At 51.2% G+C, this 109246-nt stretch overlaps 4 protein-coding genes across 6 annotated transcripts; 3 read left to right on the top strand and 1 right to left on the bottom strand.

Moving 5' to 3' along the window:
* The first annotated feature begins 651 nt into the window (after positions 1 to 651).
* Tbc1d9b (TBC1 domain family member 9B) lies at positions 652 to 42441 on the top strand. 3 transcript variants are annotated; one of them, XM_052758071.1, is made up of 22 exons: positions 652 to 843; positions 5551 to 5661; positions 11078 to 11196; positions 17462 to 17690; positions 18643 to 18901; positions 20375 to 20582; positions 22086 to 22298; positions 23852 to 24013; positions 24459 to 24609; positions 25171 to 25385; positions 28004 to 28121; positions 29305 to 29590; positions 30434 to 30563; positions 30693 to 30791; positions 31692 to 31760; positions 33455 to 33695; positions 34051 to 34116; positions 35790 to 35861; positions 36133 to 36183; positions 39583 to 39642; positions 40205 to 40311; positions 41107 to 42441. In XM_052758071.1, the coding sequence occupies exons 1-22, from the start codon at positions 726 to 728 to the stop codon at positions 41821 to 41823; spliced, it is 3801 nt and encodes a 1266-aa protein (XP_052614031.1). In that variant the 5' UTR covers positions 652 to 725; the 3' UTR covers positions 41824 to 42441. The 3 variants fall into 3 exon arrangements, with proteins under 3 accessions (XP_052614031.1, XP_052614032.1, XP_052614033.1); XM_052758072.1 differs by lacking the exon at positions 36133 to 36183; XM_052758073.1 differs by lacking the exons at positions 652 to 843; positions 5551 to 5661; positions 11078 to 11196 and adding an exon at positions 15167 to 15281.
* A 5435-nt stretch (positions 42442 to 47876) lies between these two features.
* Mrnip (MRN complex interacting protein) lies at positions 47877 to 73645 on the top strand. Its single transcript, XM_052758068.1, has 7 exons — positions 47877 to 48003; positions 50204 to 50263; positions 56530 to 56618; positions 68504 to 68573; positions 70343 to 70497; positions 71095 to 71179; positions 73089 to 73645. The coding sequence occupies exons 1-7, from the start codon at positions 47938 to 47940 to the stop codon at positions 73533 to 73535; spliced, it is 972 nt and encodes a 323-aa protein (XP_052614028.1). The 5' UTR covers positions 47877 to 47937; the 3' UTR covers positions 73536 to 73645.
* A 39-nt stretch (positions 73646 to 73684) lies between these two features.
* Positions 73685 to 84679, bottom strand: Sqstm1 (sequestosome 1). Its single transcript, XM_052758067.1, has 8 exons — positions 84417 to 84679; positions 81906 to 82001; positions 81369 to 81598; positions 81098 to 81239; positions 79770 to 79850; positions 76523 to 76743; positions 75966 to 76161; positions 73685 to 74477 (listed from the first exon to the last, which is right to left on the bottom strand). The coding sequence occupies exons 1-8, from the start codon at positions 84619 to 84621 to the stop codon at positions 74320 to 74322; spliced, it is 1329 nt and encodes a 442-aa protein (XP_052614027.1). The 5' UTR covers positions 84622 to 84679; the 3' UTR covers positions 73685 to 74319.
* A 14762-nt stretch (positions 84680 to 99441) lies between these two features.
* Mgat4b (alpha-1,3-mannosyl-glycoprotein 4-beta-N-acetylglucosaminyltransferase B) lies at positions 99442 to 108978 on the top strand. Its single transcript, XM_052758066.1, has 15 exons — positions 99442 to 99547; positions 104458 to 104643; positions 104740 to 104880; positions 104969 to 105102; positions 105539 to 105585; positions 105861 to 105974; positions 106166 to 106241; positions 106396 to 106510; positions 106815 to 106945; positions 107132 to 107239; positions 107320 to 107513; positions 107943 to 108021; positions 108101 to 108188; positions 108269 to 108381; positions 108471 to 108978. Exons 1-15 carry the CDS (start codon positions 99451 to 99453, stop codon positions 108492 to 108494), a joined length of 1647 nt encoding a protein of 548 aa, XP_052614026.1. The 5' UTR covers positions 99442 to 99450; the 3' UTR covers positions 108495 to 108978.
* The last annotated feature ends 268 nt before the right edge of the window (positions 108979 to 109246 follow it).

Here is a 109246-nt window from a genome sequence, read left to right as displayed (position 1 = left end):
TAACTATGGGTCACACTTGTTGTCCAGGCGGAGGCCAGAGCCCCTTTGAGTCAGAAACTGTCTTGTTCCTAATTGCTTCGCCGGCTCTAGCTGACCTAGCCTGTAGTCGCTAATTTTGCTCCATAGTTCAGTGGCCGGAGCCCAATGCTGGGATCTGAAGGTGGATTTACATTGTGAGTGATCGCCGCCTTCAGGCCAGGAGAGGGAAGAGCAGGGCTCCGCGCTCCTAGACCATAGCATGGCCCGCTTATGCAAAAATGAACCCAACGGTGATTCCAGCCTCAAGGCCACCCCAATCCATCTGTCAGATGGGGTGGGGGCACTTATTTCCAAGGACACCAACTGCCTCCGGAGCTTCCTGACAACCGGGCTTTTGAGGATTCCAACCTTAGACTTAAGCGTCAGAATTCCGAGGCTGATCAGGAGCTGCTAACCCTTCCCCAGGCGCGCTTTGCAACATTAACGGCTGCACAGTCGGCCGAGAGCATGTGATCCCCCACAAACTGGACAGCGGTGGCGGGGCTGGGCGGGACTGAGAGGCCAGGGGAGGCCAAGGAGGGCGGCGCTGTGAGCGAGCGCGGCCGCCAGGGGGAGCCATCCTCCGGGCCGGCATCACGACCCCGCCCCGGCCGTTCGGCTCGGCTCCGCTCGGCTCGGCTCGGGCGCAGCGACGGCGGCGCGCGCTTCCGCCTCGCGGGCTCTGGCCCGGTGCGAGCGGCCGCGCGATGTGGCTCGGGCCGGAGGAGGTGCTGGTGGCCAACGCGCTGTGGGTGACGGAGCGGGCCAACCCCTTCTTTGTGCTGCAGCGGCGCCGGGGCCACGGCAAGGGCGGCGGCCTCACGGGTGAGCGGGGCGCGGGCGGCCGGGCCTGTGAGCACCGGGCCTGGCGGGGCAGCAGGACGCGGCCAGCGGGCACGCGCAGCGGCGCGAGGGGTCGGAGGGCGGGCGGGGAGGACCGTCCCGGGACGGGCGGCACGGGGAGGGCAGCAGTGGCCTCCAGGAGACGTGTGCACACTCCTGCCGAGGAACTTAGCAGTCAGAAGCGTGCGGAGTCCCCCAGCTCGCCCTCTGCCTCAGTTTCTCCAAGTTCCTCTGAGCGACCAAGTGGCAATAAACACACATTTTCTTTTGCCCCCCTTCCTTACTCCCAGTTCACTGGAAAAATTGTCTCTTTATGGAGATCAAAAATGCCCTGACCTCTGTTCCCCTTCCTCCGGCTTCTCTTCACTTGGTGCCATCAGAGCGCCTGACCCAAGGCTTGTTTTTGCACAATTATCAGTCTATATGAAGTGTCCCTCTGAGCTAGCCCAGGTGCCCCTTGGGAGTCGGGGCACCACCACTCACATAGAAGCAGCTGGAGTGGGTGTCTCTGACGTTGTGTGACATATGGGATTGTGGGAATCTACTGAGCAGGATTTGTTCAAAGCCTCTTGTGCTCCAGGGCCTGTCAAGTATTACCGGAACGGGTCTGGCCCTGCAGGAGACTCCAGTGGACCCTTCTGGGTGCCAGCTCCCTCAGTTTATAAAGTGAATTTTCTGTGAAATGCCCCGATTTTCAGTGTGGCCGCTGAGCAGTCCTGCCAGATGCAGTTGGAAGCTTCTCGTAGATGCCATCAGCTGCCAGGTACTCAGGAACCACACACTTCTTAATGCAGAAGGGACTGTACCTTTCCCAAGAAAACTCAGTGTTCTCTTCCACAGTCAGGCTCCTTCCCAGAGGATCTGGAGATTACTGGAGGTGGTGCTGGACCTGCCTCCAGGACCCAATGTTTATGGACAGTTTGGTAGCAGTTGCCCTGGACAGCCCCATGACCAACCTTGGAAGCTGCCACAAGGCCACTGAGGAACACAGGGCAGCGTGTGACAGGTCCCTTTTGTTACATCATTCATCTGTCTGTGTCCCCCAAGGCTGAGCTTCCAAAGTACTGCCCCAGCCATTCTATGACATACTCCTCCAAATCCCATTGAGCCAGATTTGTGCAACCATCTCCTCCTGAGCCCTGTCTCCCTAAGAGAGATCCAGCAGCAAGGCAGGTTTATTCAAGCCTCTCTTCAAAACCTGCCAGCCTGGGCTGGAGAGATGGCTCGGGTTAAGGGCTGGAGGACCCAGGTTCAAACCCCAGCACCCACATCGTGGCTCACAGCTGTCAGTAATTCCAGTTCTAGAGGCTATCCAGTACCCTCTTCAGGCCTCCATAGCCACCAGTGCACAGATAGACATACAGACACAACACTGATACACAGAAAAAGAATGAGATAAGCCAGCCATGGTGGTGCATGGGAGGCAGAGGCAGGTGAATCTCTGAGTTTGAAGCCAGCCTGGTCTACAAAGTGAGTTCCAGGACATCCAGGGCTACATAGAGAAACCTTGTCTCAAAAAAAAAAAAAAAAGGGGGGGGGTGGAATAATTTTAAAAAATATTAACTTGCCAGCCTGGACGTCTCATTAAAGAGTGGATGGGAGGTCAGCAGGTTACAAAGGTTTCAGGTCCTGCAGTATGGCTATGCCAGTCATTTATCCAGAGACTCTAAAAGAATGTTCCCAAGACCAAAAGAAAAACCTCGACACGAACACTGAAAAGTTTACTCCAAACGCTGGAAAAGCTTGCATGTGCCTTTTTCTTTTGTTTTTGAGATAGTCTCACTATTTAACTTTGGCAGGCCTGGAACTTGCTACATAGACCAGGCTGGTCTTAAATTCACAGAGATCAGCCTGCCTCTGCTTCCTGAGTGTTGAGATTAAAATCCTTCGCCATATAACTGCAATGTATATACTTTTTGTGTCTGGATGTGAGTGTATGCACACGTGCGTGCAGGAGCCCACGCTTGTGTGTGCTGGGGCCAGAAGCTGATGTGGGTATCTACTTCTCTAGCTCTCCTGCACCTTGTGTTTTGAGACAGTTTGCTGGCCAGCGAATGCCAGTTGTCTGTCTCCACTCTGCTCCCAGCGTGGAAGTTACAGACGAAAGCTGCCACGCCCACCTTTATGTGGGTGCTGGGGATCCAAGCTCAGATCCTCCTGTTTACATAGTAGGCGTTTTTTACCAACTGAACCATCTCCCCAGATCCCTAACTGCAATTAGAGTGACTTTTTTGTTAACATTTCAGTAAAAAGGTGAGAAATCATGTGTTTGGAGGTGTCTGTTTTGTAACCATCCATCGCATTTATTAAAGATAAGGGGGGGTCCGATGAAAATGGTAGGTAGCAAAAGTATTAAAGATGATTAATAAAACCAGTAGAAATGGTTTTCTGTGCCAAGAAGATAGCAGCTTCGTATCTTCAGATCTCACCAGAGGCAGCCGTTCCTTGAAAAGGAAGGAACAACGGGCAGGGTTTTTTGATTACTTCATTATTTAAGTAATCAAGAAGAGTGGATCAGGCGGTCAGTGGTGGAAGATAGGGTTTCCTGCCGATTTGCCAGGAAATGATGACCGAGAGCACCGCCACAAAGTGTGTCATCAGGCCAAAGGGTACGTGGTAAGGAGAACTTGAAATGCCCGAAAATGCTTCAGTTCCAGAAGAGAAAAAAAAATGTCTTTCAAAATCTGATGATTCTAAAAAAATGTTTCCTTGTCCTGTGACCCACAGTCATGACTTTGGAGGCTGCCCAAGCATCCAGAATTGCAAAGTAAGATGACAAGTGTAGGGGGAAATGTCTACATTGTCCCCTGGGGTTGATATGGAAGGTGTTACAATGTCCTTGCTCTGTGAGGAACCAGAGTTCTCGGCCCACACTGGAGGGAAGGCCTGGGTTTGTTTGTTTTTGTTTTTGTTTTTGTTTTTGTTTTTTTGGTGTTTTGGTTTTTTGAGACAGGGTTTCTCTGTGTAGTTTTGGTGCCTGTCCTGGATCTCGCTCTGTAGACCAGGCTTGACCTCAGATTCACAGAGATCCACCTGGCTCTGCCTCCGAATGCTGGGATTAAAGGCGTGCACCACCCCGCCCAGCCTGGAAGGGCCATTCTTAAGAGATATATCTGGCAGTTACTTAAGAGATAATGTAGAGACAGCAAGATGGCTCAGAGGGTAAATGTGCTTGCTGAGTAGGCCTGGAGACTTGAGTTCAATCCCCAGATCCCGTGGTGGAGGGAGAAAACAACCCCCTCGTGTGTGCCATGGCACAAGTGCCCCTGTGCAGTAGTGATAAGAAATAATATAAAAGGTAAATTGTGTAAGCCAGGTAGAGTGACCCACTGGTAATCCCAGAACTCATGAAGCAGAGGTGGGAGGGTCATGGGTTCAAGACTAGCCTGGATGACACAGACCTTGTCTAAAAAAGCAAACAAAACAAGACACCGCTATTTCCCTGGATTTTGTGATATCTGTGGTAGTTTTCTTTGCTATTCTAGCTTGAAACATTTTTCCTCATTTTAAAGTAAGTATTTAGCTGGAGTTATAGGTCCATGCTAGGATGCCTGCCTAGCATGTGTAAACCCTGGGTTTGATACACAGACAGACAGACAGAGATACACACACACACACACACACACACACACACACACACAAAATTAAAGAAATGTCGGGGCTGGAGAGATGGCTCAATGGTAAGAGCACTGACTACTCTTCCAGAGGACCCGGATTCAATTCCCAGCACCATATGGCAGCTCACAACTGTCTGTAATTCCAGTTTCAGGGGACCCAACACCCATGGCAAAACACCAAAGCACATAAAAAAAAAAAAGTTATTAGAAATTAAGTGTTTGGACGGGCGGTGGTGGCGCACACCTTGAATCCCAGCACTCGGGAGGCAGAGGCAGGCGGTTCTTTGTGAGTTCGAGGCCAGCCTGGTCTACAGAGCAAGATCCAGGAAAGGCACAAAGCTACACAGAGAAACCCTGTCTCCAAAAACCAAAAAAAAAAAAAAAGAAATTAAGTGTTTGTCTTAACACCTAATTTGGGGGCTGAGGATACAACTCAGTTAGTAGAGGGCTTCTTAGCATGCACAAAAGCTCGGGGTCCAGCCCCAGCATCACATAAAGCAGGCCTAGTGGCACATTTATGTAATGCCAACATTGGGGACGGTTAGGGCAGGAGGATCAGTTCAGTCATCCTTGGCAGCCAGTTTGAGGCCAGCCTGGGATTCTTGAGACCATGGCTATAAATAAATAAATAAATAATACATAAATAAATAAACCTGTATTTTGTACTTTTTTTGCAAAAGAGGCTCCCGGAATGGTTTGAGCTTTGAGTCCTACTAAACATCTACTGCAACCCAGGATGGCTGACACAAACCTTTAACCCCAGCACTTGGGAAACAGAGGCAGACAGATCTTGATGAGTTCAAGGCCAGACTGATCTACTTAGTAAGTTCCAGGCCAGCTCAGGCTGGGTCAAAAATCCTTTACTGCAAGTATTTCTGAGCCAAGTGAATAGCAGATGCTTCCAGCAGACACAGGAGGGGAAGTTTGGGCAGGAAGCCCGTGAGGAGTAACAAGTCCGGCCGTGCAGCCCTGCCAAGGCTAGGTCTTCCTGACGTGGTGCTGTGTGAGCTGTCTTAGGCCAGGCCTGGCCTCCAGGGCTCTCACCTTCCACCTCTCTCTGCCCTGCCCACAGGTCTTCTCGTGGGCACCCTGGATGTGGTCCTGGACTCCAGCGCCCGTGTGGCCCCTTACCGCATCCTGCACCAGACCCAGGACTCACAGGTCTATTGGACGGTGGCATGTGGTAAGTGCCCTGAGTCATGAGTTCACATTGGGAGGGAGGGGACAGGAAACCTGCATTCTTGTGGGATGATGTCTACCATTCAGAGGAGCTCCTGGGGGCTTAGGCTTGGACTCAATAGAGACCATGTTTTCTCTTCCACCTTGTCTCAAGGGAGATACAGTTGGGCCTCATAGTTTGAAGATTCAGCATTTTCAGATTCCATTTCTTACTCGTATTCACGTGTAGCCTCCTCGTTGACACAACTAGCATTTTGATACTCTTGCACGTGTGGTAAGAGATTGGGCTCATATGATGGCCTGGGTCCTCACCTAACGGGGGGGTCCTGGCAGCTCTTGGCCTTCTCATTTTGGCACTCTACTGGAAACAAGATCCTTTCACTCTGTGGGGTGATGTGTTTTCCCATGTTTTTGCTTTGTGTTGATTTCACTGATGAGGATGAGCCCCACGGAGAGTGCTAGAGCAGTACCTCCTCTGTGGGGTGCCCCTCTCAGAAAGAAGGCCTCAAAGCTTGCAGAAGATGGGGGTGCCCTTCTCAGAACCTTAGAGACATTTGCAGAAGATTGGGATGCCCCTCACAGAAAGAGAGCCTTAGAGAAGCTTTCGGAGGATTGGGGTGCCCCTCACAGAAAGAGAGCCTTAGAGAAGCTTGCAGAGGATTGGGGTGCCCCTCACAGAAAGAGAGCCTTAGAGAAGCTTGCAGAGGATTGGGGTGCCCCTCACAGAAAGAGAGCCTTAGAGAAGCTTGTAGAAGATTGGGGTGCCCCTCACAGAAAGAGAGCCTTAGAGAAGCTTTAGAAGATTGGGGTGCCCCTCACAGAAAGAGAGCCTTAGAGAAGCTTTAGAAGATTGGGGTGCCCCTCACAGAAAGAGAGCCTTAGAGAAGCTTGTAGAAGATTGGGGTGCCCCTCACAGAAAGAGAGCCTTAGAGAAGCTTTCAGAGGATTGGGGTGCCCCTCACAGAAAGAGAGCCTTAAGAGAAGCCTGTTGAAGATTGGGGTGCCCCTCACAGAAAGAGAGCCTTGGAGACACTTGCTCAGGAGTGAACCCTGGTGCTATCCAGCCAGTTCAGTGCAAAGCATCTTCAAAAAGAAAAACACCTGAGAGAAAGTCATGTATTGGTGGGGTGATGAAGCATTGAGATCTTCATCTTGCCGTTAGCCTGGGATAATGGTTGAGTAGTCTCTGGTTGAGCGTTTGAGGGACCTTGTAGCATATATCCACGATGAGTGGGGTGATGAAGCATTGAGATCTTCATCTTGCCGTTAGCCTGGGATAATGGTTGAGTAGTCTCTGGTTGAGCGTTTGAGGGACCTTGTAGCATATATCACGATGAGTGATGGGAGTCCACCGTAGCTGCTGTGTTCAGGTTAGATGAGGTGAGCCCGCCTATGCCTGTTCAGGAGGACGGTCAGTGTGGGCCAGTCATTCAGAAGTGGCTCCAGTGTTCAGACATCACTTCCTGAGTGGCAGGCACTCACCTGAACCTCCTCACAGGTACTTCAGTTCTCTCTGTTTTGAAGATGAGAAAACCATGGTCCAGAGCAATCAAGTGACCTGTCTAGCATTTCACAGACTGGCTGTTCAGGCCCCAGACACCTGCTCCTGTATCAGCAGATACCTCTCTGGTTACAAGCCATGCTATTACCATCCTGTAGGATTCTGGTAGTCCTTGGTGGCCTGGGAAAAGATAACATCTATAAAGTTTGTGGACCTCAGCCAGCTGTGATGTGCCTATAATCTTAGGCTCGGGTATGAGGATCATGAATTTGAGATCAGCGTGAGCGATTTAGCAAGCCTCTATCTTAAAATAAATAAATAGGAGCTAAGGGTGTAGCTTGGTGGAGTGCTTGTCTAGCATCATGAATCCCCTGCATTTGGTCCCTAGCACCACATAAGGTGGTGCACACCTATAATCCCAGCACTTGAGAGGTTCAGGAAGGAGGATCAGGAATTCTGTCATTCTTGGTCCTGTAGCAAGTTCAAGGCCAGCAACATGAAACCTTGTTTCAAAAAATAAAAGCCAGGCAGTGGTGGCATATGCCTTTAATCCCAGTACTCAGAAGGCAAAGGCAGGTGGATCTCTGAGTTCGAGGCCAGCCTGGTCTACAGAGCAAGTTCCAGGACATCCAGGACTATACAGAGAAACCCTGTCTCTAAATAAGTAAGTGAATGAAGCATAAAGATCTAGAAGTGTGGGTCAGTGGTACAGCATTTGCCTAGCGTGTGTGAGACCCTGGGTTGAAGCCTTGACACAGGAAGGGAAAGTGTCTAGCCCTCGAAATTGGATCCCAGCTTCAGCGTAGAGGTTAGAGGATCAAGGGATTAAAAGCACCGGCAGGTGCCAACCTGGAAATAGTGCCTCTGCCCCAGGTATTACTGTATTTCCTCCTCCTTGGCACCCTGAACAGCAGTGACCTGTGTCTGTGTGAGCAAGTGAACAGTGTGAAGTGGAGAGGTCAGTGTGCCCAAGGCCAAGTGGAGAAACCCAACAAGACTCCAGATCTCCTGGTTTTCAGACCCACAGTGGGTATCAGGAGGCTACAAGATTACCTTCAGGAGATAGAGGTTCCTTAGAGGCTGTGTCCCACCCAAGTGGGGTCTGGGAAACTTAAGTGCCTTGTTCACAGGGAGACAAGTGACTTTTTTAGAAAAGTAATTTAGTGTGTGTTCATGTATGTGTGTGAACACATGCTGTGTACACCGTACCAGCTGGCCCAGGAATCTTCCGGGTAATTGTCCTATCTCTGCCTCCCGTCTCTCTGAAGGAGTGCTAGGATTACAGATGCATGCCATCCAATCCAGCTCTTTGCATGGGTTCAGGGGATCAAACTCAGGCCGTTCAGCTTGCATACCTCGAGCTCTTACCCATTGAGCCGTCTTCCCACCCAACAGGTTACTTAACCCAACAGGTTACTTAACACGGGCCTTGATGAGTGTCATCTCTGCCTCAGTGTGTCCTTTCTCAGGGAGCATACAGAAAAAGGCCGTGGCACCAAGGGCAGCAGCTGGGTAGGGAAGAGGAGAGTGGGGAGGGATGACAGCCCTTCAGTGCGGTGAGGCTGAGAAAAGTCCTGGCCATACTGCAGAACCCCTTTCTCTTTCCTCTCACACCAGATGCCATCTCTGCCCTGGTCTCACCTGGTTCCCTCACCCACTCTCTGGGGTCTGTCTCAGAAGCAGCTTGCCAACCCCAGATGTCCTACTGGAACCTGCCCATTGAATACCAGTCTCTCCCCTTGGCGTTCAGGATGGCCAGAATCTGCCCACCTCCATTCCCAGACTCCTCCCCAGCTGGGCCCTGGTATCCAGACAAGCCACACACCTGCAGAGCCTGTGGCTTCCCACCGGCCCTCTGCTGGCTTCTGGGCAGTGTCCTTCTGTGTTGAGTACTCACCAGACCAGACGCCACCTACCTCCCCAGATTCCTCACACCCACACACCCACTCTTCCTACTCCTCGGGGCTTGACCTGGCTGTCCCACTGCTCTTAAACAGAAGTGTGCACCCGTCAGATGTCAGATGGGAACGCCTGAGGAGGAGAGTGGGCGAGGCCAGTCAGCCTGGGCTTACTGGGTGAAATTCTCTGTGCCTCGACTTGACGCAGTGAGGCATCTCTAAGGGGTCCTAGGAGAAGTGAAGTGAGAGCCGGGGACAGTTCCGAAAACGGGTGACACTCAGTAATCTAATTAGCTACTGCATTCTTTTTATCCCTAGCACCTGACAGAGGTGGTGTGGTTTGTGTCCTTAACACCAAATGAGTGAGTTTCCTTTAACTAAATGTATATATAAACATTTATAGTTAAAATACAAACAGATGCAGACAGACAGAATGGCAGGTTCATCTAACTAAGGTTGCTGGGAATGTTTGTAAAAAAAGAAAAAATGATCCTGGGGGATGGAGAGATGGCTCAGTGGTTAGAGCACCTGCTGCTCTTGGAGAGGATCCAGGTTTGGTTCCCAGCACCCACATGGTGGCTCACAGCCATCCAAAACTCCAGTTCCAGGAGATCCAACCCCCTCCTATGACCTCTGACGGCATACAAGTGGTACACATACATGCAGGCAAAACATTGGTGCACATAAATCTGGGCAGTGGTGACACACGCCTTTAATCCCAGCACTCGGGAGGCAGAGGTAGAGGCAGGCGGGTCTTTGAGTTCGAGCCAACCTGGTCTACAGAACTAGTTCCACGACAGCCAGGGCTGTTACACAGAGAAACCCTGTCTCGAAAAACCAAAAACAACAAAAAGGAAGAAATGATACCGAGGGTTGCATCATATGTCAGTTTAACTTCTGAATTTGAATGTGGGTTCTTGGCCGAAAACAGAAAAAGGCAGAAAGAATCCGTTTCTACCAACCAGACCTGGTCTCCTTGCACCGGGAGCAGGAGGCCTCAAGAGAAATACAGAGGAAAACCAGGAAAGGAAATTGGGGACTGAAGGGACTTGCAGGAGACAGTTCTCCCAGGTGACTGACTCACTAAGTTGTCTAGTACTTCAGCTCACGGGGGCGTCCTCCCGGAGGCCGGCCGTCAAGGGAGAGGCTCCATGCTGTGGAATTGCTTGTCTAGTCAGTGAGCTACTTGAAAAAGAAGCAAACAAACCATCCCTAACAAAGGCCATCCAGGCCACCCACAGAGGGGTGAGCAGGGCTGTGGGTGGGAGGGGGCGGGGCCACCAGGCCTGCCCGGGGACAGGTCAGGGTCACCTGCTCAGCTGCTACAAGGGTGTTGCCAGTTAGAAAAGGGTGTCTTCTTCGGGGCTGGGGGTGTGGCTGGGTAGGAAGCATTTTCCCAGAACACCTCTGGTTCATAGGCCATGGTGTGTGGGCATGGTTGCGTTTCCTGCCAAGGTCCGTGGACTGCTCTGCCCTGGCACAGTTGAGAATGTAGGATGCTCCCTCCTCCCATCCTCGTAGCCATCCATTCTGAAAGGTTTTCCAGGTTAGGTGTTTGCTTTGCCTCCTGGGGGGCTGCTCTTCTAAATCCTTGGTAGGAGCAGACCGTCAGCCTTTGGGAGTAGCACGAAGCTACCTTCTCCAAGGCTGCCTACTTCCAATGGACCTGCGGTGCTCAGACAGACATGGGGGTTGGGGGAGGCCAGCAGGAGATGACGACTAGGCGGGCAGTAACCACGTGTCAACTGGACAGAGAAGCTTGCCGAGTTCACAAGCCTGCGGCCATGTAGATTGTCTCGAGAAGGACAGGGATGCAGAGCCGGGTGTCCCCCTTGGTGCTGGGGGAGGAAGTACTCTGTAGTTCTGGCTTTCTGTGTTTATGGCCTCTGTTGCAGTAGGAAGTTTAAGCAGGGATGGTTGTCTGTATTGAAGACCGTGGTCCCTCCAGCAGAGAGCTTGGGGCCCACCTCTCCGCTTTGAGTCTTGAGACCTCATGATTTCATCTGCCCTTGCTGAACTAGGTTCTTCCCGCAAAGAGATCACCAAACACTGGGAATGGCTGGAAAACAACTTGCTTCAGACACTCTCCATCTTCGACAGCGAGGAAGACATCACCACCTTCGTCAAGGGCAAGATACACGTAAGGCTCCTGTTGTTGCGGGGTGGGAGTGACCGCGCACAGCTGTTGCTCTGTATCTGTGGGCCGTGCTTCTACGGGTTCTGCTGTGAGCCAAAAATACTTGGGGAAAAGAATTACATCCGTGCTGGACATAAAAAGACTTCTGTTGTCAGTCTTTCCTAAGCAATGCAGCAGAGTGGAGCATTCCTGCTGCTCTGCATGCTGTAAGATGAGCTGAAGCATGCAGGAGGTGGGCACAGACTGTATGCAAACCGTGCCCTTTTATAGAAGAAATTTGAACATACAAGGATTCAGGTGCCTCTGGGGGTCCTAGAACCAGTGCCCTGCAGATTCCAAGAACAGAGCTGTCTCATGGTTAGACAACCTGGTGCAGGTTTTGTTCCATTTCACAAGACAGAAACTGAAGTGTCCTCTCATTCTCTGATGGTTGAAAGGGCCATGGAAGTGATTGTCCATTGTTCTAATAGGATCTTGAGAGTCCCCCAAGGCTGTGGGTTGACTTTTGTTTCTCAGCCTGTGGTCTTATTGGAAGATGTAGGAGGTGGGAACTCACGGAAGGCAATTAGGCGGATGGAGATGTGCCCTTGAATGGGGGTATTGGAACCCTGGTCCCTTCTACGTTCTTTGCTTCTTGGTCACCACGAAGTGGACAGGCCTCTTCGACTATACACTCTCCGCCATGGTGTGCTCTGCCATCACAGGCTCAAAGCAACAAGGTCTTGCAGCCATGGACTGAAAATTCTGGATCCATCAGGCCAAATAAAAATAAGCCTGCCTTCCTTTTACACTGATTATCTTGGGTGTTTGTCAGACTATCAGAAAGCTGACCCACACACCTGTGGAGCCCTGCCTTAGCTGGCCTCTGGAGTCTGAAGGTTAACCTGGAGTTTGTACTCCTTCTGAAATGATGTAGAACAAATATGCAGATATGTGGTTGTGTTCGCCAGGGCCTTGGCCAACAGGGGGCATTGGAAATCTTTTTTTTTTTCTCGGTCTTTTGTTTGAAACAAGGTCTCTACCTATTCCTGGTTGGTATGAAAGTCCCTATGTAGACTGTGTAGACCAGGCTGACCTTGAACTCAGAGCTCTAGCTCTGCTGCCCAAGTACTAGGATTAAAGGCGTGTACTACCATACGCTGCTTTCCTGTTGTTTTGTTTGTTTGTTTTTTGGTTTGTTTGTTTGAGACACAAACTTAGATAGTTCATGTTTGCCCTGAACTTGCAGTGAAGTTCAGGCTGGCCTTGAACTCTTGATCCCAAATGCTAGAATCATGGCGTACACTACCATACCCAGATGAAATAATAAAATATCGTAGAGTTAAAAAGTGCATACCAGCCAGGTGTGGTGGCACACACCTTTAATCCCAGCACTCAGGAGGCAGAGGCAGGCAGATCTCTGTGAGTTCGAGGCCAGCCTGGTCTACAGAGTGAGTTCCAGGACAGCCAGAGCTACACAGAGAAACCCTGTCTCAACCCACTTCCCCCCTCAAAAAAGGCACTTACCTTTTTATGCAGCAGTTCTGGGCCATGCCCTGTGTTATAGTGGTAGGTGCAGAGTGACCGGCATGTGTAACCACGCTCCCTGCAGCCTCAGTTAGCCCAAACACTGAGAGCCATGACGCCCAGCCTCGGGAGAGGGGTGCGCTCTTCCTTCCTCTGCAATCCGAGAATCTTGCCTGCGTTTTCCAGAACTTTCTAAGTGCTTATTCTGCTAAGTGTGTTATCTTCATGGGAGTTGTTAAGTTGTGTGCGGTTTGCTTAATGGAGTATTTTATAGCCAAATAATGATTATGAAGCCAAGCATAATAGCACACGCCTGTGATCCCAACACTCGGGAGACAGGTAGAAGCTTGCGAGTTCCAGACCAGCCTGGGCTACATTGACATTCCCAGGAGGCCCTTGCTGCGCAGAGTCTGACGTGCAGAGCTGCTTTCAGCAAGTGTGTTTACATTGCTGTGAGGAGGCACCGTGACCACGGCAACCCTTACAAAGAAACCATTGAATTGAGGGGGCTCGCCTACAGTTCAGAGGGTCAGTCCATCATGGCGGGGAGCATGGCAGCATGCAGGCAGGCGTGGTCCTGGAGAAATACCCAAATGTCCTACATCTTGAAGGCAACAGGTAACGGGGACTGTTGGGGTCCAGCCCCTCGATAGTCCTTTCCCAGGGTCTGGGAAGAATCTACAACCTGCTGATAATCTAATCTTTTGATGATATGAAATGAATGTAGTACACCAAGCTCTTGAGTCCATACACTTTATTCTTCTGAGTCAGTTCTCTCTCTGCACAGCTTCTGTTTTGCTCTCTTAGCTCCTTTCTTCCTCATCTTGCTCTTCCCCATCTGGCTCTTCCTCATCTTCCATCTCGTCCCTCTAGTTCTCTCTTCTAGACCATCGGTCTAGTTCTTCCCCATCTCAGTTTGTTCCTCTCCAGTTCTTAGCCATCTAGTTCTTAAATTCTCTTTTCTCTTCTCTGTCTAGTCCTCCCAAGTCTCGAAGTTTACAGTTATATACCGAAGCAATAGCAATTCTTTGGTTAAAGCAAGGTCACCAGGCTGGAATTCCTCAGGGTCAAAAGGAGGGAGGGGCAATGAGATCCACACAAAAGAGCAGTAATTGTCAGCCACCATCTGCAACCCAAAAGGGAAATGACTAATGGGGAATAGAATCAACTGAGGACTAAATTTGGTTAATATCTGAGCAAGGGGGATTTCATGTGCTCAACTATATTCTAAGAAGTGGTTAGGTTGCTGGGTGTGGTGGCGCACGCCTTCAGTTCCAGCACTTGGGAGGCAGAGCCAGGTGGATCTCTTGAGTTCGAGGCCAGCCTGGTCTACAGAGCGAGTTCCAAAGTTCCAAAGCTACACAGAGAAGCCCTGTTTCGGGGGAGGGGGGAAGGAGAAGAAGTTGTTAGTTAAAGTGTTAGAAGTAGTAGTCTATCAGTGACAAGTGAAAAGAAAACTGCCTTATTTTCCTATGGCCCCTTATCTGTCCAAGCTGTCTTGGCCACTGCCATTTTCTGGCAAGGGAAGGGAATGCAGTCGGTGGCTGGGCAGCCTGAGTCCACTTGATGTAGCTGTAAGTAGAAACCCTATAGTTCTAACTTAATAGTTAAAGGTAGATCTACAACTAGAGATAAGATTTCGGGAAGGGAGAAAGTTAAGCTTAATTAGCACTTCTGCCAGGCCTTTTCAAAGTCTGGCTGCTTAGTCTGTTCTTAGAGAATCTGTGAGGTATCTCAGGTAAGATACGGTCGTCTATCCGGGGATGGTCCTGGCCGGATGCTGCTAATGATGATATTACGGAAAGACCTGAAATTAGGGATCCTGGCTGCGTTACTGCACAGAAGGTTATCTAAATATTCCATTAACAGAGGTGAAATTGTGCCCAATGAATGATGGAAAAGCTACAGTAGCACACGAGAAATTCATAGCAGGAAACGGCTAATAATCAAAGGCCAATATCACCAAGACTCCTTAAGCCTCTGCTTTATCCTCTGGAAAGGCCCTTGGCTTCTTCCAGGTATAGCTTTGTCATAATCAGCTGAATTCCTGCTTCATATATTTTTACGGCCTGCAGCAAACAGGAAGTCCACTGACTCACTGGGTATCCTGACTATATGAAACGTCAAAGCCCGCCCCCACAGTGACAAACTTCCTCTGGAAGGTGTGGCCCAGATTAAAGGTGTACCCTAGATTAAAGGTGTGCTATCCAGCCTCCTCCAGCAAGACCACACTTCCTCCAACAAGGCCACACCTCCTGATAGTGCCACACCCTATGAGTTTATGGGGACCAAATACGTTCAAACCACCAAAGCAAGCCTTGTGAATTCATCAATCAGCACCCCATATACCTGGACAGATGGGACCAAGTTTCTTAGCTCTTGTTTGCATTCACTGGGGTTCAGATCCTGTGTTGTCTTACAGCTCCAGGGAAGCAGGCAAAGCTAAGCTGCTACTCTCCTGTTGGGGAGGAGGAAGAGGAATGGTAGCAGCCTTATCAAGTCTCTCCTGAATGCTAGCCCTGACAGCCGCATCAGCAGAACATTAACGTTTGGAATGACTCAGAGCTCAAAGAAAAAAGGACGTTAGTTCACTTTTTGTTAACTACCACGTACCTTGGATGATAAGTGCATAAAGCTAAAAGTGTTTTGTCGGGGTTTTTTATTCACAGTTCTAGTGGGTTTTGCCGTGTTAGCCTGTGTTGGCACATCATGGTCCAAGTGTGTGACCGGGCAAAGCTGCTCAACTCACAGCCAAGACTCGGAAGAAAAGGGGGCAATGAGGGTGCCCATACTCGTTTGTTTTTAAAAGACAGGGTCTCACAATGTAACCCTGGCTAGCCTAGAGTCATACTAGTTTCAAATTCATAGCCATCTGCCTGCCTTGCCTCCTGAGTGCCACCATGCCCAGCTGTCCCTGTATCCTCTTAAAGGCATGTCCCCAGTGACCAGAAGACCACCCAGTGGGTCCCACCTCTTCTGGGTCCATTACACCAACTCACAATAGCGCTGTGATGAGGATGAGGCCTCTCAGACAGCCTGTGGGGATCACGGGATAGCCCGTGGAAATTAGGAAACTGAAAAGGGGGTGGGAAGTGACTTAGGTAAAACTCTCATCTTGCAAGCACAAGGACTGGAGTTCAAGTTCCCAGTACCCATGTAAATGCTGAGTGACTGTGGCATCCGCTTGTCATCCCAGCAGCAGAAGATGGAAGCAGCAATTCCCCCGAGCAAGCTGGCTAGTGAGACTAGCCAATCAGTGGTCCTGGGCTCAAGTAACAGACTCTGCCTTGAAGTATAGGGTGGGAAGACACCTGGCAGCAGCCTCCTGCCCCCCCCCCCCCCCCCCCCCCCCCCCCCCGCCCACACACAGGTACACACAAGCATGCCCACACCTGTGAACCCACAACAGCAAAACCACCAGAATGATGGTTGAAACGCTGTGCATTGGACTTGGTGCGAGGCAGCAGCAGCGCACAGAAGGGACTTTTAAATGTTAGGCAGGACTCGGTGACATTAATGAGCCAGGTGTTCAGTTAGTAAGTTAGAAACAGAACTCCGGAGAAACCAGGAAACTAAAAGGAAGTAGCAATTCTAAGACCAAAGCTAATTCCTTTAAAAACAAGAGACTAGAAGAGTAGGGTGGTGGGTCCAGAAACAGAGAGGACCCAGGGCAAAGAGAGCCTCCAGCAAACCACATGGAAGATGAAATGTCAGGAGAGTAAAGCAGAGCCCATTGGAAAGAGGGAAGGGCAGAAACAGCCTTGGGAGTTTGTTAGGCGGCGTGTCCTCTAATGTAGCTTACTTATATTGAGAATGGACAGGAAGGAAGATGTACTGGCTGGTTTTATGTCAGCTTGACACAAGCTAGAGTCATCAGAGGAATGGGCCTCAGTTGAGGAAATGCCGCCAATGAGATCCAGCTGTGGTGCATTTTCTTAATTAGTGATCAGTGGGCTGGTGGTCCTGAGTTCTATAAGAAAGCAGGCTGATCAAGCAGTAAGCAGCACCCCTCCATGACTTCTGCATCAGCTCCTGTCTCCAGGTTCCTGCCCTGCTTGAGTTTCTGTCCTGACTTCCTTTGGTCATAGACAGAGATGAGGAAGTGTAAGCCAAATAAACCCTTTGCTCCACAACTTGCTTTGGGGTCATGGTGTTTTGTTGCAGCAATAGAAACCCTAAACACACACACACACACACACACACACACACACACACACACACACACACACACACAAATAAGTCTTTAAAAAAAAGAAAATGACATAATGAAACCCACTCCTTTATATGCTAATTTTAAACATTGAGAGCCAGGAATGTAGCTCAGCGGCCCTGGGTTTGACCCCAGCGTCACCTAAGCCAAGTGTGGTGGCAAATGCCTGTAATCTCAGCCTTTGGGCAAGAAGACAGAAGATTGAGTTTGGCTACAGAGAGAGTTTGAAGTCAGCCTAGGCTATATGAGACTCCCAACACCCCCCTTAAAAAATGATTGTGGGGGAGTGGTTTGGAGACAGGCTGTCCCAGAACTCACTCTGTAGACCAGACTGGCCTTGAACTCACAGAGACTGCCTGCTTCTGCCTCCCAAGTGCTGGAATTATAGGCGTGCGCTGCCGCCGCCGCCGCCGCCGCCGCCGCCGCCATCACCACTATACCTAAACTGTTTAATTAAAGAGGGAAGTCCGGATTCTGGGTTCCTGGCCTCTCTGCTCCTTGCTGGGACTGCTCCAACCTGCACAGTGGTCCAAGCCCTGTTGTCCCCTCCAGGGCATCATTGCAGAAGAGAACAAGAACCTGCAGCCCCAGGGGGATGAGGACCCCGGAAAGTTTAAGGAGGCGGAGCTAAAGATGCGGAAGCAGTTCGGCATGCCAGAGGGCGAGAAGCTGGTCAACTACTACTCCTGCAGCTTCTGGAAGGGCCGAGTACCGCGGCAGGGCTGGCTCTACTTGACGGTCAACCACCTGTGCTTCTACTCATTCCTGCTGGGGAAGGAGGGTGAGGCGGGGGTGAGGCGGGGGAGGGCACACCACCTTTGTCCTGTTCCCCACCTCCTACCCAGCCCCCCTCCACCCTCACCTCCTGAACTCACTGCCTCTCCAAAGTACCCCGCATTCCTAGTGCATCTCCTTCCTGTCTACACCCAGATACTTTGTCTCCCCCAAACCCGGGTGCCACCTCAGCGACCTGTGATGAGAGCACCAGGCGACGCCTGCGCCCACAGCGCTCGAGTCCACAGCCCACTGTTGCTTTCGCAGTAACTAGGGCCTCTGGCTTTTCATTTCCAGTGTCGTGCTCGGTGGCACATCTCCCTTAAGTGCTCTTAGGTTTTGTAGAGCCTCGGGTGTATGCCACCGTCACCTTCTAAAGGCCCCTCCCTGCAGAATACCCTGACCTCAGGAGGCAAGCCGCAATCCAGCGGGGATGTCAGCCCCCGATGTTGCTGTCTCTCCAGAAGGAACTTCCAAGCCTCCTGCTAACCCGGTTGGCGGGTGTCAGCGCTCGTTCCTGAGCCCACCGCCCTCCATGCCCTCCATGCCCTCCTTGCCCACTTCCTGCCCTTACTGTTTTCCTGTCAAGACTGCCGTGGCCAGTCACCTTCTCTGTGGAGTCTGGAATCCCACTCTGTGCTGGTCTTACCGTGTTGTGACTTGGTTCCTACCCCAGTGGGGCCCCTTGGGGCCAGAGTCTTAGCTAGTTCTCAGCATATGTGTTCCTTTCTGTCTTCATCCACCCAGGGCAAACATTCACTGTTGGGCCTGAGCAACATGAACCGGTGGGCTGGCGCCTCCTTGTGGGTCATGTATCTTAGTATGACTGGGCTCAGGCATGGAGGGATGGAAGTAAATGGTGTCCTTGGGAAGCAGTCCAGGGGAGGTTCTGAAAGCGAGTGGGAGTTCTCACCTTGTCCACTTGTAATGGGTGATGTGTTTGTCTCTGTTGTTATCAGTGAGCCTGGTGGTGCAGTGGGTAGACGTCACACGCCTAGAGAAGAATGCCACTTTGCTCTTCCCCGAGAGCATACGTGTGGACACACGAGACCAGGAGCTGTTCTTCTCCATGTTCCTTAACATTGGTGAGACCTTCAAGCTCATGGAACAGCTGGCCAACCTGGCCATGCGACAACTGCTGGACAGTGAAGGCTTCCTGGAGGACAAGGCCCTGCCTAGGCCCATCCGGCCACATAAGAACATCTCAGCTCTAAAGCGGTACGCCACCCCCCTGAGGAATGGGGAGATTCCACAGTCATGAGAATGGTCCCCTTGGGCTAGGTCCACTAACCCTGCCGGGTGTCCAGCACATGCCCTCACAGGCCCACGACTTGGGAAGGAAGCCAGCAAACAGACGGTGGTAGTATTGGGAGAGCCACAAATCCTACCGTGAGGAAGAAGTTCTATACGGAATAGTCTCACCATCTTAGTCTCAGATCAGGATGCTGAGTGACAGGTCCCTCAGCCGAGAAGCAGTGCAGCTAGAGTGTAAACCACCTTAGTCAGAATATGCTGACTCCCGGGAGGCCGCATCTGGAAGACTCTGGGGAATGAGTGCTGGGATTGCACAGTCGTCACTCCTCTGTGACGGGTGTGAGTCCACAGGCCCAAAGCTAGCAGAGGAGACAAGCCCCATGTGGAGCTGAGGTCACTGCCGTTCTGCCCATGGGAGTGGCGGAAGAATGGATCAAGGGCGCCAGCTCAGCAGATCACTGTGTTAGGGCCTCGGGTTTTAGCCTCGCAGGAAACCCACTCACTTGGCTGAGGTTGCAGAAGGCTCCTGGGCTCCACAGCCAGGGTGAGTGCTTTTGGACTCAACACTGAGATTACTTCCTAGGTTGTGCCCCTTCACCAGGTGAGGCTCATGGTGCACCTTCTAGGTCAGGATGTTGTGCACGGATGTCACTGTCCTGATGGGAGTGACGAGATGACCATCGGAAAGATAAGCGGTACTGGAACTTTATAGGCAGCGTCCCACACTGTGAGTCTAGGTACCTCCTCCGGCTCTGGTTAGGGCGCCAGAAGCTCAAGGCAGATAAGTAGCTCTCTTGGGACCTGGGAAGACGTGTCTGTGGACATAACCCTAGAACAAGCAAGACCAGGCCGCCATCCACGGCCATCCGACATGTCTGTTCATCTGCTCTCGCCAGCAGATACTTGGGATTTAGCTCCAGTGCTCCTTGCTGGGGCATCTTGTCTGGGTGTCAAGAGTTAGCTCTTCCCTGAGTGAGGAAGTAGCCGCAGGGCCCATGTCTTGCTGGGCCTGAGCCAGGCAGGGTACAGACAACTCCCGGAACTGCCTGTCCTGCCGTACCAAGGGGCAGAGCTTCTAGGTGTCCTTTCAAATCATCCAGCCTCAGGGAACATTATGTTCTCTCCCTCCTGCTGGATATATAAAAACCATATCTTGGCCAGGCAGTGGTGGCGCACGCTTTTAATCCCAGCACTCAGGAGGCAGAGGCAGACGGATCTCTGTGAGTTCAAGGCCAGCCTGGTCTACAAATTGAGTTCCAGAATAGCCAGGACAGTTATACAGAGAAACCCTGTCTCAAAAAAAAAAAAAAAAAAAATCTTTTCTTGAGCTCCAGTTCCCAGGCATGACTTGCTCACTGGAAAACCCCAGAGACCTGGAATCCAGTGTGGAAACAGAAAATTCTTGCCTTATCCCAGCTTCCCACTTTGTTTCCTTAGAGACCTGGATGCCCGAGCCAAGAATGAGTGCTACAGGGCCACGTTCCGGCTTCCTAAAGATGAGCGGCTGGATGGCCACACAGGCTGCACCCTGTGGACGCCGTTTAACAAGCTACACATCCCCGGCCAGATGTTCATCTCCAATAACTACATCTGCTTTGCCAGCAAGGAGGAAGACGCATGCCGCCTCATCATACCCCTGAGGGAGGTGAGCATCTCTGGCCTAGATGCTCTTGGGTACAGGTCTGTAGCCAATCAGGATGGAGGCTGGCCCATCCTCCACACCACAGCCAGGTGGCCCACAGGCCCCCTTACCTCAGGGCAGGTCCATGGTTTGTCCTGTGGGCTCTTGGGTTTTGCTCCCCGGCACATCCTTCATGCCTTTCCTTTGCTGACACTCTGCCATCCATTGCCTGGGCAGAAACAGAGTCATCCTTGATTCTGCCTGCCTCCTGGTTTTGCATTCTAACCAGTGATATCCTGTCAGGACTCCCTCCAAAGTCTATCCCTTCATCTCTGCAGCCACCACCTAGGACACAGTTGTCTCCAGGTCTTCTCAAGAAAGTCCCAACCACATCTGATCCGTTAGGGACACATCCTCTTCCCAGTACAGCCAGAAAAACTAAAAATGACGGGCAGGTGTGGTGATCCCCTGCCTAGGATCCTCCAGCATCTTCTGTGCTCAGGAAACCCCCAACTGCCTCTTGTGACCTCTTAGGACCTTCAGTATACCATCTAGCCACCTCGGGCCTCCACACACTGCAGGCTGTACATGTGGCCACGCATACAGTCAGCTCATACATGCACATGCCGCGTGCATGCACACACACCATATATATGACACACAAATCTGTTCCTACACATACACATATATCCACCACACATTCACATATATACTCTACATATACTTTCACACATGTAAATACCCATATATGTCCCACAGATGTGCACACTCATATGCTTACTTATTCATCACATATAAATGCTGACACACCGCACTCCTCAGTCCATTCTAGCTCCTGCAGCCTCCTCCAGTCCACCTTATGCACACCTCAGAGTGGTTGTCTTGCACTCTGACCAGGCTTTTGCCCACCTCTTTACCTGATGAGACCAGGTCACAGCGCAGTCAGGGCTCCCCAAAGACATTCTCGGTAAGCAAGCAGCCCGTGACTTCCCAGCCTTCCTTGTTGCCAACAGTGACCCCTCATGACCAGGCCTAGCTGGAGCCGGGCTCTACTCCCTGAAAGGCTGCCCCAAGTCTTCACACCTGTGCCTCTCTTCCTACACAGTGCAGTCAGAGCAATGCCTTGGGAGAAGCTGCCAGCAAGTGCTCCCTGGGTACAGGGGCTCTGGGCAGCCTTGCCTTTGAGGGGCTGTTCATATGCTTTAGAGGACACAGCTAATGGGTCACCTCTTGAAAAGCCAGTAGGGACAGCAGCTGTGCTAAGCATTTACATTTTACATTGTCGTCATCGTCGTCACAGAGGCCATGGGAGGCCATTGCACTCACCCTTCTGTGACACAGACTTCAATACACAAGTATCTTGCTCAAGATCACAAGTGGCCATGGCAGGAAATGAATCCCGCTGGGCCACTCAGTGCCCTACTGCACTGTGCCCAGGAGAGGGCGCCCTAAGGCCACTGTGGTTCAGCACACCCAGCTCTGCATCCTAAGATGCAGACACCCCAAAACGTTCTTTTGCTGCCTTAGGTGACCATTGTCGAGAAAGCTGACAGCTCCAGCGTCCTGCCCAGCCCTCTGTCTATCAGCACCAAGAGTAAAATGACCTTCCTGTTTGCCAACCTGAAAGACCGTGACTTCCTGGTTCAGAGGATCTCTGACTTCCTCCAGAAAACACCATCCAAGCAGCTAGCCAGCAACACTGGGGGAACAAAGGCCAGCGTTGCGGACCCAGCCCCAGAGGTAAGGAGGCCACTCAGGAACCGCAGGGCCAGAGCCAAAGGAAGAGCCTCCAGGTGCAGCCGTCTGCTCCCCCCTGAGCCTAAACCTGTGGTGCATGCTGTGGGTGCCGTGCTGGAGGGTGAGCACAGAACAATCCTGCTACAAAGAACTACCTGAGCCAAGTACAGTGGCATATCCCTGTAATCCTAACACTTCATGGGCTGAGATAGGAAGATCACAAGTTCAAAGACAGCCAGAACTGGTAAGAGCCTGTCTGAGAAACTAAGGACCAGGGATGTAGCATGCACGTGGCCCTAGGTTCCGTCCCCAGCGTCACCAAAGAGAAAGGAAGGGAGGTGGTGGCGCTGCCCCACCTTCACAGGGCTTAATACCTGGAGTGACAGGGCCAGAGTCATCGTTGGCTCGTCCAGCCTGGTACTTCATTTCTGCTAGGTGCCAGCTGTCCCTCCAGACACCATGAATAGGACGGTGACCAAGTCAGACAAAACACACGCTCTCATGCTCAGCATGGTGGCCAGTTTGTAATCCCAGAACCTGGAAGTCAGACGCAAGAGGAGCACAAGTTCAAGGCTAGCCTGATACATACAGCAAGTTCTGGAACAGCCATGACCCCATAGGGAGACCCTGTCTGGAAAAGGAAAGGGGAAGGGGGCTGGAGGGATGCTCTACCGTTAAGGGCGTTCCCTACTCTTCTGGAAGATCTGAGTTTAGTACCCAGCACCCATTAGGCAGCTCACAACTACCTATAACTCCAGCTCCAGGCACCCACAGACACACATTAAATAAAAATTAAATTTAAAGATTTTTTTTGTTTTGGTTTTGTTTTGTTTTTCGAGACAGGGTTTCTCTGTGTAGTTTTGGTGCCTGTCCTGGAGCTCACTCTGTAGACCAGGCTGGCCTTGAACTCACAGAGATCCGCCTGGCTCTGCCTCCCAAGTGCTGGGATTAAAGACGTGCGCCACCACAGCCCGGCGATTTAAAAATATTTTAAAAGACCAAAAACTCATGGAATTTAATATATTCTAGGGCTATGGATAAAAAACACAGGAAAAAAAAAAAAACAAGCAAACCAGAATCCCTTAGAATTCCTTAAGAATTTGAAGGTGAATTTTTCTGTTTCTAAAAGAAACCCTCTGGGCTGGTGAGCTGGCTCCGCAGTTTAAGCGCTTGCCGCTAAGCCTGGTGACCTGAGTGATCCTGGGAGTCCACATGGTGGAAGGAGAGAGCTGACTTCACAGGTTGTCCTCTGACCTGCACTCACACAAAATGTGGAGCCGGCCTCCTACAGGCTTAATGCCGCAGGATGCGAGTTCATGAAGAGCTGAGCAGCACCGGGGGGAAGAGCCAGTTGCCTGTGACAGGCCCCAGCTGGCTAGCATGGGTGGCTTTGGTTTCAGGCAACCAGAGAGGAAATGCAGGCTCCATCTGCAGCCTCGCACTTGGCCCCGGCTGACCCTTGGAGGCCTCTTTGCTCCACTTTTTGGGTGGTTGTGCACATCAGAGGCCACTGGGTGGCTCAGTTAGGCACTTTCCCCCCTTGTTGTATTTTCTAGTCTCTCCCAGCTCCTCAGGAGGCACCAGAACCACCCACCAGCCCATCCTCTCCCCTCAGCTGCCCTCCGAGTTTCAGTACACAGGAGGTTCCTACTACTTCCCAGGGCCTGCTCAAAGTCTTCCAGAAAAACTCACCCATGGAGGACCTTGGTGCCAAAGGGGTAAGCCTTGCGCAGCGGCGCTTCAGCTCATGCTGAGACCTCAGAGGAAGGCCGGAGCCATCTCTGGGCTAAGCCTTTGTGGCTAGCACCATCCCTCGTGGCTTATCAGGGTGGGCATGCCCTCTTGGTCTGCACTGGGCAGTGTCTCAGGTAGACCCAGGACTTGGGGACAGACATTGCCTGCCCTGTGTTGTGGGGTGCTTTTCCTCAGGGACCCTGGGCCTCTAACAGGAAGGGCCCTCTGCTGCTGAAGAACTGGGGGGGGAGGGGACTAAGTCCTCATAGCTTCTTTTACCGTGATGACTCTGAAACCTGAGTTTGCGGCAGCCCTCCACAGGTAATCTACATAGTAGGCCGCCAGCCTTGCTCAGGGGTGGGAGACCTGCCACCCAGGCCTCAGCACTGAGACTCTCTTCAGCTCCACACTCCACGTTCCCTCCCTCAGGCCAAGGAGAAGATGAAGGAGGAATCCTGGAACATCCACTTCTTTGAGTACGGGCGTGGCATGTGCATGTACCGAACAGCCAAGACTCGGGAGCTGGTCCTGAAGGGCATTCCCGAGAGCCTCCGAGGGGAGCTTTGGCTCCTCTTCTCTGGTGAGTGTGGCTCCGTTGCCCCCAGCCTTGGCTTGGCCACTCTTAGCCCCCAGAGTTCTCTGTGTATGATGCACTGGGTGAGCATGTCCCGAGTTTGCATGAGGCCTTGGGGTCCATCCATAACACCAAAGGAAAACTCGCCTCAGGCCAGTTCCTCTGGTCCCTGAGCCAGCCTCCTGCAGTCAGCCAGACAGAGGAGGAGCTGCCAACTCGCTCAGAGAATTGGGAGTAAGGGCCCCAGCGCAGAACAGCGGGTGCCAGCACAGATGCCGTCAGTGGAGAGCAGCACCGTTGAAGGCAGGGCCATCCCCTGACAGGCGGGTTCCCTGGGGACAAGCTCTGCAACACCCATACCGTTGGCTACTTGGAGCACCTTAGAAGACAGGCCAGTTGAGTTTCTTAGACAGAGCAGTCACCAGGGAAGCTTGGCCTCACCCCTTATAACTGATGGGAAAGTTCCCTCTCTCCCACGGGGCGTTTGTGTCTCCAGTCAGCCCCGCCACAGTTGCCCACGTACGGAGAGAAGGAAGAGAAAGAAAACTGCCACCTGTGTCTCCCCAGGGGCCTGGAATGAGATGGTGACCCATCCTGGCTACTATGCTGAGCTCGTAGAGAAGTCCATGGGGAAATACAGCTTGGCCACTGAGGAGATTGAGCGAGACCTCCACCGCTCCATGCCTGAGCACCCCGCTTTCCAGAACGAGCTTGGGATCGCTGCACTTCGGAGGGTGCTGACTGCCTACGCGTTCCGAAACCCTACTATTGGCTACTGCCAGGTAATGGGACTTAGCAGGGACCCCAGGGATAATATCTCCCACCACGGCCTCCCAGGGGCAGGTGCTGGGGGTCTGAGTCTGTGGTGGACTGACACACACAAGACCCGGTCCTTATCCTTGAGGAAGAAAAGCTGTAATTTAGCCAGGCATGATGGCCTGTGCCTATAAGCCTCACACTTGGGAAGATGAAGCAGGAGGATTGCCACAGGTTCACAGTTACCCTGGGCTACAAAGCAAGACTTTGTCTCAAAAACAAATACCTGGTAGTAACACATGCCTGTCATCTGGGAAACCAAGGCAAGAGGATCAGGAGGTGTGGGGGGCCATTCCTTAGCCCCACATTTCCCCAGAGTACTCTTGAGTAGGAGCAGCAGGAATATTAGTTAGAAGGATAGAGAGGGGGAACAAAATACAGGATAGCCTGGTGAGGGCCTGGACCCTTATCCATCGGGCCTGACTGTCTCTGCCCCAGGGTTTTTATAGAGATGCCAAGGGGTGGAACAAAAGACCTCCTCCCCCAGCACAGCCAAGTGCAGACCATCTCAGACACCTGCACCCAGGCCCGTGGTCCAATCCTCCTCTCTGTGCAGACCTGCTGGGTAAAGCCACTAGGAACCCAAAAACGGGCTCCAGCAAGGAGGCAAAGTCACCCACTGCTACGTGGAAAGTTTGAGGCCAGCCTGAGCTACGTGAGACACTGCTCTCTGTGTGTTTGCCTGCTTGCCAGCCTGTGTGAAAAGGAGTTGTAGAGATGGCAAGAGGTTAACGGTGATGCTCTTCTAGAGGACCTGGGTTCAATTTCCAGCACCCACCTCAGGCAGCTCACAACTCCAGGAGATTGGCTGCCTCCTGCCTCCGCAGGCAGGCACTGTACTCACAGGCACACCCACACATGGACACCCATACATGTAGCTTTTTTAAAAGAATAAAATCATGGTGACTGTTCACCTCAGCTCTTTGCCATATAGGAAATTGTCCTCTATGTGTTCCTTGTCTGAGACAGAGCAGAATTTTCTTTACATATGGTAAAGCATACATAATACAAAATTTAGCATTTTAGCCACTATTAAGTGTGTGGTTCAGTGGCATTAAGTACATACACATGTCAGGCAGCCATTGCCACTATCCATCTATAAGAGCATTTCGTCTCCCCACACTAAAACTCTTCTGTCAAACACTACCTTCTCACTCCCACTTTCCCACCTGCCCCTGCGCTCGCTCTCCCTGATGCCTCAGAAGCTGATTGTTCTATGTACCTCGTGCAAATGTTAGCATGCCGAATGAAAAAAAGGAGGACATGACTGCTCCTGTGTGGTAGAGAAAGTTTCTTGTAGATATGAGGGAGAGCACAGCCAAAGGCATCTGGAAGGGTCCAGACTGAATTGGGCCAGCAGAATAAACCTGGCCATGAGAGGAGAGAGAGTGGGGGGGAGAGAGAGGAAGAGGAGAGTGGGGGGGAGAGAGAGGAAGAAGAGAGAGTGGGGGGGAGAGAGAGGAAGAGGAGAGTGGGGGGGAGAGAGAGGAAGAAGAGAGAGTGGGGGGGGGAGAGAGAGGAAGAAGAGGAGAGGGGGAGAGAGAGGAAGAAGAGAGAGTGGGGGGGAGAGAGGGGGAACCAAGGGGAGCCGAGGACCAGGAGACCAAGACCACATGGCTGAGGTTACATGAGGGTCAGAGGCTGGGGGAAGGGAAGCAGAAGCCCATCCCCCGGGAGAGAGAGGTTGAGGGTAGGGGGTGGGGTTAAAAGTGCTAGGAGGAGCCACAGGTACTGAGTGAGACTTGTCCCGGGTTTCTTTGAGACCTAACACACAGTTATCCTTTTGCATCTGGCTTTTCACCTACTGTCCCCAAGAGCCATCACACTGCAGCGTGAGTCAGAATTTTCTTCCTTTTTAAGGCTGGATAATATTCTGCTGTGGCTATGTGTGATTTCTCTCTCTTTAACGTCCATATTCCCACGGCAACTGCACTGCTATACATTGCAGTCAGTGGTTCACAAGAGTCCGGTTCCTCTCTCACACCTGCTGGTTTTACAGACACGGGTGTACTGTCTCACTGAGATTTTGATTGACATTTCTGGTGGCTTTTGTCTTTGAATCTGTGGGCTTTCCTAGCCAGGTCAGATGGCTTTCTGTTGGCCTTTGCTTGTATCTGGATTTCAAGGACACCAGTTTCCTAAAACTCAGTTGCTGTTAAGACCAGTGTTCTGCACAATGCTACCAATTCATGGAGGCCAGCAGATCGGCCTAAAGTCATTTTTAAAGTAACTTACCCTCTTCAAAACTTCTTTTTGTTATCAGCCAATGTTGTGTGTACACCCCTCCCCACTGCAGGGTCCTGGCTACACACCCCACACATCAGCTTGACCCAGCCCACTCCGTGGAAGTGGTGGCTGATGTCACTGCCTCTGTCTTCCTAATGTCTTCCGACCCACTTTGACGGAGCTCGCTGGCTGTTTCTGTCTCATTGATTTCTTGCAAATTGGCTTGTTGGCAAATTTCCCAGGGTTGGTCGAGGTCTGTCTGTTATTGCTGGACTCTGGACCTTCTTGAAGGGGCAGACCACTTGGCTCTGTGGCCAGCAGTGTGAGACAAACACACCCCACTGTCTCTACCCGGCAGGCAATGAACATCGTGACCTCGGTGCTCCTGCTCTATGGCAGTGAGGAGGAAGCCTTCTGGCTACTGGTGGCCCTGTGTGAGCGTATGCTGCCCGACTACTACAACACCAGGGTAGTGGGTGAGTGTCCCCAGAGCGCCCTTGCCTGAGCCTCCGCCTGCTCAGGCGCTCCACGGGTTGGCTGCCCTTCCCCTCGCAGGCTCTCCCCTGAGCAGTTCCCTGCACCTCACAGCCATCATGCAGGCTCCCACCTGGCAGACTAGAAACTGGACAGGGATCATGCCTGGAAGAAGAGAAGAAAGAGCAGACTCCCAGCCCTCTGCCTCCAGGCCCAGCTCCCACCTAGACTGCAGGGGCCTCCCAGGATGGCCAGAGTGAGATCAGAGGACAGCCCACATCCGGGGGATCTTAAAAGCCCACGAGAGCCCAGCTCTCCATCCAGCTTTCCCATCCCTTTGCTATAGAAATGTCAAGTATCAGAACTAGAGGATGTGGTCTACCCTGTGTCCCAGTGGTCCAGCTACTACTCTCAGGCACTCCAGTAAAACCTGTGTCGTGAAAAGGAAATAAACTTACTGATCTATTTCGGCATATCTGTGTTTAGCTCTTGGCTGTCCTCTGCTGTTTGGTGTCTAGGGTCACCAGTGGGGTCCTTCAGCTTTGCATGTGTTCCCAGCATTAGGATGGGGACAGTCACTGCTTGCTTTCTCTTGTTTCTAGGAGGGTAAAGATCAGCATTTCCCAAGAGTCAGCCTGCTGTATCCATAGGTTCTGTGTCTGTGGATTCAGCCAAGCTCTGACCAGAAATGCACGGAGGCAACTCCATCTGCACTGAGCACGCCCAGCTCCATCCCTGTTGTCCTTCTCTAGACACTACATAAACACTGAATAGCTTTTTGCAGTACTGCACTGTAGTAAATATTAGGAATCATCCAGAAGTAACTTACAGTGTACAGGAGGGTGTGCCTAGGTTCTGAGAAACCCTGCTCTAAGCACCAGGAAATTTTGGTGTCTGAAAGAATGCTAGAAACACCCTCATGGATGCCAAGGGACCACTGTCTATTGGAACAAATGCTTCCTTTCACACAGTGGTAGAGAAGCTATAGGAAGAATGATTACAAAGCTGCTTTTTCTGTTTTCTACATATGCCCACCCTTCTGGCCCTCCCTGTAAGCAGAGCTGGCAGGGTTGAGGTTGGACAGGAACCAGGCAGTGTCCCTGTACCCCAGGCCCTGAGATTCTACAGAGGTCTGCTGAAGCCCCTGGAGTTGTGTTCATACTCACCCTACTGTGCCTCCCTCAGGAGCCCTCGTAGACCAAGGCATCTTTGAAGAGCTCACCAGAGACATCCTGCCCCGACTGTCAGAGAAGATGCAGGAGCTGGGCGTGATCTCCAGCATCTCGCTGTCCTGGTTCCTGACCCTCTTCCTCAGCGTCATGCCCTTCGAGAGCGCCGTGGTCATTGTGGACTGCTTTTTCTATGAGGGCATCAAGGTGATCTTGCAGGTGGCCCTGGCCGTGCTGGATGCCAACATGGATCAGCTGCTGGACTGCAGTGACGAGGGCGAGGCCATGACCGTGCTGGGAAGGTGACCACGCTGGGGGCTACTCCTGCTTCCGGGGAGCTGGCAGCAGAGCTCCTCCCCTCCCCAGCCCTCAGTCAGCATCCCGTGCTGTGCTCCAATGCCAGACTAGGTTGAGAGATTGCAACCACTAGGTTGCAGGAGGCAGCTGTCCTGGTGGGACAAAGTGCCGCTGAGGTGATGAGAGCTGGGAGCACACAGAAGAGGCCAGTGGGCCTGCCTGTTGAGCAGCCCAGGGCTGGAGGGACCTGCAGAACTGGTGGGGTAGTTGTCTTCCTCCTTCAAGCTAATGTGACTCTTGGTCCCTGATGGTGAAGACTCTTGGCTATGGCCGGGTTTCGTGCTTATGTCCTACAATGGGGAGATTGAGCCCCTCCTCAGGAGCAGGAATCTGACTAGGGATGGGATATGCCCACTGGGCTGGGTCGGAACCAGAAAGCCTCTCCTGCCTGAGTGTCAGGCTCGTCCTAGAGAGCCTAGGAGAGTGGGAAGGCCTGGCTGGCCCAGACTAGCCAGCCAGAGCAAGACCCTGTCCCTGGAGAAACTGTGCACTGCGTAGTTCTTCCTGGTCAGACCCTGGTGACCAGAGAGGGAGCACATTGTCCCCAAACTGGGTAGGCTCTGCAATCCACAGGCCACTAGAAGACAGCCTGGTATCCTCAGGGTTAGTGCTCAAGCGTGAGTGGACACCAAGGTATTTTCTCTGCTACCCTGATGGGAGCTCCCAGCCTAATAGAGGCCCCAACAGCCACACCAGCACCTTCCTGCAGGATTCCCAGGCCTGAACTCTGCCCCAGTGCTTGCCTGTGGCTGATGGGGGCCTATTCTGCTGTCATTTGATCTTTGCAGATATCTGGACAATGTGGTCAACAAACAGAGCATTTCTCCACCTATCCCACACCTCCACGCCCTGCTGACCAGTGGAGATGACCCTCCTGCAGAGGTGGACATCTTTGACCTTCTGAAAGTTTCCTATGAGGTTAGCTCCCAGCAGAGTTAGCCTGGCCAGGCTGTTCCCCAGGGCCTTTGGTTTGGGGTGAGCATAAGCCAGTGTGGCTGGGCCTTCACGCTCTGCCTTTGGTCTCACGGATTCTCCTTTGGCCTGTAGAAGTTCAGCAGCCTGAGGGCTGACGACATTGAACAGATGCGGTTTAAACAGAGGCTGAAGGTGATCCAGTCCTTGGAAGACACAGCCAAGAGGAGCGTGGTATGGTCACTGGCAAAGGGGCTGCAGGGCTGACCTGAGTAGATGGCTGTACCCTCTCCAGCCCCACCCCTCCCTGAGCAGGGTGCAGGAGTCAACACGTGCCCTATCCCTGCAGTGTCATGGCCAGTGTCACGGCCAGGATGCAGTGTGGGCCTGGAATCCCACAGCATGGGTACTAGTGTGGGGAGATAGGGAGAGGCCCTTGTCACTTGGTGGGAGTTGTCTCTTTCACCTTGTGTGCTGAGGCCGAGGGCCTTCTGGGTTCAGTCCTTCCAAGCTGGTTTTGCTGTGAGCGTCACCTCTGTCCTGGACAGTGACTCTCCACCACTCCGCCCAGCCCACACTGCGTGCTCCTGAAGCCCTTGTCCTTGTCTCTGCGGAGGGTGTACCATTCCTGCCACTCCATGCTCTGTTTAAACCTGTTCTTGGTCTCTGTCCATGTGGAGTCAGGGACCTCTGGCTTTGCCTCCATATTCCCAACCCTACCTTCAGGGTTATAGAACACTCAGGGCACTTTGCTCACAAGCAACAGACATGACCAGCCCTGACTAACTGAAGAAAAAAGACCTGACTGACAAGTTATAGGACACCTTCCGGGTGCCTGGAGCTAAGTGGCCATCCTTCACCCTGTGTCCCTTAATGGGTCCTTCAGGAGAGAATGAGCCCCTCTTAAGGAGAGAAAGGCCCAGGGAGTGGGAACTGACTGGCAGGTGGCGGCAAAGGGTGAGCACATACGTGTGGACCCACCTTCATGTGCTTGGCCACTGATGGCAGCCAGAGGACAGATCACACACCCCCTTTGCCCCGTCCACATGAGAACTCTTGCAGAGCAAGCATCTTGTTAGTACTGCGGCAGGAACTTGGGGCCCTCCAGTACCACCATTTCATCTTTCCTTCTAGGTCCGAGCCATTCCGGGGGATATTGGCTTCTCCATTGAAGAGCTGGAGGATCTTTACATGGTGTTCAAGGTGACAGCCACGTGCAGGGGCGGGTGGAGTCCCCCAGCTAGTCTGCTAAGTGCGTCCTCGGCACAGCAGCTCCTAGCCGGAAATCCGTTGTCTTCAGTTGCAGTTACTGTGGACCATGTGTGCTAGAACTTAGTCCTTCTTGGCATTAGACAAGAGTGTGACATGAGCACCTCAGGTGTCACTCTGGAGCCAGGCACCACGGTTTTGGAGAAGGGTCTCTCACTGGCCAAGAGCTCACCAAGTAGGCTAGGCTGGCTGGCCAGTGAGCCCAGGGCTCCCCCTGCCTCCCCTCACAGCATTGTGATTCCAAGTGCACAGTACCACATGCAGCTTGGGTTTGGTTCGTTTTTGTTTTATTAGCTTTTCGAGACAGGGTTTCTCTGTGTACCCTCCTAGAACTTGCTCTGTAGACCAGGCTAGCCTCTAACTCAGCGATCTGCCTGCCTCTGCCTCCTAGTGCTGGGATTAAAGGTGTTCTTACATTTACTTGTGTGTGTGTGTGTGTGTGTGTGTGTGTGTGTGTGTGTGTGTGTGTGTGTGTGCGTGTGCGCCATGGTGCACGTATAGAGGGCATGCAGGAGACACCTTGTGAGAATAGGTGCTCTCGTTTTTCTGTGTGTTCCCAGGATCAAGCTCAGGACATTCTGTTTGGCGGCAAGCACCTCTATTCCCTGAGCTGTCTCGGCAGCCCCACACACCCAGATTTTTTATGCAGGTTCTAGGGACCAAAGTCAGCTTCTCATGCCTGCATGGCAAGCAGTTTAGTGACTGGACTCCAATAGAGCACCTTTAAATAGCAAAAACAAACAAACAAAAACCTCTCAAACCAACCCACGTAGAGGACAGCATGCATCCAGCCATTTCACCGAAAAGTTAGGCAGCTTCAGGCATGGATGGATCAAGGTGCTGAAACCCGCTGTGGCTGCTGATCGGTGAACGGCTGGGCTGCTTTTCCGGTAGAGCGATAGACAGGACTGTCTTGAGCAGCTCCTGGATCATGCTTTCAGTGACTGCAGTGGAAACAGGATTTTCTTTCCTTGTAGTTTTAGCAAAGACACAGTCAGTCGTTGGGATGATTCAACCTAGGTGCGGTGGCTAAGGGATAGTGTGGGCTGCCAGACCAGTGATGGTGGACAGTTACAAGGCAGCCTTGTAATCCCTGCCCTGAGGGTGAGTCAGTTGAGTTTCTGCACACAAACTCAGGTTCACCCAAAGGAGGGAAAGGACACTGGGAGAAAGGCCAGGAGAGAGGTTCACACCGCCCTCTGGTTTGGGTTTTGGTTTTTGTTGTTGGTTGGTTGGTTGGTTGGTTGGTTGGTGACTGACTGAGTGAGTGAGTAGTCGAGTGTTTATTCTGTTTGTTTTTGAACTGGGTTTTCTTTGTGTTGCCCAAACTTGCTTCAAACTGAACTCTTAGGGGTCAGTTGATCCTCCTGCCTCAGCTTCCTGAGTGCTGAAACTGTGGGTGCATATTGCCAGTTCCTGTGGTCCTTTCCAGCTGCCTGGGGTTCAGTTCCCAAGGTGGCCCACGCTGTCAGAACAGTGGAGTCCATGTGTCCTGTCTGACTCCTATGCTGTGCACTAACGTGAGGGGTCCCTGTGAGCTTGAGGTATCTGGCCAGTGCTCATCACTATAAGACTGCAGATGTGGACAGATCAGGGAAGGCCATCTCACCAGACGGTATCCCCTGCAGGCCAAGCATCTGGCAAGCCAGTACTGGGGTGGTAGCCGCTCAGCAGCCATCCACCGGGACCCCAGCCTGCCCTACCTGGAGCAGTACCGGATCGATGCCAGCCAGTTTCGGGAGCTCTTTGCCAGCCTGACACCCTGGGCCTGTGGCTCTCACACGCCTGTGCTGGCAGGCCGCATGTTCCGCCTCCTGGACCAAAACAAGGACTCACTGATCAACTTCAAGGAGTTTGTGACAGGGATGAGTGAGTGTCTCACCCATCTTTCAAGCACCAGCCAGTGTGTCTGTCCCTCCTGTGGACAGCAGAGGGAGGCCTTGAGCCCTTGCCTTTGACAGAGCTCCGCAGTTTCTTCCTCTGTCCTCCGTCAGTCTGGGTCTCTGGCCCCAAAGAAGGCTAAGCTTTTCCATAGGGTTCAAGGGAAGCAGGAGGCCCAGGGCTCATTTGAGCCTCCCTAGAGACCTGGCTAAGGAGGTGCCGGGCTGTCCCAGACTGTGGAGTCACCACTAGAACCCACAGGAAGGGTGTGGGGACACAGCCTGCAATGTGTCCCTGGAGCCTTCTTGCCAAGCATGTCCTCCTCCCCGGCCTTGCTCCACAGGTGGGATGTACCATGGAGACCTCACAGAGAAACTCAAAGCACTCTACAAGCTGCACCTGCCCCCAGGTGAGTACCTTCAGGCTTCCTGCTGTGGCCTCTCTGGGCCCCTCCACTGGCCAGAGCTGGAGATGCACACTGAACTACCAGCGTAGCTCTGAGCATGAGCTAGACGGAAGGGAGGCTCTGAGGCCCAGCATGAGTGAGGGTCTGGGGCTGAGGTCCACCCTGGCTGGTGGTCTGAGCACACAGTCTGAGGAGGGGGAAAGGCCATGAGGAGAGATTCTAGTGGGGCTCCTGGGTCAGGCAGGGCAGCATGACCCAGAGTCCACATCAAGGCAGAAGGCTATGGTGGAGGTCCCAGTGTAACTTAAAATAACTGTTACCCAAAGGTTCCTGTTTATCCCAGGACAGCCTGGGGTACGGCCAAGGCCACCTGCAGATCCTGTCACATGGCCTCATGACAGGGGCCCCACTTCCGGCCTCCAGTGGTGCTGGAGCTGTCCTTAGGATGGAATGTTTCCTGTGGTCTGAGCTAAGGGGGGCGGGGGCTCACAGAAGCTGGCCAGCACATGACCCCAGCAGCCTTCATGTGTGGCCAGAGTTCATCTGACTCAGCAAGAGTGGCCGTAGGGAGAGCCACTAAGAAGGGGCTTTCCCTTAGCAGGAACCAGATTCAAAAAGATGAAAGTGATGGCCCAGGGCATCCTGCTTCCTGTGGTGGAAGCACCCCAGGTTGCCAGTTTGCTTGACTAGGACCTCCCCACCCCCCCACCCCCCAGCAATTCACACACAGTATCTGCCTTCAGAATTGGCCCTGAGGCTTCGGTCAGCACTCCCCTTGCACACCCCAGCCTCTCACTGGGGGCAGGGGTGCCCAGACCTCTAGTCAAAGCTCCCCAGACGATCGCTCTGCTGCAGAGCTGAAGCTGTTGGTGCACAGCTCTCACCTGAGGCTGCCTGGCAGCCGGTGAGGCCGCCTCAGCACCGGGGCTGCCTGCCCACCACCTGAGCCGCCTCGGCCTGCCTCGTCCAGGCCTTGGGATGCTTGGGTCCAACCGTCCTTCTGTGCTTTTGCCCTGTTAATCCTTCCCTGCCCAACCCCACTCCCCACCCCTCCAATGGTAAGATTACATGGACATACAGCCTTTGGGATCTGCAACGTCAGGTTCTGGGTCAGCCAATACCGGCAAATGCAGAGCGTGAGACAGGCTGGGATGTATTGATGTGGTACAGTTGCCCCAGTATAAAGTAAAATTGCCCCAAAGAGATCTGCTGAGCCAGGTCATCGTGGTGGGAAGGTGGCTAAGTTCACCAGGCTCCTGGGTATATGGATTATATTCTTACCCAACACATGTGCTGCATTTCCAAACACAGTGTCCGTGCTGGGGTGTAGCTCAGCCATAGGACAAGTGCTTAACATCTGGGATAACCTAGGGTTCAATCCCCACCCCCCACCCCCACCCCAAAAAAATCCACATTGTTAGAATCAAACTAGTCAGCAAGCACATCTGTGATCCCAGCTCACAGGCTACGGCAGAAGGGTTGAGAATTAGAGGCTGCCTATGCTGCCGAGGAGACTCTGTCTCAAACAAGAATGTGACCACCTATTCAAATGTCAGGTGTTACAACAGGAGGTGTTCAGCCTGGTGGGACATGCGTGGGGGAGGGTGGCCTTTTCTGCTTTGACTAGAAATCACAGTCTTCCCCTGTCCTCACTTGTTCCTTCCGTTGGAACACAGCTCTGATCCCAGAGGAAGCGGAGTCAGCCCTGGAGGCCACCCATTATTTCACAGAGGACAGCCCCTCAGAAGGTGAGCGAGCCGCTGCTGAGACACCCAGGACAACCAGCCTGTGTGGTCTGCAGCCCCCAGTCTTTCCATGGGGCCTCTGCAGGAAGCCAGCAGTCCCAGTGTGGGCTCGGGGAGCATGCCACCCTGGGGTGCTCCCTGGGAGGGCCCTGCAACACTTCCTGGGCCAGGTTGTCCCTGTAGATGTTCTCAACCGTTGTTTCTCTTGCATCTCTGTCTCCCTGGACCTGGGCTTCTCCCTCTGCTCTCTATGCATCCTCTGCTGTCCTTCCAGCATCTCCTCTGGCCTCAGATCTGGATCTTTTCCTGCCCTGGGAGGCGCAAGGTCAGTCCCTGGTGGGCAGGGGCGACCCCTTTGCCTCTAGGCTTTGTCTTCCTTTATTCAGAAGCCTGGAAGCTTTCATGCCCCGGGGACTCTTTGGAACCTCATCCTGTGGGGATAAATCCTGAGAACAACCTGAGAGCAACCAAGAATGGAGCTATTTCTGGTGGGGGCAGTCTGCTATGGATGGTTAATGATGAGGATGCACTACAGCATGCTAGACATGGAGCAAGCCCAGGGCATCACCCCTGCACCCACATGCAAAAATCTCATGTTCATAAGAAAGGGATGCAGAATGCTGTCATTGTGACTGTGAGACAGGTACAAGATGGGGGAGCAGAGACCAGAGGGAGTGGTAGACACTCCCCTTGGGAAACATCGCAGGATTTTCTCATTACAGAAAATACATATGTTGAGTGCCGGTTAGGACTCAGACTTTGCTGCCTGTAAAACTCACTGGGAATATCTGACAAAGTGAAGGGCCATTCTGGGCCCTGGCTGGGATTTGGCAGTTGAGCTGGGCATGTGTAATACGAACCTGGGAGTGTAGCTCAGTGTTTGAGCGCTTGGTTCGCATGTGAGATCCTGGGTTCTATCATGTGCTGCTGGCAGTGAAACCTGGGGCATGATGGTGCATACCCCTAATCCTAATACTCTAGGTAGAGGCCAAGGTGACAGGAGAAACATGCTCAAGGCCAGCCTAGCTCTGTGGTGAATTTTAACAAATAAATGGTCTGGCAAGAGGCTTCAGTGGGTAAAAGCACCTGCTGTCAAACCTGATGACCTGAATCTGACCCCAGAATCGACATGGTGGAGGGAGAGGACAGCTGTCACAAATTATCTTCCGGCCTACACACACGCTTCCTGTCATGCACACCAATATACACATGCATACAATAAATTCTAAGCCAAGTGTGTAAAAACTCACACCTTTAGTCCCAACACTAAGGAGGCAGAAGCAGGCAGATCCATGTGAGTTCAAGGCTAGCCTGGTCTACAAAGAGTTCAGGCCAGCTAGGGCTACATAGTGAGATCTTGTCTCAAAAAAGCAAGACAATAGCCAGGCGGTGGTGATGCATGCCTTTAATCCCAGCACTCAGGAAGCAGATACAGGCGGATGTTCAAGTTCAAGGCCAGCCTGGTCTACAGAGTGAGTTCTAGGACAGCCAGGGCCACACAGAGAAACCCTGTCTCGAAAGCCCTCTCCTCCCCCCCCCCCCCCCCCCCCCCCCCCCCGCCCAAACAACAACAACAAAAAATAACACAACAAAAAGAATTTTTTTAATTAATTTTAAGGATAAGACCTGGGGGTGTAACTAGCTCAGTGGTAGAATTCTTGCCTAGGTTACATATAGCCCCGAGTTCTGTCCCAAGCAATTAAAAAGAAAAAGGTAAACTATACCAAGAACAAGTCGTCTCCCCAGGTGGGTGGCGTATATCAAGGAGGTGACACTGGAGAGAAAATAAACTCGTGTGTCCCAGGCTACCACTGTCCTCTCTGCAGTGTGAAGACTTACTCGAATTTGAACCTGACCTTGAGTTCAAGGTCATAACTTAGAGAGACTGGAGAGATGGCTCAGTGGTCAGGAGCACTGGCTGCTCTTCCAGAAAACCTGAGTTTGATTCCCAGCAGCCACATGGCAGCTCACAACCATCTGTAACTCCAGTTCCGGTGGCTCTGATGCCCTCTTCTGGCCCCATGAGCACCAGGTATGCACATGGCATACATACGTACATGCAGGCAAACACCCATACCTATAAAAAAATTTTTTTTCTTGTTTTATTTTATTTATTTTGGTTTTTTATTTGTTTTTTTTGTTTGTTTGTTTTTGGCGGGTTTTTTTTTTTTTTGGTGGGGGTTGTCTTTTTGAGACAGGGTTTCTCTGTGTAACAGTCCAGGCTGTCCTGGAACTCACTCTGTAGACCAGGCTGACCTCAAACTCACAGAGATACCCTGTCTCTACCTCCCAAGTGCTGGGATTACAGGATGCACCACCCCCACCCCCACCACCTGGTAAATACATTTTTTTAATGTTTAAAAAAAAAGTACAAATTATGCCAGGGGTAGTGGCATACCCTTTGGGCACTTGAGAGGCAGAGGCAAGCAGAGCTCTGTGACTTTGAGCTCTGTGACTGCTTTGATCGATGTGGCAGGTTCACTGAATTCAGGGCTACGTTGTGAAACCTATGTAAAAACGAAAAGAAAAATACAAGTTCAAGAGGCCAGTGAAACTTCTGTTACACTCAAAGTCTGGGCAAACCAGGATGCCCTAAGGTTGTTCTACCTTCTCCTAGGAGAGGCCTTGGGGTACACAGGCCTGTCCTGGGGCCCCACATAGCCCTGAGGCAACAGGGCTCCTATTCCACAGTGAGAACCTGATCCTGGAGATAGCTGTCTTTCATTGCTACCAGCATGGTCCCGGAGGACGGCCCAGAGCTGGGATCTGCCTGATGTCATCCCTTGGGGTCCTCCAGCAGGCCTTTTGGAGGACTTCAAGTTCAGGTTCATACATGTATAGTGCAGTGTGTGCCCACTTCAGCACATGCAGCACTTCATGAAATACCAGATGAAGGGACCAGCGAGATGGCTTAGCAGGAAAGAGCACTTGCTGCCTCTCAGTCCCTAGGACTCATGGTAGAAAGAAAGAACCAGTTTCCACAAGGTGTCCTCTGACCTCTGTGGATGCACTGTAGCATGTATACTCACTCACAGTAAATGAATGAATGAATGTAAAGAACAAACAGGGCCGGGCAGTGGTGGCACATGCCTTTAATCCCAGCACTCGGGAGGCAGAGCCAGGCGGATCTCTGTGAGTTCGAGGCTAGCCTGGGCTACAGAGTGAGTTCCAGGAAAGGTGCAAAGCTACACAGGGAAACCCTGTCTCGAAAAAACAAAACAAAACAAACAAACAAACAAAAGAACAAACAGAACATAGTAGGCTGAACACAAGGTCCTGTACAAAACCTCTGCTGGTGCGACAGTCTCAGGGGAGGAAGCACTCCCTTGAGTGCGACCCTTTGTGTAGCAGAGGTCATTAGTTGTCACCTTTGTTCCACAGTGCACGTCATCATTCACTGGGAAGCCACATGGTGAGGCTTGCTTTCTTTTGAAAACACGGACATAACGTTTGTATGCGGGGCTGGGAATGGAGCCCAGGGCCTGCAGCTTGCTGAGCATAATAGACTCGCATTGAGCCAAGTCCCCGGCAACTGGCCTTCCTTAACTGCAGTGGAGTGAAGACATGACCAGCTCTCTCTTGCCACAGTGTTCAAGGCTGGGACCAGGCAAGCAGCAGGGCAGCATGGGACCTACAGGGACTGGTCTGCAGAACCACAGGTGTGACCTGTAAGGGCCTCGGGGTTTGTAGTCAAAGAATGTTCTCTGTTCTCTTCCTGGTGTAGAAGCACTACCCCAGGAGCAGCAGGAAGGAAGTGGAAGTGAGGACATCCAAGAAAGAAGAGGTACAGCCATTCTGCTGGCAGTCCCAGGGCAGCAGGACCTGGGGACCCCTGCTTCTTACATTCCCTCCTCAGTCACCATGGGATGGCAAGTGTGTGCCCTGACAGAGGGTTGATGCCTCAGTACATAGCCTGGCTCACCTGCTGCCCTGGGCCCCAGGCCAATGCACTCTAGCATGCAGCCAGGGCTCCCTCCATGCAGTCCACGGCACTCTGGTGTGCGGCCAGGGCTCCATACAGTCCGCTGCACTCTAGCCTGCAGCCAGGGCTCCATGCAGTCCGCTGCACTCTGGTGTGCAGCCAGGGCTCCCTCCTCACAGCAGCCTCTCTCCAACCTTGGGGAAGACAGGTTTGGGCCCTTCATCAACTTAAGTCCAAACTACCTCCATTAATTTAGGAGAGAGCTGTGGGTGTTGGGGGTGTTTTCAACCACTCCCTAAATGCCTGAGCATTTTGTAATAGGACCCAAGTAACCTCAGGTCAGGGTGCAGCCCACCCTGCTACCAGCCCACAGCCTGCTTTCTCCATTGACAGACGGGTTTAATCTCTTTCTCTCAACTCGCAGAGGAGAAGGGGACCAGCCCTCCTGACTACCGACACTACCTTCGAATATGGGCTAAGGAGAAAGAGGCTCAGAAGGAAACCATTAAGGACCTTCCCAAGATGAACCAGGTAGACTCAATCAGCATCTACAGCACGTGTTTCTAAAGAATTCTGTGTGCTTCCTACGACTTTTACTCTAGCAGTCTCCTGTGGGTCAGATTCTCTTCCCTCTCTATAGCGCCTCTTAGTCCTGAACGGCCGTTAGTGAAGATTCCAGAAAAGTAAAAAGCTATTTCTTGGACAGAATGGTGTTTCCATGGTAACCACCTCCTTAGGTTGAATCAGTATCCATAATCCACAGAAGCACTGGGGAAAGTTAGTCTCCAATAGCCAGAGACCCAACACACTGAAGAGCACTCCAGTGGCCCAATCCAGACCATGATGTTTTTACAAACACCCAACCAACCCTCAGGTTGAACTTCACCCCAGCTGTGCCCTTCTAGAGAAGGCCCTGCATTCTAAGTACTTTTACACACAGGCCTTAAGAATGGGCACACAACCAGGCAATGGTGGCGCATGCCTTTAATCCCAGCACTCAGGAGGCAGAGGCAGGCAGATACCTGTGAGTTCGAGGCCAGCCTGGTCTACAGAGTGAGTTCCAGGACAGCCAGAGCTGTTCCAGAGAAACCCTGTCTCAAAAAAACCAAAGGGGGAGGGGTGGGGAAGCATGTGGGAAGAAAGGCTTTGAAAGGACTGTGTAGCACTGGTCACTCTCCTTCCCAAACCTCAGTTTCCTAACCTGGGAATGATAAGGCGGGGGCTTGTGGTATCAAAATCCCAGCACCAGTTAGAATAGCCTGTATCTTCAGTCAGCACAGCTCCCCATCCATAACCACCTGTCTTCCTTCTGGCTTTCTCCCTAAGGAGCAATTCATTGAGCTGTGTAAGACCCTTTACAACATGTTTAGCGAAGACCCCATGGAACAGGACTTGTATCATGCCATTGCCACCGTGGCCAGCCTTCTGCTCCGCATTGGTGAGGTGGGGAAGAAGTTTTCGGCCCGGACAGCCAAGAAGCCCAGGAATGGTGCCCACGGCGGGGACCACAGCAGTGCCACAGAGGAGGATGAACCACCCCTACCCAAACCTCATCAGGACCCAACACAGGAATGTCAGCCACCAGCTGCAGGGGACCCCCAGGCCAAAGCCAGCGGTGACACTCATCTTGGGAAAGCATTGCAGGACAATCATGTGATAGCAGAGGGCGGCAGTGGTGAGGGGCAGGGCTCTCCTTCTCTCCTGTTGTCTGATGACGAAACCAAAGATGACATGTCCATGTCCTCCTACTCAGTGGTCAGCACAGGCTCCCTGCAGTGTGAGGACCTCACCGATGACACGGTGCTGGTGGGAGGGGAAGCCTGTAGCCCCACCGCTGCCGCCACCTCGCGTAGCGGGGGCACCGTGGACACAGACTGGTGCATTTCCTTCGAGCAGATCCTGGCCTCCATCCTAACAGAGTCTGTGCTGGTGAACTTCTTTGAGAAGAGGGTAGACATCGGACTCAAGATCAAGGACCAAAAGAAAGTGGAGAGGCAGTTCAGCACCTCCAGTGACCATGAGCCCCCTGGGGTCTTGAGCTGAGCTGCGAAACGGAAGCCGGTCTCTGTCTCCTTCCCTTTATCCCGTTTGGTTTTCTCCTTGAAGACACCTGTTCTTGAAGCAGGGTGTCGTAGAAGCAAAGGTCAGGTCAGTGCAGACCCAGTTGCCTTACAAGGATTCCCAAGGAGGCCAAGGCACCCTGGTCCTCCCTCGGCTGGGAACCTGGAGAACCTCCCTGAGCCTGCTGTTCCCATAGCATTAGAGGCTTTTGGATCTGCACCTGCCTGCTTCTTACCCCTGCACCCCATGCTGTGCACACACTACACCAGTGCTCCATCTCTGGAAAGACCTACAGCCACTCGGCCCGGTGACCCAGCTGTCACTTGGTCATGTGCTTGGGCTCCAAAGGATGGAACCTTCTAGGCTCCCTCTGAAGTTCTTCAGCCTGAGCCTGGGTCTTAGGACTGAGGAACTCAGTATCTGATGCACGGGCAGGAGCTTCGTACTGCACTCCTAATTTATGAAGTTTCCATTCCTCCTCATCGTTAACTTTAAAGCACATCCCTCAGGTCCTCCTCTCTTCCCTTGTCCTCATTCGAGTTGGCTAAAACTCACACTGTGCTCAATGCCTTAATAAATCCCTAAAAGAAAGAAAAAGCACACTGTGTACAGTGCCTCCCTGTGGCCCTGAACCACTACCCCAACCTTACTTCTCCCCAAATTAGGTGTGTGGCCCAGAAAGCATTGTGGGAGTTCAGGGTACCTGGCTGCCATAGTAGGTGGGGGGACTGCAAGACCCTCCATGGTGCATGGTAATTGTGGTCACAGGTCTTAGGCTCAGTGTCCAAAGGTGTGTGCAGTATAGTGGACATATCCTCAGGCCTAGGCCACACCAAGTTGTCAGCCTCTGGCTCAAGAAGCAGATACATGGTCAGAGGGGAACCTCGTGGGTTGAGCCAGAACAGGACTCAGCCGTGAGGCACCCTGGCTGTGTTAGAGCAGCAGATGTGGATCATAAACATCCATTTGCCCATGAGCTGCTCTTGCTTCTACTAGCAAATGGATCTTGGGACTTTTAAAAAATGTGAGAGTGCCAGGTGTGGTGGCACATCTGTAACCCTGCCCTTGAGAATGAGGCAGAACAGTTGCTTCATTTGAGGCCAGCCTAGGCTATGTATTGAGAGCCTGTCTCAAAGAGCCAGAATAAATAAGATGGCATTAGGTGTTATTTACAATAATACCGTAAAATTTAATTAATCCCAGCACCCATGTAAAAGCTGGGTATGGCCATGCCCACCCGTACCACAGTGCTGGTGGTCAGAAAGGTAGCCTAGCCACATGGCCAACTTCAGGCTCAGTGAGACCCTCTCAAGGGAATCACGCAGTGATGAAGCAGGATGCCCAACATGCTCACCTGGCCTCTACCCACACCATTACACACTTAAGAAATAAAAACTTTTCGATTTGTTTAAAATACAAATGGGTGATTTCTAGTAAACTTGCTGAGTTAGCATCTCCTCGACACAATTCTGAGTCATTTCTGTCACCCCAAGAAGACCCCTTGGATCGACTTACAGTAGATCCCTGTACTGACTCCCATACATTTCAACAAAATGTATGATTTTGGCATTGGTAGCACACGCCTTTAATCCCAGCACTCAGGAGGCAGAGGCAGGAGGATCTCTGAGAGTTCAAGGCCAGCCTGGTCTACAAAGCAAGTTCTAGGACAACCAGGACTACACAGAAAAATCCTGTCTTCAAAAACCAAACCAAAACAAACAAACAAACAAAAAAAAAAAACCAAAAATGCCAAGTAAGAAACAGGTATGGGGATATGTGTTAATCTCAGCACTAGGAGGCACAGACAAGAATGTCTTGTGATTTTGAGGCCAGCCTGGTCTACACAGTTTTAGGCCAGCAGGATTACGTGGTTAGAACTTGTCTCAAGAAAAAAAGCAGTCCAAGGGACTGAAGAGATGTCTCAGTAGTAAAGAGCACTTGCTACTCTTATAGAGGACTCAGATTTGGTTCCTAGCACCCACATGGCTTGAAACTATCCAGCTCTAAGGGGATCCGATGCCCTCATACATATAAAATAGGTAAATATTTAAAATGTAAACAATCTTTTTTCACAATGGATCTTTTGTTGTTTGTTTTTTGACAGGGTCTCACTATAAATCTCAATCTGGCCTATAACTTGCTATGTAGACCAGACTGGCCTTACGAATTTTTAAAAATATGTTTCTTAGCCAGGTTTAGTAGCACACACCTTTGATCCCAGCACTCGGGAGGCAGAGGCAGGCAGACCTCTGTGAGTTCGAAGCCAGTCTGGTCTACAAAGTGAGTTCCAGGACAGCCAGGACTATCACACAGAAAAGCCCTGTCTCGAAAAATAAAAAAACTGCACACACACACACACACACACACACACACACACACACACACACATTTATTTAATCGCGCTCTGGCGAGAAGACAACTTGCAGGAGTTGGGTCCCTCCTTCCACATGTAGGTCCAAGGGATTGAATTCAGGTCAACTTTGACAGCACACTTTTACCTACTGTGATGATTTGAGAATAGCCTCCATAGGCTGGTATGTTTGAATGCTTGGTCCCCACCATGCTTTTATTCTACTTTCATTAAGCATAAAGTGTTCTTTGTAGATGCAGAAATGCATTTTCTCTCAATCACAATAGTTCAAATGTGAAAATGATGATCAACCAAATATAAAGCACAACATTCAGAACTTGCTACAGAAAATGAATTGGCACCATGGCTTGTATTTGACACTCAGAGGCAGGTGGAAAAATGGGATGGATCCCCATGTGCTCAGAGGCATCCTTTTGGCTGGAGATAGCAAATAGGAAACATGTTTTAGGTGATTGGTTTGGAGGCAAACTTGAGCCTTCAGTGGTTGGTTTTGGAGGCATCGCAAAAATAGAGAAGCTTGATAGACCCCAGATGCAGAGTTCTACCTTCTCGAGTGGGCGCCCCAAGAGCCCAGACTCCGGTCCAGTTGATACAAACAGCACGAGGTTTATTGAAGAAGAGGCTGTACAGTCGGGCTCCCCTTGTCCTGAGGGCAAGAGTCGCATCGTACTGCAGCCACATAGGTACTTTTAAAGGAAAAACCCACAAAAGCCACAAGATTACAATTCCCATACAATTTCGTTTCGATTGATTTATGTCTAGAGGCTAACTTCACAAGATCATGGTCTGATCACAGAGTGATCACAGAGTGGGTACAGTCACGCATGCACATTCTTCCTGAAACCTCAAGGCGGGTATCAGGGTGGGAGTGAAGTTTACACAAAGATCACAGTGGTCCTTCCTGGAACACTTGCAATTATCCCAGTCACAGTTGAGCGCATCTCTTAATAGAAATCTCTTTATATTGTTACATTGTGGCAGGGGGGGTAGTTGAGTAATGGCTGAGTCAGGTTGCCCTTGGAACTAGCTTTTTTTAGTTCCTCATTCTCCTGGGGCTTGGGGGGGTGTAAGCCTGAAGGGTTAGGGTCTTTCAAGCTGACTGTCACTGGCCAGTCCTCCTGGTCTCAGGCAACTGCTGGAGAGATTTGGGGATGACTTTGGGGCCTGGTTACTACAGAGTTTGAGAGTCACAACTCTACAGTCACACATTGCATGGCTACTATGATCCTTCTGATCTCTCAGTCCAGCATACAGTTTATTTATCAAATAGCACTGTAATGCAATAACTTTAAGAAATGTTACATGTATGGGTCTTTTGCTTGCATATATGTCTGTGTACCACAAGCATGCCTGATGCCTCTGGAGGTCAGAAGAGGGTGATGGATCCCCTGGAGCTGAAATTACAGATGGTTGTGAGCTGCTATGTGGGTGCTGGGAACTGAACCTAGGTCCTCTGCAAGAGCAGAAAATGCTCTTAACTGCTAAGTTCTCTCTCCAGCCCCAGGGTTTCTCTGTGTAGCTTTGTGCCTTCCCTGGAACTCACTCTGTAGCCTAGGTGGGCCTCGAACTCACAGAGATCTGCTTGGCTCTGCCTCCCGAGTGCTGGGATTAAAGGCGTGCACCACCACTGCCCAGCTTCCAGACCCATTTTTAAGTGAAGATTTTATATTTATGTATTTTGTGGGCTGGAGAGATAGCTCAGTGGTTAAGAGCACCGACTGCTCTTCCAGAGGTCCTGAGTTCAATTCCCAGCAACCACATGGTGGCTCACAACCACTTGTAATGAGATCTGGTGCCCTCTTCAGACCTGCAGGGACACATGCAGTCAGAACACTGTATACGTAATAAATAAAAAAAAAAAAAAAAAAAAAAAAAAAAAAAAAAAGAATATGTATTTTGTATTTTTTTTTGAGACAGGGTTTCTCTGTGTAACAGCCTTAGCTGTCCTGGAACTTACTTTTATGACCAGGCTAGCCTCAAATTCACAGAGATCCGCCTGTCTCTGCCTCCTAAATGTTGGTATTAAAGGCGTGTGCCACCACATTCAAGTAATTTGATGTAACATTAAACAAAGGAATTAAGGGGAGATTCCACATCATAAAATCTCTCTCCACAAAACATTTTTTTTTTCAAGACAGGGTTTCTCACTTAGTAGATCAGGCTGGCCTTGAACTCATAGATCTGCCTGCCTCTGCCTCCCAAGTACTGGGATTAAAGGTGTGTGCCACCACTGTCCAGCTGCAAAAATTAATTTCTAAATGGGTCAGTGTGACAAATGTAGTCATGTCTAACTACACATCACGTCTAATTCCTATTGTAGGAACAGGCAATGGAATTAAAGAGAAAGCCAGCTTCACAATCACTGCCTCAAAGAAATAACACATGTAGGAATTCTTTTTGGAATGTAAAAAAAAAAAAAAAAAAAAAAAAAAAAAAAAAAGCTTATTGCTACTTCAATACCCAGAAAGTTGAATTCACATATCCACCACCACAAAAAAAAAAAAAAAAAAAAACACGTAACTGAGTTGAAACTAGGGGGGGAAATAGCTTCATATCCTCTTTTGTGACTCATTTGCCAACATTCCATCCTACCTCCTCTCCTTTCTAAATCGTACTATCGTCACAATTAAACCTGTTTTACTTATATACACACATATTACAGACTTTGATGTATGTGGGGGAACGTGCAGATCTAGAGTTTTGTTTGTTTTATTTTTTAAATATTTATTTATTTGTATGTACAAGTGATCTGTTTGCATGTATGCCTGTATTACAGAAGAGGGCACCAGATCCCATTATAGATGGTTGCGAGCCACCATGTGGTTGCTGGGAATTGAACTCGGGACCTCTGGAAGAGTAGCCGGTGCTCTTAACCACTGAGCCATCTCTCTAGCCCTCTTCCTTTCTTTTCTGAAGTTGGGTCACCTCACTTATATTACACTTTCCAAGTCCATCCATTTTCTTACAAGGTTGAGGATCTCGTGTGTATCCCAGGCTGGCCTCAAACTCTGTAGCAGATGGCCTTTAACTTGTCACCCTGCCTCCTTTTTTGAGTGCTGGGATTACAGTCATGCACCAGCTTTAATTGAAAACAAAACAAAAACAAGATAGTTTATAATGTCTGGCATGCTAGTGAGCCTTAAGGGTAGCTACTCCGACTTCCAGAGTGGAGCTTTGTCCAAGGACTGCAGTAGAGGGTGGTTTTCGTTCTCAGCTGGATCTAGCAAGTGCCTGTGTTTGTAGAATTATCCGTTCTCGGGCAATTTCGGAGTTTGGCTCAAAGAATAACTTAACAACCCACCCTGGCCCAACACCAGCTTTTGCAAACCCCAACCCCAGCTTCCACGCCCCTTTTATCTCACAAGGGCAAGAGAAGGATGTAGGTAAAGGAGGTAGGTGGCAGCTGAGGGCTCTATCAGAAAGACTGGTTTAGAAAAACCACCGTCACTGCTCGGAATCAGGGGGGCCAAAGTGAAGGACCAGACGCCCAAGCACAAAGGAACACCGGCTCCTTTTTGAGGCTTGAAGAGGCCTCCGTGACCACCGAGATGAGCAGGGGGCTAGAGCGGCTCGAGAGCTTGCAGGGGCGGGGCCAACGTGGTCTGAGAGACGCCCAAGGACATGCGAGGTGGTGCTGGGGCTAGAGGGGCCGGAACCGTCGTAGGGTGGGCGGGGCCTGAGTGGGAACGCAGAGCGCAAGCGCACGGAGGACGACTGAGGCCTGTATGGCGCCGGCTCAGCAGTCTCGGGTCCTAAGGTGCTGCAGCTGCCACATCTTTCAGGCGCATCAGGTGGGGTGGGCGCCTGCCTCACCCTTTTTCTTCACAGGATAGTGGGCGAGATATGGCGGGCCGCGTCTCGTTTGGCCAAGGGAAGTGACAGTGACGAGGCTGAGGGCTGTGCTGTCACTTTACAACGTGCCCCTGGCCATTCTGTTTGTGTTGTTGTTGTTGCTAAGGGTTCTGCTCCGGGCTGTGGGCGCGCTTCCACCCAGCCCCGTGTGTATCTTTCTGTCTTTCTTTTTTCTTTCCTTTTCTTTTTTTTTTCTTCTGTGTGGTCGTTGTATAAACCACAGTAATGGTCTCTACTGAGGCGGCTTCTAGTGGATGCTAGCATAGCGGTCAGGAATCCAGGTTGAGGAGTAGCGCCCCTTATGTTGAACCTAGCCTCTTAGTGGCTCTTCTCAGTTTAATTACAGTGAGTGAGTGGACAGTTTTTAAAGCCCTAGGCTTGGGATGTTGTTCCATAGGTGGGGTGCTTACCTAGCGTTCACACCGCCTAAGATCCCCTTTCTGTAGGTATGGCAATGCATGCCCTAGGGTTAGGAGGTTTTAGCGAGTTTGAGGCCAATCAGGAATACTAGAGACCCTATCTCAAAACAAACAAACCTGAATACTATAGAAGCAGTTTGGAAGCCCTTTTGACATGCCCCTAGGTAGGTGCGGGCATCACTTGGTGCCTCCGCCTTTTGACACGCCCCTGGGTAGGTGCGGGCATCACTTGGTACTTCTGCCTATAGCTTTATTTGTGGGGGAATAGTCATCCCTCTGCTCACCACAGCAGAACAATTGTTGGTGTTTGTTTGAAAGGTTTTCTTTTTTCAGATTTATTTATTTATTATATATACAGTGTTCTGCCTGCGTGTTCAGATCCCATTACAGATGGTTGTGGGCCACCACGTGGGTGCTGGGAATTGAACTCAGGACCTCTGGAAGAGCAGTCAGTGCTCTTAACCACGGAGCCATCTCTCTTTTCCTTTGTAGCTCAGTCTGGCTCCAGGCCCAGAGCCTCTGCTTTGCTCGTCCTTGTTAGGCAAGTTCTTTACTCCTGAACTATATCTCCAGCCCTGATCATAGTCTTGGTGATAGAGGTTTTGTTGTTTTGGGGCTTGTGGTTTGATTCTGAGGGTGTTTTAAAGACATAATTTCAGTATTTACCTTAGACTGACCTCCAATTCCTAATCCCCCTGACTCAGCTTCCCAAGTACTTAAAGTACTTAAATTACACATCTATGACTCCATGCCATGCCAGTCACAGCAGCCTTATGAAGCAACCCAGATCTCTTTGTATTATTAAGCATAACATTTCATGACATTTCTTCAAGCAACTTTGGTATCTTTATAAAAAAAAAGATTTATTTTTATTTTATGTGTATGAATGTGCCTGCATGTATGTCTGCACCATGTGCAGCCTGGTACCCACAGAAGCCAGAAGAGGATGTTAGATCTCCCAAAGTTGGAGTTACAGACAGGTGTGAGGTGCCACGTGGGTACTAGGAACTGAACTTGGATCCTTTGGAAGAGTTGCCAGTTCTTTTAACCACTGAGCCATCTCTCCAGCCCTGTTATGGAATTTTTTTTCCTTGTTGGAGATTAAATTCAGAGCCCTGATCGTACTAGCTGCCACTGAGACACTTCCCCATCCCTGGAGAGAGAGAGAGTGTGTGTGTGTGTGTTATAAGCATGTTTGTGTGCAGGTACACATGTGAAGACAGAAGGGAACATTAGTTCTGCTCTGTCATTCCACCTTATTTCTCTGATATGGGGTCTCTCTCTGAACCTAGGCTGGCAGCCAGTAATCCCCACTGATCCTGTTTCCACCTTCCACAGTCCTGGGAATACAGGCTCATGTGGCTGCATTCAGTTTTGTACGTGGGTGCTGAGATCTGACATCAGGTCCTCACACTTGCTCAGCAAGTACTCTTACCAATGAAACATCTCTCTAGCCCCTCCTTTTCTTTCTCTCTTTTTCTTTTCTCTCTCTCCCTCCCTCCCTCCTTTTTTGGACCCTCAGGTGGCAAACATCTAATTTGGTGTCATACAAATGACAGTTTTCCCAGCGCCTACCTATTAAATAGTACACCCCCCCCCACACACACACACACCTAAAATGCTGCCTTCAGGGTTGGGGGAACAGCTAAATTATTTCTGACTCAGTTCCACCTTGTTGTATGCAACTGTCTGGGCTATAATTTCTAAAATTTTATTGCAGGTGAAAAAGAGTCTCAAATGGACATGCAAGGCTTGCGGAGAGAAGCAGTCCTTTGTGCGGGTGAGTTCTGACCAGCCTCACTTTCCACAGCCAGCAGCATCCTTTTCTCTCACAGTTCAGAGAGCTGCTGCACCCTGGGTTCCCTCCTCCTGGAACTGCAGTGGGTGGAGCAGTACCCAGACAGGTTCTGTCCTTCACGTCTTTGTTCAGCAAGTGTTTCCCGAGCACCTTCTGCGTGCCGGGCACAGGGAGACAGTAGGAAGTAGGAACACTGTCAGTGTTACGCTCACATGTGCTTGTGTGGAAGGAGAAATAAATAATTCACATGTGCACACACACGTGCATTCATAATTTAAAACTAGATGAGCATCTTGAAAACACAAGGGCACGTAAGAGAACAGGAGTGCCTGGAGAGATTTGTCAGTGGTTAAAAAGGCTTGCTGCTCTTGCAGAGGACCAAAGCTTGTTCCCCAGCACCCACGCTAGGCAGCTCACAACCACCTGTAATCACAGAATGTCAAACCTAGCTAGGGGAGAGCAACAGTCTGTTGGGGGAGGCGAGGTGAGGGCCGTGGGAGGGAGCAGGCTCAGTAGGGGCACGAGGGGGCCTGTGGTTTGCAGGGCACACCTGTGAAGGTCCCTGTTTTAATGCACTTTATTTTCATGTGGCCTCCAGCACATTTCTTCAGATCTCTGCATACAGACCAGCATAAGTAATTTGTTAGCACACATTGCCCCAGGTCCTGTCCTTTCCTGAGCCCTTCACTTGCCTGCTTCTCTCTAATGCTGCTTTCCCACCTCATCTCCTCTCATTCTCCTCCTGCAGCCACAGTGACTTCCTTTCTGACCTTGAAACAAATCCTCTCCTCCTAGGACCCTGTGTTCATTATTGGCACTCAACTCTTACTTTCCTGATGGAAGCTAAGTGTGCATGTGGATGTTAGCCAGCCCACACTGAGAGTCCCATTGGAGCAGAAGCTTTGCTTGTTTTATTAATGATGGGCCTTCAATGCCCAGTGCACTGCCCTGTCCACAGTGAATGTTCAACATAAGCATCTATTGGATGAGTAGGTAGATAACCAGTCCCACAATGATGGACACATTGATTGTCATTTTCATTGTGATTTAAAACTCTGCAATGAAGGTTTTCATCTACTTGTTCTTCGGTGCTGGGGTTGAGCCCAGGGCCTCATGCATGCTAGACAAGCACTCTGCCACCAAGCTATGTCCCCTGTACCTGCGGTGGACTGCCTCTTTGTTCATTTGACCAACTGTGCACTATTTCCTTAGGACAGAGTCCTAAATGTGCGTTGCTGTCTTAACAGTTATCTTTCCAGGAAGATTCAGTTAGTTGACGTGACAGGCAGAGCACTGAGAGTTGAGGATGTAAATCACTTGGTAAGAGTGTTCATCTAGAATGTATGAGGCCTTGAATTGATCTCAAAGCGTGTTTAAAACTGGATGTGGTGGTGTGCACACCTGTAATCCCAGCCTGTGAAAGGTAGAGACAGGAGGGTTGAAAGTTCAGAATCGAGGGGCTGGAGAGGTGGCTCACAGTTGAGAGCACTTGCTGCTCTTAAAACCTGGGTTTGATTCCCAGCATCCACATGGTGGATTACAACCGTCCCTAACTGCAGTCCCAGGAGGTCCAGTGCCTTCTGACCTCCAAGAGCACTATACACGCAAGTGGTTCATAGACACACATGCAGGCAAAACACTCACATAAAATAAAATGAACTGTAGGCAGGTTTTCTTTGGGGCCATCAACCAGCTTCCAAATCAAGATACGGAGACTTACTAGTTATAAATGCTTGACCTTATCTTATGCTTGTCCCATTAACCTGCTTCTCTTCATCTGTGTTTTGTCTTGGGGCTTTTTATCTTCCTTTCATTCTGTATGTCCTACTCTATGTCTGTCTGTCTGGCAGCTGCCTGGCTGACCCCAGGCATCTCTCTCTCTTTCTCCCTTATTCTCTTCTCTCATTCTCTCTGGAGCCTAGATTCCTCCTCCTACTTATTCTCTCTGCCCTACAGCCCCACCTATCCCTCTACAGCCTAACTATTGGCCTTTCAGCTTTTTATCAGACCAATTAGGTGCCTTAGGCAGGCACGGTAAAACACATCTTTACATAATTAAATAAATGCAGCATAAACAAATGTAACACACTTTACATAGCTAAAATAATATCCCACAATAATGAATAAATTTAATTTTAGAAAAAAAAAGTTCAAGAGCATCCCCAGCTACATAGAATGTTCCAGATTAGCCTGGGCTACGTGAGACCTTGTCTTAATAAAAGGGAAAAGGGGCAGTGGTGGCACACACCTTTAATCTCAGCACTCGGAAGGCAGAGGCAGGTGGATCTCTGTGAGTTTGAGGCCAGCCTGGTGTACTGAATGAGTCCCAGGACAGCCATGGCTCTTAAACAGAGAAACCCTGTCTTGAAAAACCAAGCAAACAAACAAAAAGAATGTGTTAACAAGGTGACAGGTGTCAGGAAAAACAGACAGAACTTTGCCCTGAAAATCTGCTAAAGCAGAATTGTGTGTTCAAGACCTTCTGTTGATGCTCACTGTTAACAACAACAAAAAAAGAGCCTAGCATCATCCCTGACTCTCCCCATCCCTCAGGGTTTCTTTAGGCCTTTCCTGTTTCTTCAGCACACAGAACCACACCCTCAGCCAGCGGGGCTAACCAGTATCAGTCGTGGAGTCCTGGGAGAAGCAGTGTGATTGACACATTCCCATTACCGGGCTGGTCAGCTGAGATTCAGCTCCCAAGATAGGGGCTGCCTCAGCTGGGTAGGGGCTACTGCTGCATGCTTAAGTTCTCCAAGAAGGCAGACTGCTGGGCATGCGCAGTGGTGCTTGCCTAAGGTTGCCAGGTGGCTTAACATAAGGAAGTTGTTTCTGTCCCTCAGGAGAGGACACTGTGGGGGTGGTGGAGTGGTGAGGCTGACATTCTGTTATTCCCTAAGGCTTATCTGCAGCTGCCTCCAGCCAAAGGGGCAAGAGCACTGGCGAGCTCCCAGGAGGCTTCTAGGGCCAGGCTCAGAAGTAGCTGACATTGCAATAGAAAGAGCTACTGTTAAACCTTCACATACCAGAGACAGACTGGAGAATGAAGTCTAGTTTTGTGTCTCCATAGAGAGGATGCACTTCAGGATGCAGGGGAGTGCTACCCGACTGTTACACAAGATGCAGGTTATCAGCTGTTTTTAATCCTGCCATCCCCCTGTGCCCAGCTCCTCTCTACCTATCTTCACTTGAACATGCTGCAGACAGAACCACACTCCCTACTAGACCACGACTGCTGTGGCCAGTCAGTGACCTCCATGTTGCTAAACATAGGTCAGTTCACAGTCTTCACAGGACAGCTTATTGGCAGCGTTTGCTGTGGGTTGTAGCTTCCACCTCCTTAAAACATTTCCTCTTGGACTTGCAGTTTGTCTGCTCTTAGCTTCCTGGCTGCTGTTTCAGTCTTCTGGTTTCCTGGTCTCCCCAACTTCTAAATGCTGAGCTACACTGGACTGCAAGCTTCCCCGCTTGGGGAGAGATGCCGCCCTGGCGAGAGATCGCTCACAAGGGACTAGGATCCAGCTCAGTGGTAGAGCCTGGCATGCAGAGTCGAGAAATCCTACAGACCCCAGGCCTGTCCCCAGCTCCTGAGCACTGCCCCACCCATCTCTCTCCTGGGTATCTCAACTCGGGTTCACTCCCAGCACCGCACATTTGAAAACTGGGACTTCATGAACCTGCTGTCTCCACCGTCATTCCCACACTCCATCGTCAGGTCTCTCTTTCTTGTTTGGCCTGAATGCCTTGCTGTCATCCTTAACTCATTTTTTCTTTTCCACTCTTTTGTCAGCTCTGCCTTCAAAGGAGATCCAGAGTGGTCTCATCTAGCCAGTGCCTGAGCCAACCTCTTCCTTGCCATGCTGTTCGCAGCAGCTTCCTAACTCACCCATCTATTTCTGTCATCCGGTCTCTTCCCAACACTGCAACCAAGGGGATCCTCTGGAAACATTCTGTGTTAAACAGGGCACGGCGGCGCACAGCTGCATCCCAGCACTCAGAGGGGGAGACAAGAGGACTAAGAATTCAAGGTCGCCCTCAGAGGGAGGAGGTCAAAGCCAGCCTAGAATACACGAGTCTATTTCAAAAAAGAAGAAGAAACAAAAGGTGCTGAATTGTATCCTCCCTCGGCTCAGAACCTCCAGGTGGCCTAAGTTCCTCTTTTGTGAGGGGGAGTGCAGACTGAAAATAGGGAGTCTCTTGTTCAAATGGCAGGGAAAAGAACCACTCTAGGCAGAAACTTTTTATGGTTTTTATTTCCAGGGGGAAGAGATTTGCTGGAAAATGAACCCAGAGTCTTGCACATGCTACACATGTTTCACCCCTGAACTAGGCACTCAGCCTCAAGCCTTCTTTTTAAGTTTAATGTCTTTTCTTCCCAAGGCAACAGTTCAGATCACTAGCATGAATTTTTCTATTGGCCTATATACTGTGCAGTGCCGGTCTGAAACACAAACAAAAATTTAGTACACATCATCAGAATTACACAATCCATCCTTCACAGCTCATCTGTGCCTGAGCAGTGAACAGGCTGAACAGGTTAAACTCAGCTATTTGGGTTCTTTAGTTTGGTTTTGTTTGAGACAGAATCTTTTTTTCAAGGAAGCAGTAGATCTTTTTTTCCCCCTTTAAGATTTATTTATTTATTTATTATGTATACAGTGTTCTGCATGCATGTATGCCTGCACACCAGAAGATGGCACCAGATCTCATTAGGTGGTTATGAGCCACCATGTGGTTGCTGGGAATTGAACTCAGGACCTCTGGAAGAGCAGTCAGTGCTTTTAACCTCTGAGCCATCTCTCCAGTCTGGGACAGAGTACTGCTATGTAGTCCAGGCTCCCCTCAGCCCTGCAGCAGCCCTCCTGTCTGCTTCTGAGTGGTGGAATTAACATCATGTGCTGCAGTGCCCTGCTTTGCTATCCGCTGTTCTGACCTCACCGCTTTGGTTCCTGGTCCATATGGAAAGCCTGGCTTCCCCGGGCTACAGTGCCACCCACCTTGCAGTGTAGACATCATACACAGAGTATGCTTGGCCCCAGTGGGCTCCCACACACCCAGAGTCCACAGGAATTCTTTGGCCAGCATGCATTGAGAACTCCATCTGCAGATATGGTGGCAGGGAACAGTGGGCACTTAGAGCCTATCTCCTCTGCTCACAAACATGCCCCCGTGTCCTATTGGGCTTCACCTGTAAACCACAAGTTCAACACTCAAATCACAGCCATCCCTCAGTATCCATGGAGGCCCTTCTATAGAGTGGCATGTAATGTGTGCATATCCTGCAGTATGCTTTCTTGAGGGATGAGGAGTGGGATTATTATAGTGCCCAGGCGATCTGGAACTCCTGTCTCAAGTGATCCTCCTGCCTCAGCTTCCCAAGTAATTGGGACGTACAGGCTCATGCCACTATCTCCTTTGTACTTGTTTTGGGGGGACACAGGGTCTCTACATAGCTTTGGCTGTCCTGGAACTCACAGAGATCCAACTGCCTCTCTCAAATGCTGGGTTTAAAGCCACCGCTCCCAGCTCCTGCAGTGTACTTTAAATCGTCTTAGGTGACTTATAAGAGCTTATGTAGTGTGCATGGTGTGTATGGTGCTAGGCTACACTGTTTGGGGAATAATGACAAGAAAAAAGTCTGTACATGTTCAGCACAGACACAGACTTTCCTCCTGAGGTTTTTCCAACTGCAGTTGCTTGAATCCCCAGTGCAGGCTGAGTTTGGCTTTGATAAGGTCAGCATGCCAGTGGGATGATTAGGAAGACCTGAAGTTCCAGAGCCCGTTTGCTTTTAAAGCCCTCCAGAACCTGGCGATGGTGGGGCATGACTTCAGTCGCAGCTCTCAGGAGGCAGAGGCAGGTGAATCTCTGAGTTTGAGGACAGCCAGGGCTACACAGAGAAACTTGTTTCAAAAAGCAAAACAAAACAAAACCTCCAGAAAGAGTGGTCAAACCTCTGCATTCGTGTGTGTGTGTGTGTGTGTGTGTGTGTGTGTGTGTGTGTGTGTGTGTGTGTTTTTAGAGACAGGGTTTTACTGTGTAACAGCCTTGGCTGTCCTGGAACTTGCTCTGTAGACCAGGCTGGCCTCTGCCTCCCGAGTGCTGGGATTAAGGGATGCTCTACCACCTCCTGGCTGACCTTTGTATTCTTAACACTGCCTCAAGCTTTGCAAGTACCATCGAAAATGTTTGTCACCATTCTGCTAACACTTTTTTTAATGTTTTTCGGGGTTTTTTTTCCCTCTCAGGCTTACGGTGAAGGCTCTGGTGCTGACTGTAGACGCCATGTCCAAAAGCTAAATCTGCTGCAGGGACAAGTGTCAGAACTGTCACTCAGGTACAGTGTTTGGAGAGGAGTGGGATTTTTCATCTTGTTTCCATCGTGAGTGGAGGGTGGGAGTTTTCAATGGATAAATCCTTACAAGTCCACGTGCTACAACATAGCTGATTAAACACCTGAGCAGTCCTCTCAGTGAAAATAGCTAAGAGTAGCCAGGCAGTGGTGGGGCACACCTTTAGTCCCAGCACTCAGGAGGCAGAGGCAGGAAGATCTCCAAGTTCAAGGCTAGCCTAGTCTATAGAGTGAGTTCCAGGACAGGCAGGGTTACACAGAGAAACCTTGTCTCGAAGAACCAAAAAAAAAAAAAAAAAAAAAAGAGAAACCCTGTCTCGAAGAACCAAAAAAAAAAAAGAAAAAAAAAAGAAAAGTAAAGTTTTTTACAGGCTACAAATTTTAAATTTTTATGTATTATTATTGTGTCTGTGTGTATGTGCAAGTTAGAGGACAACTTTGTGGAGTCGGTTCTTTCTACCTTTGTGTGGCTTCTACTGGTCGCTCAGGTCTCCCTGCTTACAGGGCAAGTACCTTTACCTCCTGAGCCATCTCACCAGCCTTTGGCTAGAATAGTTTAGATGCAAACCTGGCTAGCAGGAAAATGGGGAGCCCTAGGAGCTCAAACATCAAGTGAAGTCAAAATCCACAGAAGCCAGCAAAGCTGCAGGGGACTGGACTCTCGAGCTCACAGGTGGATGTCTGAGGGGTGTGAGAAATGGCAGAACATAAGGCCTGAACTGTGTGGGATTCAACAGGGACTGGCCTACTTGGATTTTGAGATGGAGTCTCACCATGTGGCCCTCTGTGGGTACAACACCGTCCTTACTTTATTGAGACTCTAGCTCCTCCTTCTGCTGCCTCCAGACACTGAGATGACGGAGGTATGCCACCACACCGGGCTCTGAGGACCTCCATAAACAGCTGAGTCCCCAGAGGCTTATCCACTATTACACAAGTGAGCTGAAGGACACCCACTGTGCAGCAGAGTGCTTGCCTGTGGGACCTCGGTAGTGGCTGAGGAAGTCCATCCCCAAGACTTTGACACGCAGGGAAGCCTCCCTCAGGCTTCACCCTTTCTTCTCACCCTGAAAAGCCTCGTGCCCAAAGTTTATTTCCAGTTAGCTCGGGCAGTGGAGGTCAGTGCAGCTCTTCTCTGGAGAACCTGTCTTCAGCCTGGGCCTTGAAGAGCTCCCACAGACAAAAGATCAAAGAACAGATGTGCAGACTTTCAAAGTGTTAAGTGTGCTCAAGCAAGCGTGTGAGCATGAGCAGCAGTCAGAGAAATCAGACCCCCACACTTTAGAATATGCATTATGATGGGCGATGGTGGTGCACGCATTTAATCCCAGCATTCGGGAAACAGAGGCAGGCGGATCTCTGTGAGTTAGACGCCAGCCTGGTCTACAAAGTGAGTTTCAGAACAGCCAGAGATGTTACACAAAGAAACCCTGTCTCAAAAAAGCAAAAAACAAAAACAAAAACAAGCAATATACATACATACATATTACATGCTTACTGTGTTCAACCAATAACAAAAGGCAGGGAGGACGGGGCTGATAATCTGAGAGACTTAGAAATAGCCAAATGAAGGCTAGATATGGTATGTGTGCCCATAATCCCAGCACTTGAGGAGATGGAGGCTGGAGGATTAGAAGTTCAAGGTCATTTTTGACTACATAATGAGTTTGAGGCCAACTTGAACTACATGAGACCCTGTCTCAAAATAAAGAAAGCACCCAGATGGACAGGTATATGGTTGAGGTCTAGAAGGCTCACCAGCCACTGGAGTCTTCTTCCCTTGGGATTAGGATGGCCCACCCTCCTGGCACATGCGTGAGTTCTCATCGCCTCCCTGTGGGCCTCCTCTCATTGAGTGGTCTCAGGAGCTCTCTGCATCCTGCCCTTGGGTTTTTATGTAGAGACATGAGTGCTGACGAGCTGGCAGGAAGTCCAGCACAGCTGTCAGCATTCCTCCTTCCTGTGCATGGGGACATGACCCTCCAGATTAAGGGACAAGGGTAGGACAAAGAATGTATGCATAGCTCTAAACAGAAAGGCAGGCCAAGATTAGAGTTGCTGTGACCCACCTTGGGAAAGGGAAGTTCTAGTCTGGATGTTACAGATGTGGAAGCAGGTAACATGGCTCTACCCTCCTGGCTGCAGCCCTGAGTTCTTTCAGAGACCTACCTCTACCCAGGTGAAGCTAGGATTCTTTTTGTTTGTTTTCTATTTTTTGAGACAGGGTCTCTTTACATAGCCCTGGTTGCCTTGGAACTCACTATGTAGACCAGGCTGGCCTCACACTCACAGAGATCTGCCTGCTTCTGCCTTCTGAGTGCTGGGAGTAAAGGAGTGCACTACAACTCCCACAGAAACTGGGATTCTTGACCTTGCCACAGAAAAAGACTCAGGACAAATCAGTATGGAAGAAATGGATTTACTGGAAAAAAAAAAAAGTTTTTCCAGACCTGGTGGTGCACACGCCTTCAATCCCAGCACTCGGGAGGCAGAGGCAGGCAGATCTCTGGGCTCAAGGCAAGCCTGGTCAACAGAGTGAGTTCCAGGACAGCCAGGCCTATACAGAGAGACCCTGTCTAGGGAAGAAAAAGAAAAAGTTTTAGTCCTGGAAAGAAGGTCCAGCAGTTGGGAGTGCTGGCTGCTCCTGCAGAGGACCTAGGTCCAATTCACAGCTCGCACACAGTGGCTCACAACTGTCTGTAACTCCATTTCTTGAGAATTCATTGCCCTCTTCTGGCCTGTATGGGCACCAGGCAAGCACAGGGTGCCCAAATGTGCACGAGAGCAAAACATGTACACACACAAGAAATAAAATAAATTTGTTTAAAGAAAAAGGCTTTGTTTGTTTGTTTTTTCTTGAGACAGGGTTCTCTCTACGTAGCCCTGGCTGTCCTGGAACTCATTCTGTAGATCAGGCTGACCTTGAACTCAAAGAAAAAGTTTTAATGTAGTCTTAAGCATGGATATTGAGAGAGAGAGAGAGAGAGAGACCAGACAGTGGTGGCGCACACCTTTAATTGCAGCACTCAGGAGGCAGAAGCAGGCAGATCTCTGAGTTTGAGGCTAGCCTGGGCTACAGAGTGAGTTCCAGGACAGGAACAGCCAGGGCTACACAGAGAAACGCTGTCTTGAAAAAAAAAAAGAAAAACAAAAACGAGGTGGAGGGGCGTGCTAGGGAAAGAACAGTGCACACCCAGGACGTGGTGCTGTTTCTCCAGTCCTGCTTACATGATTGAGAAATAACTGTATTTTGGTGGCTTCTGACAGGACTCTGCTCAGAGGGTTTTTAAGTAGCTATTTCTTTTTCTTTTAGTAGATGACTTCATGGGGTGGTTTCTGAGGAGGGTGGAACCAGTTACAGCTGTTAAGATAAAAGCATAGTCAAGGGCCGGGCATAGTGTCACATGCCTTTAATCCCAGGCAGAGGCAGGTGGAGCTCTGTGAGTTTGAGGCCACCTGGTCTACAGAGCAAGTTCTAGGACAGCCAGAATTACACAATGAGACCCTGTCTCTTGCCACCACCCCCAGTCCAAAAACCAAAACCAAAACCAAAAACAACTCATAGATAAGGGGTGGAAGGAATCCAGCTGTGCTAAGCCACAGGGACTGTAGGTGTGGTTTGTCTTTATTGGTTTTTTTTCTCTGATTGTGTGATTGTTGTTTGATCAGAGCTGCAATGTGTATGTACAGCCTTGGCTGGCCTGGAACTCCTAAATATCTGCCTCTGCCTCCCAGGTGTTCAGTTAAAGGTTTGGACAACCATGCCACCCTTAAGGCATGTTTTTACTGTAGACAAAGTTCAAAATCTTGTTTGTAAGAGTCACAGAAAGTTAAGGTTTATGGCTGGGAAAAGAGTAAACTCAAAGGTACACTTTGCTCTTAAGATTGTTTTTGTTTGTTGTTTGTTTTGGTTTGGTTTGGTTTTTTGGTTTTAGTTTTGTTTTGCTTTGCTTTGAGACAAAGCATCACTGTATAGCCCTGGGTAGCCTGAAACTCACTATGTAGACCAGGCTAGTCTCGAACTTACATAGTTCACCTTCCTTTGTCTCCTGAGTATTGATTGGGATTAAAGACATGGGCTACCACACTCTGCAACATTCTCATTTGAAATATCTCTACAAAAGCGAATATTGTTTTTACACAGGTAATATGTAGTGAATTTTGTTATCTCAAAATCCTCAGGTCTCGGCTCTTGAGAGACTTCAGCCAGACTTGGATGAGGCACTCTTTCTTCTTGTCCCCTTAACATTCTCTATATCTTTTTCTGGGTGAAACTGCATTTGGAAGTTGGGTGGTGTGGGTGGTAAAAGAATTTACAAAAGGCAAGAAAAGACAAAGAGAGAATTTATTGTAAAACATTGAAGTAGAGGGGAGTTCCTGGGGGAGGGATCATGGGACTGAGAGGGAGTGGAAAGTTCTCTCTAGCAGTTGAGGGGCAGTTACGTGTGTGAGCTCTGTAAGCAGGTGGACAGGCAGGCAGGTGCCGCGCTGTCTTACGAGTAGTGCATTTTATAGTGGAGGAGGTCAGGCTCTGGGTGTTCCTGTCCGACACTGAGTCACGAGGGATCCAGCTTCAAATGATCGTGACTGCATTATTATAAGTGGGAACAGTGCTCTTACTTTTGGCCTTTCATGTCTACATTTCCTTCCTGACAGATGAGCAAGGTCATGAAGAACAGGCTTCTGAATCTCCAGAGCTGAGTGGGCTGGGGTTGCTCCTTAGCTTTGCTGATCCATCAAAGGGTCCCAAGGTCTTATGACAGAGACGCTGGAGAAGCATTTGCAGAGGGTAGCTATCGCAAGGCTAGACTGTGACATCATTTGAGACCTAGAAGTCCTTTGTGGCAAGAGACAGGCATCACTGGTGATAGCAATTGTTAATGTCCCTGAGACAATACCGTCTGGAGTTTGATGGCCTGAAAAATTCCAGAAAGTTGAAGTGAGGTCCAAACCACAAAGCAGAATGATAAACTAAAAAAACAGCGGGGCCAAAATAGACCAAATGCAGCCAGCAAAGTTCCCCAGGAGCTGAGCTGTCCCAGCCAGGGGCTGATGAATTTTGGAAAAAGCCAATGTGACGAGGTATTGAAGGGTCGGGAACTGAAGCTATAGAGCAGAATAAGAAGTCCTGGGAGAGGGCAGACAAGATGGCTCAGGAGATGAGATGCTTGCTTTGTGAGTCTGGTGACCTGAGTTCCATACCTGGAGCCACGGGAAGGTAGAAGGAGAGAACCGACTCCACGGAGTTGTCTGTCTCTTCCATGGGTCTCCCCATCATCCACACACTTTTTTTTTTAATTTTAAAAAGAAATCTTACTTGAAGGATAAGAGGGACCAGTCGTGGCCATGTTTATTCAGACCGTGGACAACTGGCCGTGATGAAGAAAGAACAGAGCCTGGCATGGAGGGAAAGCCCCATGCATTGTGGGAGAGCAGGAAGGCAAGAGCCTACTGTTCCATGGGGAGCAGAGAATTCATGTTTCCTTTTATTTTCCTGTAGGTCCCTGGGATGGAAAGAATCAGTATAGGAGACAGATGCAGATGGAGGACTTTTGGTTGGTTGGTTGGTTTTGATTTTGGCTATTTTTACAATAACAGAAGAAACAGAGAGGTGGTTATTTACCCAGAGGCAGACATTTTCATTCTGATAGACAAATAGAACATCTTGAGGGGACTTATGGCAGTCAAGGAAGGATTTGCCTGGCGGAGCACAGTAAGAGTGAGCAAAGACCTGTCTAGACATCTTCCGGGGACTGGAAAGACGGCCCTGCAGTTAGGCGCTAGAACTGCCCCCACACAGTGTCTGAGTTCCATTCCCAGCACCTACATCAGGTGACTCACAGCCATCCATCGTAACTCCAGCTCCAGGAGGATCCAAGCATCCACAGGCACCAGCACTCACGGACATGTACCCTACCCTTTCCCAACACACATCATTAAAAATACAAATAAATCTTTTTTTTAAAATCCACTTCCCATTTGGATAATTCCAAAATCAGGATCTGTGGCTCATGGCTTACTTTCCAGAAGTTGACCTTTGGGGTCCCTTCTAAATTGTCACCCAATGTTCTGTAGATCTTTAGAAGCATCAGGTCTCCTGGCTGTCCCAGGTCAGGCTACAAGTCCTGGTCAGGAGACAGCAGAATTTTACTTTGTAACATTACTAGTTATTTTATTTGGGTGTTATACTTTCCTTTTGGGCTATTAAGACCAGGTAGATGCCAAAAATTTACCTTTTATTTATTATTATCTTTTAAATTATTTATTTTTGAGACAGGGTCTGAACTGTGTAACCTTGGCTGGCCTGGAACTCACTGTGTAGCCTGGGCTAGCCTGAACTCACAGAGACCCACCTGTTTCTGCTTCTCGAGTTCTGGAATTAAAGGCAAACTCCACCACTCTTGGCTATTTAAAACAAAACAAAAGTCAACTCTCCTTAGGGATTTGAGGAGCCCTATGTTTGTTTTAATGTCCCCTCTTCCCATTATGTCACCTGTTGGGAAGCGGGAGGACAAGTTGGCCATGTGGCTTTCCCTGAAGCACAGGGCACATTGGGCCCTCCATTGACCCTCATTGACGAATATGTACTGGTTAGAGTCCTACCTCAGGTATCTCCATGACTTCTCTGATCAAGAGAACAAGTGACTTACTGGCCTTGTAGGGCTGCTTTTAGGGGCGGTCCTGTCATTCCTGGAACCCTGGCTGGCCTTAGAGAGGGAGCCCCCAGCAGAGCCTGTCCTTAATGACACCTTTGTCCCCGTTGGCTCGAACCTCCAAGCTTTGGTTGTTGAACACCCAGGACAGTGTTGTCAGTCTTAAAGAAGGAGGAATGGACTTTAACTTGTGTGACATTTAGTTAAAGCTTAGAGAAAAAACAAGTTTTAAAATAAAATTTGAACTGGGCGGTGGTGGTGCACGCCTTTAATTCTAGCACCCAGGAGGCAGAAGCAGGTGGGTCTCTGTGAGTTTGAGGCCAGCCTGGTCTACAGAGTGAGTTCCAGGACAGCCAGGGCTACACAGTGAAACCCTGTCCTGAAAAACAAAACAAAAAACAAACAAATAAATAAATAAATTTTGATTTATTAACTCATTTTTAAGTAGTTAAAAGCCTGACAAACTTGGCAGAAAATATAATTATTTTGATAAAACATAAAATCTGGGCTAACAGGATGGCTCAGTGGGTAGAGGCACTTGCCACCAAGCCTGACTATCTGAGTTCAATCCCTGGGACCCACACAGTGGAACAAGAAGAGACTCCAGGAATCAGAGTTATCTGACCTCCATACGCTTGCCTCTCCCCACAAGCAAAATAAATAATAGATGTAGAAAAAGAAAGCATAAAATATTTATTCCTTAGCTATTACCAAAAGCAGATCATTATCTTAATAGAATTTTATTTATTAATTTAAAGAGCCTAGATTATAGTTTCATATCACTATACTAAATTCTGATCTCGGCAATTTTATACATCTTAAATTGTTAGCTGTTTGCACAGCATTCTTGACTGGAGTAGTTCTTAGGCAAACTTCACTGTCATTTGGAATGTAAAAACAAAACTCACAAACATTTTTTTCTTCTTGGTTGCACATAAACCCAAGAATTACAGAATGTTACATTCCAGCAAGGGCCAGCCAAGATAACAAAAGTTCCACATTGAATGACCTTCAGTTAATGAAATTATCTTAGGAGAAAAGGCAGGAGGCAGAACACACAGAGTCAGAGAAAAGATTTCTAAACATTAACCCTGTGACGACAGTTGTAGCCTCAAAAGTTCCCCTGAAGAACTGGGAGGGAGTAAATGGTGGCTTTGGCTGTGGCTCCAGGGACATCAGGCTGGACCCAGAGCCCTTGTCTTTGGACAGAACTTCCTTCTTCCCTGGAATGAAGGCCCTGTGGCCCTGGGAACCAGGCCTTTCGTGCTGTTGTGTGGTCCTCTGGACTTTGCTGCTGTCTTTTGTCCGTTAGTGGTCCCATTTTTATCATTTATTGCTGTGTGGCATGGGCCCACCTATCAAGCAGGAAATAAGGTTGTCTTTAGCTTGTGCCCACAGTATGCATGTGTGGAGGTCAGAGGACAACTTGGAGGAGTTGTTTCTCTCCTTCCACCGTGTGGGTCCTGGGATCAAACTCAACTCGTCAGGCTTGGCAGCAGGTGCCTTTGCCCTCTGAGCCTGCTTACCAGTCTTGTACTCTTTTTCAGCCAGAATTAAGACAGCCTATCAGAGAGGAGAGGCATAGCTGTGACAGTCCCCATAAGGGAAAGGACAGGGTATTGGGTGTCTGGAAAGGTATGACTGTTTAGAGCGCTTGGCTTTTCCCAGAAGGGCTTCTATCTCATCTGCTTATATCCCAAACACATAGCAACCAGAGTTTTCCTAAGAAGTTTTTGCAAAAACAAGTGAGCATCTGGCAGTTCTCAAGGCCCCACCACTGGTACCAGAAATGTTGGGTAGCAGAGATTATACGGGGGTTATAGGCACCAGCAGAGAAGGGGAGGTAGAGCCGGGAGAACCCCCATGTCAGAGGAGAGAAAAACAAGGATCCCACAGCAGAGGAAGCAGTCTAAAGAGTACAGGTCCCAGAGATGTTAGAGGGAATGGGGAGTGTAAGACGTCATGGATCCTACCACACTTCCTCCCTACACAGTCCTGTGCCCTAAGCTGGGGCCCCCCACAGAGCACCCTTACCTCATGAAAATGAAGCTGGGTCTCACTTTGTAGCCACCCACTATTCTGGAGTCAGAGTGTCTGGTTGTTAAGGCTCAGCCAACCTCACAGGGATACTCACAACCTAAAAACTTGGCTCCAGATCAGTCATGAGAAATGAAAGCCTGGTCACCTGTATGTCCATCAAATCAGAAAGTCTGTTGGGGGGACCAGGGAGACCTACAGGGCCTCCTACCTCCTGCTTCCTCCCACTCTGGAGAACAATAGTGGTAAATACCAGAGAGAAGAGAGAGAGGCGAGGGTGGAGGCGATCCCCAGAAGGAAGAGAGTAGCCCCGTACCGTCTGAACCACAGCATATGGCCCTCCTTTGCTGGTCCCATTCAGGAGTTTCTTCCCGAAGTCTTCATTAGACATCACAGGTCACTAGGAGGCAGGCTCCCAGTGATTGGGACCTGACTGTTGAAGGGTGGGGGCTTCACTGGCATTTTTAGCTTTTTTCTTTTTCTAATTAATTAATTTGTTTGTTTGTTTATTTTACACATATGCAGTTGTACCATCTTTTGACTACACACTAATGTAAAAATACTAGAATTGGCCGGGCAGTGGTGGCGCACGCCTTTAATCCCAGCACTCGGGAGGCAGAGGCAGGCGGATCTCTGTGAGTTCGAGGCCAGCCTGGGCTACCAAGTAAGTTCCAGGAAAGACGCAAAGCTACACAGAGAAACCCTGTCTCGAAAAACCAAAAAAAAAAGAAAAAATACTAGAATTGTATCTTCATCTTTCCTGTCACTCAGGCCTCGTCCCCGTCTTCCACCAGAATCTGTGATTGCCCTCTTGAAGTGTGCGTCTCCATCCCCAGCATGCTCATTCCTTGACATCCTATGTGTGGCAGAATAAAGTGCAGGGCACCGTGCGTTCCAACCCCACACTTACATTCACGGACACTTATGTTACTGGACGTTTTCAGTATTTATATTAGGATGTCATGTATATTTCTGCCATTTCCCATTTTATTTCACTTTTGTTCTTGTGGCAATTGAACCCAGAGTCTTGTGCATACTAAGCAAGTCCTTGACCTCTGAACCACACCCCCAGTCCTTCCCTTTAGCCTGTTTCTGTATTTAAGTGGAGTTCTTTTTTTTTTTTTTTTTTTTTGGTTTTTCGAGGCAGGGTTTCTCTGTAGCTTTGGAGCCTATCTTGGACTATCTCTGTAGCCCAGGCTGGCTTTGAACTCACAGAGATCCACCTGGCTCTGCCTCCCGAGTGCTGGGATTACAGGCATGCGCCACCACCGCCCAGCTTTAAGTGGAGTTCTTATATAGCAAATACAGATGGTCCCTAACGTACGGTATCCCAGGTTACAATTTGTCAGCTTTATGTTTAAAATCCTCTGCTGTTTGCCCAGCAGTGGCATAGCTGGGTCCTACTGTGGATATGGTTCAGGTTTTTGAGGCCTTCTGCACTGATTTTCATAACAGCTGCACTAGATTACACTCCAGCTGTTTGAGTAAGTGTGCCCTGTGTCTCTTTCTGTGCCTTTTGATGAGGTCTGAGTTTTGATGTCAAAGTCCTCAGTCCTTCCCCCAAGAAGGTGAGAATATTTTTCATAAACTCTCCCTTCCCTCTTACACTTGGTCTTGAATCCACTCTTGGGCTTTCTGCAAGGCAGTTTGATGATACTGACACTGACCGCAGTGTTGAATGTGCTCGTCCAGAAATTTTGGTAGACACGTTAGATCCTGTAGGTATGTTATAGGTTAGGCCTTACAGTCTTTTTATCTCTGTGTTTTAATCTTGCCTCAGGAATGAGCAGAGGATCCAGAGTTAAAACCCAAGTAAATAGATCACAGTGCCACAAGAGATTAAATTCAGCTGAAGAGAATTAGTGGGGTAGGGGTCATACTCAGTGGTCATGTGTAACATGGAAGAGGCCCTGAGTTCAGTCCTGAGTACAGAGTGTGTGTGTGTGTGTGTGTGTGTGTGTGTGTGTGTGTGTGTGTGTGTGTGTGTGTGTAAAGCGGTAGTCAAATGATAAGAGCAGAGCATTTTACAAAATCAGAGTTAACATTCTTAGGCAACACAGTAAACGTAAAACCATTGTTCAGTCTGCAAACAGCAAAATTCTGTCTGCGGGAAATTCTACAAGACTACCAAACCCAGCTAGTTCAGCAGTATCACATGAGCTATGGTCATGGTCAGCATACAGAATGGAATTGCTTTCTATATGAATTCAAGGAACACTTGGGAAAATGATTTTTTTTTTTCGAGACAGGGTTTCTCTGTAGTTTTGGTGCCTGTCCTGGATCTCACTCTGTAGACTAGGCTGGCCTCGAACTCACAGAGATTCGCCTGGCTCTGCCTCCTGAGTGCTGGGATTAAAGGCTTACACCACCACCGCCCAGCCCTTGGCAACTCTTATAAAGGAAAACATTTAATTGGGGCTGGCTTACAGTTCAGAGGTTTAGTCCATTATCATCATGGCAGGAAGCATGGCAGCATGCAGGCAGACATGGTGCTGGAGAGGTAGCTGAGAGTTCTACATCCAGATAGGAAGGAGGCAGGAAGAGAGTGTCACTGGGCCTAACCTGAGCGTCTGACACCTCAAAGCCCACCCCCAGTGACACACTTCTTTCAACAAGGCCACACCTACTCAACAAGACCACACTATCTAGTAAGTGCCACTCCCTAGGAGCCTGTGGGGCCATTTTCATTCAAACCACCACGCCCACTGAGCCCTCTAGCCAGCCCAAACTCTTGGGTCGATCCTATAGTAGGTATTTTCTACATATGGTGTCATTTTGTCTTTATAGCCCTGTGAGAATTACTGGCTTCTTTAGGCTGGGGAGGTGACCAGTTGAGGTGCCCAGTTAGAGTGACATTTGGGCTCAGTAGAGACTATGCGGGCACTGTCTAAGGAAGTGGACATGGCTGGTCTCTACCCTCCAGTACTTGTACTTAGATGTTTTACCTAGCTGTCCAGCCCCTCAGTCACAGGAAGCAGCCCCTCTGCCCAGACCTCCTGAACTGCTGAGAAGTGACTGCCTCCCACGAGAGCAGCAGGCTATGCCTGTGATGCCCAGGATGGTCCTCGCCTTGCCAGGTCCTCCTGCTCACTTGCTTCCACCCCCCCACCCGCCACCCCACCCTCTGTCCTACATCTTCCTGGTGCTTTCCTAGGGTCATATTTTCCATCTTCCCCTAAGGTCTGTGGACAGAGCTGCAAGTGAAGAGGAAAATGCAGGGCCTCAGCAGGCTGAGGATGGGAGTCAGCAGGTAAGCTAACGGCATCTGTCCCCCACTGCCCCTGGGCTGCTGTGTGAGAGTTCCTGTCAAGCATTGCCAAAGGACAACATTAGAAGACATTTAAAGACCTCAGTCGGCTTTGTTTGCTGGTGTAGAATCAGGCAGTACTTCAGTCCATAAAACAGAACGAGTGTTCAGTGAGCTGAGCAGATGCTTGATAGACCAGACAGCTGTGGAAGAAGGAAACTGAACAGAAGGTAAACTGACATGTCAAGTGACTTCCCTTGTGAGGGGGCCAGGGAGCTAGAACTACAGGGAGTGACTGATGGTCTCGGTTCAGCCTGCTTTGGGGGATGAGTATCGGCTCAGAGAGAGTTGCTGCATCCGTGCCCTCTGATAGCAACTGGTTTGGGCCACTGGGCCATGTCTCTCCTGCTCTCCAGTAATTCAGTTCCAAGTTAGTGAGGGAGACTTTTTAGCACAGGTAACTCAGTTTTGCTTTTTGTTGTTGGTGGTTTTTCGAGACAGGGTTTCTCTGTGTAGCCCTGGCTGTCCTAGAACTCACTCTGTAGACCAGACTGGCCTCAAACTGTGAGATCCACCTGCCACTGCCTCCCGAGTGCTGGGTGTAAAGCTGTGTGCCACCACCACCTGGCTCAGTTTAGTCTGGGGTGTTGGGATCCAAGTGTTAGCAGTATTCATTAGTCCTTTGCCTCCCATGCTCAAGGCTGGGGATTCAGTGGCCAGCAAGAACAAAAGTCATTTGTTCAGCAAATGCTTATCGAAGCATCCGAATGAGAGACACTGGTGTGAAGCTGCAGGACACAGAGGTGTTTGCCCCTGACCTTTGCAGAGGTGTATAAGCCGTGACCTGGCCTGTGGTCTGGACTTTCTCGTCTGCTTAGAGAGCCCCTGACCTTCACTGGTTTCGCTCTGCTGCTTCTACCCTCTTCCCTCTGTCCTGGAGCATACCTCTCTAGGGTGAGGGTGCTGTGAGATGCCAGAGCTTCATGGTCCCTCCTCAAGAGCAGGAGGGGTATCCAGTGTTCTCTGTCCCTGGAACTTGAAGGGAGGCTTATAAAATAGGTGCTCAGCCAGTGCTGGGGACAGTGACTATAGGGTTTCTCTGTGTAGCTTTGGTGGCTGTCCTGGAACTCACTCTGTAGCCCAGGCTGGCCTCGAACTCACAAAGATCCGCCTGGCTCTGCCTCCCGAGTACTGAGTGACTGGATTCTTGACGGACACTGTGTTTTATAACCAGGATGCTGTGATCACAGGGAGCACTGTGACTGTCAGTGTGGTGTGTGCAGACTCTTGCTACCCACCTGCAGCTCTGACCCTGCTCTGCTCATGGCTGTTTGCAACTCCCTCATCATCATGCCTTTGTTCATCATGAAAGTCTCTGGGTTGGCGAGTGTCGACAATGGAAAGTTTGTGACAAGTTGTGCCCTGCTGGGCCTGTGTACATGTACATCCTTCTAGAGCAGCAGTTCTTAACCTGTGGGTCTAGACTCCTTTTGGTTGCGTATCACATATTTACATTTCAATTCATAACTAGCAAAATTACAGTTATGAAGTAGAAAGGAAATGATGTTATTATGGTTGGGGGTCACCACAGCATTAGAAGGTTGAGAACCGCTGCTCTAGAGTCTCAGGGCAGCTGTGTCTCCATTGTGCTCTATTGAAAGTCCTTCCTGGTGATAAGCAAAACATGGTCCCAAGAACTCTGACCTAAGGGTTGTGGGCTGGACTTGGACTGCTCTCAGACTCTGAGCCTTATCCTCTGTTCTGACGCTTAGGCACTGTCTGAGCCCCTGGAGTCCCGTTGGCTGAAGTATCTGGACAAGGGCTGTGAGGATCAGGAGCCGGACAGAGGAAGAGCTCTTAAGACACAGCCCTCAACCAGTGATGAGTGGCCAGATCTGCCCCGCGGTCCAGCCCGACCCAGGAAGAGGTGCTAAGCGGGTCTCATCCAGCCATCCCCATGCCCATGCCCACACTGGCTCCTGAGGGCAGGGGGTGGGGGTGGGGGGGCGGTGAGCAGCTCCTAAAAGTCACAAAGTGGAGCTCCCATGTTGTACGTCAGTGGGTAGGCAAAGTGGGCCGCGGCCATTGCCACTAACCCTCAGACTGCATGCTTCTTGACAGAGGGAGCAGAAGGCTAGCTAGACTCCTGGATGCCTATAACTCCAGTCCTGAGAGGGCTGATGCAGGAGCGCCATGAGTTCAAGGACAGCTGTAGAAACATGACCCAAGTAATCGGTGGGCCTGGGGGTTTTTACAGGAGCTTCTCCAGATCTCCATGTGTGTCAGTGGGTTTCCAGAGAAACTTCCCTAGGCTTAGGATGCTGCATGAGTCTCAAAGGGCCTAAATTACAATTTCAAGTAAGAATACTCTAACTACAGACCAGAGAAGAGGCATGGCCGGGCTGTTCCTGGATGTGGTGTAGGAACCTGTGAAGGATGAAAAGATTCCTGTCAGGCCAGCATCCTCGGTTGCTCTGTGAGGACCATTGGAGAGAACTTAATGATAGTACTTTCTTCCCTCCAGGAAATGGAATCAGAGCACAGGGCAGCCTCCACGCAGCCTGCATGTCCAGGACTTGGACAGTGTTGGGGACAACTTCGAATACCAGGTCAGTGACCATGGAGTCTGCCTAAGATTGTGTGCATGTCTGTATACACATGTAGACACACGCGTGAAGTGTTAGGTCTTTAGGCCAGGGCATGTGTGCTGGCGTGAACATTGCTGCTAAGCTACACTCCAGCCTCATGGAATTTGTTTGGTTTTGTTCTTGGAGACATGGCCTTGCCACATTGCCAAGACTGGCCTCCAACTTCTGAGCCGAGGTCATACTCTTCCCTGTGCCTCGTGAGCAGCTGGGACTGCAGGTACAGGCTTGGATAATATATTTCTTCACAGTTATTATATATACTTTTTATGTATTAAAAAGTCCAACTTCCAGCATGGGATTGTCTTTTCAGCTTAAAGCTGCTTCCTGAGGCTGGGCATGGTGGCACATACCTCTAATCTCAACACTCTGGAGACAGACACAGATGGGTGTCTGTCTGTGAGTTCAAAGCCAGCCTCGTTTACATAGCAAGTTCCAGGGCCCATAGTAGACCCTGTCTTCTCCCCCGCAAAAAAGGCCAACTGCTGAGCCAGGTGGTATACACCCATAATCCCAGCACCCAGGAGGCTGAGGCGGGAAGAGCATGAATTCAAGGCCATTCTGACATACAGCAAGACATCATCATGGTCATCATCCCCTGCAGTTAACTCACAGCCAAGAGCATCATGAGACCCACCTAAGGCTGGCCAGTAGGGTTTGAGGCAAGACTGTTTTCATCCTGCAGAGTGGAGGAACTCTGGTAGCCTGTCACAGAAGTTGCCCTCGGTTTCCGTCCAGGAACGCCTGTACCAAAGCACTGCTCACTTTATAGACCTACAGGCCCACTGCACGTGCAGCATGGCTGAGTGCAGATTCTGTTTTGCACTGCTACAGAAGACTTGGAATGAGGGCTCTGGTTCTTTCTCTTCCTCTGCCCCTAAGCGGTTAGCTAAGGCCTGCCCAGCTCAGCCTCAGACTGCACGCAGAGCATGGCACAAAGCCAACAGACAGAGTTCAATTTTCTTTTCCAAGATACGGTTTCTCTGTGTTAACAGCCTTGGCTATCCTGGAACTCACTCTGTAGACCAGGCTGGCATTGAACTCAGAGATCCACCTGCCTCTGCCTTTCAAGTGCTGGGATTAAAGGCGTGTGCCACCACCACCCAACCCAGAGTTGATTTTTGGTGTTTATTGACCTACTAGTGATTCCAGTAGGTGTGAGTCCCATTGGTGCAGAATCATAGTAGTGGGTTAGAGAGCCTTTACCACGGACACCCTAGACCAAACACTAACCGAGTCAGTGTCCAGTTTCACCCACCTACGTTGTTGTAGAGGAACTAAGACTTTTGAAACCTCAGTGAGCTCACAGCAAGTTCAGTGGTAAAGCCAAGGCCATCAGTCAGGGTCACAGTCTCCTCAGCATTATCTGAGCCGTCAGGATGCAAAGATCCAGTGCTGCTGTTAAATTCCTTTGTAAGCAGTGAAACCTAGTTTCCTGTGCATCTCTGGTTTCTGAGCTGGAAGAAGCCAGGCCCAGCACCTTGTCACATCCCAAAGACCTGGGTGCAGCCACCTGGGCTCCTGAACCTCAGTCCACTTTGAAGAGGTGTTCTGACCCAGCTGGGAATCATCTTTCTAGGTGGTGGGTGTCTAGGCCCCTCCCTGCTCACACCTCCTCATGGGGACTGCTGACCTGGCCCAAAGCTTCCCACGAGATGGGCCGCTCAGGATGTCTCCTGTATGTGAAAGGTGTGGTTGGTTGGTCATGGGATTGATCAGATCACGGTAATAAACTTGTACTTGTTAAACCTCACAATAACAGCATGTTCCTAGCCTGCAGGGATTAGCCAGCAGTTATGCAGAAAGCACAGGGTTAGTGCTGATGGTCCTGCCAAAGCTGAGCAGAACCCTTTCTCTGGGCTTTTTTTTTCAGGACTCCACTGGCCTGTCTGGGACAGAGCAACAAGGCAGCAGCCCTGCTCTCCGGACTGCAAACCACATCAGGGAGCTTGGTTTTCCAAGGTGGAAGCTGCCAAGTCCTGTCCTTCAGGCTAAGGCCCAATCTTCTAAATGGGCACGGTTTCTCCTGTCGCCTGGAAACAGCTCACATGTGGATGGGAACCCATCAAGGCCTCTGCAGGGGAAGACTCCAGGGGAAGGCCACTTCAGCAGGGCACCTGCCACTGTCCAGTCTCCTCAAACCACCCACTCTACCACACCCCAGCCAGAGAGGCCTGGCAGTAAGACCCCAGAGCAGTCATGGGCCATGGGGTCTCCTCAAGCAGAGGGTAGGCCCTTGGCTCAAGGGGCAGAGAAGGCCCCGTCAGCGCAGCTGCACAACCTCTTTACAACTGGGGAGGACTTTGAAGATGACCTGTAGCCCTCACTTTTGAGTCATGTGTGATGTGTCCCTGTATGCCAGTCCTCCATGCCACAGATGGGGGTGCTCTAGAACAGATAACCCAACAATAAACATGCCTGTCAAACAGATTTCTCTTGTTATAACAATAGTAAGGACCACAGGGTTGGTTAAAGTGCATATGCCATTTAATTACAGGTTATTTAAAAACCAAATCAGAGGAAGCTACACGGGGGTTTCATTTAAAAGCAGGAACATTGGACACAAAAACTAAAGTGTGATCACTAAAAAGGGAGGCAGTATATGGCGAGACCCTTCAGCTGGCTTCACATGAGTTCTCCATCCCCCTGGAGCCATGGGCCCCAGCTGCCTGCCACCTTTGACTTACTGTGGATAGCCCCCTCTTAATGTAATGGTCTTATTTGTTGAGAATAACTGTCAGTGTATTAATCACTTTTAACAAAGGAAACACAGAAGGTCATCAGGCAAGAACTCTGGACTGCTGGTGCAGTGCGGGCGGCAGGAGCGAGTGCAGCGTGCCTCTGCAGCTCCCTGGCAAGGCCAGGCCTAGGGAAGGCAGAGGAAGCTCAGCCACAAGTACCTGGTTCTGTTCTCAGGCTCAGCACGTGCACTCTTGGAACTCTCCCCTCATGTCACTCTCCTCCTGCCCTAAAAGACCTCCCACACTCCCGCCTGCAGATTCTGGAAGAATGCCAAGAAACTGGCCTTCTAGAGGCCCTGCTGCGCTACTTGATGCAACTACAAGACAAAGGGGGTGGGTCTCGGGGCTTGGGCGCGAGCACCGTCACAACGGCGGAGGGTGCTTTGAATACTGAATTGTATCCAGAGCAGCTCCGATGTCATAATTCTTGGTCTGGAGGAGCCTGGTGAGCCAGCCGCCTTCATCAGAGAAGCCCATGGACAGCATCTGGGAGAGCGACTCGATCAGCCGGGGGTCAGCCTCTGCCAAGACAAGACAGGAAAGTAAGGCAGCCGGCAGCACTCCCAACACAGCGAGTCCTGCCTGCCGGGAAGACCCCTGCTTAGGCCTCAGGAGAACCCTCCGGGGCCAGCTAAAGGGCCAGGTAGCTTGTTTGTAGGCTTCCAGTCTCTGTCACAACTGTTCAGCTCTGCCATTGTAGCATAAACAGCCAGAAGGTATGTAAACAAATGAGTGCAGTTATTTTCCAATAGGGTTTTTTTTTGCCAGATGTGGTGGCTCAAGCCTATAGTTCCAACACTCAAGAGGTGGAGGCAGGAAGATCACTCAGGGACATCCTGGGCAACAATGAGCCACCATCTCAAAACCAACTCAAGCCAAAACCCTTTACAGATAATGAAATGTCAATCTCCTCTAGCTGCCTCGACTCCCACCCTCTGTTCTTATTTGGCATCTATCTGTATCGTGTGTACTTATGTTCCTGTGTGGGTGCACATGTATGTGAGAGGGTGTGGCAGCCCAGAGCTGAAGTAGGAGTCTCCTCTGTTGCTGTCCACTTGATTGAGTTGGGTCTCAGTGAACTCAGCGTATGAATCCAGCTTGTCTAGTCAGCCAGCCCGTGAAGGGGTTTGTCTGCCTTCTACAGGTGCACACCTGCCCAGCTTTCGGCTCTCTACAAGGGTTCTAGGAACTGACTCGTGTCTTGTGCTTGCACAGGAGGCACTTTATCGGATGAGCCACTTATCCAGCTCCCCAGCCCCAGTCTGTGACTCCAGGCCAGAGCTTTGCAAGGGTGAGATAAGCAGTCTGCCATGGAGGACAGAGGTCTCACTGTGTGGCCAGGATGGCCTTGAATTCATGATAAAGCCCCTCCTCACTCTCACTCATGAACAGTCTGCTGCCCCTCTGCTCTAACACAGAAAATAAGCTTTGAAGCCCCAAGGCCAAATTTGGCCAGGAGATAAGTTATCCATCTGAACACCGATACCATGGGAACACAGGAGCTGGCTGCCTCTTGCAGGGTGTACCCTTGGGACTAGCCACCCCTGTCAGCACTTCACACACACTCTGCCTGGCTTCTACTGGGGCCTTGGCCATGGTGCCTGCCATTAAAATTTGCAACCCCCTGAGGAAATGGTGTGTAAGGGTCTGAGTTCACCTTATGGTGCAAGCCAGCCCAAAGCCAATGTTCCCTTTCCTCTCACATCTGCCTTCTCAGAACACCTAGGTATTGAGATTTAGAAATTCCTAAAATGAGACGAGGTTACTGTTGTTCGCTGGGACAGAAGAGGTCAGACCATCTCTAGTTGTCTCTGATGTCAGCTAACAGCCCCACCAGGCAGTGTGCCGCAGGCAAGCTAGGATCCCAAAGCCACCCTGGACTATACAACTAGGTACTGCCTTTAAAACAAAATCCCAGGCCATGCTACACTTTTTTGTGTTGCCAAGACCAGATGTAGGACAAGATATTCTGAAAGCAAAGGAAAATGAAACCTCTGGTGACCACATGCCTGGTGGGAGATGTGGGTACAGGGCAGCTTCCTTCAGCCCTGTGGGTCCTTCCTGTGAGGGGTCTAGAGAGCTTGGCCCTTCTGACTCCGGCATCTGTAGAGACTGGAGCTCCCCTGTGGACGGGTCCACTTCTTTAGAGGACAGATGTGTCCAGTCGTCATCTCCTCCTGAGCAGTTATCAGACTCCATCTGTTCCTAGAATAGAACCTGCTGTGAGCACAGGCCTGTGACTGACCAGTGAGACCCCACCATCTGCTCCCAGCAAAGTGCGGCTAATCCCAGGCACTAGAGAGCTGCCCGCAAAGGACATGTCTGTTTTTTTCCATGATGCCACTGGCTGAACCCAGGACCTCATGTATGTCAGGTAAATGCCCCATACTGAGTTACAGCTCCAGATCCAAGTGAGATCTTTTCTACAGAGACTGCCAGAAGACTCAGTGACTGAAGACACCAGAGATAACAGGAAGGACAGGATCCCTCTGGCTGCAAGATGGCTGGTGCTGAGGCCAAGATGCTAAGCAGGCCAGTTAAAGCTCGTGGGAGAAAGCAGGCCTACCTCTGGCTGTCCCCCTGACTCCAAGGCGATCTTTTTCATTTGCTCTGTCAGGGACTGTGAGGGGCTCTGGCCTGCCCCGTCAGGTTTGCTGACCTCTGAAGAGCAGCTACTTGGCTGAGTGCTGCACTTGTCTTCTGTGCCCATGCTAGAACTTTCTGGGGAGGGAGGTGTCAGGCGGCTTCTCTTCCCTCCATGTTCCACATCAATATCAACCTCAATGCCTAGAGAGAAGAAGAATCAAGCCATCAAGTCCAGAGGCCTCCCCTGCATATGACATCAGTGACTCGGTGAGTTGGGCACTGTGGGCTTAGGACGTTTTCAGACTGGGTCCTCAACAGCACATACAGAGTGGGACACTGGCAGTTAGCATAAGGACAGAGGCTGGACTCAACCCCAGAGTCACATAACCATGTGACATGACAGACCATATGACAACCCCCATGGGCCAGAAATGAACAGCTGAGCTCCTCATCCCAACCCCAACCCTGCTGACAAGCCATCACACTGGTCCTCTCCCTCCTTCTAAGCTAGAGTCCCCAGGGAGAACCTTGTTTCTCCCAACCCAGTAGGAGCAGGCTGCAGAGGCAGGGCCAGTCCTATACACGGGCAGAACACCTAGCAACGACTGCTGGACGCCACGGCACACAGGGCCTCATGTGACAATTATACATCTGTCTGAACTCCAAGAGGCAGCTCAGTGTGGGGCCTGAGGCTGGACAGCACTTGGCCAGCCTACTAGCCAGCTCATGTTTGGTGCAGGGATAGGGACCAGGCAGGCTCACCAGTGCTGCTTGCAAATTAAATGTACCAAAAGGACAACACACCCCACATGCAGAGGCTCTCCTCGATAGCCAGCCACCCCTGGCTTCTGATCCTAGGGGCACCAGCAAGAAGCTCTGCCTGAGGCACCAGGCGGTGGTCAGCTTCACATATGCAGGTGTCCAGAAGATAGCACCAGGGAAACCAGGTCCCGGGAGCTGGTGTTCTTTGTCAGAGTGTCTGGCTGGCCTCCTCTCAGCCAGTGGGGCTGAGATGCTGGGCCCCTTGTTCCCTTGCTCATTTCTGGTGCCCACTCCCAGGCTGGTGCCTTAGCTTATGTGGCGAAAGCTTCTCAGGGTTAGGGCTTCAAGTACTGAACATGGAAGTGCTGGGATTGGCCATCACCTGGCTGTGGGGGCCTGGAGCTCTCTAACAGACTGATGAAAGGTCTTCTAGCTGCTTCCTTGTTTGTGCCTTGGCCTGTTACTCCCTCTCATCCTTCATGGTACCAGGGGAGAGGGTCCTGCCGGGGTTGTTTTGTTTTTTCAGAGGGTCTCACTGTGTAGCTCTGGATAGCCTGGAATTTCCTATGTAGACCAGGCTGGCCTCGAGTGCAGAGCTCTGCCTATTTTCCTATGCTGGTACTAAAGGCCTGTGCCGTCGTGCCCAGCAGGTCCTGCTTCTTACAAGGGTTCCCTGTGCAGCTGCCTCTCTCTCTCTCTCTGAGTTACTCCCTGCCCGCTGTTTCTTCTTTTTTATTTTTCACATTTATGTGTGTGTGGAGGTCCGAGGAAAACTGTCAGGAGTCGGTTCTCTCCTACCATGAGGGTAGAGTGCACGCCTACCATGAACACAGAAAGTTCAAGAAAACCAAAAAGTCCCTTGAGCCCTATCCCCGGATGTCCACACCCCATGGTTTTCTAAGCAGGTGCAGCAGAGGATGTTGAATTGGGGGTTTCTCAATGGAATAATGAAACCCCAAGACTGCAGGGCTGAGGAAGAATGTCTAATGGTCTGTCACCTGCTGTCCCCAAAGCCTGTGTTTGTCAAAGACCCAGTGACAAGGAAGGCCTTGTGTACCAGGTGTCAGTGACCACAGCCTCTGAGCCAAACCCAGCCCTGGGCCACAGTAGAGGCCTTCCTTGGCCGGTTCTCACAGAACCTACCAATAAAAGGACCTGGCTCTGGCTCACCCCAACCTCTGCTTTCTGAGAGGTTGTGCCAACTTCTTTCCCTCTGGGCCTCTGCTCTCACACAATCCATTAGAGGCAGTTAGCATGTGAGTCACCCCTGCTTAGTTCCTTAGAGAGAAAGGGAAGGAAAACTCCCATGACTTCCACAAGAGTTGAAGCCAATCCTCAGCTCAAACTACCCACTCTTTTGTTCTAGGAACCTTGCTGTCTTGTCGAGCTCCAGGTAGTCTACTACTCAGCAGCTCCACATACTTCAAAGGCCTGTGCCCTCCTAGAGACCTCTGAGCACTACAAAACAATGCCTGCTCCCCCAAATGATGACCAGCATGGCCTGTGTTAGCTAGTGAGAACCAGAGGATCTGGGAAGCCTCCAACAGAAGTCAAAAGCATCACCATGACCAAGGATGGACCAGGAATTGAGACTGCCGAGTCGCCACACTCTCATCTGTCTAGTGAAGGACTGACTTTTTGAAGTGACTCGGTTTTCACATGCTCTTAAACCACTGGAGCATCTCTCCAGTCCTAGGAGCTCTAAGGAGGAGGAAGAGTTGGGTTGGGACACCCTCTCTTCAGCACTGCTTCAGTACTGGACACAGCCTTTGCACAGGCTCCCGTGGTCACCTCCTAATACTGCAGACACAGGAACTTCCTACACCACACCAGTGTGCCCTCAAGACAGCACCTAGGGCCACAGTTCTGAGAGGTGACACCATGCTCCCCCACCTCAGCAGACCTCCTCTGTCCTCTGCAGAGCCAGGCATGACCCAGAGCACTTGCCTCTAGCACCTTCTCCCTGCTTTCAGAAAGATTTGGGGTTCTCAGATGAGAAGGAAAAGAAATCCCAGCACCTGGTAGGCGAAGGCAGGAGGAATTCTACAAGTTCAAGGCCAGCCTGGGCTAATGTGAAACCTTGCCTAAAAAGAAGAGGGGGGGGAGGGAAGAAAGAAGGAAGGAAAAGAAAAAGAAAGAAAAGAAAAAGAAATTGTAGCTTTCAAGTCTAAAACTCAACTCACTTGGCTCAGAAAACACAAGCTGTTGTTACCCCAGAGGCTAGGCCATCCGCCAATATATCACCTTCCACACTGGCTTGTTATACTTTGTGTGGAAAGCTCAAGAATTAGTCAGGAATTCAACCTTGAGGCACCCATTCCAGTCCTTGGCAAAGGTTAATTTTACGCAACAAAACCTTACTGGTGTCAAGAGCACATATCTGCCCTGGCCTCTGCAGCATGCCAGGAAAGGCTGCCAAAGGCCATTTGCACAGAGTCACCAAGCCACTGGGGTGTCTCACTCACCTAGAGGGCTGAGGGCAGCTGCAACACTCTCCCCCACATTCTTCAGGAAGTTGACACTGGGATCTTCTGATGGACCAGAAGCTGTTGATTTTTACAAGAAGAAAGATGACCTCTAATTCTATGACCCTGCCACCCATCACAGTCCCAGGGTCTCCATCATCTAGGTAACCACTGTCCTGGGACCCCTTGACCACACATTGAACTTCTCTCTCCCACACTGCACCCTTGGTTCCCCAATGGGTCACATGTTGGGGCTCTCCGGCCTCTGTGCCAGAGGTTCAGTACAGCCAGTATATAAATATTGAAGTTGTCCTAGACACGCTATTTACTCAAAATCAAACAAATATCCCAGCTGGATATTCTGGCACATGTCTGTAATCCAAGCACTCAAGAGGCTGAGGCAGGAGAATCTCAAATTTAAGAGCATCTTGGACTACATAGTGAGTTCCAGGCTAGCCAGGGCTACAAAGAGACCCTGTCTCAAGGAAAAAAAGAAAAATCAAAAAGCATAATTCCAAAATCTAGAATGCAGAACTCTGTGTAAATTCTTTGCTTTTAGGGTTTTTTGTTTTGTTTTTGGTTTTTTGAGACAGGGTTTCTCTGTGTAGCCATGGTTACCCTGGTACTTACTTTGTAGACCAGGCTGGCCTTGAACTCACAGAGATCCGCCTGCCTCTGCCTCCCAAGTGCTGGGATTAAAGGCATGTGCCGCCACTACCCAGCTGCTTTTAGGTTTTTGAGACAGGGTCTTATTACCAAGGTTAGCCTTGAATTCCTGATCCTTCTGCCTCTACCTCTCGAGTCCTGAGATTACAGTATATATGCCACCACAAATTGGCTTAGTGACCATGGAGTTTTTTTGGTTTTGTCTTAAAGATTTGAGCAGCTTTGGCCCTGATATTTCCTGAGTTAACCCAAAATTAAAGAAAATACATTACAGAAATCTGACCACCTACTCATACCTCAGAAGGCCAGCCTAGCAGGGCAGGGTGGGCCATGTGGGAAAATTAGTGGCCTTAGGCACTCAGACACTTGTTTACTGACTTGTAAAATGGAGTGCATTGTCTCTGCAGGGTTCTTAAGAGGATCTGATGACATGGATAAGGACAGAGTGTAGCACAATGATGGAACCCTTATGTGCAAGGTCCTAGGTTAAACCCCCATACCCCCCCACCTCCCCACCCCCCAAAAAAAGAAATGGATGTGTAGTGCATAGCTTATTGTGGGCACTACTGGACTTTAGGCTATAGGGACAGCTTGGTCAAAGGCCCACCTGAATTATCTGGCTACTTATGACACCCGAAAGCCAGTTTAAATACCAGCCTTACCTGACTCAGCTGTGGGGCAAGGGCGACCATCCCCTGCTCGAGGAGGACGTGGGCTCCAGTTCCCCGGTGGACCCATCTCCCAGCCAGGCCAGCCAAAATGTCCATGTTTCAGCTTCCGGAGCCAGCGGCCATGAGGGAAGCCCTGGGCACAAGAAAACAAGACAGGGCAGTGAGGGGTCAGGGTTTTTCCAGGTCCCACCACCCTGTACGTGCCCGGCGTGTCCGCGCCCCCCCCCCCCCCTGCCCCCAGGACTGCAGAGAACCAGCTCACATCAGAGAGTTGGCCAAAGGGGTTGGGGAACATGAGCTTGCTGTGTTCCCTGTGTAGGCCCTTCCCCTCGCAGACACTGCACAGGTCGTAGTCTGGGCACACGTTGCACTTGTAGCGAGTTCCCACCACAGGCCCATTGCAACCATCACAAATCACATTGGGGTGCACCATGCTTCGGGATGCCTCCTGAGCACATGGTGGGCGATGATCCCGCCGGCACTCCTTCTTCTCTGCAGGGAGAGTTAAAGCTGTTAGAGCAAGGTCCCTAAAGTTCTCCCTTCCTCTTCACTGCGGCCATGGTGGTCAAAGAGAGTACATCCAGAATTCAGTTGCTTAGGACAACCTCTTATGAGGCCAGGAGGTGGCAGGCCCTGCACCTTTAAACACTCATAGCCGGCCCAGCAGGAGCCCTGTCTGTACCTCCAGCAGCCCCCAGATCTTATCCTTGTCCTAGACAACACAGACTCCTGACCTTTTCCTATGGAAGCTCCATAGGAAGCACCTGGATTCAGGCAATGCCCTAGGGCAGCCCCGTACCTTTAATGTAGATGCGGAAGATGTCGTCTTTCACATAGGGCATGGCCATTGTCAGCTCCTCATCAGTGGAAAAGGCAACCAGGTCCCCATCCTCATCTGCATTGTTTAAGAGACAATACATCAGAGCCAGCACAGCTCAGGGGTGAAACACTGGCCTAGCATGCAAAAGTCTTAGATTCCATTTCCAGAACTAGAAGGAAAAAAAGGCAGCAGAGGCATCCAGGCCTCTCTGCTGGGTACACACTGCTACAATGAACAGAGCCCAGTGCTAAAGGGACATCTGTCTGCAGAGGCTCTGGACTCAGCCTGGATGCTGGAGCAAGCAGCACTACAGCCATTCACTGTGACACAAACTGGATGAGTGCACGCTCCAACCTAGGTCCTGGATTACAGTTGCATGCCGAAGGCAGAGCACATGTGTATGGGGGAGGGGGCAGCCTCCTGCCAGAACAGGGTGTCGGAGCTCTGGAAACTGTAATTACAAGTAGTTGTGAGCTGTCTAGTATGAGTGCTGGGAACAGAACTTGGATCCTCTGGAAGAGCAGCAAGTGCTTTAACCATTGAGCCATTTCTCAAGCCCCTCTGGCTTTGTTTTTATGTTAGTACACAGGTGCTGGGATTGCAGTATGTTCATATGTTAGTACAGTCTTCAAGCACTTCATATACGCCAAACCACACATCTGCAGGCTGGATTAAGCCTGTGGGCAACCACTCAGCAACAGATACCAAATATGAGAGGTCGCCGGGCGGTGGTGCCGCAGGCCTTTAATCCCAGCCCTCGAGAGGCAGAGCCAGGCGGATCTCTCCGAGTTCAAGGCCAGCCTGGTCTACAGAGCGAGATCCACGACAGGAACCAAACTACACAGAGAAACCCTGTCTTGAACGCCCCCCCAAAAAAAGAAATAAAGAAAGAACCATATATGAGAGGTGACCTCAAAAGTTACCAATAGCCCAATGTCCACCAACTAAAGACCAAATAAACTAAACATGAAATATCCAAACATATTATTCTTCACCTACAAAAAGAAATGAAGTACCACCCAGGGATGCAATGCTGAGGTGGAATCCTTGCCTAGCATATGCAAAGCCCCAGTACTGGAGGGGGGAAAATACTGGGAGAGCCACAGTACAAATGGGCCCCCAACATATTATAAGTGAATGAACAAAACTACATTGTAGGACTTCATTTATATAAAGTGTCCTGGACAGTAAAATGAATACGAAAGTAGATCAGCTATTGCCTGGGATTGGAAAAAATAGGGGATGACAAACAGAAAAAAGTTATATAAAAAGGCAAAAATTTAGCTGGGCATGGTGGCGTACACCTTTAATCCCAGCACTCAGGAGGCAGAGGCAGTCGGTTCTCTGTGAGTTCGAGGCCAGCCTGGTCTACAGAGAGTGTTCTATGACAGTCAGGGCTACAGTTTGAAACCTTGTCTTGAAAAACCAAAATAAATAAGGACAAAAATTTATAAAACAAGAGATTCTAAATTGAATGTAACAGTGATTATGAAATTCACTTAAAAAAAAAAAAAAAAAAAAAAGCAAGGAGCTGAGGAGGTAGAGTGCTAGCCTGGCAGGCATGAGGCCCTAGACCGGATGGATCCCTAGCAAAATATAAAGCAGAGAACTCTGAAGGACAATTTAGGGATACAGACCAGCCCAGCCACACAGTGAACCTGACTCTGCTAATACAAAAGAGTAATCTTTATATACTTTTTTTTTTTTTCTGAGACAGGGTTTCTCTGTGTAGCTCTGGCTGTCCTGGAACTTACTCGGTGGACCAAGCTGGCCTCGAATTTACAGAGATCCTCCTGCCTCTGCTGGGATTCAAGGCGTGCGCCACCAGCACCTGGCCTCTTTAGACACTTTTACTGGTGAATTACACAATAACTCGGTGACACGGAAATTTTTCTGGTCAGGAGTGGCGATGAACACCTGTGACCCCTGCACCGGGAAGAGTGAGGCCACCCTAAACCACACCCGAGAGTTCAAGGCCGACCAGGCTGCGTGGCTTTACCTCAAAAGAAAAGGAAAAAAAAAAAGGCTGACGGGCCAACAGTCCTCCACAAGATCTAAATACCGTCCCCTCCCAGGGGGAGGGCCTTGGCCACTTCTCTCGACAACAATTTCTGGCCCCACCCCATGCAGCCACCAGCCACTCCAACGCCAGAGACGGAGCCAGTTCCGGGGTCCCCGACCTCGGCTCCCGCGGGCCGCCCCGCCCCGCCCCCGCCGCTTGTTTACCCGCGTCACTCCTCTCCACCCCTCCTCCACGTCGGCCCGCTCCCTGCTCTTCCGGGGCTTTTAACTGAACCCACCACCCGGCGTTACTGCCAACAAGCGGCCGGCGGGATGTCAGCTGTCACCCTGAGCGGCCGCCTGACCACCCAGTCCCCGCCAGGAGGCGGAGGACGCCCCGCCACGTCCTCGCCCTGACCTGCCACACCGTGGCGGGGGGAGGTGGGCTTCCCGGCCCCGGCGGCCCCGGCCCCGGCCCCGGCCCCTCACCGCGGTAGTGCGCCTGGAAGCCGCCAGGCCTCAGCGTCGGGAACAGCGCGGCCACCCGGCTCAGCAGCCGCTCGCACGGCCCTGGCCCCGCCGCGGCCTCGGCCTCCGCCTCGGCCTCCGGGCTAAAGCAGAAGCTGAAGCGGCGGATCTCGCGGGCCGCCTCCTCCTTGCCCAGAAGATAGGCCTTCACGGTGAGCGACGCCATAACCGCGGACTAGGTGAGGACGAAACAGCTGGGCAGCTGCTGCGCCGAGCCCCGCGTTTATATAGGAAACGGGAGCCCCTCCCCGTGGGGGCGGGGCCCCTCTACGCCCCGCCCCTCCCGGCTGGTTGGGCTGCGGCGCGCGAGCCCCCTTGACCGGGTCCCTGTCAGGTAGAGCAGGGGCGCTCTCGCTGCCAACTCCACTTTCTCCCTTCCAATACAAGGGTGACCCCAAGAGAGCAGCCTCAGCCTCCACTCGTTGGGGAAAAGGCCGGTAAGGGTCCTAGCCTAGGCGCGTCCGAGGCTTGGGCCTGCCTATGACTCAGCAATGTAGTCCCCAAGCTGAGGGGGGTGCCCAGCACAGAAACGAGGGGGACAGAGAGGCTTACTGTCAGGAGGCCAAACAAACTGGTTCACAGGATGCTGTTCAGACCCTCCCAAGCTTAGTGTCCCAGGTGGTAGCGCCCCCCCCCCCCACATTCTCATCCCTACATCCAGCCCCTAACTGGATAAAGGCACATCACACACACACCCCCCATCTTAGGCCTGACCCATTTTAACAAGGATCAGGTTGGGAGGTATTGGACAAGCACTGGGGTGACTTCCCACAAACTCACTCTGTAGGAGGGCTAGCCAGGACTCCTAAACATCAGTGGTCACCCCCTGTTCATTGGAACCAAAGAGATTCCAAACAGCTCCCCCCAAAACACACACACACACACACACACACACACACACACACACACACACACACACACACACACACACGGGGGGGAGGCTCTAGTCAGGGTGTGGGGGTTGGGCATATCTCAGGCCTTATTGACCTCATAGACAGACCACCTACCCTCCAGCTAGAAGCCAAACTAGGTGCCTTCGCCAGTCCTGTGCCACAGCCTTGTAATCCCAGCTGTTGGAGGTGCCGAGGCAGGACGGGAGGATACCAAGGATACCAAGTTCAAGGTCTGCCTGAGCAACTTGGTGAAACTGTTCCAAAATAGAAAGTGATCCTAGCACTTGGGAGGTAGAGGCAAGAGGTTCAGGAGTTCAAAGCCAGCCTTGGCTACATGAGGCCTCCTCTCAAAAAAAAAGAAAAAAAGAAAAGAAAGAAAAAGATAAAAAGGCTGGGTATACAGTTTAGTAGGGATACAGTTCCTGGGGATTTAGTTTAGAAGGGATACACCTCATGGAGATTTGGTGCCTAGGGATAGAGCTCAGTGACAGAGCACCTTCCTAGTATGTATTCTGTCTTTAAGTTCAACCCTCAGTACAGAAGTCAAAATCAGGAAAGGCTGCTTTATGTGGCAGAAGTAACCTGTTAGCTGGGCATGATGACCGTCTGTAACTCCAGCACTGCGAGCTGAGTCAGGAGAATTTCTAATTCAGGGCTAGTCCAGGCTTGCATAGGAGGTTTACTCTCAAAAACAAATGAAATAAATAAAATGAGCTCTTAGCAGGAACCCTAAGACATGGGGAAGGGCCGGGCGGCGGTGGCGCACGCCTTTAATCCCAGCAATTGGGAGGCAGAGGCAGGCGGATCTCTCTGAGTTCGAGGCCAGCCTGGGCTACAGAGTGAGTTCCAGGACAGCCAGGACTGCTTCACAGAGAAACCCTGTCTCAAACCCCCCCCCAAAAAAAAAAAGATGTGGGAAGGATGCAGGCTACAGAGACATGTCACCCTATAAGGCCTCCCAGGCATGGCCCTGTCAATAGGGCTCAGACCTTCTGAGTCATCTCATGGTAGAAGGCCATGATGGGCAGAATTGGAACTCATACCATCTCGCTGAGGCAGGGTCTCTAGACCAGCTTTCTAGAACCCATATCCTGATTCCCGTCTTCTCCCCAGGCTTCTCCAGGAGCTGGGTTTGTGGGAGCAGAAAAATCTCAGATGTTAGGAAGGCTCTGCAAGGGACTGACTTTGCCACACAGAGGTGATTGCTTTTTCCCTGGGGGCTAGGAGGGTCACACCTATGCCCCGTCCTGTGGAGGACAGTCTTCTCAGGCTTCCCCCCTCCAGCAAGCTGGCAGCCCCCAGAAAAGACCCTTAACCCGCAGGACCCTCTGGTACTGCAGATAAATAGATTCAGAGGGACTGGGGGCCTGGAGCTGAGCAGAGGCTGTGTCCTGATGGCAGGTGCTGGCCAAGCATGACTCAGCAGCAGCCTAGTGGCCTGAGAGCAGCCAAGCTTCAAGCAGGCCAAGCCTCCTATGGGACACCTGAGCTAATGGAGAGGCACCAGGAACTCCTTTACTTTGTCACCAGTGGGAGAAAGAACTGTCGGGAAGTGGGGCCCTGGGGAAGTTAACCTAGAGATTCCTGCCCTTGGCTTCCAGGCCAGGCCAGCATGCTGTGGGGTCTAGAGCCGCTTAGGCTCTCTCCCCAAGTTCCCAGGCCAGCCAGGGAGGTAAACAAGGCAGTGGCTGGGGAACCCCCTGGCAGGGCCCTCTCTGCTCTCTGTGGTCAGGTGGCCTGGGCGGCTGTGAGTCAGAGTCCCATGATCCTGGTCAGAACAGGGGGATCCCCCAGCTGCTGCCACCCATTCCATGGCCAGCAGAGGGGATGGAGAAGGGTCCTGGGGGTGGGGTGTCTCTGAAGACCCTACAGGAAAGTGAGCTCTCAGAGGACAACGTCTGGTGCCTTTGCCATGAGTCCATCTGCCCCTCCCTCACCCTCTGAAGGCCAGACAGGGGAAAGAGAAAGACTTGGCTCCCGAACCAAGAGACAGTTCTTTTGATCATCTTTGCAAAGGCAGGTGACTGGCCTCCTCTTGGAAATGGGTCAGGAGTGGGCAGACCTGAGCTGCCCTTCCCTAAGGGGGTTCCCCACAGGTGGGCTAATTATTTACTGGCCTTGGGGGGTGTAAGCGACCAGCGAAGTCAGTGAGGAAGAGGCCTCAACTGGGTTGAGGTGGACGAGTGGGAAGGCACAGAAAAGACCTCAGTCCAGAGGTAGATTCTGTGAGGAGAGCAGAGGCGAGCCAGGACCTCTACTGCCTATTTAGCATCCCTCAGTCCCTACCAGTTACCCTGCCCCAGGGGCTGGGCTGCCCTTCCCCCAGACTCTGCCCCATATAATCCAGACATTTTGGTTACCCACCGTTTTTGTACCTTTGACCTCCTAGCTGCTGCTCCTGGTCCCGCTCTCCCCTCTCCCTTCTCCTCCCCCTCCCCCACATGGCCCAGCTCAGTCTGGTCATGTCCACTCTGGACTCTGGACTCTCCCGTAAGTCCCTGCCTCCTCCTGTGCTTTCCCTTTTAGCTACCTAAGAGCAGCCATGTCCTTGTCCTTTCTCATTCACTGTCTCTTCTGTTGGCCCTGTGGGTTCCCCCAAGGCTTGGCAATGGTTTTCTCAAGTCTGATTTAGACTGTTGGGTCTCCGCTAGTCCATATATCTAGAAATAAGCTCAAGCTGGACTATGGGAGGATTTCTGGTGGTTAGATAAAGCCAGGAACTTAGGAAATGGGTTTTCATTCCCTAAAAGGACTCATTTCCTTGTCTCTGGCCAAAAGGACACGGTTTTCCGTTGACATATACCTACATAGTTGCATATGGAGCCCATGCCTGTGCATCCAGACTACCTCAGTCCCCACTACTCCCAAGTACTTGTTATACATTTCAAAGCCCCCATGCTAGCATCGTGGCTCCTCTCACCTCCCCAGGCCCCTTCCTCCCAGATACCTCTTTGGGTCTAGAGAACAGCAAGGTCCCCCCCACGCCCACCTACCCCCGCGTCTCTTGCTAGCTCTCACTGTCTCCCCTACTCTCTCCTGTTTCCCTAGCCCTGCCATGTCCAGTCTACTCCTTTTCTCTGCCCTGGACTCTTCCAGGTGCCTCTGGATATTTCCTCTCTTATTTACAATAAAAACCTTCCCCCTACCAATGGGGTGGTCATGTCGGCAGTTTCTTTACCACGCCCCCTGGCACACAGATATCCTTGGGGCTGTGGAATGAGGCGTCCAGATGGGTGCTGGTCAGCTGGAGCCAAGGCCACTGAGGATTCAGGCTGAGATGCTCAGGCCATCCTTCAAGAGACTAGGGGTCTGCCCCTCTAAATCCCCTCCCCACCTAGACCCAGTGAGATGCATTTCTCTGTGAGAATGCTGGTCTATGGCCAAGTGACTGTCTAAGGCAACCCCTCTCTTCCACTCGCTCCCACTGGGGTGACGCACCCCAAGTCCTCAGTCCATCCCACCTGATACTTTTCCCAAGGTGCTTCCCCCTGTCCAGAACCCTTACTTCCCCTTCTCTGCGTGGCAGTTTCCTACCCTAAACGTTCCCATCTTCCCTGACCACCCCCTCGAAAACGCATCAAGTGCTGGACATCATTTGCTCATGCTGTATGGCGTGTTGTCACGGCCTCCTTAGAGTCCTCCCTGGCTTCACAATGCTTTTCTCAAGTTTGGCTGACATCTTTTGGGGTGTGGAGTCAAGAGTCCAGATGGGTGCCGTTCAGCTTTTTGGCCCTGCATTTTTTGGTAGTGTCAGGGATAAAACCCACGGCCCCCCTTCATGCACATTAGGCAAACACTCTGCACCCCTGGCCTCTCTTTTAGCTCCTTTTCACAGAAGCACAAACATGAGCTTTCTGGCTCTGTGGCAAGAAGGGGGACACGTCCCACAGGCTTTTGAGATTATTCTAAAAGAAAAAACAATGAGGAGAGTCATGTGATGCCAAGTTGTCAGGGCAATGGAAGCTGGGGACCCTCCAGTCCCTCTGGAGTTGGACCACCCACATGGGGTGAAAGAGGGCCACGGGGCTGGGGTTTGACACTAGAATGCATCCATACCCGGGGTGGGGGTGGGGCAGGGGGCTGGAGCCCCGAGGTCTGTAACCGGGAGTGGCAGTGGCGGAGAGGCTGTTAGTGGTACCCACAGGACAAAGGGGAGGGGAGGGGAGGCAGAACAAGGTCCAAGGTGAATACACAGACGCAAAGCTGGGCACCCCAGGTTGGCAGAAACCTCCCTGGGGCACAGAGGCTCAAGAGGACTTGCCAGTCTTGGAAGCCAACTCCAAAAGGACAGAGGAGGAGCCCTGGAAGGAGGGCTGCAATCTACTAGGGGAGGCTGCACGAGCAGTCCCCAGGTTCGTGTGCTTGGGTCCACCGCCTCAAGAGAGCTCCTTCCCGACTGAGAATGCCAGCTGACCCTTCACTTGGCCAACTTGGTTTTAGTTTGCTTATCCAAGCAAGGCCATTGTGGTGGTTCAGATAGGAACGGCCCCCAGAGACTCCCGTGTTTGAATGCTTGGCCCATAGGGAGTGGCACTATTAGGAGGTGTGGCCTTGTTGGAGGAAGTGTGTCACTGTGGGGGCGGGCTTTAAGGTCTCATATATGCTCAAGCTCTGCCCAGTGTGGGACACAGTCCTCTACTGCCTATGGATCATGATATAGCACTCCCAGATCCTTCTCCAGCACGGTGTCTGCCTGCATGCTGCCATGCTTCTCGCCATGACGATAATGGACTAAACCTCTGAAACTGTAAAGCAGTCCCAATGAAATGTTTTCCTTTATAAGAGTTGCTGTGGGGGTTGGAGATGTGGCTCAGCAGTTAAGAGCACTGGCTGCTCTTCCAGAGGTCCTGAGTTCAATTCCCAGCAACTACATGGTGGCTCACAATCATCCATGATGAGATCTGGCGCCCTCTTCTGACCTGCAAGCGTATATGTAGACAGAACACTGTATACATAATAAATAAATAAATCTTTAAAAAAAAAAAAAAAGCGTTGGGGTGATCATGGTGTCCCTTCACGGCAAAGACACCCTAAGTAAGACAGCCACCATTCTGTCTCCTCTCTGATCTGTAATCGAACCTTTGCTTGCTTGGCCCTCTCCTGGGTCCTGCACCCTTAGGTATAGGTCCAAGGCTCAGGAAAGTGTAGGACCAAGAATCTGATGGCTTCATCCTCTTTCCAGGTCTTTTCCTTCCTCTATCACCCCTTAACCTGACACTTATCCTGTGGGGTGATTGAGATTCCCAAAGCTGGGGGCTAGGCTATGTGTTGAAGAAGATTCTGGAAAGATAAAAGCTGAGGGGGGCGGGGTGGAGGGACTATGAGGAGATCAGACACCCAGTCTTAGGCAGTTCAAAGGGCCTGGGCCTGGAGGGGCCCCAGTGAAAAGCCATTCAAGGAGAGATAGGGGCTGGGCAGTTAAGGGATGGGAGGGCAGTCAATAGTCTGCCTATCTAGGGAGTATCAGTGCCACATGCCCAAAGCCTGGGTACCACTGTCCTCTAAGGACTTTCTCAGACAGTTAGCTGTGCTGCACCAGCATTTTGTGGACCATCTGTACCCCTGAGCTCTGGAACCCAGGTTGACCCTCACCTAACTTCCCAGGCCAGCTCCCTTCTTCCTAACTAGCCTCCAGGGATGCTTAACTCCTCCATACTCTTGTGGCAGTGTCTCTCTCTAGTTGTGAGACCGCTTTGCTTGGCTAATGTTCCCAAGCAGGCATACAGGGGGACCTTGACCAGCATTTGTGAGGTACCTGAGTGCTCAGCAAATGGTAGTTCAACTAAATAAAAAGCACAGATGGCAGAACCACTCATGAGACTGGAGGATCACAATTTCAAGGCCTTAGTGAAATCCTTTCTCAAAATTAAAAAGTAAATAAACAAAAGTCTGGAAATATAATTCAATTGTAGAGCATTTGCCTAGCATACAGGAAGCTTTGGATCCAGTCCCCAGTAACACACACACACACACACACACACACACACACACACACACACACCAGTAAAATTATAGAAGGTGTTGTGGCTACTGGTTTAGACTAGGCTCTTCTACCAGGCCCACTAGACAAGACTAAAAACCAAAATGGAATCAGTACCTGGTAGAGGTCAGAAGACAACTTTTGGGAGTTAGTTCTCTTCTTCTGCCATGTGGGTCTCTGGGGTACAACTCAGGTCATCAGACTTGATGACAAATATCTTTACACACTGAACCATCTCTATAGCTTTTTGTTTGTGTGTTTGTTTGTTTGATGAGGGGCTCTTGGCCTGGAGTGATAGCTTAGCAGTTAAGAGCACTGACTGTTCTTTCAGAGGACCCAGGTTCAATTTCCAGCACCCACGTGGCAGCTCACAACTGTCTGTAACTCCAACACCCTCAAACAGACATACATATACGCAGGCAAAACACCAATGCACATAAAATAAACATTGAAAAAAATAGAAAATGAAACAAAAGCAAACCCAAGTAACAAAGTAATTCTGTGCTCACTTAGGCAGCACATCTACTAAAATTGGAACAATACAGAGAGCGAGAAAAAAAAAGATGGGGTCTTGCTGTGCAGCCCTGACGATCTGCAATCACTGTAGAGACCAGGCTGGCCTCAAACTTTCAATAACCCTTCCACTTCTGTTTCCTGAATGCTGGAGTTACAGGTGTGGGAATCCTTCACACACTCGGTTTGGTTTGGAGCTGTTGTAGCCAAGAGTACTGACCTGTCATCTCCCTAGAACCCATGTCTACTCCAGAGTTCCAGAGGAGGCCACTGTGATAGAAGCCTGTGCCACGCCCTGTCCCTCAAACCACCAGCAATTCCTGTTGAGTCTAATTCCTAATAGCAACGGTAATAACTTCATGTATCTTTTATGCCAGGAAATGTTCTGAGTTTTATATATCTATAAAAATCAACCCGCTCTCTTAATGTGAGACCTTGTGACTAGTTCCCGCCAAGGACCTGAGACAGTAAAAGCCACAGACCCATGATGACAAGGCAAGTGTTTCTCCATTTGCTAATGCCAAAGCTTCTAGGGCTTTCTTTCGTCTGCCAGGGAAGCATTGTTCCAGCAGCTATTCCTGAAGCCTGGGCAAGAACTAACTGAGTAGGTCTGTCAGAGTCCTTGATGGACTGCGGCTTTGATAAGTATGTTTTCATTAAAACATCCCCACTTCTTGTGGTGGCGCACGCCTTCAATCCCAGCACTTGGAAAGCAGAGCCAGGCAGATCTCTGTGTTCGAGGCCAGCCTGGTCTACAGAGGGAGATCCAGGAAAGGCACCAAAACTACACAGAGAAACCCTGTCTCGAAACAAATAAACAAACAAACAAACAAAAAAAGAAGATAGAATCTTGGAGCTCATTTTATATATAATATAAGCTGGCTTGGGACTCAGATAGGTCTGCCTGCCCCTGCCTCTTGAATGCTGGGAGTAAAGGCTACCAGACTCAGCCCAAATATCAACTTAGATTTTTTTTTAATTATAGTGTGTGTGTGTGTGTGTGTGTGTGTGTGTGTGTGTGTGTGTGTGCACTACAGTGCACATGTAGCGGTCAGAGGAAAACTTGTGGGAATCCACTTTCTCCTTGCACCATTCGGGTCCTTGGGATGGAATGGCTTGGCAGGAAATGGCTTCACTCTCAGTGACATCTCACCATTGTGTATCAACTTAATGAGGAGGGATTACAGGCAAACAAATGATTTTTAGGGAAGATAACATGACTCATAAATTCTTCTGTAAAAACGCCCATTTGAGTGTGCCTGGTTATCTCTGGCGTTGAGACTCTGAGATTGAATCATTTTCTGGTTAATTCCAGCAGAGAGCACTCTGGGAGATTATGCTTTGAGGCACATGAAGGAGCTTAGGTGAAAACCTGTTCTCAGCTGTGCTCGGCCTTCAATTCCAGCACTTGGGGAGCCATAAGTGGATAGATCTCTGTGATTCAAGGCCAACCTGGCCTGCATATCAAGTTCCAGGACAGCCAGAACTACATAGAGAGAGCCTATTTCAAAAATAAACAAGCAAGCAAGCAAACAAACAAACAAATAAAATAAAAGCCTATTCTCAAGTGCTATCAGCTCAGAATAAGTCTATACAGTGGTGGTTAAATGGTGCATTCTGGACTTTGACCTCCAGCAGTCTGCTCTGGTAGCTGGTCTCCTGGCTTCCCCTCATTCCTCTCATTGTCCAAAGGAAGGTTCATCTTGAGATTTAAGTGTAAACTCTAGGTCCTGTTCTTCCTGCTTTTTGTTTTGATTTTTGAGACAGGGTTTCTCTGTGTAACAACAGCTCTGGCTGTCCTGGAACTTGGCATTGTAGACCAGGCTGGCCTCAAACACACAGAGATCCTCCTGCCTCTGCCTTTTGAGTGCTGGGATTAAAGGCATAGCACCACCACCACCCAGCCCCTCTTCCTGCTTTTTGATCTCAGGACAGAACCTCAAATAAGCCGATGACTGAAATCACAGCACTTGAGAAGTGGAGACTGGAGGAGGATCTGAAATTTAAGACTGGCCTTGGCTACACTGGATCAAAAAAGAAATAAGAAAAAAAAACAACTAACTAACTAAACCCTGACAAGGTACATAACGATCCTTCCCCAGCAAGCCCAGGGCCAGGACCTTACTGGGCTCTCTATCTGTACTGGTGGGAAAGGGGGCACTGTCCCTTTCAGATTCATTTGTATATGCTGAGGACAATTTCTCTGAGACCCCACCTCCTCTCCCCAGGGTCTTCCATTAAACCCACTTTCCCTGGGATGCCCTCTGCCCTTCCAGGCATGATTACCTTCCCACATTATAATCTTGCCAAGCTCGATGAACCTTGCCTCTCCAGCCCTGGGCAAGGTGGACAGGTTCTGGCAGGGCAGTGGCCAGATCAACATCAAAGCATTCATGTTTGTATTTTTTTATTTGGTTCATTTTTGTTTCTAGAGACAACCTTTACTCTGTAGGCCAGGTGGTGTGGTACTCACTATACAATCCAACTAGAAGTAATTCTTCTGCCTTAGTCACCCAGGTGCTGGGATTATGGGCATATGCCACCATTTACAAAATGTTTTACTCCTTCTTGTTTTTAAATGTATTGGAGTGTTTTGCTTGCATAAATGTATGTATCCAATGTGAGTGCAGTGCTCTCAGAGGCCAGAAGAGAGAGACTAATCCCTTGTGAGCTGTTGTGGGTGTTGGGAATCAAACCCTTTTCCTCTTAACAACTGAACTATTGGGGCTGGAGAGATGGCCCAGTGGTTAAGAGCTCTGACTGTTCTTCTAGAGGTCCTGGGTTCAAGTCTCAGCTCCCACATGGCAGCTCACAACTGTCTGTACTCCAAGATCTAACACCCTCACACAGATATACATGCAGGCAAAATACCAATACCAATGCAAATAAAAATAAATACATTTCTTTAAAAAAATAATTGAACAATTAGCTGGACTCTTTTAAAAAAAAAAAAATGCCGAATGCCGTTTATTGAAGGAGGGAGGAGGTCTTAAATACAGGCTTACAGCACAATGGGAGAACCCCGGAGGGCAGAAGTTTGCTACCAATGTTTTACAATCTTGCATCTAAGCTGTTAACGCCCATTATGCAGGATACACAGACAAGGAACTTCCCTTAAGCATTCAGGAGGGTGGAACCCAGCAGGGAATTAGCATAGGGAAGATATCAAGGTCAAGGTCAGCAAGCAAGGCAACAGTTACCCAAAAGGGGGGCCAGAGCCCTACAGGTCCCCCTTTTACTAAAAAATGAGCTTCTGACTTAGGTTGCGTGGGACACACAGGCGCTCTGTCTTAGGTTGGTGAGCGCCCCCCAGGAATTACCTGTCTCTGAATACTCATTATCATACAGGCTCAATCATGTGTGAGCTGCAGAGTTAATTGCTGCCAAAGATTTCAAAGTGGCACTGGGCTTGCAATCTGTGTGTTCGACACAGAAAAGACCAACAGAAGTCCTAACCCACCCATAGCCAGGAGGCTAAAGGCAACTGAGCCATTCCCTTCCTTAATGAGCCTTACTGCAAATTGGAGTCCTTGTAAGATGGTATCCCAAAAGCAAATGGAACTTGAGTTTATAAATTTATAATTTTCAAAGCCAATCGAAATGTATATAACTATTGAATTAAATTTATCATGCCCAATAGATTGAAAGATTAAATAACTGTGGTAGCTACTTTTGCTGCCAGGGTCTCCACACTGCTAGCTGTAGTAACCAATTATGAAATGGTAATCCCAGAAACAGTAACAGTGGTGGTCGCCACTCTGCCTCTGCCTCTTGAGTGCTGGGCTTAAAGGCATATTCCACTACCGACCAGCCCCATGATTCTTCTTAACTTGTAAGATCTAGAGGCAGGACTAATATCAGAAATATCAAGTTACTACAGTGTATCTGTTCTTTTGAAGTGTCTGCTACACCTCTAGTTGAAATAGATGAAAATTCCTAGTGATTTCTGTTGTGACAGTCACATAGACTGGGAAACCTACCGGCTGCTTCATAGTTGAAGGACACATCAAGGCTATGTGAAAACATGCATGGATTTCATACTCTTCTCAGCTCTATTCCTGTCCCCCTCCCCCAAGGCTGAACTCCTAGACCACCTCCAAAGGTTGTCCCAGAACAATGGCTGAGAGCTGTGATCGGAAGTGCTGGGTGTCATTCAGGCTTTTAAACCCTGGTCTGAACAGTGAGTTCCAGGCCAGCCAGTGTTACCCCAAATCTGTGAGACCCCAAATCTAACAAAGGAAGAAGAGGGGATGGCTCTATCTTCACTGTGTGAAAAGTGAGGAGGACACAGGAAGAGACACCCACAGCTAGGGTTTGAAAAGGAAAGCACGTTTTTTCTGGGCCCACGTGGCTCCATCTTCCTGAGTGAGCCCTTAGGACCTGAAGCCGAGCCTCAGGTGAAGGCGCATCACCAGCTGCAAGACAACACCAAGAGCCAGGAAATGTCTGGAGGGACTTGGGGTGGCAAGCAGGCCCAGATTAATTAATTACTACAAAGGCACAAGACAGTGGAAAATAGGACACATGCCCAGCAACCACAGCCCCATTTTAAAAGGAGAAGCCTGCAGGTAGACAGGCTGCTTGAGGTCCTAGCCTTGAGACATTGGCTCTCCGTGATACCATGGTCCTGCTCCCCACATATCAGGGGCCTTCATGGGCTTCTCCTCATTCCTGCTCCCCTGCTCCGAGGTAGTCATGGGATGGAGGAGGAGCTCAAAGGTGGTCACTGATGAAGGGCGACCCTACTTGGTTTTAACAATAGAAACCCAGAGTCAGACAGATGTCAAGGGTGAAAACTGGAACATCAGAGCAGAGCAGCCAGCCACTAGAGAGTTCTTAACTCTATGAAATCTCAGACCGAATGGGCCTTCTGTCTCTACAAATCCTCAGACTGGATGGGCGCCCGAGGTCCTGTCTCCACTCTGCCTCATACTCCTGTCTCCATCTCCCTAGTGCTGGGATTAAGGTGTGAACCACCACCACCGCCTGGCTGTGTTTCTCTTTTAGACTGATTCACTTTGGTGTAGCCCAGGGTAGCCTTGAACTCCTGATCTTCCTGTTTTCTCCTCCCAAGAGCGGGGGCTTAAAGGTGTGTGCCACCACGGCCTGGCCTCTATGGTTAACCAGTGGCTAGCTCCGCCCTCTGATCTCCAGGCAAGCTTTATTTGTCAGAAGACAAACAAAATATCACACAACACACTGACAGTCCATTTCCTTCACATCCACTGGTTTAATAATTGTAGCATTTTCCTAAGATCATCCCACTTTAAAACATAAATACACTTTCTTGTTTAGTTGATATTGGCAGTGAATGCTAACCACTGAGCTACATCTCCAGCTCTGATATACTTTTGTTGCTTGATTTTTAGATTTGTGTGTGTGTGCGCTCACGTACATGCGCAAGCACTTGCGTGACTGTGAGCGCTCTAGTGCTTGTGCCCATACCTATGGAGCTTGGGGGCTTCAAGGTGTCTGATCTCCCATAGAGCTGGAGTTACAGGATTGTGAGCCACCTGATACGGCTGCAGGGCACCTAACTCAGGTCCTCTGGAAGAGCAAGCAGTTAGTACTTGTAACTTTAACTGCTGAGCCATCTCTCCAACCTTATTGTTTGTTTTGGGGATAGTTGCGTTGTATAACGATACTTAGAATTGTGAATTTTCTATGTATATCTAGCTGGTCTCAAACCTTTGTTTTTGGGGTTGTTTTTTTTTTTTGGCCTGGAACTCACAGAGCTCCACCTGTCTCCAATGCCCAAGTGCTGGGATTAGAGGCATGCACCACGCTATACTAGCTGCACTATATTTTGTTGTTTTGTTTTGTTTTAAACAAAATTAAGACTTTATATGACTAAATGAAAACCTGCTATTCTTTGCAACACAGAGAAGACTCCTATGGAAATACAGACAAACCAGAATAGTTTCCTTCAGAAGACTCTAACAAGATCCGGTGTGGAAATAAGGCTGTAACCTGCTCTAAGTCACTCCAAACTGTAAAACAGTGTCTTTCCAGCTAGCTGTGCCTTGCTTCTGACCCCCTGACCCCCGCACCACCCCCAAGGTTTCACTATGCAGTCCTGGCTGATCTCCTGGGTATGGGACACTGCACTGTGCATATATATCATCATCACCGTAGCTTCTACTTTCCTGAGACCACCCCCACCTCCTCCTGCATCCCGGGTGCTTGATCACACCCAAGCGCCACCCTCCCGAGCAGGGCCCCCCGGGGCATACATACACACACACACATATATATGTGTGGGGGTGGCATTTGCTGCCACAGCTAGCATGCAGAGATCAGAGAACAAACTACAGGAGTCATTTCACTCCTTCCACCCTGTGGATCCTGAGGAATGGAACCCGAGTGGTCAGACTTGGTAGCAATCATCACGCGGGTCCTGCGTAGCTCCATTTTACAAAGTAGCATTTGGTTCCATTTTGAATGGCGGTGAGGCCCAATCAAGGAAGCAGACATGGCGCTACCAAAATGCATGCCCAGAGGCTGCCCTGGCCCAGCCAGTCCTTTCATTGTGTGTCCAGTTCCTGGTTCATCAGAGCCCTGGGGGGAAGTCTGTAATGAGTCCTTATATGAAAGTGCAAGACAAGACCAGCAATAAAGGCTCAGGCGGCTGCTGTAATAAAGGCTGAGCCAGAGCCCGTTGTCACCGTGCAGACCTGGTGCCCCTGTAAACTGCAGATTGAGCCTGACTGTCGCCCACAGCACCCCTGGCACCTCCGGGAAGCTAGCCGACTGGGCTCTGGAGGACTGTTACTCCTGAGAGCGGCCCATTGTCCTTGTTCCATATAGTAGGAGCGCCTCCCCCGTCCACAGCATACCATCCGAGGCGCAGCAGAGAATGTCCTAGGAAGGCAGAACTGGTGGGCGCAGGAGAGGGCAAGGGACACTCCTGGCCGCGCCTGTCAGCTAGAGATAACCTCAGCCCGGCCACTCGGGTCCCCTCCCAAGCCGAGACCCTCTCGGTCGGGAGGAGGGCTTGAGGTCTGGGTGTGGGGAGTTGCCCATGGGATCTTCCTGAAAGCCGACTTGTAGGGCTGGCACCTCCGCAGTCTGTCCCTGCTGCACGCACAGTAGCTGACCTTCACTCATCACTACCGTAGCCTCGACTTTCCTGAGACTAGACCACCTCTCCCTCATGGTGCGCTCTTCCACGCGAGCGCCGTGCTTCCCGAGCTTGGCCCACCGGGATCCCGGGCGCTGGCCTCCCACCCCGCCCCCTCGCGGTGCTCCCAGCGGCAGCGGGTGATGCGGCCCCTTTAAATCCCGGCCGCCCCGCCCTTCGCCGTCGACTCGGCGGCGGTCCCGGATCCAGCCGGGCCGCGGCTCTTGCCGCCTTGCCCAACCCTGCCCGGCCCCGGCCCCGGCCCAGCCTCCGACCGAGGCCGCTAGCGCCGCGCGCCGCGGAGGAGCAGCCCGTCCGGCCCCCGCCCGTCCCTCTTCCCGCCCAGATCGCAGCCGCCTCTTCCGGGCCCGCAGCTCCCCCGCGCTCCGGGGCCGGGGCCCCCGCCGCCTCCCGGCCCCCGCGCCCCGGCCCCGGTCCCCCGGGCCATGCGGCCTCGGCCCCGCCGGCGCCCGCCGCGCACCGGGGGAGATGAGGCTCCGCAATGGCACCTTCCTGACGCTGCTGCTCTTCTGCTTGTGCGCCTTCCTGTCGCTCTCCTGGTACGCGGCGCTCAGCGGCCAGAAAGGTGAGCCCCTACCCCGTCGCCGCCCGCGCAGGCCCGCACCCGGTGCACCTGAGCCCCTCCCATCCTCGCCCCACTTGTTTGCTGCTGCCCTAACGAAATCCCCCGGTCCCGCCGGGCCGAGGAGGGCGAGCGGTGACCGGTTCCCCGTCCTCTCCGTGTGGCACTCAGGACTGGCCTCTCTGCCTGCGGTTAGCCCATGCCAGGGGCGGGCGCTCCCACGGGCAAGTTAAAGACAGACAGACCTACGGAGTTACCACATAGAGGGGCAGAGACACAAGGTCACAGAGGTAGTTGTGATCAGGTGGACCCAGAGAACCCACCGCAGGCTCTTGGACAAGAGCAGGCGCAGTGTGGTTGAAGCAGGTGAGGAGCTACAGCCAAGGCATCCATCCTCCTGCCTCATTCACTTCTGTGCCCTGCTGCAGCCTTGCCCCTGTGAGTGCTGCTCCCTGGAGGCCTACAGCCTTCTCCATGGCACCAGGCCCCCGGACTCCTCTGGAGGGCCTCCTGATCAGCTAGCCCAGGAGCCCTGATACGTGATCATCTTGTGGGGTTTCCTTGGCTCACTTCAGCTCCCTGATACACCTTTGAAGCTTGGGCAGGCTGGCCAGTCCTCTTGGGAGTAGAGGGGTACAGGCCCTAGCACTGTCAGGAGTTCTGAGCTAGCTTGAGTGGTTTGAGCTGACCGGGAACTGAGGATCTCAGAGGCCATGATCCACCCAGCCTGAACACAGGAGGCTCTTGGAAAAGCTGCTTCCTTCCTTCCTGCCTTCTGGTCTTCCTGTCATGTCAGGCTGAGGCAAGTTAGCCCTCTCCCTCCCTCAGACAGGCTTTCTGTTGCCCAAGGTGATGCTAAATGAGTCTGGGGAAAGAGGCATGGGGAAAGTCCAGCTCACACCACCAGGCTCCTGCCAGCCCAGGCCAGCCCAGCCTTCTCTAGGACTTGTCCTGTGCTGGTGGAGGCCTGGATTGGCCTTGAGAGAATCACAAGCCAGGAACTCTGAGGAGAGATTCCCTAGAGCCTGACACAGAGAGAGCGTGGTCAGGGCAGAGGCTGTGGAATGGGATGAGCTATCAGGAAAGGGTATGGCCAAGGTGGGGTTCTCTGGAGGTAGGGTATGTCACTCAGGAGGATACATTTTCAGCCCTTGGCAGAGTGGCCATGAAAGGCCATGGAGACTGTAGTGGAGCCATGTCTGAAGAACTCGGACCGGCTTGTCCCATTGTGGGTAGGGCCATTAGTCCTTGTGTCTCATCCTCAGTTAGGCAATGTGTGCTTCCCCATCTGATGTCAAGACACCTCCTGAGGGAGTCACCACTCTGAGACTGGCACTCTGGGGACCTGGGGAGCAAGAGAGCCAGAGAAGGGTGGGGCTCAGGTGCAGAGTTCTTCTTCCTGAGGGACCGCAAGCCCAGGAGCCTGTGCCATGGAGAGGGCGGTGACTGGGCCAGCCCTGTCCAGGGGCTGTATTGTTTCCAAGGGTGTCCAGCCAGGCCAGGTGTCTGGAAGTCAGGAATCTGGGCCGTGAACCCTTCCCATTCTTCCATGCAGACAGCTCAGTAGCAAGCTCACAGTGAAGCCATACTCAGCCAGTCAGCCACTAGATCGGAGCTGGCTTCCAGTTTGCAGAGGATATAGGGCTCAGGAGGGGCCCAGTACTTCAGGGAAAGGCAGAAGAACCGGAAGGGAGGACGTAGGCAGAGAGCCAGAGAGGAAGGAAACAGCAGGAGCAGGGGTCACCCCAGAAGCCTGGGATAAGAATGGCAAGGACTCAGACTTGGCCAGATGCAACCAGGGTTCAGGACCCAGGTTCAAATGCAGCCTTGGCTCTATCTGTTGAAGCAGCCAGACGTGCAGGAATCAAACTATAACCTCAGCCAAGCGGCTGCTGAGCTTGCACCTGAGGAGAGACAGAGCTGCAGAGCCCTCCTCAGTGCCCAGGCTTCCCCTCTCACTGGACTGGATAGCAGTGATGGACCCTTCATCTCCTAGAGTCCTTGGAGGCTACAAAACCTGGAGACAGTGGACACCTGCCACTCTCCACCTCTGCCCCTACCTTCTTGCAGGTCCATAGCAGACCTTTGGCTAGGCTTGGCATCCTCCTATGGCCCCGAGCCTATTTCCCCTTCTCTGCACAGTGTACAAAGTTTGTACCCCAGCTTGGTTCTGCCAAGCTCTGCTTCCTCTGCCAAGAGATTGTGGTTTGTGGGCCTCGGGACATATTTAATTACCCTGCTTGCAGGGCATCGCGGGTCCCACAGCCAGTATAATCTATTATGGTATGACCACTGCTGCTGTCCACCTCTGGGCCAGCTCCATCCTGCTTCCCTGGGCTAGGAAAGTGTGAATGGAAGCCAGGGTCCTCTGCTTCCCAGGAAGCCCTATCCTGACCTGCTCCACACACCCGGAGAGACCAAAGACTCCCCAGGCCCCCATCACCAACCTACCTCATTACCCAGCCCACTAAAGGTGTGGGGTGCCAGGATGATCTAGTCAAGTCCCTCACTTTAAGAACAACCCATAGGGAGGCAATCACACAGCTTCAGTTTCTGGATTTAAAGGGTACAAGGACAGAGGGGACCCCCCAGTCAGTAGACCTGGGAATAGATCACTGGGCTCTTACAGGAAGCAACGCCAGGCAGAACAGAGCCAGCAAAGTATGGTGGGCCACTAAAGGAAAGGTCCTGTGGAGTTCAGAAAAATGACGGCTGGTGTGTGGACAGCAGCCAGGCCCAGGAACCCAAGGGGCCCATTACTTGCTGGTAAACAGTTGAAGAACAGGCCGTAGGAAGGGAGGTCAGGATAGGGATCCAGCTGTGCCCGGGGCCTTGCTGATCAGGATGGTTCAGGGAAGTGCCACCCACCATAACCTACCTGAGGGAGTCTAATGTAAGAGAGCTTGGCTTACTTCCAGAGCAGAGTAGGTCTGGTGGAAGCGCACACAAGTGTCACAGATCACTATTGCTTCCCCTGTTCCCTTCCATGGCCCCACCTCAGGGCTGCTTGGGACACTGCCAGTGGCACAGGCTGCCCCTTAGCTCCACTATGAGGGGAAGGCAGGGGCTTCCCTTCCAGGCTGAGGGGAGGCACCTGTCTGTCTAGGCCACTGTGAACCACCACCCTGGCTGTCTCTGCCGGCCTGGGCACCTCTAACCCTCAACCCTGTCTGTTGTTGGTATAGCCCAGTGCTGGGAGGGTGAGATTGGAGGTGGGTTCTCAGTGTTCAAGGGTCAGGTTTCCAGGGTAACCTGGCCCCTGAGCCCAGCTCTGAGTCTCACAGATCCTGTAACTTGACTCCCTCTTCCTCCCCCTTCGGGGCTGTACCTAAGCCTGGGTGTGGCCTGGGACTTTAGCCCTGGGTAAGACAGGACATAATACTGGGTGTGGGGGGAGGGGGCTCCTCGGGTAAGGGATGCCTCAACGGAATCCATTTGACTTGACTCTTCTGTCTCCGAGCCTTTCCCTTTTCCTCCACGCTCCTCCCTTCGACCCAAGTAGCACATAGGTCTCTGCCCTGGTTGGGGAGGAAGCAGCGTGTCCTGAAATGGCTCCCTCGCCTGGAACCTCACCTTTGGTTTACAGGCTCGAGGGGTAACTCACCCCACCTTCTGGGGCTGTCTGCCCACCAAGAATTTGATGCCTGGGGATGGGATGGGATTTGGAAAGGCTTCCTAGACTCAGAGAGAAGGCCTTGAAGGCTAGGCCAGATGATGTGGGATTCGCACAGAAGAAATGCCCTGTGCAGAAGCTGACAAAGGAGAGGGGGGGTGTATGTGATAGCAAATAAAGAGGCCAAAAGGCAGCCAGACAAAGGCCTTGAGTGCCCAGGCTGGCAGGAGCTTGCTGGCCCCTAGCCAGGGAGATGCTGCTGATCCCTCTCGCTGTTGATCCCTGCCAGACCTTTGGGGCCAGGTGTTTCTCACCCTGGGGACTCTCCTCCACCCTCAGGCAGCTCCCCTCAGAGTCCCAATCACCCCCGCACCCCTGCTATCGGGGCCCAGCTGCTGCCAGCTCTGGAGTATAGCAGAGAATCAGACCGCTTTCCTCGGGATGGCATGCAGACCCTTCTAGGTGATCCAAGCCTGGCACACAGGCCGTCTGTGGTTGGGGCTCCTGCTGTGGACTGCTTGAGCAACCCCAGGGCTAGTCAGCTTCATCTGTTGATCTGAACATGGGGGTGGCCTGGGCTCTGGGTGGGTGTGAGGTGGAAAGAACCCAGTGAGTGAACAATTTAGGGACAACCATGCGTGAAGAGCAGCCTACCGCCACCACACTCACACCACACATACACCCTGCAGGAACACACAGTCACAGGGCCTGTGCCCAGCTAGGCTCAGACCTTAGGGCTAGAGTCTGGGGGCGCTGGCTGAATGGAGCCTTAAGGATGGGGCTGTCCGTCATCTCAGCCTTGAAGGGAAGGCAGGAGAGAGGCAGAAGGCTGGGCTTTAGGAGCTCCTTAGGAAGGGCTGTGTCCTTGTGCCCTGAATGGGACTCTGGGTATCTGACTCCCAGCAAGGGGTACGGTCTGCAAAAGCAAGAGGGGACTTTGGGAGCCTGTGGGCGGGGAGGGTTCAGTCTGAGGCTATTCCAATCTGTGCTTAGGACTACCCTCTAGGACTGGGAGGTGGTTATACCATCTTCCTACCTTGGATACATTAAAGGATGAGATAAGTGGGTGGGGAGAGTACTGACCGCTGATCCTCTTGCTGGGGGCTTTTCAACCCCAGGGTGAGCATCTGTGTAACTTCACATCAACTGGTATGTGCCCCATAGTTGCGGTGTGGCCGGCACACCTTTACAGGTGTGCTCTTACACAGATGTTCAGTGATGACATGCTGTGGGACTGGGTCCGTAGGAAGCTTGTTCCCTGATGTTAGTCTGTGTGTGTCACCCCCCTGCTCCCCACCAGGTGACGTGGTGGACATTTACCAGCGCGAGTTTCTGGCACTGAGAGACCGTTTGCACGCGGCCGAGCAGGAGAGCCTGAAGCGCTCCAAGGAGCTAAACCTGGTGCTGGACGAGATCAAGAGGGCAGTGTCCGAGAGGCAGGCGCTGCGGGACGGAGAGGGCAATCGCACTTGGGGCCGCCTAACTGGTGAGCTCCTGCGGGATGGGGTGGATGGTGGTCTGCAAGAGCTGGGCTGTTTTCAGGCCCAGCAAAATCTGACCTGCCCCTTTCCCAACCACCCAGAGGATCCGAGACTGAAGCCGTGGAACGTCTCGCACAGGCACGTGCTTCATCTGCCCACCGTCTTCCACCATCTGCCGCACCTGTTGGCCAAGGAGAGCAGTCTGCAGCCTGCAGTGCGGGTGGGCCAGGGTCGCACCGGAGGTATGGGCGTGGCCCGGGAGGGGCGAGAGGCGGGCAGAGAGGCTGTCCCCGGAGCCCTGTCCAGTGTCACCCCTCCGCGCCCCTGCAGTGTCCGTGGTGATGGGCATTCCAAGCGTGAGGCGCGAGGTGCACTCGTACCTGACTGACACATTGCACTCGCTCATCTCGGAGCTGAGCCCGCAGGAGAAGGAAGACTCGGTCATCGTGGTGCTGATCGCCGAGGCGAGTGGCCCAGGGCCTGGGGATACAGGAACACGAAGGGGAAGACACACAGGAACAATCCACCAGAAAAGAGAACTACAGACAGAACGGCATGGGGGCGGGGCGGGAGGACGGGGACACAATCAGAATTGCAGTCATTAGTTTCATTCACAAATGGATCAAGACAAAAAGTTCAAAAGAAAGATGAGTCTTTGCGCCCCCTTGTGGAGACACTAGTTATCTGGTTCCCTTCACCCCACACCTCTGGCCCGGGACTCAGTATCTCAAAAGGCTATTTTCTGAGGTAACTGTGACCACAGCCAGGCTCAGCCCCCCATCTCTCAAGACAGGAAGTCACTCCTATATGTGAGGACATCTGAAGCTCCCACTCCTGCTTCTCCCCCTTCCAGACCATTTGGGGTGGTAGCTAAGCTAAGTGTATGTGGTCTTTCCACAGACTGACCCACAGTACACCTCGGCAGTGACAGAAAACATCAAGGCCTTGTGAGTACCAGCAACCAGGAAAGGTTGCTGGAGGGAGGGCAGCCGGATGCCTGCCTCCCCTAAGGAGATCTGCCTTGTGTGGGGAGGGGCTTCCCTTCTCTGTTAAAAGGGAAAGTGTATGAGGGCCCTCACCTTTCTGGAGTCCCAGTGCCTCAGGAGGCTAGTGGAGGAGGATGCCTGCTTAGTGAGCTTTCTGGGCCAGGGAGGGTCTGGAGAGCTTCCAGCCTTCTTTTGCCTCTGGAGACTGCACACCCACTGAACCTTCCCCCACCTAGGTTCCCCACAGAGATCCATTCTGGGCTCCTGGAAGTCATCTCCCCTTCCCCTCACTTCTACCCTGACTTCTCCCGCCTTCGAGAGTCCTTTGGGGACCCCAAGGAGAGAGTCAGGTACTCATGCTCAATGCTCCCAGCAGTCTGTTGGTGCTAGGCCACTGTCAATGTCTCTTTGGAGGACCCTGTCTGGTGGGTGGGGTGGGGAGTGGGCAGGGTGGGTCCTAGCTGCCTCAGTGGCTTCTCTGTGGTAGTCCACTGGAGGTGGAGTTGTCTCTGCTTCTGAAGCGCCTGCCCCTGGCCCATAGGTGGAGGACCAAACAGAACCTTGATTACTGCTTCCTCATGATGTACGCGCAGTCCAAAGGCATCTACTATGTGCAGGTCAGCCAGAAGCTTTTCTCCTGCCCACCTGAACCTGTTTGACCTTGACCTTGCCTACTCTGCACATGGCCACACTTGGGTGAGGGACCCCACTTCTGCCCCGTGTCAGTCCTGAGTCCCAGCCCCTTACTGTTCCTCCCTCCTCCTTGTGCAGCTGGAGGATGACATCATAGCCAAGCCCAGCTACTTGAGCACTATGAAGAACTTTGCCCTCCAGCAGCCCTCTGAGGACTGGATGATCCTGGAGTTCTCCCAGCTGGGCTTCATTGGTAGGCCACCCCACCCCCACCCCACCCCCTGTGCTGGTCCCCACTAGCCAGATGACAGCCCTTCAGTCCCGCCTATGCCCCTCCATCTACCATCTCTCAGCCCCAGTACCTTGCTAGTGAGCCTTTGTGGAAGTGCCCTTTGTATGAGGATGTCCGAGGGTCCCCAGCCCTGCCCCGTCTTCTTGGGCCCACACCTGCCCGAAGTCTACCCACAAGGTTTGCTGTGAGATGCTCCACATTGGCCCCCACCGGGATGAAGAAGTACTTTCCACTCAGAGCCCTTTTTCCTGACTCCTACCCTCAGGGAAGATGTTCAAGTCACTGGATCTGAGCCTGATTGTAGAGTTCATCCTTATGTTCTACCGAGACAAGCCCATCGACTGGCTTCTGGACCACATCCTGTGGGTGAAAGTCTGCAACCCTGAGAAAGATGCGGTGAGCAGGGGGTGCTTGGAACCAGCGCAGACGCTGCCAGCTCACACTGTGTTCCTGGCTGTGCCTCTGTGGCAAGGAGAGGACAGACACTGCTGGCTGAGGAAACCTCCTAGTTATCCTGAGGAAAGGCCCCATCCTTGGGGTCCCGACTGAGCGGAACCCTAAGGTGTCACTCTCGGTTCACAGAAACATTGTGACCGGCAGAAGGCCAACCTTCGGATCCGCTTCAAGCCGTCCCTCTTCCAGCACGTGGGCACTCACTCCTCACTGGCGGGCAAGATCCAGAAACTGAAGGTGGGGTGTGCCACAGAGTCAGGACAGAGCAGTGGAGACAGGACTGGAGGATGGCCCTGATGCCTGCTGTTCCTCTCTAGGATAAAGATTTTGGAAAGCACGCCCTCCGGAAGGAGCATGTCAACCCCCCAGCGGAGGTGAGCACAAGCCTCAAGACGTACCAGCATTTCACCCTGGAGAAGGCCTACCTGCGAGAGGACTTCTTCTGGGCCTTCACACCTGCCGCAGGAGACTTCATCCGCTTCCGCTTCTTCCAGCCGCTGCGCCTTGAGCGGTCAGTGCTCCCTGGGAAAGGGGACAGGGTGAACACCAGCTAGAGGCCTCGGCGGGCGTGTATCTCTGGGTCTTTAGGTACCCCTTCTACCATCCCTGAGGGAATTATCTGCCCCCATCATCAACTAGCCCCACCCTGGCTCAGTTTCCTTATTGAAAAGCACTACCCATAATAGTTCTAACTACCTTGTGAGGACTAAGGCAGGCGGATCTTTAGGGACTCAGTGATAGCCATCACCACAGCCTCAGGGTAAGGCCCTGCTGCCTTGCACGGCCCATGGACTGTCCAAGATGGTGCCAAACCTCCCCCAGCACCTGGAGGCCCCTAATAGTTTCTGGCTCAGGCATGGCCTCTCTGCTGGGCCTGGGCAGTATGCCTGGGCAGTACCTCACCTTTACCACAGCTCACCAGCCTGCTTGGCTCCTGTAGGTTCTTCTTCCGCAGCGGGAACATTGAGCACCCAGAAGATAAACTCTTCAACACTTCTGTGGAGGTGTTGCCCTTTGACGTGAGTATGGCGGGTATGGGTGAGAACTGAGGCTGCCCCCTTCTGGCCAGACACTCTAGCCCTGCTGCTTTGCCCCCAGAACCCCCAGTCAGAGAAGGAGGCCCTTCAGGAGGGCCGCTCAGCCACTCTCCGGTACCCTAGGAGCCCTGATGGTTACCTCCAGATCGGTGAGTAGGGCAGGGCCTGTGTGGGCTGGGCTTTTGGGTGTGGCTTTTGATTTTTACCTCTAGGTACTGCCCTCCCACAGGCTCCTTCTACAAGGGTGTAGCTGAAGGGGAAGTGGATCCTGCCTTTGGGCCCCTGGAAGCACTGCGCCTCTCCATCCAGACTGACTCCCCAGTGTGGGTCATCTTGAGTGAGGTGAGATCGGCTGGGCACAGTGATGGGACCAGCCTCTAGACCATAAGAAGCCCCAAGGCACCTGCTCATCCTGAGCCTGACTCTTGCAGATCTTTCTGAAAAAGGCCGACTAAATGGAAGGCTTCCAAGGGTGCTCCGTGGCCGGCTCTGGAGCCCACGGTTCCAAGGGTGTTGCTGCTGCTGCCGCCGCTGCCGCCCCAAAGGACCAGGCATATCCACCGCACCTGAAGGGTTCTGCCTGGAAGGCGGCTCGGGCTGGCCTGGGGTCCACCGCTGGCCCGGAGGCCCCAGAAGCTGGTGCTGCGCCGGGCCGCTGGAGGAGGCAAGCGGCCCCCACACTGTGCCTGAGGGCCGGCCTGCTGCCGCCCAAAAAGAACCGAACCGAACCGAACCGTTTGCCCCTGGCCAGTCGGCTTGAGCCAGGCCATTTTAGAAGAGCTTTTTTTTGGGCGCCCGCTGTGTGCGGCGCGAACACTGGAATGCATACACTACTTTATGTGCTGTGTTTTTTATTCTTGGATACATTTGATTTTTTCACGTAAGTTCGCATATACTTCTATAAGAGCGTGACTTGTAATAAAGGGTTAATGAAGTGTATGCCTCATAGGTGCATGTTCTGGCCAGGCACTTGTGTGTCTGCCTGTCTGTATTTGGCCTATCCCCATGGGTTCCCAAAACTTGCTGATGGCGGGGACTGGGGGAGCTCACCTATGCTGGGAGACTCTCATCCAGAGCTGACTGGCTACTTGGTGAAGGTGACTTTGACCTCTGTCGTGCCAGGGAGTCCCCAACCCCCTTTTTACCATGTGAAATGTCCCAGTGCAGTGTTGGCACACCTCAACACGGTCTCATTCCCACTTAGCAG

This window comes from Peromyscus californicus, unplaced genomic scaffold, assembly GCF_007827085.1.
Source record: "Peromyscus californicus insignis strain IS unplaced genomic scaffold, ASM782708v3 Scaffold_3__1_contigs__length_106647218, whole genome shotgun sequence".
Lineage (NCBI taxonomy): Eukaryota > Metazoa > Chordata > Mammalia > Rodentia > Cricetidae > Peromyscus > Peromyscus californicus.
Note: the sequence above shows the minus strand (reverse complement) of the source record. Positions and strands in the feature narration are given on the sequence as shown.

Excerpts from the sequence above, each read along its gene's own strand:
- Sqstm1 (XM_052758067.1), bottom strand. The coding sequence starts at position 84,621 with ATGGCGTCGCTCACCGTGAAGGCCTATCTTCTGGGCAAGGAGGAGGCG. Across the intron at positions 81,599-81,905 it reads CTTCCGCATCTACATTAAAG|AGAAGAAGGAGTGCCGGCGG; the intron begins GTACGGGGCTGC and ends CTCTCCCTGCAG. Across the intron at positions 76,744-79,769 it reads AGCTGCCCTCAGCCCTCTAG|GCATTGAGGTTGATATTGAT; the intron begins GTGAGTGAGACA and ends TCTTCTCTCTAG.
- Mrnip (XM_052758068.1), top strand. The coding sequence starts at position 47,938 with ATGGCGCCGGCTCAGCAGTCTCGGGTCCTAAGGTGCTGCAGCTGCCAC. Across the intron at positions 68,574-70,342 it reads CTGAGGATGGGAGTCAGCAG|GCACTGTCTGAGCCCCTGGA; the intron begins GTAAGCTAACGG and ends TCTGACGCTTAG. Across the intron at positions 70,498-71,094 it reads CCAGCCCGACCCAGGAAGAG|GAAATGGAATCAGAGCACAG; the intron begins GTGCTAAGCGGG and ends TCTTCCCTCCAG.
- Mgat4b (XM_052758066.1), top strand. The coding sequence starts at position 99,451 with ATGAGGCTCCGCAATGGCACCTTCCTGACGCTGCTGCTCTTCTGCTTG. Across the intron at positions 99,548-104,457 it reads GGCGCTCAGCGGCCAGAAAG|GTGACGTGGTGGACATTTAC; the intron begins GTGAGCCCCTAC and ends GCTCCCCACCAG. Across the intron at positions 104,881-104,968 it reads GGGCCAGGGTCGCACCGGAG|TGTCCGTGGTGATGGGCATT; the intron begins GTATGGGCGTGG and ends GCGCCCCTGCAG.
- Tbc1d9b (XM_052758071.1), top strand. The coding sequence starts at position 726 with ATGTGGCTCGGGCCGGAGGAGGTGCTGGTGGCCAACGCGCTGTGGGTG. Across the intron at positions 24,014-24,458 it reads AGGACCTTGGTGCCAAAGGG|GCCAAGGAGAAGATGAAGGA; the intron begins GTAAGCCTTGCG and ends TCCCTCCCTCAG. Across the intron at positions 33,696-34,050 it reads GGAGTTTGTGACAGGGATGA|GTGGGATGTACCATGGAGAC; the intron begins GTGAGTGTCTCA and ends CTTGCTCCACAG.